At 44.4% G+C, this 141,565-nt stretch overlaps 5 protein-coding genes across 15 annotated transcripts; 3 read left to right on the forward strand and 2 right to left on the reverse strand.

The window, feature by feature from the left end:
• The first annotated feature begins 2,018 nt into the window (after nt 1-2,018).
• DUSP12 (dual specificity phosphatase 12) lies at nt 2,019-5,525 on the forward strand. Its single transcript, XM_027894153.1, has 6 exons — nt 2,019-2,325; nt 2,422-2,535; nt 2,616-2,734; nt 3,669-3,765; nt 4,490-4,676; nt 5,187-5,525. The coding sequence occupies exons 1-6, from the start codon at nt 2,042-2,044 to the stop codon at nt 5,346-5,348; spliced, it is 963 nt and encodes a 320-aa protein (XP_027749954.1). The 5' UTR covers nt 2,019-2,041; the 3' UTR covers nt 5,349-5,525.
• A 1,272-nt stretch (nt 5,526-6,797) lies between these two features.
• ATP6V1A (ATPase H+ transporting V1 subunit A) lies at nt 6,798-35,482 on the reverse strand. Of its 2 annotated transcripts, none has more exons than XM_027894127.1 (15): nt 35,380-35,482; nt 23,254-23,348; nt 21,469-21,597; nt 20,208-20,422; nt 19,368-19,505; nt 18,720-18,871; nt 17,728-17,890; nt 17,129-17,237; nt 16,193-16,315; nt 15,989-16,103; nt 14,836-14,899; nt 13,872-14,075; nt 12,397-12,491; nt 11,027-11,198; nt 6,798-9,101 (listed from the first exon to the last, which is right to left on the reverse strand). In XM_027894127.1, the coding sequence occupies exons 2-15, from the start codon at nt 23,333-23,335 to the stop codon at nt 9,009-9,011; spliced, it is 1,854 nt and encodes a 617-aa protein (XP_027749928.1). In that variant the 5' UTR covers nt 23,336-23,348; nt 35,380-35,482; the 3' UTR covers nt 6,798-9,008. The 2 variants fall into 2 exon arrangements, with proteins under 2 accessions (XP_027749928.1, XP_027749927.1); XM_027894126.1 differs by lacking the exon at nt 35,380-35,482 and adding an exon at nt 26,802-27,001.
• A 348-nt stretch (nt 35,483-35,830) lies between these two features.
• Nucleotides 35,831-57,372, forward strand: NAA50 (N(alpha)-acetyltransferase 50, NatE catalytic subunit). 3 transcript variants are annotated; one of them, XM_027894111.1, is made up of 5 exons: nt 35,831-35,986; nt 49,184-49,317; nt 49,796-49,915; nt 50,848-50,914; nt 53,373-57,372. In XM_027894111.1, the coding sequence occupies exons 1-5, from the start codon at nt 35,979-35,981 to the stop codon at nt 53,551-53,553; spliced, it is 510 nt and encodes a 169-aa protein (XP_027749912.1). In that variant the 5' UTR covers nt 35,831-35,978; the 3' UTR covers nt 53,554-57,372. The 3 variants fall into 3 exon arrangements, with proteins under 3 accessions (XP_027749912.1, XP_027749911.1, XP_027749910.1); XM_027894110.1 differs by having other exon boundaries at nt 35,832-35,986; nt 49,181-49,317; XM_027894109.1 differs by lacking the exon at nt 35,831-35,986 and adding an exon at nt 45,750-45,848 and having other exon boundaries at nt 49,181-49,317.
• A 4,484-nt stretch (nt 57,373-61,856) lies between these two features.
• On the forward strand, nt 61,857-92,394 carry USF3 (upstream transcription factor family member 3). Of its 6 annotated transcripts, none has more exons than XM_027894139.1 (7): nt 61,857-61,960; nt 74,446-74,518; nt 76,342-76,406; nt 78,311-78,339; nt 80,575-80,657; nt 82,033-82,129; nt 83,224-92,394. In XM_027894139.1, the coding sequence occupies exons 2-7, from the start codon at nt 74,504-74,506 to the stop codon at nt 89,688-89,690; spliced, it is 6,756 nt and encodes a 2,251-aa protein (XP_027749940.1). In that variant the 5' UTR covers nt 61,857-61,960; nt 74,446-74,503; the 3' UTR covers nt 89,691-92,394. The 6 variants fall into 6 exon arrangements, with proteins under 6 accessions (XP_027749940.1, XP_027749939.1, XP_027749942.1 ...); XM_027894141.1 differs by lacking the exon at nt 61,857-61,960 and adding an exon at nt 75,340-75,470 and having other exon boundaries at nt 74,077-74,518; XM_027894142.1 differs by lacking the exon at nt 61,857-61,960 and adding an exon at nt 75,340-75,470 and having other exon boundaries at nt 74,478-74,522.
• Nucleotides 92,395-98,678: 6,284 nt separating this feature from the next.
• SIDT1 (SID1 transmembrane family member 1) lies at nt 98,679-140,872 on the reverse strand. Of its 3 annotated transcripts, XM_027894115.1 has the most exons (26): nt 140,494-140,872; nt 126,448-126,569; nt 125,192-125,362; nt 124,946-124,991; nt 122,013-122,114; nt 120,807-120,890; nt 120,102-120,195; nt 119,395-119,466; nt 118,929-119,022; nt 117,580-117,623; nt 113,666-113,737; nt 111,929-112,077; nt 111,217-111,290; nt 110,603-110,669; nt 109,887-109,960; nt 109,187-109,310; nt 108,023-108,140; nt 106,923-107,059; nt 105,124-105,232; nt 104,715-104,729; nt 103,905-103,981; nt 102,741-102,787; nt 101,829-101,934; nt 101,427-101,537; nt 100,586-100,699; nt 98,679-100,185 (listed from the first exon to the last, which is right to left on the reverse strand). In XM_027894115.1, the coding sequence occupies exons 1-26, from the start codon at nt 140,692-140,694 to the stop codon at nt 100,123-100,125; spliced, it is 2,487 nt and encodes an 828-aa protein (XP_027749916.1). In that variant the 5' UTR covers nt 140,695-140,872; the 3' UTR covers nt 98,679-100,122. The 3 variants fall into 3 exon arrangements, with proteins under 3 accessions (XP_027749916.1, XP_027749917.1, XP_027749915.1); XM_027894116.1 differs by lacking the exon at nt 104,715-104,729; XM_027894114.1 differs by lacking the exon at nt 98,679-100,185 and having other exon boundaries at nt 100,225-100,699.
• Nucleotides 140,873-141,565: the final 693 nt, after the last annotated feature.

Genomic DNA, 141,565 nt, shown 5'->3' on the forward strand with positions numbered 1-141,565 from the left:
TGGGTGGTAGTGCTTTGCGCAGGCCTCCTAAGAGCTAAGGTATCCTAAGATATCCTTATCTATAGGAGGAAATGTGAGTGCTCTGTCTCCTTTTGCCATAGACCAGACCTGGATCCTATGATGGGTAGAAAAATGGTGGCTGCACCTGTGTTTTTAGTGGCAAACTCTGGAATCAAAGATTTCCAGAGCATGTGATGCCTCTTATCTATGCTGCATCAGACTGTCCACACTGCATTCTTAATCCAGAGAGTGGTTGGGCATTGGAACAGGCTCCCCAGGGAAGTGGTCACAGCACCAAGTCTGAAAGAGTTCAAGAAGTGTTTGGACAATGCACTCAGGCACATAGTGTAATTCTTGGGGCTGTCCTGTGTAGAGACAGGAGTTGGACTTTGATCCTTGTGGGACTCTTCCAACTCAGCATATTCGATGATTCTGTGGATTTCAGTGCTGAATACAAGTAATAGCTCAGTTAACAGTAAGAGATCAGAATAAAAATACAGATTTAGTTACAGTTCTTGTTTAAGGCTTCAAAATCTACTTGTTGCATGAGGGCTACTATAAAACAGAGGAGTGAGGCAGTTTTCAAGCTGGACCAGGCATTTGATTTTGAACGGCAAGAACCATTCACATGTTTCCAACAAGGCCAGTGAGAAATTATTTGGTCTGGCTTCCAGTTAGGTTGCAATGGGAAGCATAACCGGTTCATAAGGTGTGTGACAAAAAAGGTTAACAGGGATGGAAAACCTGTGACGTTAAAAAGGTGCTCGAAGTTTAAGTCTTAAATGAGAAGCTTCCACCCAGAAAGAATTAAAAGTTAAATGATGTGAGCTTTTGACTGACCTCCCACTTAGGTGAATGCGACCATGAAACAGACCTTAGCAGTAAGCCGATACATTTCCCAGCAAACTTCCCGTATACTTATTTTCCTGTGGGCAAACTCAGCTCAGATGGAGAAATCTTGCTGGCAGTTATCACACTATAAAGTAGCCAGGGATCAGCAATTGAAGGCTCCTCACAGCCCTGCTCTTTGGTTTTAATCTCCAAGCCAGTATTCACAATCAGGAATCTGGATCCTGATGTGGCTTCCATAAGCTTCCAAGAAAACTGCTCCTTTCCACACTACGTTTGCCATTGGCATCACAAGATTCCTCTGAGTAGTAAGGATAGCAGAAATGAGAACTGGAAGTTCAGATATTGGGTTTTCCTGTGGTGCTCACCTCTGTTCTGCTTCTATCTATTCAACCCCCTACTGGAAGTTGCACTGAAGCAAAATCCAGGCACCCATCTTGAAAGAGCATCCCATCAACTCCACTTAGAGAACTCAAAAAAATCACTCTGAGAGTGCTGAAGAGTTGTTTCTAAACCACCTAAAAAAAACCCCAAAAAACCCCCAAAACCCCCTCCCCCCCAAAACCCCCCAAAAAACCAAAGTCAAATTGTAGCAAATGGAGCAAATTTTAAAATAATGGAATTTTAATAACGACATACTGGGAGATTCTTTAATGATATAAAAAAGGGAGAGGGAGTGTGCCAAGTGCCAAGAAGATGGGGCCAGGCTCTTCTCAGTGCTGCCAGCCACTAGCACACGAGGCAGTGGGCAGAAAGTGATGCACAGGAAGTTCCACCTGAATATGAGGAACAACTTCTTTACTGTTCTAGAACAGAGTCTCCCTCATTGGAGATATTCAAGAACCATCTGGACGCAATCCTGTGCCATGCGCTCCAGGATGACCCTGCTTGAGCAGGGAGGTTGCACCAGACGACCCACCGTGCCCTTTTCCAACCTGACCCATCCTGTGATTCTGCGGGAACTCTGTGATACGTGTTTTCTGAGCATTTGTAAGGAGACGGGGAGGTAGGAGACACTTTGATTTTGAAAAGGACGGAGGAGAGAACCGCACCGGAACGCAGAGATGCGTGAGGATTATTATGGAAGTTAAATACCGGCGGGGGAAGAGGAAAGCGGCGCACTGACCCCGGTGCCGGGAGCGCAGCCGCGGCCGCGCCGAGGGCGGTGCTTCCCTTCACGCCCGTCGCAGCCATGGCGGCGGCAGCAGCGGCGGCTGCCGGCGGGATGGTGCCGGTGCTGCCGGGGCTCTACGTGGGCGGCGCGGAGTCGTGTTCGTGCCCGGAGGCGCTGTCGGCGGCGGGGGTGGTGGCGGTGCTGACAGTGGACGCGGAGGAGCCGCCGGCCGTGCCGGGGGTGCGGGCCATGCACGTCCGGGCGCGGGACGAGCCCGGCGCGGACCTGCTGAGCCGGCTGGACGAATGCGCCGCGTTCCTGGGCGCGGCGCGGGCGGGCGGCGGGGCCGCGCTTGTCCGCTGGTGAGCGCCGGGGCGGCGGCGGCGGCGGCGGCGGCGGCGGCGGGGCCGAGCGCTCCCCGCGGGCCGCGCTGCTGACGGCCTGCCCTTGCCTTGCAGCCACGCCGGGGTGAGCCGCAGCGTGGCCGTGGTCGCCGCCTACCTGATGAAGACGCAGGGGCTCGGCTGGGAGGAGGCGCTCGCCGCCGTCAGGGCCGCCAAGCCGGACGCAGAGTGGGTGTCCCGCCCGATCACCCCGCGCCGCGCCCGCCCGGCGCCCCCTCACCCCGCTCTCCTCTCGCCCCCCGCCGCAGGGTGAACCCGGGTTTCCAGGGGCAGCTGAAGCTGTACCAGGCCATGGGCTGCGCCGTGGACAGCAGCAGCGTCCTCTACAAGCGGTACCGGCTGGAGATGCTCAGCGAGAGGCTCTCCGGTGAGTGGGAGCAGCGGCGGGTGCGCGGAGCGAAGCTTGGGGCAGTCTCCCAAGTGGGGCCTGTCTGTCCCGAAATGAACACAGAAGGCCGTGTCAAAGAGGGTTGGCTTCGAGTTTTGCCCTCAAAGCAGCCGAGCCAGGAGTTGGCCAGGCAAGCATTTACATCATGCTGACCCTAGAGAGCCCCAGCTCATCAGCAGAGAAAAAAGTGTGCCTTTGAGATGCCTGAGACATAAGATCCATAAGGAGCTGTGCTCTTTAGCAAAGTGTAAAAATGGTAAGGTCAGTTTGATACATTTCGTGATTTATGTGTCTCTGGCAAAGCAAAAAACATCCTCAGAAAAGAAGTCAGTGAGATTAAAAAATTAAAAATAACACACAAAACTTGAGATGAAGTTGAAATCTGAACTCAGCTTTTATACTTCAGTTTGCTGGAGGGTAACTGTAATACATGTGTGTGCATACGTGTAATTTTATAATTAAATAATCTGTAGGTTTTCTTGCAAGATCTCAGTGTTGCATACTCCGTGTGACAATGCTGTCACCCTTTAAGTGTCATTGTCCTTAGCAGTTCCTGTTTGTAAGCTGACTTTCTGTTTTGTGTGCACTAAAACATTGGCAGAACTGTTCCAACACCTCCTGTACCTTTACTTTCTTTTTAAGTAATAAAATAAATCAAATTACAGCTATTTTACCATTGTTAGGGCCATAGGCTAGATCTCAGTTTCTTGCATTAAGCAAATCCCTGTCTTGGGTGTGGTGGGATGAGGCGCTTTCATTTGTAGCTTATTGGAATTGGTGAGAGCAAAATGAAAAAGAAGAAGGTGGGTCCTGCATGCTATGGCTGGGGCAGAGGTGTGGTCCTGTCTTCTTCCCAGGAGTGCAGTGTGGCTGAGTTGATCTGATCCACAACTTGGTACTGACCCCTCTGCAGAACCTCAAGACTTGCCCCGAGAAGTCTTTGCTGTTGATCCAACCAGTATATGTCAAACTCCAAACACAGAGGTTCTCTACAGGTGCAGGAAATGCAGGTACTTTATATATATAAATACGTGTTCATATATATATATTAAAAATACTTTGTATTTCTCCTTAAAATGTCATTGTGAAATCCACTCAAGAGAAGAAGAGCCCACATAAATCAATGGGCAGGTCAAGGATGAGCTGTTGCCTAAGTTTCCATGCTGTGTGTGCCAAAAAGAAATCAAAGTACAAAATACAAACCTTTCTGTGACTTGTGATGCAGCACTGGTGCAGCTTAACCTGCCATGTTCTACAGGCAAGCATGATTCCACTGAGCTTTGCCCCTAAGCCTTAACTTAGAATTTGGGTTTTGAAAGTTGGTTTCTCCAGAAGAAGCTTCTGATAAATTTGGAAGTTAAGGGAATTTTAACTACTTCTTATATATTGCTTAAAGGGAAATTGAATAATCCTACTGTGGCCTGGGTGTAGGTTTATTCAAGTGTATGACAGTAGATTTTAAGTTCTCCTAGACAGGAATTGTTATAAAAGACAGCATACAGCTCTGGGACAGAGTCCTGGACTACACAAATCACTAGATTAGTTAAGCAGCAACCTTGAATGGAGTGAGTGCCTGCAGGCCTTCTAGACTAATTTTTAAAAATGTCGGATTTGTACACCTGTTTAATTACTGTCAGGAGGTTCATATCCCTGTTTTCTATTGTCTGTAGATTTCCCCAGTTTAAAAAGTGACATTTGTTTTGTTTCTCCTCCCCCCCCCATCATGGAGGGCAGACGCTCTCTGTTCCGTAGTTCCAGTATTTTGTCCCATGTGGAGGGAAGCGGACCAACAGCCTTTGCCCACAAGAGGATAACGGACTCTGCACGGCTTTGTGGCAATGGCCATGAAAAGTGCACCTCTTACTTCATTGAACCTGTGCAGTGGATGGAGCCAGCATTGCTTGGAGTAATGGAAGGACAGGTGGAGCATGCGCTTTATTTCTTTGGATTTTTTTTTTTTTTTCCAAAGGCAGAACAAACTGTGTCTGTTCCCTGAAAGAAAAGTCCCCCACACAGGAACCTGGGTCTCCCAGCTTTCTGGCATGAACTTTTCAGCTTATGGACAGATTCTTAAATGTAAAATACCCTTTTACAAGGAAATGAGGTGGTGCTCGTGTTGGGCTGAGAATACCAGGGTATTGGACTGAGTTTATCTGATGTTTGTGTTCAGTATGGGAAGTGTTTGTGGGACTTAAAAAACCTGTTGTGGTCTCAGGCTGACTGAAGTCTTTCTGGACCCTGGTAAAACTGTCCTGGAGCCACACCAGGTCTCAGCAGCTGCATTTCCACACCATCCCTTCTGCCAGCACAGCTGCCTGCTACACCCAGGGCTAGACAGCAATACAGCCATCACTGTCTACCTTTTTGGTTTGTTTTTAACGAGCTCTACATCTGCACGTGCCTTAGACCGAGTCCTGTGGTTTTCTTGCAGCTTCTGTGTCCCAAATGTGCATCGAAGCTGGGCTCCTTCAGCTGGAGGGGTGAGCAGTGTTCCTGTGGCCGTTGGGTGACACCAGCCTTCCAGATCCACAAAAGCCGAGTGGATGAAGTGAGGACGCTGCCAGTTGGTAACTTCCAAACTGCCAAAACCTGAACTCATCACTTCACTCCATGGATTTCTTAACATCCACAGAAAACTACTGGCTAGTCTGTGGTTGCCAGGAAGAAGCTTGTGACTTCTATCCCTTTGTGAGGTGATGGAATTACTGGAACACCTTCAGCTTGTTTTATCTCTTAATATATTATATAAAATATCAGAACACTTTCTTCAGAGAGGTGTTACATAGTGGTCAATGTACAAAAACCCCTCAAGTGTGATGGTTTTAGTGTATTCCTAATTTATCTGTTGCTGTTTACAGAAGGCCTCAACTCCTTATTTAAAAGCAGTTACTGTGGGGGGCAGTGCTGCTCGTCTTCTGATCCCGAAGTTCCAGTTGGTTTGTCTGAAACACACAGTTGAGATTTTAGGGGGTATATTCCACAGCATGGCTTATGCAGCAAGGAAAGATTTTAAGGCTTAGCAAAGTGCCATAAAGCGATACAATTGCAATTGTTGCTCTAGCACGCAAGGCAGGTACTAGCAACAAAAGGCAAACTTACAGTTACACCTGTATTGTAATAAAAGTAATCCTGAAAATATCTACCCCACTAGTGCTTACTACATTATAACTCTTCTCATGTAATGTCCAAGGAGATTCCTGGAGGAATAACCCCAAGTACCAGTACAGGCTGGGGGCTGACTTGCTAGAGAGCAGCTCAGCTGAGAAGGACCTGGAAGTTTTGGTGTATGCAAATTGACCATGAACCAGCAGTGGGCCCTTGTGGTGAGGAGGGCAAATAGTGTCCTGGGGTGCATCGGGAAGAGTGTGGCCAGCAGGTCAGGAGAGGCGATCCTCCCCCTCTACTTGCCCCTAGTGAGGCCAAATCTGGGGTACCGGCTCCTCAGTACAGTAAAGACAACGAGCTACTGGAGAGGGTCCAGTGGAGGTCAACAAAGATGATTAAAAATCTGGAGCATCTCTCTGATGAAGAGAGAGTGCAGGAGCTGGGCCTGTTTGGAGAAGACTGAGAGGGGATCTCATCATTGCATATAAATATCTCAATGGTGGTGCCAAGAAGACAGTGCCAGTCTCTTCTCAGTGGTTTCCAGGGACAGGATGAGGAGCAATGGCCATAAACTAAAAAGCAAGAAGTTCCACCTCAGTATGAGGAAAAAACTGCCACATGAAAGGTGGCAGAGCACTGGAACAGGCTGCCCAGGGAGGTTGTGGAGGCTCCCTCTCTGGAGACATTCAAAACCCACCTGGATGAGTTCCTGTGTCACCTGTTCCACCCTAACACTTTGGTGATTCTGCAAGCTGTACTGGAATGAGAGAACTGAAGTAAAGCATCCCTGCCCCACTGCTGCTTAAAGGTTTAAAAGAAATCCCTAAACTGATGAAATATTTTTTTTAAGCAAGCTGTGAGCTTTCCTTATGGTCTGCTACGTACATCACTGGGTCACAGGTTTGCTTTGACGTAAGAAAACAGGACAGATAAGACCTACTTTAAATCAATTTTATTTTCATTGACTTCAACAATTTTTTTAAATTTATTTTTTTTTACACAATTTCCAGCAACATACATTATGAAATATACAAGATAAAGTAGGTGGTAGGGTTCTGCCCATCTTGTAATTCCTCCCACAGCTGTGGAGGGAAGACTTGCAGGACACAGTGAACATCAGAATCTCAACACTGAAAACAGACACAAAACAAAAAAGACAAAAATATATATGAAACTGTTTGAACTGGTCACACTTCAGGGCCAGGTACAGCACAATAAATATTAGAACTGCATTATCTTAGACATCTTCTGTAAAGTTTATAACATCCTCTATTTAAAGAGATAAGAACATCTGGTTTCTAGCATGAAATGCTACATTGTACAGTGGTGAAGGGTACAAATGATGGGGAGCCCAGCAAGGGCTTGGATGGTGACCACTCATTCACACATGCTCATTGATAAAATAAGCAGCATACACCAAAATTTAGTGAGCTGTAAACTTAAGCGTTCACTACCAGAACATCAGCTGGAGGAGCAGTTTCTTTTGGGTGAACCAAAAATAGTGAATCCCTTTAAGTTTCGGCTGGGCTCTCCCCTGACAAACAGTGGGTTGATACCATAATGGAAGTGGCAGCATTTGGTCCGTAGCACAAGATCCCTTTGCGTCACTACTGTTCAAAGCTGGCGGCCGGTGGAAATACTTCAGTGCAGAATTGAACGTGTACGGAGGCACCATGTCACCAACAACAGGTACTGTCTAGTGACTGTAACAAAGCAGCAGATGGCAGCTGGAACCCAGCTGAGCGCAGGGTGCTGCACAACCAAGCAGCACTGGATGCCACCTGACACGAGCAAGAGGGAGAGACTGGAGAGGACGCCAGGGTTTCTCTCTCTCGCTCTGCAGCAATGGGATGAGTGCTGGGCTTGGGGACTTTGACAGAAAGGCTGTGCTCTGCTCATTCCTCACCTCATTCTAATTTTGCCAATAAACAAGCTCAAGAGACAGCAGTTTCAGCTGCTTGACAGTGCTTCCAGAGCACAGAGCAGAAAAACAGAGTCCCTGGTTTCTCTTGTATCGTAATCGACAAGGCAGGAGTACATGCATTTTGTACTCATCAACCTTCCCCTGTTCATCCCCCATTCCCAGTTTAGCATCATACATTCCTCTTGCGTGGGAACTGGGGACCTTCTGTGCCACCACCCAACAGGCCCTTGTGAGCACAGGTGGAGGAGGAAGGCTAAGCATGCGCTTTCCTTTCCTTGGCAAGACCCAGGCGTTGCACTGGGGGGCAGCTGCACTGGCAGACAGAGCACCACCAAGGCAGGACTGCGTTCTGGTCCACATGTGTGGCATCACTGTGACTTGCCATCTACGTCCTGCAGTACATGGCAGCAGTCACAAGCTTCACAAACTACAGCAGCTGAGTGTCATGAAGTTTTATGGGGTGAGTGGGAGCCAAGAAGGTAAAATCTTGCTGGAAGCTAAGCACCCATGGCTTTGACTTTAGCTGATTCTGAGTCCAACAGTCTTATCTGCACTAAGTAGGAAGATAAAATTGTTTTTCTCCAGTGCACAAAATGATACTGGTCGCTTGTATGTGCTCATCTTCTAGTTAGTCCCTTCTTGGGGAAAACTACAACTACCACCACATTTCAATACCAACAGATTCAACTGAGAGACTCAGAAGTTACAGAGTAGTGAAGAATTTTTGGTTGATCAACATGTCATCAGAGTATGGTCAAAAGTTCTGTTTGAGAACAGGGAGTTCTACATCTGATAGTCACTTAGCAAAGTGCCAGGTGTAAATGCCCTTACCGCTGCCAGCTCGCAATGTACCGCATGGCTGCATGAAGACCTACACCTCCTCTGCCAGTACAGCTCAACTGGTTACATCCCAAGATGAAAGACTGGTTACCAAGAGAGCTGGGAGAGGAAAGGTTAAATTTTTCCCACCCTAGAAGTGTACAACAGCATTTCCTCACTCAGCCAGGCTCATTCACACACCACTCACCATTTCAGACACACAAAGCAATGCCAAATATAAACTAAGAGGAATGTTTTGTAAAGACACTCTCTGAGTATGAACAGGGAAAACACAGGGTAATTTATCAACTCAAGTACTGTTGCATCATTCTTGTAAGGTAGGGAAGCAGAGGAGCTGAGATGAGGAACTGAGAGGACAAATTGGAGTGGTCACAGAGGTCGAGTCTAGTCTTCCAGACTGCGAAATGCATTCTGCATATCCTCAAACAGCTGAGCATAGTCCGCCTTGATTTTTGTTTCACCGTCTTTGACAGGATCCTGAAAGAACACAGCAAATAAGCAGATCAGTCAGAAAAAGCCTTGTGTATTTAAGACAACCCCGCTTTGCCAGTGCTGTAACGTCTCAGCCTCAGGATTAACACTTGCTAACTGCAGGGCAAGCATTGTAGCTCTGTCTTTGCTCCTATCTGTCTCACAAGCCAACGAGGTTTAAATCTCATTCTCTTCCCACATTCAGTGAGCAGACAGAATGGATACTGGACAGAGAATTTTTTTTTGTGAGCAGTGGTTACTGCATTGAAAAGCAACTGATTTGGAGGGGAATCAGCAATACTGAGGGTCGTTGTTAATGCTGTGTGATTCAAGAGCTGCAGTGATTAATCCCAGCTCCTATCCCCAAATGCAGTGAGGATCTTTGTGACTCAAATGCTCTGCTGTACTTTCTTAGGGGTGCATCCCCAATAAATGCAAGAGTTACTCTGCCATCACTCAGAGGTTGCTTGGTTCAAAGCAAAATATATCATGTAATCATAAGAAGCTCAAAACTATTCTTTCTACAGCTTCATTTTCTCAGAATACTTTTCAAGAAAGACAAAGGCAAAAAATGTAACAATCAGCTTTGCTCTGAGGCTGCAAAGTTTTCTCCGCAAGAAGCATTAACTGCCAGGCTTTGAAATCTGTTCAGTGTCTTCACCATTACCCTCTCAAGTGATAAGTTCCTCTGGGCCAGTGCATCTCCTGGGAAACACAGAGGCCTTACATGTGTGGATGCACTACTTCCTAAATTGTCTCTCCAAAGTACCCAGACTGCAGGATTCAAAACATCTAAACTCTCATACCTTTTAGACTTACCCAGGGAATGTAATTTTCCTTTCATAGCTATTAAAGGGCCAGCTCCACTTATCATATATTCACCCTCTGGGTCCCTTTCTCAGCCATGCTACCCAGCACTCCACTGTGTGCCAAATGGCTGCTAGTGGCCAGGGTTTGTTGAAAGTGTTTTAATTCTCCTGTCTCTACGTAACCAGCTCTCAAAGAAGCTCATGTCCCCGAGTTTATCTTGTTATATTCTTGATGCTTTGAGAATATTTCCCAGGGATCTGCTTACTGCAGAAACAAGCCAGTACCCTACAAGAAGACTGGCATGCCAGAACACTTAATTCTAAACATAATTTTATCCTATGGTACTTGTTCTTGAAAGATTTGCAATGTTGACTTATACGAGTTATAACAGAGTAAGAATTATATTTCATAGAGGATATTCCTTAGCAACTTTGATATCAGCCAATATCACAGGTTACTACTGTCCTACCAGTATTTGCTACACCAGCATGCTCTGGAAGAGTTTTAGGAAAGCTGTACCCTAAAACGATGCTACTGAAGTTACCCAGAGCAGGTGCTCCAATCCACTTGTTTTCTCTTTAGCCCATGTTGAAGTTACTCCTCCCTTCCTCTCCTCCTAGTTGCCTGCCTTCAGTCCTGAAGCCAAACACAGGGCACATCATGTATTATTGCAGGAGACTAGCATTTCTTTCCTTAACTTCCATTTAAAAGAGCTTGTTCAAAATTTCTATCATTCACTTTTTAGCACATTCCTGGATTTAAAATTCAGGCTGCTTTTATCTGATAATGGTCTCCTTAGAACATGTTATGTATTTTTACAGAATTTTATCACAAAACCCCCAAAGCAAACAGGAAAGGTGCTTGTACTGTTACCATGACTGTATGTAACATAAAAGAGGTTGCTGAAGGTGGGGTTGCCAAGGCTATGCAGCACCACCCGACCAGATTTCTATACCAACCATTCCTATGCCCAACAAACAACTGTGTATTCAAATGATTGCAAAGAGTCTCTCTTCACAGACCTTTATCTAAGGTCTTGGACCATCACCATTGAATACCAGCCTTTCAGAGGCCCTGGAAGCTCCCAGAAAGCAGGGCAGCCCACTTCCTTACAAACATACCTTGAACTTCATGGAGGTAAGTCTGTAGAGGATTTCGCTCATGTTCTCTCGGATGATGGACCACGTGATCTTATTGTCACTCTGAGCTGTGGTTTCTACAGCACGGCGTGCCATGTCATAAAATGCAATCATATTGGAAAGCATTCCCACTGTTTTATAGAAGGGGCAGAACCTGATGGAAAAAGAAGAGGACCCATCAGGCATCTTGGAAAAGTTAATAGGACCAACCTTTGCTCCTCTGGATTCTCACCTGACAGCAAGAGTACTAGCCTGCTTTACTCCTGGTATTTCTAATATACAGTTTCAAAGGAGAGGAGCTGCCTCAGATAGGTCCCACATTTTTAAACAGGCAAATCACAGGCCAAGGCCAATCATCCTGAAGTGAGGTTTCTGAAGCAGCACCCAAACACTGGACAAAACAGGAGAAAGCAGGAACCACTGCTCCAGAAGTCTCACATTTCAAACTGTGCCAATGCTAATGAGGAAAGGAAAACAACTGAGCAGCCATTGGAATTCCTCCTTCCAGTTCTGTCCATCAAGGGAGCAGGCTTCCTTCTAACAGTCTGGGATAACCTGACAGCTCTGCAGGTTTCTTTGCTCACAGAAAAGGGAGTGTTTCTATAACAAGCACTTCACACGCAAAAAGCTCTGTTTTTAATGGGTAGATGATTGCCATGAAAGGCACCTCATTATTATTTATGTGTTACTTCCTGTGCTTCCCTACTGCATACACACACACCTGCCCTAGTAACCTGATCAAAGGCACACACCATTACAAAATGATGTATGTCTGCATTCTTAGTGATGAAGTTCTCAGGAATTCCTGATCTACCTGGTTGGGGAGTGAGATGAAATGCAAAAAGACCCCTTGCCAAGCTGTGAAAACACAAGGATAGCATGGAAAGAAGCAAAGCACACTGGGATAATAAGCACTGCACCGGGGAAAAAGATAAGGGTAAGTTTCTTTTGATGGCTCAAACTTACTCAAGAATTATGCAACACTAACTGAAAGCAGACCCTTGCAGTCCCCTGTGCATTGACGGAACAAACAGGACAACTGTGGATGTTGTCTGTGAAAATAAAGCAGTCCTCTACTCCTCAGAAGAGAGACATTGCAGAAACATCAGCTGAACTGAACAGTAGATGAGAACCTGAGAACCCCAAATGGTGTGTACTGCATTCAGTAGAGGTCTGCATGCCTTGGGCAAGACAATGTGAATGCATCTTTCAGTGGCCTACCTAAGCACAGTTCTTCCATTTCTTTATGGGGAGTAACATTCACTTCAGCACTGGTCAGTTTGCGAGCAAAATAACTGCTGAAGTCCAGACTGCACAGGACTAAGAGGGCAGAGTGCCCCGTCAGATCTTACCTGTCATAAGGTGTATAACCATTCTGTTGCAAAAAGTCATCTTTGATCAGCTTGGCAACCTCCAAGGTAATTTTATCTGTTTCTGCCAAGGAAGCCTAGAAAAGTAAGGTAAACAGTTAGTTTAGTACTCAAGTCCTTGAGGACACAGTATGTCCTAGCCAAGAAGAGCTATCTTTCAGTACCTGTTTCCTTCGCACCCCTCTTAAGAAGGCATCAAGCAAAACTATGTCTTTTGGGTATTTCTCACTCCCTGCTACAGAACAGCAAATTTAACTGATTGGTCAAATTAAGATGGGCCAAACAGTCAGTAATTCTGCTTTAATTCTACCTGATGAGAAACAGTGGAAAGAAAGTTTCCTTTAAGATAATGGAAAAGCCACCAGACACAGAAGGTTCACATGGCTTTGCTATGAGATATGTTGAAATATCACCTTCCTATGTAAAGAGAGAAACTCATTCTTACCTTCCTCAATCCCTATGGAAGAAAAACTAGATCTCAGTATGCTAGATCAAGAAGTAATATCAAGGATTTGTAACAGCCTGAGCAGTCACCAATGGCTTTTTCCTGGCTGGCATTCAAGGAAAGAAAAGGAGTTGATGACAACGCCTGTCATACAACACAGGACAGCCACAACCCTGTTGCACACTGCTGCTCTTGACACCACAGGTCATTCTTCTCCACCTTTATCGTCCTTCTGCTAAACCAAGCCCACTGAGTTTTAAGTACCCCAACTTGCTTTCTAGACAGGAAGTTTAGACCTTATTTCACAAGGAGACTAACAGAATTCTGAGATTAAAAAAAAAAAAGTATCTGTTTTTCCACAGTTCCCCCTTTCTAAAGGTTTGTTGCAGTTGTTAGCCAAGCCTAGACCAAAAGAAACTGTCAGAGATAACATCTCTGAGAATCACCAGTTCCAATACTTCTATCACGGGAATAAATGCCTAGTCACAAGCACTGGCTTATTAATATCCCTTCCACACCAAGGAACCAATTCTACCCTGCTCCGTAAACTGGTCTTTTAGAATATGGTTCTGTAAATAGAAAACTACAAAAGGCTCTATGACCCCATTTCCTTTTCTTCGAAGACACATTTACAGAAGAGAGCTCTACTAGGCAAGATCTGGTGAAAGGCCTCATCCTGGTTAGGCTAGAATATCCATGAACAGAGAGAGCATTTCAGCTACACTACAACGCTGAAGCAAGTGAATTTACGTGAGAATTTACATGAGAAAAGTAGCATCAAGCCAAGGTTTAGCAAATCTAAGAAAGTATTGGCCATTAAAAGACAAACAACATGCAATAAAACTGGAATAAAACACAGTTTGAGGCAGCAGAGTGACATCTCCCAGTGACTTTTTCGCACTATGCCGTATCTGTAGGGTCTGGTCTAAGACACGGCCAAAAGCCTGCGCTAGCCATAAGGAAATGGAGGATGGCTCATGGACACCACTTTTCCTCACAGCTGGTTACTCACCTTCCCCACAAGCTGCACAATCTCTGCAAGGTCCTCTTCCTCCTGTAGGATCTCTTTGGCCTTTGTCCTGAGAGGGACAAACTCTGTGAAATGCTTGTCATAGTACTCGTCCAGGGCACGAGTGTATTTGCTGTAACTGATCAGCCAGTTGACGGACGGGAAGTGCTTGCGTTGTGCCAGCTTCTTATCCAGGCCCCAGAAAACCTGTCAGAAGCCAGAAAGATCAACCAGTGTTCCAAATCAAAACTGAACCAAAGTAATTAAAGGCAATTAAAAAAAAAAAATACAGAAAGCAAGTCTGAGCAAACACAACATGGCAAAAGCTATCATAAAATGAAAGCCCAAGAGAGAGAAAGCAAACCTTCCTTATGTTCATTTAACTATAGCAGTGACTTTCAAATACACTTCTCAAAAAACAGTGCATCTTCTAAGCTGAGTTCAGACTTACTCAACTTGAGACTGTTTGTGAGGGAGTAGTCAACCATATCAAAAACACTGTCAATGATGGCATGTAATTAAAGTGGAGATCTATTTAATGTAACTGATTTTCCCAAAACAAGACTTCAAACAGTTGCAAAACATTCATCTCCTCGTCAGCTTCTCTGAGGACTTTTTGTGGTTTCAATGCACTTGTATTAAGAATGGCTTGCTTTCCATCTCAGCTGAGAGACACATCTGAAGTGCAGCTCACTGGGCAGCAATCAGGAAGCACACAGGTATTCCTGAGCAGTCAGCATTGGAATGAATTGCTACCTTTGCACCCTCTTCCAAAGGGATCTCAAACACATCACTTCAGAAACCATCTCATAAGGTCACCTGTTAGAACATTTTCCAAAGCACCCTACAAAGCTGTGCCTGTGTCAAATCAAAGGTCTCACCCCAGCCACTGGCACAAATGTCCTGAAGCACAACCACTCTGACTCTAACAAAGTGGACAGAAGAGCTGCAACATTCTGGAACGTACCTGAACAATACCCAGTGTAGCAGATGTGACAGGATCAGAGAAGTCACCTCCTGGGGGTGAGACACTGAGCAGGAAGAGATAAGGAAAAGTTATCAGAGTTTCTCTTCATAGTTCAAAGTGAAGTCCTGAACACATGACTGCACAGCTCAGTGACCAGAGAAACCAGAAAAGTCAACAGAATTTCAAGTAAGTTTGTAATGTGTTTGCAGAAAGTGTTTGATGCATACCCACACAGGTGTAATATCAAGCATACCATGAAATATAGTTATACCAGTGACTGACAGTATCAAGGTGATTTCAGTCACTTTATCTCCAGGTAGTAACTCCAGCTTGGATTATCCAACCTGTTTCAACTGGAACAGATTCAGCAAGTGTGCTGACAGAACATCATGAAACACAGTGCAGTGATTATTTTACAGAGAACAATATCCCAGTTTGAAATTATTTCAGATATTCACCTATACAGTGAGTGCCTCGACTTCATTGGAGTTGACGTTCCAATATATGCCTCCCCAGAAAAAAAAAATCTTCCAATCTCAAAAGCACAATGCCCCTGAGTAACATGTATTCTGGACAGCAGAACTAAGCAGAGAAAAGAATGGACTCCAGGTGTTCTTCCAGAGGCCCTTCTGAAAACATGGGAAATTCACTTTGCCCATGGTAGGATATAAAAACCAGTAACCCCTAGGAGAATGCCTGGGGACCAAATGCTTTTCACAGCCCATCACAGCCTGAAATATGCTGCTCCATGTAATTCTACTCTATTTGAGCAAGAGAATCACGATTCATTATGCCCCCAAGTGCACACACTGCTGCTCTAACTGCCCCTTCTTTCCTGCTCTGAGAATGGTTTGACATTCTTTTCAGAGACAGCTCTAATGACATTCTTCCCTGCACCATTTGCTCCGATTGCTGCGAGTGACTGTGATTCCACACCGTGAAGAACTACTTGTCCACATTCATTCCTTCTGCCCCCACACACAATTTACCACCAGTTCTGGGTGAAGAGAGACTAAGTATCTACCTACTCATTCCCATATTTTTAAGTTCTGCAGCTGCACAGAACAAGACTTTTCTGTCTGAAAAACAGGTACTCTGACATACAGAAACATGAACTGCCACCAACAGAAAGGCAAAGCAATACAACACTCACGCTCCAACAATGCTGACGCTGCCTTCCCTTTCAGGATTTCCCAGACACTTCACTCTGCCAGCTCGCTCATAGAAAGAAGCTAGACGGGCACCAAGATAGGCTGGATAACCACTGTCTGCAAACACCAACACACAGGAATTGAGTCAAGGGCTCAGAGTTTAAAGGACTGCATTTACAAGACTAGGCTGAGGAAAGACTACTCACCAGCTGGCATTTCAGCCAATCGCCCTGAAATTTCTCGGAGGGCCTCAGCCCATCGGGAAGTGGAGTCTGCCATCATACTGACATGGTAGCCCATGTCCCGGAAATACTCCGACAGGGTGATTCCTGTAACAAAGACAACAGTGTGCTGCAGGATACAGTTCAGAAGGGAATTCTATGCTTGCATGTTGTCAGTAAGATGCAAATAAGCCAAATTATTTGAGTTTACATTTTGATGGAAACAGATAACGGAAGTTACTCTTTCTTCCCACTTGATCATGTCCCTGCTGTCTTTTTGTTGCTACTTTCATTTCTTCTCACTCTCCCCATTTTTGTTTATGAACCACTCTGACTCATCTCACATTCCCATGTATTTCTTTGAAGAGACACAGCAATGTCACTGATGCTACTCTTTGCCTCATTGAAACCATGAACAAAGACTCTTCTTGCCGTAAAATGTCTCCTTCCCTTTCAAACTAGTAGAATACAACAGTGAGAAAAGGTCATGTTTTATCTTAATTATCTGACAACTGTTTGCATAAAAGAATTTGGAAAAAAACCTCTAAGACAGAGGAGAGATAACTAACTTGCCAACTCAGAGAGTACTATTCCTGCCCATTAAGTGGCTGTACTTGTCAGCAAAAAGCTAGTCACAAACAAAGGGTTACAGAATTAACATACGGAGAACAAACTATGGAAGCTGCTGCAGTAAGTTCACCTTATAAAAAAAATTTGCTCGATATTTGGAAAAGGAAATATCATGTGCAAGCAAGACAGACTCAATTAAGATAATAAAACTTGGTGCAGGCAAGGTCTGAAAGGGTTGACTTCTGAAACTAAGCAGGTTTCCTGATACTGGCCATCTCGGGAACTGAAAATACTAGAGCATGATAGCTTGCTCTACACACATAGCCTTTTTCATCCTCCTGTAAATCTTACCAGTATAGATGGAGGCTTCTCTGGCAGCCACAGGCATGTTGGAAGTATTTGCCACCAGAGCTGTTCTCTTCATGATGCTTTCTACCTTGCCGTCGACTTCCATTGTTAACTAAAACACAAGAAAAGAAAAAAACCACACTGTAACAGTAGTAAGGTTTTTTTGTTAATTTTTTTGTTGCCTTTATAACCCTGATGAAGCCTCACGAGCACCTGAACAACAGAACGTATATCCTGACATTTGTGTAGAATTCCACTTATGAATCCCCTGGGATTTACATTCTTCACGGCCACCTCAGATTGACTTTCTCACCTTGTACTCAACCAACATACCCAAGCCTCTTACTCCTTATTTCTGACAGTGAAGTTTCAACCCAACAGTTCACACTACCTGGCTTTTCTCTCCTATTTTGCAGATGACTGTGATGCAACAAGTTCCCTAATATACAGTAACAGGTAGGGATTTCTGCCAGGGTTTCAAGACAGGCAAGACGATCTTTTACAAGTCACTTTACCAACAACATATTTTATTCAGGTACAACACAAGTCCAATAGCAAGTCTTCCCAAGAAGGTTTACTCTCCTTGAAATCTCCATACTAACCTCGGGGAAATCTCTCAGTACTTCAGACATTTCATTTCCTCGTTCTCCACAGCCTACATAAATGATGACATCACTGTTGGAATACTTTGAGAGAGACTGTGAAATCACAGTCTTTCCACAACCAAATGCCCCAGGAATCGCTGTTGTACCCCCTTGTACACACCTGAGTAAAGAAAAAGGATTCTGATTTGCAAGGAACTCAAAAACAGCTCTCTTCCATCTTAGAATTTGTTTTCTAATAGAACTCCCTAATTAAAAGCAGAGTGACAGGAATGACATTCAGTGTTCTGGGTGAGAAGCACAGAGCTATTCCAGTAAAGCAAAAAATTGAGGGAATAATATCCTTTTCTCCCACTGTCCTTGAAGTATGTGACTTATGCTGGTGCAACTTGACTTTTGGGCTTGAAACACAGCAGTTTTCACAGCTGGAAGCAGCGACAGAATGCAAATGCTAAGAAAAGAACAGCTGTACTTAGCTGTGTATTACAAGAACAAGCAACATGATATTTTAGGACCAAAATAACCGAATCTAGAGTCTTACACCTTAGCTGTTAAAGTGAGCATTTTGTGTTACAGTTAAGTGCAACGGTTTTCATCAGTGGCAACCTCAAAATCATTGGCAACTACTCATCCTCAAGACCAAGAAAAGAGATCCTACTGATGCATTCATATAGAGGTATCAAGCCTGAAAGTTCTAGCCTTTCTTCAGATTTGACATGATTATGTTAAGCTCATGCATGTCCATTCTTTTCTAGATCAATGCACTAGAACTATTTGGTTAATCTTCTTTTTTTTTCCACTAGTGGATTCACCTGCCAAATACAGAAGTATGAAATATTCAGCTAAATATTTTTGACATTATGCTGTGACATACAGCAAAAGCTTGGTGTCTGTTTGCCCTTAAAATACCTAAAAGGCTCTAAGGCCTCTTGCCTCTGCTTACCCCTAGGAGAAAGATTTCTTACACAGTAGAAAATAAAAGGTATACTCACGGGAAGAGGGCATCCAGGACCCGCTGGCCAGTTAATAAAGGGTGATTGGCTGGTAACTTCTCAGTAACAGGACGGACTTGACGTACAGGCCAGACCTGGACCATGGTGAACTTCTCCTTCACACCTTCAAATTCCAGCTCTAAGACAACATCCTAACAGAGAACATCAGACATCTGGAGTAGGCAAACAGCTGCATGCTGGACCAGCACACAAATTCTCATTTCAACTACTCCATACAGCTAGGTCTTTGATCTCTTGGAACCTCAACACACTATCATCCCCTCCCAAGGGAAGCCTCTTTACCATATTTACAATACCACTAGGGGAAAACAGTACAAGATGCAGCACACATTAAAAATTTGCTTTTGAGGAGCAACTGAATTTTACATATTCATAAGATACTGTAGATCCCCACAGAGGTCAACAAACATGGCATACTGAAGTGCCATCAGGAAGCCATGGGCATAGAATGTAACTGCAGAAGACAACGGTGCAATCTCTCCAGGCAGGGTCGCAGAAGTGATCATTGACTCAGACACCTTGTTGCATGAAACACTTTCCAGTTGTCCTCATGCAGAACAGAAAGAGTACAACCACCTCATAAAACAGACACGGAATAAAACAGTAACTGCTGTTTGGGAGACTTACTGAAGTGTCATAGTTTCCTGGAGGAGCAATGTATGTAACTGTACCCCTGTTCCGTGGGGGAAGCATGATTTTGTGTTTGATCAGGGAGTTTTCATTCACCACACCATAAATATCTCCACCAGTGATGTGGCTGCCAACCTAAAATCAGAACAGGTCTATTAGTCATAAGTTTTAAAAAAGAATCTTGACAAAGAAGCATAAAACATAATATAGCTGTTAAGTCTAGCACTGTGATTACTCCCTTTATAAATGCTTTGTTACAGCACAGCAGCCCATTTACATAACTCATTACTCTAACAGCACATTGCTAGCAACACTATTGGTGCTCAAGCACCTTTCAAGACTCAGGCAGTAGCAATTACTGACAGATGCAAGGAATTTTCCTCCTTTCTTTTTTGCCTCTCAATTTAATGTCCTAAGTAGAGAAAGGATAGCACATGCTAACCTGCAGGGTTGAAAAAAAAGATGCCACCAAGGGCTAAGGCCATGATATTTTCCAGCTCTAAGGCTATCTTCACCATTTGCAAAATGTGTGCTGCAGTCATTCTTTTTGCTCAGGTAACACCTGCTCCTGCTAACGCTTCCTGCAATTCCACGAGTTTCTTTACAGCTTGGGAAATACATTAAAACTTTGTAAATTTCTCATACGCAGCGGCAACACACGGTAAGTCACATCAAGTAAGTTCTGGTGATCCACATCCAGTCTCATGCATCATACCACCTCCTAGCACCCCTTTCTGCAAGCATTAACCACAGCTCCCAGCAGTCACAGCCTTAGCACACCGCTCCAGCCCTAAGCCCTGGGGAGCAAGAGGGGAAGACAGGCTCAGCAGAACTTACCCGCAGACTTTTGGAAGGTGTGAAGTCCCATTTGACATCTCGGCTCAAAGCTGACACGTTGACACCTCTAGGGATATAGATACTTTTGGTCAGAGTGCTGATGTCCGAGAGAGGTCTCTGTATACCATCAAAAATAGCTCCCATAATGCCAGGCCCCAGTTCCACTGATAAGGGCTTCCCGGTACGGAGTACAGGATCTCCTACAGAGACACCAGCTGAAGATTTGCTGAGGAAAAATTCTTCCAGAGCAAGGGAAAGAAACAGGGCAGAAGGCATCACATGCACAACACCATACTCTTAAACCCTTTTTCTGACTTTAAGATAATACTATCACTGTGTTCCACATCACCATTTGAGAAGCATGTAGGCTTTATACTAAACACTGAATTTGCTAAAGCAATGAAGTTTGTCATCCTCCAGAGAGGCAAAGAAGTGACAAATATTCTGCTTTACAATCATTTGTTGAGGTCAACTATATGGATGAGTTCACTGGAGTGCCAGGCAGTGGGATGACAAAACATGAGACGTTTCTTACGTTTTCAAACCTAGAAAACAGGTTTGACTGTTAAAGTCAGATATGTAATTTTTTGCTTCAGAACTTGTTTAGAGAGCACAACTGTTTTGACCTTGAGCCTTGCACAGTCTGTTCAACAGCAGCCTAGTTTTAAAGGGAGTTTGTCTAAGACCAGCATTATTGCCCTGTTCTGGTATCAAGTTGTCAGGTCTATGCACTATCTAAGCTCCAAGATGCACAATGGACTTTTCTCTGCAAAGGGCCAGCAGCTGGGCAAAAGGCCCTGTGAGAATACAAAAGAAACATCTAAAACCTGTATAAAACTCTAGACACTAAATGCAAGTTGACTTCAGAGAGCCCTATGACAGGGACCTCTTATCAGGAACCTAAGAGTAAACTATATTCAAACTCGTTTCATGTATTGATAGAAGGCTAATAGATGATGCCATCCAAAATGATAAATTTCTAGGTAGAGCTAGTCACCAGTTTACCAATGAGCTCTTCAGAATAAAGCTTTCCACCTAAAACTGTTTTTAAAAAAAGTCTCTTTGCTACACAGCCACACAAGGTAAGATTTACCTCAAAACCACCAGAATTTACAAAAAACCTGCAGAACAGATGTCCTGCTGAAACCTGAAGTATCAAGGGGCTGGTCCAGTCAACTTTTTTCATCATATTCACCATAATCACCACTGTGTCCTGGACTGTGCAGTCTGGCACGCTGGGAGGGATCAGTGAAAAGGATACATGTTTCTTCATACACCTGGACAGTTGCCAAATCACCTTCCAGTCGGATAATCTCCCCGACTAGTTCACTGTGTCCTACTCGTACCAGCTCATACATAGCAGCACCTGCCATGTTACACGCAGTGACCACTGTAAAAGACGGACACATAGGTGAATGTTTTTCCTGTAGTTCAAGAGATTTACTCATCAGAAGTCAGTAAGAACTGCACAGCATAAGTCTGATATTCACCCAAATCAGACACACATTCTCCAGTTCACAAAAGGCTGCCCCAGCTCCTGGTATTTCTAGCTTAAAAGTCAAAAGAATAAGTTTCCCTGCACGTTCTTTAAGCACAGTAAGAGGACACTATCAGAATGTAGTAGCTCACAGACAATTCATACCATACTTTCTCTTATCTGTCCTGACAGATGGCAAATGTTGAGGAGCTTAGAGAGGCAGTGAACTTTGACAGACCAGTTACGTAGGCACTTCTCCCTTGCAGTGAGCTGGACCACATTCCCATCTGGCTAAATTAAAACACACAGGAAAATGGCAAAACTCGCCTGATACCTGGTAGTTACATAAACCTGTGGTTAGGGACCAGCATTTTCAAGTCACTCAAACTTCTGTTTTCCTTGGTAGCATCTGGATGCTGACATAAACTATTTCCACGGATAGATCAAGACAAGGAACCTGCTAAATGCAGATGACTACAAAGCTTTCAAGAAAACACTATTTTTTACTTTGTAGAAAAGTGATGTCTATCTTAGGGCACTTTCCAAAGATGTAGACTATTTTACAGCATGTTTTGGGCTTGAAACTTCCTGCTGCTTTGAGTCAGATTTCAGCAGTCATACATGAGGGCCTAGCTGCTTTAGAACAAAATTTATTATGTCTTGTATATTATGGTCTCAGTAATGCACACAGGATTCACATATTAACATAAAAACACATTTTCCACTTCTTGAGAAAGAAAGTTGTATCAATTTAAAATGGCTTTTAAGTATCATTTCTACAGTTAAGGAATTGGCAGTTAAAGAACCTATGTCTATTCAGGTAGATGCAAGCCAAAGGAGTTGCTCATTCACCAAATAAGCTGCATTAACAAAACCACTTGCTATTCTTCTGTTCTCACATTCTCATTCTTTCCTCCACCTCTTGAAGAGAATGCAGGAGGGAGCAGAAAAGCCAGTAGAGTCTGCATATATTCAAAAGCTGTTACCATCAGACCCTAAAGAACGTATTAAAGCTGATAAAGATGAAGGAAGAGTGCTCCTTCTCCCAGTTGCAGTACCACCACACTCTGCCACCTTCCCTGATTCTTGCAGCTCCTCGCTGAGCTCCTCCAGCTCATGGTGCAGTAACACAAAACAGCTTGACACTGACAGGGGCTAAATATTTCAAAAAGCATAGGGACAAACTTCATTTTAGTAAGAATGGACTATATATCTCACATCCATTTACAGAAAGTTAACACACTGGGCCTGCAGATTTCTGAACAAGTAGCTTTACCTCATATAGAAATCTTACCTTTTCTTTTTATTGTTGTTGTTATTATTCAACTGCCTGTTTCTGCTCATTACATTTTTAAAAAAGATTAATTATTAGTAACATCTGATTAGCATATTTTTTAATGTTTTATCAGACTGTAAGTCAGTGATCCTCCTTAAAGTTGCCCCCCTCCAAAAAACAGATAAAAAGCACCAGCCAGAGCTCTACTATACTTCTCTACTTTCAAGTGAACAAGATTAACAAGACACTAGATGAAACAAAATCTATGATTTCCTTTACAAAATAATACCTACCAGGTCCTGAGACTCCATGAACATAGCCAACAAAAGCCTCTCTGTCCTCATCACGGATTTTGGGGAGCTTGGAGAAGTCCATTTTGCCTGTTCAGCTGTACAGAAGGAAAAAATGAGAGTCAGTCCTGAAGAACACATATGTAATATGTTCCTCCTCTTCCTCCCCTCTGCATTCTCCTTGTTTCTAGTTTGAAAGAATTCTGAACTCATAGCCTGAAGAACCTTAACCACACTGATTTTAAAGCTGTAAAACGTTAAAAAGTAACTAATTTAAACAAACAAAAGAACTAAGATTCCTTACTGCAGAAACACAGGAGTAAAACATCACTCCATAATATGCTCCAAAAACTGCTGTTGAGTGAAAGAGCTGCACTCCAAAAGTGCCCCAACACTGCCCACTGTTTCTAAGCTTGGTAATAGGAAATTTAAACGATGGAAAATCTCTTTTGTCTTCCACATCTCATCTACCCTCCTTCAAAACACGGAGTTTTCCACAATTCTGAGTGAGCAAGAGAATGCTCTGGGTCTGCTTTACTGCCACCAGTCTCTAAAAAGCCATACTACAAATATTAATTGTGAAAATTCTATTTTTGCTATCTTCAGCTGCTGAATCAGTGTGTTCAGAGGAAGAAACATACACTTTCACAAGCATGAGCACATGAACAGGCGAGTCCTTTCTACAAGCCTCACAGCTACATATTATGCAGTCTTTGCTCCCAGTGAAATCCGTGGAGCATTATAGAAGAACTGTGCTTGACTAAAACCCCTAACTTGCAACAGTTAAACAACAGGCTGTCATCTTTTGCCAGGTTCTGTTTGGAGAATCTAAACAACAACTGTCACGGGGAAACACTGTTTCACATACAGTCTTCCTCCATCCGTGTTTGTCTTCTGATGGACAGTTGGACTGTCCTGCTTCTGGTGCAGATATGAGTCTTTAATGGTTTTGCTTTGTGAGCCCTTACCATGCTGTGTTACCTTGGAAACTGATTAGTGTTAGAGAACTGTCAGGTCACTCTCTACCCATTTCTACTGGATTGATATACTTAGGACACAGCCCTGGTGAAAGGTGTGCTCTGGCAGCCCCAGCACCCAGTGCTCTCTGTGCTAATCAACAGGGCCCATCCAGCACAGGCCCACAGGTCAGGGACGTGAACTGTGTAAGGCATTTGTTGACACTCACAGTCTCTGTGAGAAGCTTGATCTAACACACATCTCTGCAAGGCAGCAAATAAAAAGGCATATTCAGGCTGCAAAAACAGCCCCATGTCCAATAAGCAAGACAACAACTACATTGCTACCCCTTGCACCACCATTAAAGGACGCTTTTGTGCCTGTTCTTCAGGAGCAGTAGCTGACATCAGCTACTCTAAATATCTTATAACTGTTTTCCAGCTTTTTAATACAACACTACAAGTCCTCTGTCCCTCAGCCTCTTTATCAATCTAAATCTTTTAAACCAGTGGCTCTGCTCTGTAAGAAAAATATTTCCCACAATTCTAATCCCTTATTCAGCCTGAAAGAATAGCTTCTTCCAGGCTCCATGTCTCTCTGGTGTGGTTTCTGTATCATGGCTGCCATTGATTCATTTCACAGCAGCCACTCCAACAGTTGATGATGACTCAGTCACCATCAGTCTGGAGCAGACTGGTCTTGAGACCACAGGCTAAGTCATGTACCCCTCTGATCCCTCTACTCTCCATAATCATAGTTTATTTTTCACACTGCCTGTTGTTTAGGCCCAGAAGACAATTTTAATTTCACTGCTTTTTTCTCAAGAGCCTCCTCTGACAAATGGCAGAGGGGAGGTCCTCACAAAGCAATCTGCAGTTCCTGAGCAGCTGCTAAGACCTGGTTCTGATCAGACTAACATAACTATCTCTTCTTTTTTGCTTTGAACAACTAAGACATTGCAAACCTCAAGCACAATTACTGTTCATACTGAAAAAAGCAGTTGTTCTTATAAATCTACTTAAAACATTTACTTCACCATACCATACAGAACAATCTCTAGAGTCCCACGATCAAAATCTTCTATAGAAGCACAAAAAAGAGAGAGTTAAACCAAATTCTCATAACTGAATTAGTGATGCTGCCTGGCAATTTAGACAGGGTCCCATATGAAAGAGTCAGATTACAAAGGCAAGGAAAATCAGAAAAAACACTGGCCAGTTTCAATTTAAATTAACTCTTCTTCCTAAACAAAGCCTTCTCGAAGAGACTGTTTATCTTTTAGGGAGGCAAGCAGAAACCTCAGATAGTCATTCTGCAGTTAAGTGGCAACATCCTGACAGCCAGCACCTGCCTCTCCTGCTCTTGTTGCTGCTCTGCTCCCTCTCCCTTCCTACAATCACCTTTCCAAACTGCTGGCGAAGCCAAGTAAAAGAGTAGGGGATTCCTCCACTAGACCACCTAGCAACACACCAATAAACCCTTTGTTGAGATGCCTAGCATCTGCACCAACTGCTTTTAAACACATACCTATTAATTATTCCAAGTGTGAAAGATGTGCTTTCTTCCTCACCTTTGTTTCACCTCCTCTGTATCTCCAAAGTATAGTCTACTCAAAGCCAGTGCTCACCCAGTCAAGCTGACCTCTTTTTTTAAAGGGTTTTTAACACAACTTTTAACACTGAAGAAATAAATGAAGAAAAAAAAAAAAAGAAAACACTGTTATTTATCTCTGCATCATTCTCTTATGCTTGTGTATTAGCACTACAGGTTTTCATTTTACATGGAGAAGTCCTTGAGGGCCAAAACGTTGTCTTAAGTACCTACAGCGTTAAATGTTCTCATTGCCAGTACTCAAAGAAAATGAAATTCTCTAAAGCATGTCAGGATTTGCTAAACACAACATCATGTGTATGGAGGCAGTATGTACTTAACCCAGAAGAAAACGGTAGCTGGCCATTTTAGAAATCTACTGAGCTCCTACAGCCTTTCAGAGGCCTCTTGCCACTGTATATTAGGCACTATATGCAATTCCCTCCTACAAAAGTCCACTTGCACGTGTACACAGGGTATTAGCTTAATTTTAATTCCCTTCTGAGCAAAGATGCATCTTGTATCCTTTACAACTTACATACAGGAATCTCTCCTGTCTAAAACAGTTCACCAATTATTTTAAACATGCTCTGAAGCTCTAGCAGTCATATTCTGATTAACAGCGTCAGAAATCAAAATATTACTTGCAGCAGAACCTCCTCTGACTTAAAGGTGATCTATTACACTAATTTTATAGTCATAATTAAATAATAAAGTGCCTATAACCTGAGCTTTATACATTGGTTTCTCCCCAGCACAGCAATCTGGCTATACAGTAACCCCAAAAATGTAACTGCTCTGCTCTCAATGCTGGAAAACCTATTTTCTACCACAGTTCCTTGGTTTTGGTTCAGCATTTCACCAGACCCAAAATCTACACAATGAACTGCCTTACCAGAAAGATCTCTTCAAAATTAAGAGTCAAGTGAGATTTTCAGAAGGAGCCTTTTTGCAGCAAGGAAGAAAATCCATGACAATTTTATCACATAAACAGCGATTCTTACCTTATTTTGCAGAAACAGGGAGTAATAAAAATCCACAGGCCCAATTCAAAAGCAGGAATTCATCAGTTAAGCATCACCACTTGCAAAATAATTGTCCTTCTAGTGCCCCTACACAGAAGGATGAGAAAGCCTGCTGCAGAGGGGAAAGAAATTTCTGCCACACAGCAGAGGCATAACCACCTGACTTGATGAGTCATCAGTCTCTCCCTCTCTCTCCCACCAGCACCGAGGAATGCCGCAATAGCAAATCAAGCCACCTAGAGCCCAGCTGAACTCCCATCTGTGCCCTCCTTACCGCACGGGACCGAGCAGAAGAAATTAAAAGGATTCAGCGTTTGCATTAAGGGCCTCCTACAAAGCCAATAATCCCGATGTCCCAAGTGGTGCGTACTACTACATAAAGATCCCTGAAAGCGAGATGCGTGCTTTCTGCTGGAATCTGTTTACTTGCCAGCCCCCCAGTGTAATAGAGCCATGTCAGTGTGTGCCCTGCTCTGGAAGAGCTTAACAGAGTAACTGGTTAACAACAGACTGCACGGGGAGGCGCTGAAGACACAGTAATACTAATTGCCTGAGTACGTAGAACAGTATTGATTGTCTCCAAGAGTCTTGTGGGGTTTATGCTAAGAAGCCCTTCCCCTAGCCAGCAGCAGCATTGATGCAACTGCACAACATCTGGCACCTCAGCAGAGTGATGTGCCACCCTCAGTGACAGCTGCTGGAATCTGCTTTCAGAGATCTACAGGCACTGACATTGCCCCGTGTGCTGTACAGAACGCGAGCAGCTATGCGATCTCTCCCCAAGAAGCTGCCTGAGCTGAAGAGTTCCCTGCAGTTTTCACAACTTCTCAAGACTATCTATCTGCACAAGTTCTGGGATTAGCAACACTTCAAACTGGCACAAATGCTCAATTACACTAACCAAAACTGTAGTAAACAGCACAATATCAGTAACTCAAAAGCAGCAGCGGTCCATTAATAAGTCAGCAGTGCTAAGACTCATTCTTCTGGAGTAATTTTGAACTAAGGTCATAGATTTTACTATATCTGGAACAAACTAATGTGTGCTGACTTCCTAGGGTAGAAATATGGGAGTCAGAATATAAGCCCTTGCATTCAATTTCTAGGCAAGCTTAATAGGCATACACAGTGAAATGTAGCCAAATAAAGTTTCCCAAAGAAAATCCTGCCTCCTCCTTTTCTTAGTAAAAGCCTGGACATTACAGGATAGTAAAGATTACAACCCACACTGGACAATCAGCTTAGTGTCACACTTGAGTCATGCTTCAGAATCAAGACTGCCAACATCTACCTTGTTCACCTGAGCAGACTCTGGCACAGCGCATAAATCCCAGTGCCCAGCTGCATGAAGATCTGCTGCAAGGGCCTCACAAATAATACAATAATCACTACCATAGATTGTCTGTAATTTGGATGGTTTATACTTCCCCTTCCAACAGATGATATTTTTAAGAGGAAGTATTAAAAAAAAAATTCAGCACCTAAGTTACTAGACAAATGCAGAAGTTCAACAGCACTTCCGTATCTAGAATTTGGGATATTGTCCCAGAAAAAAACAGCATGCCCAGAACAGTAACACAGGTCACTGGGAAAGGAAGCCAAACAGTATTCTCAGGAAATCTGTTCCTTCACACTATGCAGGGTTACAATTTTACTATAAAATGGCAGGGAAAATGACTCCAGATTTCTCAGTCACCAAACAAACTGCTGAGGTTGGAAGGCACCTCTGGCAGTTGTCTACTTCCAACACCGTGCTCAAAGCAAGCTAATATAGGCTGCTCAGGGCCATGTCCAGAGGGGTTCTGATCACCTCCGAGGATGAAGACACCACAACTCTCTGGGCAACCCGTTCACTGTTTGGACACCCTTATATTTTCTTACTATAAAGGGAATTCGCTGTATTTCAGTTTGTGCCCATTGCTTTTTGTTACTTCAGCAGATACCACTGAGAAGAGTCTGGCTCTATCTCTACGCTCCCTCCCGTTAGGTGTTTACATACTTTACACTGAGATCCTCAGAGCCTTCTCTTCCCAAGGCCACATAATCCCAGCTCTCTCATTCTCTTCTGCTACCTCCAGATATTTAACAGTCTTGTGGTCCTCTTCTGGACCCACACCGTTAAGCCATGTCTTCAACTGGAGAACCCAGAAACACACACAGCACTCCAGATGTGGTTTCCACCAAGCTTAACCGAGGCGAAAAACCACCTCCCTGAATTTGCTGGCAGGATTCTCCCAAATGCAGCCCAGGATAGTGCTGGCTGCCTTTGCCATGAGGACACACTGACACCTGATGCTCAACTTGGGAACCTCTAGTCTTTTTCAACAAGGCCACTTTGCAGTCAGTCAGTCAGTCAGTCAATCCCCAGCCTGTAGCAGGGTTTGTGGTTATTCTGGCCCAGGTGTGGGACTTGGCATTTTCCTTTGTCAAACTTCATGGGATTCCCATCAGCCTATTTTTCCAGTCTGTCAGGGTCCCTCCGTACAGCAGCACAGCCCTCTGCTACATCAAACATCTCCCAATTGTGTCATCTGCACTCTTATGGAACCAGGCAGGAGCCACCTCCTGCGCTCAACACTACAGTGTGGCTCAGTCTTCTCGTGACACAGACACCGTGAAGCTAATTGCACCAACCTTCCTGCCATAAGCTCTGAGCTAGAAGTATTATTTCTTAAACTCAACAATATGGACATTCATCCATTTAATTATTCCAGTTGCCACAAGGCACTGAGGCCCCCTCTGCACTGGGTAGATCACGAACCTGCTTAAGTGATGCTCAGCTATATATTGTGGACCCATCTGCAACCCTACAAGACAATTCGTCTTTCATGCAATTTGTTTCTTGGGTACTATAAAGCCCCTTTCCTCTCACATGAGGCTTGCTCTACTCAGCACATAAATCCAGGTGTACTGAAGAACAAAGACAGGGAAGAGAATCACAGTGCCACTGTCATCGCAGCACACAATGGCTACAAAGTGAGACCCTGCGACAGGGAATTCATGAAGTCCATCACAAGCCCCTACTGCCTCCCTCCTCAAAACAGGTGGGAACTTACCTGTGGGTATGCCAACACATACCAGCCTGACACTTCAAACAAACATCATGCCTTGCACACAAGCTAAACACATAAAAAATATATGTACATTCGATAGATATAGACAACAAAAGCATATATTCCTAAAACAAAGTTGAGGTGTGAAGTCTGTTCATGCAAGTCATACCACCATCACAACCTGTTACTCAAGTACCCCAGCTTTTATTCAGAAGCCCAGTTAGCTGGGCCCAGAAGATTCAGTTAGCCCAAAACATGACCAGAACAAACTTGTGTTTAAACATGACCAAGAAGCTTGGAGCATGAATAAAACTAGATAGAAAGGTTGGCAAGGCATTCACTGCATAACTGCTCTGACCCACTAAAGATCTGATCAGCTCAGTAGGCAACTGGCCTTTGGACATCAAACACAGCTGTCATGTTATATCTAGAATTGCTAAAGATCCTAATAAAATCAAATACTCTTGTTACTAAAGAAAACCACATTGTTCATGTGAAAAAAAAAAAAATCTTCATCAGGTGACTGGTTATAAACTACTGTTTTCCATAATAGGGTTTTCTACACCAGTTCTTCCCTCTCAACCCAAAAGGCTTCTCCAGAGGAGGAAACAGATGACCATCCCCTTAGTTCTTACTTGCTACACTGCTTCACAATTTTACTACGGTGAAAAATCTGACATGTCTTTCAGCCTGCTATAGTTTCTGCCCTGTCTTTGGCTTGATAGACTTCTACACAAAAGAAAGATCTAATGCAACTGAAATCCAAATCATAGTACAGAATACTAATACAACATTCATTCCTGTGGTTCTGCAGTGACCTTCTTTTCTTATCCTGATCCTGTCATCTAGCTGCTAGGGTTGAAAAGTTCTGCAGCCATCTGCTCAGTGTAACGCTCAGTCATTTCCTCCACATGAGCAATTTTCATTAACCTAACATTACTGCCAAACTAAAATCCACCCTGGCTTTTATTAAGTAAAAGTCACTCTCCTTTCAGGTGTATTGGGCTCTGTAACTTGAAATACTTTTTATAGTTCTAACCTTTAAGACGAGAAACATCCAAATGAGAAGAGCACAAAGCTGTAAGCAACTACAGCAACAAACCTTAGGAAAGTTCAGTACAACTGAAGATCTTACCTCAACAGACATAACGTGTGCAAATTCACAAAACAACTGTTGCTAGATTTTTAAGTCAGGCTCAGTTTTACACACAGAAACATACTAATAGTATGTTATATAATAATATAGGGATCATTAAAACACATGGGGGCTCCCCTTTGAGTGTCACCACTGCCCATTTCCCTTTCCCCAAGTGTAACAGATAAAATACTGAGCACAAGTTTAGAATAAGTATTTCATCATTACACTTAACTTTCAGATCATCCTTAAAGTTAGGATATTCTGGAACCTTCAGTTTATTATACAAGGTATTTGGCAGCTATTTTGAAGAGCTGAACCAGGAGTAAGTTTGCATTAAAGTCTTTGAGAAAGATCCAATGCTCCTAGCAGAGAGAAGTACTCTTTTATAGCACCTTTGGTATAATGAAACACCTGGTTGGAATCACAACATATATACTGGCACTGGATTCTAGTAAAAGGATATTTCACTGAGGTTGACTTTTCCTGTAATGGAAAACTTCATCTTTATATTTTAAAGCAAGTGAAGTCACATTTGGAGATTTTATGTTCAATTATACAATGAAGTATTTACAGCTTCTTTAGAACGGCCAGCACCCCTCCAACATATTAAATTTTAACACTGTTAAACCACATATAGTGGTGATGCAAATTTATCTCATGATAAAAAACCCTCAAAATTTCAAGGATTTACAGGAAATTCACATAATAGAATTGCCTTGTTAGACATCCTTACCAATGTTATCTGCATTTAGCCAGAAACACCATTCCAATTTTTTTTCTGGACAGCTGCTTTTTAAGTTATTACTTCCATAGTGGGAAATGGAATAATGATACAGTGTAACAATGACAAACGTTTGCCTCACTAACTGAACTTCTTGGAAGATGCAGTTTCACTGCTCAGTTTTTAAAAAGCTGTTAATTCAGCCTGTTATATGAAACTTGCACACCCGAAAGCTTTTGTCCAGCTATAGCAAGTTATTCCAATACAGGTACAGTTTTCTCTCTGTAAAGTCAATGGCTTTTCCCATAACCTTTCCATACCTCCTCAACCGTGACATCCCAACCACAACAGGACTGCTCTTCACGTTTAAGGCACAGATCATAGACCAGCATCACAGCTGACATCCAGACCACCTCTCTTTTCCAAACCACTCCAGTAAGCAAGCATAACTATGGCAAAACAGAACTGTCCAGAGGCACCATGCACGTATGAGACCACTGTCACACAAATGATTTCTGACGAGAGTAAGCAGTGACACTGAAATTTACTGTTACACAAACTCAGAGGAGTAGTCAAGCTGATGAAGCAAGAAAATAAATTCACCTAAAACTGATCATTTTCTGCCATCTGGTTAAGTGATAGTCTACTGGGCCAAGACTTTCAGGATTTAGCCATATACATCTTACAGATTTTCAGAGTAATTTCAGTAAAGCCAGCCCTTGAAGGCAAAGTCTGTTAGAGCAGCCACATAATATATGGAAGTCTAGAAAGCTGGCAGCAAATGCTCATCCTTTCTAAGGCACAGAGGTGCTGAACTTCAGAGTCTGGCAAAAATAGGAGAAATAAATGCATAGATGAGATAAAGTAACCAAACAAAATGCATCTTTGAAACTGCAGAACTTACTGCCATGACAGATGACCAAACCCAAGAATTCAGTATAAGCTTAGCTGTCCACTCTCAAAGAGGAAAAGGCAGCGGACACATCAAAGAGGAACAAAAAACCTTTTCATAACATAAAAGAAGGTACAACAGTGACAACCAGAAGATCCAGTCTAAGCCAGTTTTGCATGTTGGACCTTTAGGTGACTACTGTAATCCATAAGGGGAAAAAAGGTTTAAAAGTTCAGATTCATTCTACTTCCTCTGCTGAAGTAGGTCCCCATTTCTCTCTGCCCAGCTGGAAGATTAAAGAAGTCACATGTTTTAAGATGTTGAGTCAGAGTGAATGAGCATGATATTCCAGTTGACTAAATGGTCTGTTTTCCTTGGTACAATTCCAGCCTAAAAAAAAAGTCATATGGATACCATTGTTCAACAACATCTCAATATTTCCAAGCCTAAAATCCCCCACTTTTTAACCAGTGAGACAAGTATGGAGGAAAGAAACTATTTCAGGCAATGTAGTGTTGGGTTATTGCATGGCTTGTGTTTCGTAGGGTTTTTTAAAAAAGATTGAGAAAGAAAAAGGGGAACTACTACTTGGCCAGTAACAGCATTCAACATTTTATGGTCAACACCACCCCTTTACTCTTCATCTTAAAGAGTAACCAGGAACATGGCCTTAACTCACAAACATGCAATTTAAAATCATGAGGGGAAAACCATCGATTGGAATTTTCAGGGCTCAGTAACTCTAAGATATCATGGTATCCAAACACAAGAGTTAAAGTGCAGTGCCTCTAAATGTCTCTTCAGGGAAATCATTTTGTAACCTGCTGGTCTGTAGCAGCTTTGGATGACAACAGGCAGTTCACACACCCATGTGAGTCTGGAAGATAAATCCACAAAGTCATACTGGGAAAAAAATTTTAGATAACACAAGCACAGTGAGGCCCACAGACTTTAAGTCAGGATTAATCGGTATAAAATTGCTAATATATACTTAGACAAAAATAAAGGCTAAATTTAATCTAATGCTCTAGAAGTTAAGCAAACAGTACTAACCGTTCATGGCTCCACCCTAATATTAGCACTATCTGCAGAAAATAATTCTTGATTTGAAAACAAAAAGGGTGCATTCACAGGAAACAGATCTCGTTACTATTGCAACACAAGACTTCAACCCCCATCTGCACAGTCAGCTGATGCCAGCAGTCATTTTCCACTGTTGCCTTAATCTCTCCTTCCCTGTACTCTCAAGTTGATGCCCGTGGTGATTTAGTATTCCTGAATGTCACACTTTGTCACCTGATTACAAAATTAAAACTAATTTGTTTCCTACATAAAACAATAAAACTTTTCAAGAAGACTTCACATAAGAAACTAATAGGCAGAGAAAAAATAAGCCATGTTATTTTTGGTAATTTAAAGACCCGTAGACTCTGACCTCACTTCACACACTCTTGAGCAGAAAATAATAAAATGTTGATACAATTAAATATTTATGTTTGCTGGCCGTTTAAAGGCCTTTAAAAATACTGCACAGAAAAGCCAAACGCTAGCTACTGCAGATCTGCACTGTCGAAGTCAGCACAAATACAGCAACTTACAATATAATGAGGATCTGCCTCAGCTACTCAAACTTCCACTCCCAAACGCCAGCTTGTATTTGGCACCTTCTCGCTAAAGTGCTACCAAGGGGTGGGTGAGTAAATTACCTCTAGCAGTCTGTCAGCAGGCTTTCCTCCTTGTCCAGCCCCTCTCCACTTCAAGTGGTATTAGCATTTGAAATACGGTGCTAGATCAAATAGCCAGTGTACTTTGCTGAAGTATTGCATTACAATGAATAAAACTATCACCAAATTGCTTTCATGCCCAGCAGGAGTGCAAGTTCTCTGAGGGAAGCCAGTAAAGCCTTAGAAAGAGAGGTTTTACTTTATTTCTTCCTAAGAAAATACATCTCTTTGGGCAACTGCATTGAGTGGATGGATCTCGACACATTACATACTGCAATGTCACTGCCAACTGTAACATGCACAATACCATCCAGTCATGTATCATTTCTTTCTTGCCTCTAAGTGAATGTTAAGTGTGCCGTTTGGAACACCTCACCTAAATAAAATTTTTTTTCACTGTCTACAGGAATAGGAACCGCATTTGATGTGTCATCAGTATATTCAATCACAAAACAACAAGTGGGTTCCTCGGCTAGGGATGGGTTGCAGTCAGAAGCCCGCAGCAGCATTCCTGCTCCATAACCTTGGTGCTCCGTCTCTGCGGGGCTGCGGTCAAGGCACAGACGGACTCAGTTCCACCCACTCAAGATGGTGGGATGACCCGGCACTGAAACCCGGCCACTGTCGCCCCTTCCCTTTTTTATAAGGCATTCCGGAATAACCCTGGGGTAGCTCACTGGGCGTCTGCGAGATCGCTCAGCAGGCTTCTCACTCAGGAGCTGCTTCGCTTGCAGATCCCATCTCCCTAAGCAGCAGCACCGGGAAGCGCACGGCCGCCTTCCCGCTGGGACACGGCGCTCCGTAAAGGTCGGCTGCCCGGGGGGCCCGGCGACACCCGCTCCGCAGGGCCGGGGCCGCGCTGCCTCAGGGAGCGGCTCCGCGGGGACCCCGCGCCGCTCCCGGGCAGGGACCGAGACGGGCGGCGGGAGCCGAGCCCCCGCTTCACTGGAGCGGAGGACACGCTGCGGACACGGCCCGGGAGAGGCGAGGGGAGCGGTGGAGGGCGGGGGAAGGGCCCGAGCGCCTCACCTGGGCCGGCCCGGCGCGCCCGATCTGCCCGATCCGCCCGATCGAGTTTCCCCGGCAGCGACGGCGGCAGCGGCGGCGCTCGATCAGCTGACGCCGGGCCCCGCGCGCATGCGCCGCGCCGGACCGCGCCGCGCACCGGAAGTGCCGGGCGCGAGCCTTGCCCAACTCCGGGCGGGGTTTCACCCGCCCGGCCCGGGCCGCTTCCGGGCGAAGGCGAGCCGGGCGCAGTAGGGCTCGGTGATTGGCTGTCCTGTACCACGTGGCAGCCTCGTTGCCCCGCCCCCAAGTCACGCGGAGGACTCCCCGTCCTCCCCCCCGGGGGCGGGGCGAAGCGCGTGCGCAGCGGGGGCGCGCGGAGGGGCGGGGCGGGGGGCCATGGCGGGCGGGGCGGGGGCGCGCGCGCGGCGTGAGGTGAGGGGTCAGCGGGGCGGGGCGGGGCGGGCGGAGGCCCATGTGGAGCGGGAGCGGGAGAGGGATCAGGAGTGGGAGCGGGAGGAGAATAAGCCGCCCGCGCTGAGCACGGCGAGGCCAGAGCTGCACTCGCACCGCCGGGCCCTGCACGCAGCCAGCGCGGAGGCCGGGCAGGCCGCGGACGCACCATGAAAGGGTGAGTGCGGGGCTCGGCCCGGGCCGGGCCCGCCCGCGTCGCCCGGCAGCGGAGCGGGAGCGGGGCGGGCCCGGGCGCCGCGGGCGGGAGGGAGGCGCGGGGTACCGAGCGGTGCCGCCGCCTCGGCACTCGTGGGGTGTCGCCGCGTCCCTCCCGCCCTCGGGGCCGGGGCTCGCGGGGGGCGAGTGCTGGGGGCGAGTGCTGAGGGAGCCCTTCCCGCGGGGGAAGAGCCGGCGGCGCTACCGCGGGAGCGCTTGGGGTTGGGCAGGAGCTCCCCGCGGGAGCCCCTGCGCCTTCCTGGCCGTGCCGCCGCCGGAGCGGGCGCGCCGGGGCCACGGGACGCGGCGGCTCCGCGTGCTCGGGGGGGATCCCGCCCTGCGGTGCCCGAGAATCCACACAACGGGCGGGGATGCGGATCCGGCTCTCGCCCCTGCCTGGCCGGGCAGCCGTCCTTGTGTGGCAGTAGCGAAGAAGCGCCACTCGGTCTGTGCAGAGAGGCTGCCAGCCTCGGGTGTGTGTGGTTTTGCAGCGCTATTGTGTGTAATGTTCTCGTAGCACTTTTTGTCGGGTTTTAAGTCTTTAATTGCTACGTGGAGGATGTGCGGCGTAGATGGATGACAAACGAGCTGTGTTCTGTGTCACGTTTCTGTTGCACGCTGCTTTCGGCCTCCCGTCACTTCTCTGTGGCTCTTGAAAACCGGAGATTTCAGGCGTGGTTGGCTGAAACACTGATTTCCTGCTCAGTGTGGGCAACGAGGTGCCTTGTTTGAGCAGGAGACTGGAGGCCTTTAGACACTCCATTCTGCTTTGGTGTCAGATGACCTGTCTGACCTTGTGCAGGTCACTTTGGGACAGGTTTTTCAGTGTTGGTTAAATCTCCTAATGTTTATTAATTTCAGCATCAGTTTCAGCTCCATGAAATGTGATCGTTCCACTCCTGTACCTCACTTTCTTCGCTCTCACAAAGGAAGCTTTCCACAGCTGCTTCTCAAAAGAGCATTAAACCAGTCCCCTTGAAACTGGTGTTATGCAATGATGGGTATTATTATTCCAGTTTGGCAGCTTAAGGCAGGGTGAATGGAAGCTGAAGCACTTAAGCTTTTACTAAGAAATGGTAAGGGGTTTAGCTTATTAGCAATTGGGGTGAGGTCACACAAGACTGCTTGATAACAGACTCTTAGCTGTTTCTTACAGTGTGTAAGCAGCTTCAGGCATCGTGGAGGGCTGGCAGGTGTCTGTAGAAAGAGGCTCAGCGATGATTGCAAATAAACTGACTCTCAGCTGACACTAAATAGGTGTGTTTGGGGTATTGCACCTGCACTGCCCTGCGTGGAACGGGGCACCCCCACTCTTAGTCACCTTGTAATGAGGACGGTGGAGTTTGTGAGGAGAGCGGCAGCAGGATTAGCCCAGGCGAGGTGGCGGTTGATGTGATTGTTGTTCCACAGCGCTCCCGACGGAACTGGGTTTCCTTTTATCCTTTGTTGACTGTCCTGCTGTTTGCTACAGCTTAGCCTCGCTTTGGCCTTGTGTCAGTTGTGGGACAGGGTTACTGGGACCTAGATGTGTGAGGGGGAAAGCAGCCTGGGCATGTCTGGCTGGAGCCGTGGGGGTCTCCTGGCAGGTCACAGCCAGAGCTGTGCAGTGTGCTGGGGTGCTCCTCAAGGGACTGAGCCTGGCTGTGCTTGCACTGCTCAGGAGCTCTCATTTGGTGGACATCTTTACCTTTCATAACTTTTTTTTTTGTTTGTTTAATAAAAAGCTATGGAGTAAAAACCTACATACCCCTCTTCTACTTCCAGAGCATCAAACTTTATTTCTGTTACTTTACTTTCACTTAGAGGCAGTTTTATCACTCGTTCTACTTCAAGACTTATCCTTTGGGCTCTGTACTCTGTGCTTTTCTGGTACTCCTTCATCTCTTTGAAGAGATATTCCTGTCTTGCCAAAACACTGTTAGCACCACGCAGCAAGTTCTTGTGCAGAATAAATTCATATTCTTGTGCAGATTCTCATATTGAATCCAGGTGTTCTCTAAAATTTCAGATGGAGGCAAATACGCCAACAGAACTCAAATTGAAAAATAACCCCATTTAAATACGAGAGACTCAAAGGACTAGGGAATATTTCAAAAGGAATATATAAATTACACAGGAGTACTTTGAAACAAATCCAAATTGTTTGTCAAGTTACAAAGATCGGTGAAGATCCTTAAAGTACTGTCAGAAGATGGCTCCAAAAATAGATCTATAACTTCAATTCCCCACATACAGAAACTGATGTGCTCGAAGGGATCTGGTCTGTCTTCAGTACTGAGTCCAAAACTGTGGATAAGTCCTTCTGAACAAACTGACTCCATCTGAGTACTTTTTTTGGGAGTGTATGTGTTGCATTGTAATCCACACCTCAAAGGGCAGGGATGATTCTGGGGAGTGCTAAGACACGTAATGTCATCTGTAATTATGAAGAGTCTACTTGGGCAGAGAAAGAATTTAAGAAGAAACTGTCAAGTTCACTGACATTTTGAAATTTCAGATCTAAAGGATTCAGATCTAAATGTGTTACTGCAGCCCTCTTTCTTAGCTCTCTGAATTCAAAATAGCACATAGATGTGTGTTAATAATGCATAGCAGGTTGTAGTGTCTGTGACTTCCTCTACTAAGGACCTCTGGTTTCAGAGATTTTTTCTTTCTCAACTGCTTAAAATTTTGTGAGTTTTCTCTTACTTGGTGAGTTGAACAGCTTCTGAACTGGTAACTGCTATTAGCTCACACCTGGTTTTACTGGTGATACTTGCCTTTATGTTTGCTCTATCTTCACCTTCTAAATTATTTTAATAGTGTAGACTCTCATGTTTCCCTCTTTTTCTGAAACATGGCTTGAAAAAAGGAGGTAATTCACTGTTCTGTTGGTGAGCCTCATGATTCTCTAGAGATTCATTTATTTTTTCATTTATTGTATTCCTAAATGTTGTTATTGTTAGTTCTGGAATTCGAAAATCTATTTTAGAACTGGGTTTGCATGAGGAAAAATACCAGTGGGAGGGACTTGAGTTCTACTGTGTGTAGTAATTTGGCTGTTTTTGTAGAGCAGATGTAAATAATACTCCCTGCGCTTTGCTGCTTTGAGAATGTTGATTCACTTGTTGCTCAGTGGCTTTGGATTTTCATTACAGTCCTTAAGATACTGGTTTTAAGGAGAAGACAAAATTTTGCACTGATTCTCAAGCATTTGCTTATTGCTGTCTGTGACCTGTTGATATCTTAAAGTAAGGGTACGTTTCTGGCCTGTTTCAGTTCAGATGAAACCTGGGAGACTAAGGCATCCAACCTTCCCTGAAGACCACGTTACACGAGGGTTCTGCAGGACCTGCATGCTCCATTGTACGCCTGTACCCGCTGCGTGACCGGGACTGTCAGATACACTGAGCACGTAGTGCTTGTTCTGAGCAGGGCCCAGTGCCTGTGATCCTGTGCATATGCGTTGTCACACTGACCGAACTTCAGTTTTGATGGGAAACACCTGTGGGATTGTAATGTGGCAGCACGTGTTGAGCCATGTGATGAAAAACTGATTGAAACAGAGAGCAGAGGGCTGTGTGTTGAAGCACTGCCTCAGAAAGTAAGGTCCAGTACTTTTGAGTAAGAAATTCCTGGAAGACTGCCTCTCACTTCTATGTGTTTACAGTTATGTCTCAGGTTTTGTAGTTTCTAAGGAACCTAACTTGCTGCAGAAGAGTCCTTAAGGCTGCATGTTTCATAGCAGGTATCTGCTGCCACAGAGACCTTCCTAATCCAGAGGCTTTCCAGGCTAGTGCTATTCTGGCTGCTTTTGTAGGAGAGACATCACAGCTGGGGAGTACTGAACATAAAGGAAACATAGCTAGTGTTTTTAAAGTGCAGGGAATCATTATGGTAAACTCTGGTATCTCTGCTTGTTTGGCCAGGATTCACAAAGTAAACCTTTCAAGGTCCTGAAGCTGTGCGTGTTTCTCACGAGAACAGGGAGGTTTTTTTCTTACCCTGAGTTACTATGATGGAGTTTGTGCAGAGCTGTTGATTTGTTTCCATTCGTTAGGCACAGTGCTAGGCTTAACGTGTTTTGGAGGAAGTTTCAAGTTTGAGAAAACTGCTGAACTGTCATATGCACTGGAGACAAAAAAAGGTAATTGAGCTTGAAAATCATTGTTTATTTTTAGTCTTTTTCTGAAGCTAGAAATGTCAAAGTATGAGCTATACTCTGCATTTAATTTCGTGGATGGTAAATTCAGACCTTGCCTATATGGATGCTTACAAATGGCTTAATAGCTTCTAAATGAGTTATAAAAAACTCAGTACAGTTTATTATAGGTGCTTTAACCTGATTTATAACTCTTACCCTTTTTGAGTTTAATTCCATAACCAGATTAAGACATTCCACAAAGTAGGAAGGATTGGGAGGGTAGGAAGGTAACATAGGGGTTGTGGCCATTTTATTGAAGGACTTTAGAACCCAATCTTGGCTTTTTAGTGCTGTTTGACCATTCAGTTCTTTTTGCATGTATATGTGACTTGTTAATATGAAAATTGGCTTGCTAGTTTGGGACACTTCTATGAAAAATATAGTATCTTTAGTTAATCACCAAATACCACAGACTCTGCTGCCATCTCCTGAGGACAAGAAATGATGCATCTTCCTTTGCCACATTAAATCTTTTCTTAAATGGGGAATAATGGGTGATGGTTGAGCCAGAGGAACACTTTTATCCAAGTGGAAATTATTCAGAACTTGAAGAGCCTGCCCATTTGGAACCATCAAAAGTGTTCAGCCCAATAATCTGAGAAGGCGCTAGATATTTTTACCCAGAGGAGGTGGAGGAGAGAACAGATGTTGGATCTTTGTTTGAGAATCAATAGGAGAGAAGTGCAGTATTTCCTTGCATCCCTACTGCTCTGAGTGAGGCAGGCAATATCAGGACTACTTTCTGCTCCCTGCTGAAAGAGGGGAAGGGAAAAAGTGGAGTATGTGGAGTTTTAAAGAAGCAGAAGTTTGTCAGGAGGAATTACTTGTCAGTAAAGAGCACAAATTAGGTTAAAAATTACAGTTAAAGGAGACTTGTTTGGTTTTAGCTGTTTAGGACAAATTTTCATTTGAGAGCAATTATTTCTTATTGAGAATTGGGAAGGGGGGGAAATAGCTTTTTTTGCTTCTAAGTTAGGTGCTTACAATGATTATTGCTTTAGAATTGTTTTAAGGTAGACATATAAAACTGATAGTACACTCTGTAATTTTTCACAATATATTATTAATATAATTTGTGATTTGAACACCTTAAAAAGTGCACCAACTCCTGGACTGACATCCAAAGGCAGGAAACCCATGAAACCCTGACTTTATTTTTAATTATTCTAATGGACATAGGCATTTGTAAGAAAAGGTGTTTCAGTAACCTACAGGAATAGTTTGTGGGAAGCAGAAAAGTAATTTTCTCCTGATATGTCAATTCTATAGTTTGTTGTCTAATGTAAGTACTAGAAGTGCCCTCGAGCTATATTTTTGTAAATAAGGTACTTTGTAAACCCAGCCTCACTTCTGTTTTGAATTTGAATGTAAGCCCGTGTTCTTACCTGATGATCATTAGGTACTTCATGAACACAAGGCAAGTGAGTGTTATAATTTTTGTATCTATCTGGGGACACAGAGAATATGGAAAAGGGCAGTAATCTATAAGATGTCTCAGGATACAAGTAATGGAGACACAAAATTATTTTTGAGCGAAGCGTTTTCAAACTAGTGAGTACTTCTGCTTTGCAATCATGGATCAAAATCTGACCTCTGAGCTTACTTGACTAATAAGGAAAAGTGGTTAGATGAGCATCGGAGAGTTGGGATTTCTGGCAGCTCTTTATCTGCTGTATGATCACAGGCAAGTTGTTTCATCTTTCACCTGACTTAGCTGTACCTGGGATAGGAGAGTTAAAATCTAGGCCTTGACCCTGCAAGGTGCTCTGAAGCATCAGAGCGCTATAGGCAACTAAATGATGTATGTATGGCTGCTCTTCTGTTGTAGGCCAGCTGTATTTATTTGTGATATTTTGGAGTTTGAAAGTTCTATCAGGTGGGCATGGTGATTCCTGGTTTTTTGTATCCAGCTGCAGAATGAGATCACTTTTAATTTTCTTAGGAAAGTTTATTTTTATTTGACACTTTTTGGAGTGACCTCACTACCTCCCCTTACACTTGCATAATCTTGACAGCTGATGTGCTTCATGATTGTGCTGCTACTTTAGTTTTAGGGTTGTCTTTTTGGGTGGGGGAGGGTTTTCTTTTTTTGAGATCACAATTGAGCCTAAGTTTGAGGTCTAGTACAACTCTTACAGAACTTTTTCGAGCTGGAAAAACTGTGAGGCTATTATAGCATAACTTCACTTCTTGCATGTGGAGACTGGCCAGTTTACTTGCTTAGCTTTCTTCCATATATCACTGGCCTTCTGCAGGCCAGCATACAGCCAGAAGTAACTTCCAGCAGGGTATCAGGTGTTGTGCAAATGCATGTTTTCAGTAGTAAATGGGGCTAAAGAAGATCAGGGGACTCAGAAGCAAATCGGTAAGATTTTTCCATGCTAGGTTTGTACGTATCCTTCTGGTTTTCTGACAAGTGAGGCAGAGTAGGTACACAGCCCACAGATCTTGGAGATAATTGAAAACATACTGGTCTGCCCACAAGAAGTAGATTAACTTGTGTGCATAGCGAGACAGCTCATCTATTAAAAAAAACCCAAACAAAAACAAAGCAACCAAAAAAACCCAACAACTCCTGAACCCAAAACACTGGAGAAGCTCTTTTGGCCTTGGAGTTGACTCTAAGCAAAGCCACACCCTTCAGGTCTGTAGCATTCATCGTTCTGGTTTGGTTTTATTTTATGAGTGGATTATCCTGTCTAGACTCCTGCTTTGACTTGGAAGCCGGAATAGAAGCAATAAAGCTTAGCCGGCCACTTGGCAGGTGACAAACCTTCTCTGAAGTCCTCTTAATTCGTTAGGGCCCATTTCTCTGCGCTCCCTCTCCTGACTGACAGTACCTCAGTAAGTTTTGCAAGTCTCAGATACAGCTCTGCTAAATTTAGCAGGCCAGATGCCTTCAATAAGCCAAGCCCAGCTATCATTTACGTGGAGATCTGTTTCAGTCAGGCACGTCCCTCTAGGGAGAGGCTTGCACTATTTAAAGTTGAATGAGACTGAGATTCTTACAGCATTAAGAAACTCAAGATTCCCCTTTTTTCTCCCTGAGGTTCATTCTAAACTAGTATTCAGCACTTGATATTCCCTGGGACTGAATTTGTGTTTCCTCTTGAACTGTAACTCTGGAAATTGGCTGCTTCTTGAGCTGTCATTCTGTGTAGCAGTTCTCCTTTGGGATATGTTGAGCAGCAAAAGGCAGTCTTAGCGTAAGTAACACTAGTGTCTCATTTAGCCTCTGTTACTTCCACCATTATAAATTGAAGACATTGTAGGAAAAATAGACTGTGTTTAAATAACAGGCCTGTAGTAAACTGCAGGTAGAGGAATGCAACTGCATGGGGACTAGTTGGAATTGCATTTGTTTCTACAAAAAGTGTGAGGTTTTTTTCTAGCCAGTGCTGAAGGATACTTAGGGCACTGGCATGCAAGAGCAGGAGTGTTAATGCCAATGTTCTGGGCATGCATCCAGTTTCAGTAACTGGTGCATGTCACCTCACTAAAGTCACACTTCCATTCGGATTTTGTGGATCACTCCTCACTTCTGCTCTTACATCACTAGGCAGTGTTGTTGTGAGCTTTTAATGGATAGCAGCCTTATGCAGCAGGAACCAGTTCCCTTTACTAGTGAAGTTTCAATGTTTTTTCCCCAGTAACCAAGTCACAGAATGCTGCAGTTGTGAGAAATGCAAGGATCCTAGGATATTGGTGCTAACAATGCCAAGGTTGTGGGTTCAGTCCCTGTATGGGCCATTCACTTAAGAGTTGAACTTGAAGATCCTTGTGGGTCACTTCCAACTCCGAATGTTCCGTGATTCTGTGGTATGTCAGGAAAAAAGCTTCTGGTAGAGACAGGAAAAGCTTATTGTCATTATACAAGACCATAGGAAGCGTTTGGGGTGCTACCAGCAGTTTTGATTAGCTGTGTTTAAGGAAAATTAAGTTTTAATTTGAAGGAATGTGAAGAAGAGCTAGTATGAAAATAGTAGGATTTGCAAGCCAGTCTTAGAGGAGGCCAGGAGCTTGGCTTTGGTTAGAAGAAAAGTATAAAGAGATCATAACTCTGAAAAGGCATATGTGATGGGCATTATTGGTACCCATCATCTCCAGACAGCATATAGGTAGACTTGAATACATTTAGGATGGAAATGAGAGGAAAGCCTAACTATGGGAGTAATGGTATCTTGGGAACAGCCTTACAATAGAAGATGTTTAAGTGGCTTCAGAGGGCTGTTATTCCAGCAAGGAAAGGGTATGGATTTGTTGAACACTGTAGTAGTAAGAGACCTGACATGATGACCCAGGAATCCCTCATTCCTCCATGTTAAAAGTAGTTGCTTGGGATGGGTGCTTGACTTGTTCCAGAAGTTGAGATGGAGTACAGTTGACTATTGCATGCTCCATGGAGTGCCATTTGAGATGTAGGGTGTCAGTAGTGTGTATCTTCTTAGTAATATTATCGGCATCATAGAATCAAATAATCTGTTAAGGAAGGGCATGTCCCTTCTGGGTGCTTCAGGCTCTGTACACATCTTTATTTTCTGCTAATGTGGGCTCATACATTTATTTTTTTTCTTTGCAACAGCAGAGGATAGGTATTTCTGATACACACGCTACTGAGTGGGAATGTATAGGACTGGCCTAATCAGACCTTAGCTGACAAGGCAAACTTACTTACCTATTTGGCTGAGAGGTAGCTTGAAGAGGCAGGTGTAGCTGTAAGTAGCTGTTAAAAACAAACAAACTAAAAATAAAAAGCCCCACAAAGCTATTTGATTTACTCCAATGAAAAGAAGGGAGTGATCATTTTGTATCCTTTGTTACAGGTGCTTTGACTTGGATATTTGGAGTAGTTTTTTTAAGTCCTTAAAGGGTATATTGTTCTGCAAATGATAAAGTGTAGCACAATATCAGCTAGACATGGTATTGTGTTCACAGATGTACTGACAGATCTGTATCCTCATGCTGCCCTTGCACAGTGCTTCCAGGTTAAACTGGGGTAGGATGGCACTTCTGTTCAAGAACCAACAAGTTCTGCCTCTGGCAACTTGTTTTCTCTTTATGCTGGTGAGACTTGTGTGGTGAACCCAGTCAAGGGACTGATGTGGGCTAAAACTAAACTTTTCTTTTTTTGGCTAGGTTAGTTTTAATTGGTGTTGGTTCACCACATGGTTGCACAAATGTTTGTGCCAAAAAGAAGACAGGAATGTGTGGCTTGGGGACAGCAAGACTGCTGCTTTTGGCAGCAGTGCCATCTTTCCCATGATTTTACTCAAGGCCACAGTGGCACTTTTGCCACACTGTCCTCAGGCAAAATGATGAACTCTCATGATGTGGGTCTTCCTTTCCACATCCTCATTTAGTTTGCCCATTAAATGTTTTTGTGCATAATAGATGTGCTGATTTAATCAGCTAGTACTATACATTAAAGCAATTTATGGTTTTAGTGCATACTATTTAAACAGATGTATTTAGCATATTGATTTATGCTTCCTGCAGTGTTTCTCAAACCCTTTTCATATTTTCCTCCAGGATAAAATATTGGCCCTGGTGCAACTCTCGAGCAGCGAGGAACCAGCTAGTGACAGAGCACAGGAGGCAGGCAGCAGGAAATGGCAGGAGGCAGCAGTGAATGTGGCAAGTGGTGAGAGATAGAGGGGGGGAAGTCTAAGGGCTCAAGAAAATCTGTCAACAAGCACCTTTTAGAAGCCTACTCCTGGAGCTCATTTCTCTGGCCTGATGCCAGCCTCAGGGGTGATGTCTCAGCTCAGCAGCTACCAGCAGCCTTAGACTCTGCTTCTGCACTTATTTATTTATTGTCTGTCTGAAACCTTCTTGGTGAAGGTCTGTCTTCTGGCCATGGTCCTTTTCTTAGACATCCTGCCCTGGTTGCCTGTGATAATATATCTGTGTCCTGTTGCACTGTCATCATAAATATTTCATAGCGACTGCCTTCTAATGCCTCATTTGTTTCATTAGTAACTAATTAATATTAAAATAATATTAGAAAACACTCTACCTGATGATGGTCTATGTCAGAGATTTTTACTCAAGTATCGAAAGGGACTTGCTGTATAACAACTTTGCTGTGAGTTCACCACTTTGCTGTGAATTCATCATGCTAGCATTGCTGATCTGCTGAAGCTTGGAATTACTTATATAAAAAAAAGTATCACCAAGGTTAATATACTATCATTTGGAGAAAAGGTCTAGGCTTTCCATGACTAAATATGAGTATGAGATTTGTCTCCTCCCTCGCTGACCTTCTACGCTGCAGCTAATCTGACCTACCTGGGCAATTGAGACCTGCTCCCTTTGGTTTCCACTCTGATGCAGATGGCAGCAAAGGTGGCTGTTCAATCTTCTCATCTCTCCTAGTACAAGGTTACTGAGGTGCTCTGCTCCAGCAAAACTCTCTCACAGATAGAAATATACCCAGGAACAGACATGCCAGTTTTATTCCTGCCCTTTGTGAGGAAGAGGTAGCAGCATTGCTGGTTGGGATTAGAAAAGGGCACAGCTTTCCTTCTGTGTGCCTGAAGAAGTTCTGCCATGCTAAGCTGAACAGCAGGGCATAAAGCAAGCATTACAGTTTCTCCACCATCCAATAACTTCTGTGTTGTGAGGAGATCATCCTTACTAGCTCAGAAGCTACTGTGTGTTGGAATAGAATTACCAAAGGGACTCAGACAAATGGCAAACATGAAGAAAGGCGTCTTGAGAGCAAAAATAATCTAGGAGATGGAAAAGGTTGTGAAACAAAGGGCTGGCTGTGGTAGGACTCACAGAAAAGAGATACTACAGACTATTTCAGTATGATGGTTTGGTAGTGGTTTATAGCAAGAAACTTTAGACATATAACCTATTGTTTTTACCTGTAGTATGCCTGGGTATCTTGACATGGATGAAATGCAAGAATATGGAGTCTTTTGCTTCGTTTGTCATTCTTGAAATCACTGTTGGAGAACATGCTATCCACGTAGTGAGATGTCTCTCAGGAGATGGCTGTACAACTGAGCAGAGCTCAGGGGCAAAATACCAGGATTTACTGCTTAGCAAGTGCCTTTGCAATTGGAGGAAAAAAGGTTGACATGTGCAGTGTGATGGGGGGAGGATAGATGAGGAGCTGCCTAGAAGACTTTGCAAGAACCCACACTGACATGAGATGGTTGACATTAGGGGGCTTTTTAATCTCTTTGGCAGATGTGTGACAAAAAGGTTAAAGTCAGCAAGTTGATATGTAAGTGCCATCCTTTACTTCAAAGCAGTAACTCAAACATATTAATGTCGTGGAGAATTACAAAATTGTCAATTGTCCATTTATGCTTGGTGGTCCTCTAAAAGATAGGCCCTACTTACAAGTTGTGTAGCTTCTGTAGGGAGCACTGGGGAGATTGTCTGATCTGCGTCATGCAGTGGTGAGCCTTGATATCTCTGCAAAACTGAGGACTTTATTCTTTGCTGTAAAAAGAGGAAGTAGGTGTGAAGGTAAGTTATGGTTCTTGAAGTGAACATTAAAGGCTCCATTCCTGTAGCTTTTTCTGATAGTTTTGCAGGCTGCCCTACAATGCCCAGAGAGTGTTGTGCATTTATCACACATCATTGGTAGGGACAACTAAAACTGATATCTGGAGTCTTAATCATTTAAGGGGGTTTTTATGTATAACCAAGGTTATTAATAAAACAGAGACAGATTATACTCTGCATTGCTTGTTACAGTTCTTGAAGACAAAGAAGTTGTTGGTTATTATATCTTCTTTGTGTCACTGTGTTATTTAAATTAACTTGTGCTGTTGTGTCCTAGGCATTAACGTATCTGAACAACAACCTGCCTAGGCACAAGAGACACTGGAGATGGAAAGTAGCACATTACTAGAATGAACTTCAAGCCTGACATACAAGGATCTTAGAAAGCTGCTTCTTTGAAAATGGAGTTTGACTTTTTTTGAAAGGCGAGCAGTATCTCTCCTGCTGTTTGGGTAGAAAACAATCTGGTTGCCCATATGTATTCAGTAAAAACAGGGCTGAGGTGAACTGATAATTCTGTGCATTTCTAATTCCATGTGTATTGGCTTTGTACCTGCCCTCGTATTCTGGTGACCATTTGGGAAATGATTTTGATTATCTTGGGTTTTTTATTTTTCATTCTTGTAGACCTTGTTAAAACTGCTTACATTCACCCAGGGCCAGCTGATCTCTTAATTTATTTTTCTTTAGGTTTTTTTTAGGTTTGCTTCTGTGTATGGAGTGTTTCTGTCAGGAAGTTAGTATTAGAAAAGAGAGAAGCTTGGTCTGTTTGTTCTCAGTTTAATTCAGTACTGGTATTTTAAAGTTGTGATTCTACTCTCAGTGAGCAGGAAGAATTACTTGATTGATGATCGTAGTAGATGCAGATACCACCTTGAGAGGGGCACGCTTGCATGTTGACAGGCCTAATATGTTTGCTTTACACAGTATTGTTGCATTTTAGAGAAATACGTCTAGTAGTGACTTTGTCTAAGCATAAGCTTTATATTGATAGGTGGTAAAATTAAGGCTGTCTATGAAGCATGGATAAGGACTTCATTTCCTTGGTCTCTGTTCTAGATTTCTGTTCCTCTGGTATTTTCTTTTGGGGTTTTCCTTTCTTTCCCCTTGTGATCTTGATGATCAGGGGGACAATTAACAGTATACTTCTGCAGAGATTCGTGTTCTCCTGTTCTTCACCCAACAAAACCACACATGTGCTATGGTACAGTAGTGTTAAGTGTGGCCTGAGATATCTCTGACTATAGTACTTACTGAAATTAGGTTTGGGAGTTATATCAGCCACCAACATAAGACTTAATTGTATAGGTTGGACATGGCAGTTCAAATGTGTGTTGAACTGATGATTAGGTGGGACAGTTTTCTAAGCATAAATAAAATAACTAATTTTTTGTGTCCTTAAAAATTTTGCAGTGTGTCAGATGTTAAGCATGTTTTGATTTGTTCCAGTAGCCGGATCGAGCTGGGAGATGTGACGCCACACAACATTAAGCAGCTGAAGAGGCTAAACCAGGTCATTTTTCCTGTCAGCTACAATGACAAGTTCTACAAGGATGTACTGGAGGTTGGCGAGCTAGCCAAATTAGGTACAAGTGTTCTTGCCGGTAATTGTGGGCTGTGGTGGCAGAAGTGCTCACTGTTGCTGTCCATAATGGTTTTGAACAGCAGCTCCTTCTATTTTGTTGGTTTACATCACAAAAAATAACATTTTGGGAACTTCAAAAAAAGCAGCAGTCCCAGCCTCAGAGGGTTTGTGTTCTAAATAGATTACATCCCACTGGGAATAGGCATGTTTTCTGTTCCAGCAGAAAACAATTGTGTGCTGCCAGCTTACCTCCTGATGTCACTGCTGGTTGGTTTGAATGGTAATGAGCATCCACTGTGTTAGAGCACCACTGGTAACTTCACTCCTAGTGTGAATCCACAGTATATGATATTTTATCTGGATGGGACAATTAGCAGGAGGGGAGGGAGGAAGATCTAGGATGTAAATGAAGGACCTGTGTGTATAGTTGGAGATTTGTGACTGATAACCCTTTCTTTCTTTCTTTCTTTCCCTGGCAGCCTATTTCAATGATATTGCAGTGGGAGCAGTGTGCTGTAGGGTGGATCACTCCCAGAATCAGAAGAGACTCTACATCATGACACTTGGATGCCTGGCACCCTATCGAAGGCTAGGAATAGGTAAGGAGGATCTTTTGTATCCGAGTCATCAGAGAAACCAGATTGCTGTGCTGTGCACCATTCTAAATGTGCTTTCAGATTTTTAAAGGTTAGTGCACTTTTGGACCACTGATTTCTTTGGAAGAGACTTAGGGGAAAGAGTATGATTTATTATGTGCTCTTTTTCCCCCTCTCTTTCAGAAATGGACATTTTCTAGAATTTTTTAATTCAGGATTTCAGATTATTTTAATCTTAACCATATTATCATACCATGATGTAAATACTCTGCTTCTCTGGATGTGAAAATTCATGCAGAGAGATGAAATAATTTGTTAGCAGTATGTAGCCAGTATGCAAGTCGTACATAAACGGAGCGCAACATTCCTTCATTGGCTTCTCCCTCCACTCTTCTAAATGTACAAATTTTCTGTTTATTTTGTCTTTATCACTACTGATCATTGCTGCTCAGGGGTAGTACCTGGTTTCTGTCTATACTGCATTTTGTTCTTTGCTCTACATTGCAAATACATAGGCCAGATTTAGCAAGAACTTACAGTAACCCATTTGCTTTGATCAACTGGCATGAGAAGATAACTTTATTTTAAATTATTTTACTAGGTCTTTGGTAGAAAAACTTACCAGTGCTCTCACTGCTTTATACATTGTTTTGACCGTATTTTGAGGTGAGTTTGAGACCTTGAAGCTAGTATTAAAATATGCTTCTGGGCTGTTGTGGGGTTTTTTATTTTCTTCAAAGCAACAATGAATTAAAGTTTGTGAGCAGTCAGAGACAGTGAAATGCCTGCACACTATTACTTGCCTTTCCTACTTTTCACAAGCTCTGTCATTTTGGTCTACCTACAGTTAACCTGCCTGTCCTCAAGAAAGCACCTAGCTAAGTACTTAATTGTGCCTTTCTGGTTTTCTGAAGTATCTGTTTACCTTTTGGCAGGAACTAAAATGTTGAATCACGTCTTAAACATTTGTGAAAAAGACGGCACTTTTGACAACATCTATCTGTAAGTAAAGGAGTTATACCCATGTATTTTCTGAGAGATGACAGAGGTAGAGAGGGAGCAAAGGCAGGGAGATCCAAGAGCATTTTTAGTATGTATTTCAGTGGGGTCATACAAATTATTTTAAGAACTAGCAAGAAAGCCAGGAGTCACGTTCTAGGCTTGTTGTGTGATGCTGAGAATACCAAAAGCTTGTTTGCTTTACAAGGGTTTTTGCAAGATTGCTGAATTTGAAAGTGGTTTAGTTACAAAATGATGTTCTAGAGCAAAATTACACTGTATGACCAAAAACATCTTTTTATAAAGGATTTTATTTTTATCCTGCAATGTTGCCTTCAGTCTTGCATGCAGTTTTGATGCATTTGCCATCTGTCTGTTGTGACAGCACGCTGTGGGTTAGAACATCAGATCAGAGATGCTTGCAAGCACTCAAAGTTTACATTCAGTAGTAAGGCCCAACTGCTATTCCCGTTCTTGCACACTGACAGGTCAGCTATTTGTGCAGCAGCACAATAAACTAGATCAGTGCCCTGACCCAGCTGAGGAAGCTGTTTTCAGTTTTGTTTCTGGGTGTTGTTTTTTGTTTTAGTGTGGTTCTGGTGAAGGTTTTCTGCTGTTTTCCTTTTTTTTTTTCTTTTCAATCAACTGCACATCTGCACAAGCACTTGGCATGATGCAGACAAGAGAAAAAGCACCAAGGTAGAGGGCAGCCATCCTAATAGGTCTCCCTGGAAATAGAAGCCTGAAATCCATAGATGCCAAAGCCATCCTTCTCCTCTGCTGCTGGCTTCACACTTCATCCTGTGCATCGGTGTCTTTTGTGCAATTACAAGTGAGCTGATGCAGTTTTTGTGGCCTGATCACTTCTCTAAGCCAGCTTTTTCCTTGTCCATCACTACCTGCTTACACCACTACACACACGATGCACTGCTACAGATAGTCCCACAGCAGGTACGGCGTGAATGGACTTGTGCTGCCGCAGAACTACACCCTGAATTCTTGCCAGGACTGTTGGAGATGCTGAGTGAGGAGTGTTTCATACACTGATACCACTATAAACGGAGTGACTTTCTCCTCAAGCTTAGTCCACCTCTGCCATGGAGGTTCAAAGTCTTCCACATCCTCTACTGTTGTTTATTTGTGCTACCTCTGTAAGAGAAACGTGTTTTAAAGAGGAGTCTGAGTAAAGCTGCTTATGGCTTGTATTCCTGCTCTACTGCCTCAGAAGTGGTAATGAACCTGCTAATGGCACAGGGGCTTTCGTTTTTGCACGTTGCTATGCACAGTGAAGAGGCTGTTTGCTGGTTGTAATGCACAAAGCCAAATCCTTCGTTACACTTCCCGGAGTAAGGATTCTGGAATGATAATAACCCCCAAAACTGGGCATAACAAAGTTCTTTTAGTGGCCCATTGATTTTATTACTATGTCTGGTGCTTGTGTATATTCTGTCTATAGGTGCTTGTGTATATTCTGTCTATAGTATTTATGCAGCTTAGCACCCAATTTAACATCAGTGCCTAAGTTTGTCATTATTATGAAGTTTCCTTTTAGCTATTTGATGCTTATTGGGCTTAACACTGAGATCTTTTATTTTGTTTTGCTGTTGCTTCCAGAGTTGCTTTGGTTCTATGGTTATTCAGCGTGTTGTCATGACAAAGTGATTCATGAGTTTGTGTGGTGTCCACTGAATTTAATGAATGCCTTTTGAGCCAAACTTTTTTTTTTTCCTTTCTTTAATTTTTTTTTTTAATAAAACTTGTGCAAATAGATGTCCTAGTCACTTTGGATGAAGCACTGATGGCTGTTTGTGTTGGAGGCCTTGAACTCTTGAAATTTGCTAGCAAAGTCTGTAAAACTCAGGGTGAAATAGGTGAAAGGGGCAAGAAAGGGGAAAGGACTTTTTAAATCCACAGGGATTTGTGCTGCCATAGGTTTTTTGTGAAGACAGAGGGGTAATTAGAAATGAGCAAGCTGTTAAAAATCATGTTAAACACAGTTGCCAGTTTTATGTTGCAGTGTGTTGGGATCACCACTCAGATGATTCCTTTGGTCATCTGAGAAGTGTTTATTACAGGATGTTAAAGTTGGCCCTACAGTGAAACTCTGTTATGTATTTCCACAAAATATCTGCCATTTCCAGATTAAGAAAAATTGTAATTACTGAGGGTAGTAATGCTTTAGAGTCTCTCTGCTATCTTGTATTCCTTAAAAGAGCTTTACTGAGGGGAAACATTTACTACTATTGGTTGCCATGGGCCATCCAGAAGCTGAGTTTAAGCTCAGAACTGGTTTGGGAAGACCAGAATTTCCAATCCTCAATTTACACCATTGTCCCTGTCTTTAGACAGCTAGAACAGCTAGAAGGAGCTAGGTAGCTCCTTTTCTTATCTTCTCTTTGACCGTTCTGGGTGTGGAGGCAGAATACTGATACCTGTCACTCTCTTCTCCCTTCTGTCCCAGGCATGTCCAGATCAGCAATGAGTCCGCAATTGACTTCTACAGAAAGTTTGGCTTTGAGATCATCGAGACGAAGAAAAACTACTACAAGAGGATAGAGCCCGCAGATGCCCACGTGCTGCAGAAAAACCTCAAAGCCCCTTGTCTTGGCCAGAATGCAGATGTGCAAAAGACCGACAACTGAACAAAACCCCAGCGGACATTTTCTTGCACTTGCTTGTCGCCAAATAAGGAAAGAGAGGCCTCTTGATTTTTTTTTTTTTTTTTTTAGGGTTTTTTTTTTTTTTTTTTTTTTTTTTTTTTTTACTCCACCGCTTCATCCTAATTTTTTTTTATTCCTTGACCTCTCTCCAACAAAATGTAATGCTTCTTCCAAGGATTGTCCAATCATGTTTGGGGTTGGGTTTTGGTTGGTTTTGGTTTTAGTTTGTTGGTTTTTTTTTTTTTTTGAGCTCTCCTTTCTGGTGGGGTTCTTTTTGAGGGGGCTTGGTTTTTTGTTTTCTGTTGGGGTGGGAAAAGGTGTGCAGATCTCTTTTAAGTTCGAGGTGTGGAGGGCTTGAGCAGGTTATCCTGATGACAAGTTTCCTTCAGAATTACTCTTTCAGTAAGCAGAATGTAAATCCAATGGGGGGAAAAAAGGCAAAGCAATATCTTGTCCTTTGACTCCTACATTATCGTGTTTTTTATAACCTACAGGGTACTTTACTCTCCCCCAACCTTTGAATGTTACTTCAGTACTTCCCACTCTTCCTCTTAAACCCCTCCCCACCTCAAAAAAGTATATTTAGTTCTTCCCAATATTTTTGAGTATGGCTTTTTCCTCCATCTTTTGCTGAGAAGGGTGGGCTACTTTACCATACCTTTTCACTCTGCCTGGGCTGATCTTTTTGAATGCTTTTTTAAATACTCCTCACCCAAGCTGGTGCTACACTTCTTAACTGACTGAGAGGAGGGTTTAGTGTGGTCTTTGTGGTTTGTTTTTTTTTTATTTTTATTTACCCAACTCCCAGCAGACTTCTGCCAGAGTAAAAGCTAGATCTGGTGCTGGTAAGAGTAACCTTGTAAAAATACAGATCCTGAGGCAAGACCCTTGCTTTAAAAATGGGTGAAATGCTGTAGGGCTCATTGAGAGCTAGTTTTACCTGTGCTGTTGGGATGGGAAAAATGACTGTGACCACCTTACCAGCTTTGATCACGTAACCAAGCATCTGTCTCCAGTTTGTTACAGCTACTAAACCTGTAGTGACACATCTAGAGATGAGGCAAGGGTTGAGGAAACCAGGCAGCAAGCTGAGAAGGCGGACACGAGTCTGACCCTCGTCACATAGCTTTGCAGGGGTCTCCTGGGTTTGCCTGGGGTTGGCTTGGCTTGGCTTGCTGTGTTCATGTGCTCCTTCAGGAGGAGATGGTGAAGAACTGCACAGTTTGCTCCTTTGAGGATTATTTTCCCCTTTCCCTGTTCAGTAGTAATAATGCAGTTCTCCTCTTGTGAGAGGGTGTTCGTGGAGCACCGGAGAAAGCAGCATATATTAGAGCATTTTATGGGTTTGGAAAATAGGCTGACTGGCTTCTTCCTAGTACTGTAAACTTGAGGCTACAGTGAACTGTACTAAGCTCTGCTTTGCATCCTTTCATGCTTTGTTTGCGTGAATATCAGTGCTCCTTTCCTATGCACTGTTGCCAGTGATTTTATGTATGCCAATATAAATACCAACTTGAGCTTGGACTCTTCTCCAAGCACCTGGGAAAGTGCACTGAGCTGAGACAACACCAACCTGCCCCATCCCCCAAGTAGATGCTGAACTGCATTCCTTTCCTGTTTGCTTTTTAAAATTTAAATCTGCATCTTGAATTCATCCGCTCTGAAAGCCTCCAATCTATAGTGCGCATTGCAGCACACATCTGGTTAGTAGGTGCTGTCCAGTCATTAGAGGGTGACTTGGGAACCAAGGATTCCAAGAGTTGTGGTGAGGCAAGGGATGGCACCCCTCATTGCACATTATGTGGTCTTTGATATCCAGGGGGTGACTACATGAGCTGCTACGGAATTACTCCTTCTTTCCCAGAGGTATGTAGCGTTTGTTGGAGTGCATCTTGACTGACCTGTGCTGGAAAACAGCTGCTTAATTTGCTGGGTTTGCACTAACTGAGTCTTGGGGATGGGCAGATCGTTAAGAACAACAGCCCATCTGCGTGGCCTGAGCACCTGTGTTTGCAACACTCGGTGGCAGACTCTGGCTAGAAAGATGCAAACGGTTCCCTTGGCCAGAGGCAGCCTAGTTTTGACAAAAGTTTATTTTCAGTAGGGCTAGGACCTGCTTACGGTCATTATATTGGCAGTTCCAGCATCTTTCTAGAAGGGGGTGTATTGAAGCACAATTAGCTTGTCATATGCCAACATAGTTTCCCTGGCCATCTGTAGACCAAACCAAGAGAAGTATGTGGAGGGAGAGAGAGAGATAGTATTGTATTTGAGGATGTTTGTGCAGCACAGCTGTAACTCAGACCATAGCTGCCTCTGGTGCCAAGCAAAGTGCTCTTCATTCTTCTAGAACTAAGTGGTAAATGTTTGGGTTGGGTAGATGGGTGTGGGGATATGAACTCTTAGGATTTGCTGTTGTCGTAGGCTTCCACAAATCAGTGTGTTTTACAGACAGTTTTCCTTCAGGTTTAAAAGTACGAGTCTGATGTCTGAACTTACTTGGATTAACCTTTGTTTCTGTCTCTTTTTGCTTTGGGCTGCCATCATTCTATGAATGTATCCATGAAAACAATTCTTAAAGCTCCTATTCCACAGCAGACCTGCCTCATTGTAACTTCTGATAAAATGTTTTGTAGGAGGTGGAAGAGAGAATAACCACAAATCTAAGACTCCTTTTCCCAGACTATTAATCCTGGAAAACAGTTGTTGAATCTTGAATACAAGGTTTAATCTCAATCTCACAGAAAGCTTTGTTCCCTGTACATGGATAAGGGCAAGTGAAGGTCATTAGTTCTGGATGACAAACAGTTGTATTTTATTAGTATATCAGCCATGGTGAGTGAGGGAGGAGAATGCTGTATCTTAGTGCTGTTACCCAGAGACACTGAAATTGTGTGAAGTATGGGCTTACTGCAGAGAACTTCAGTTACTTTGGTTGTTGCTCCAGCAGCACATCCCTTTAGCTTGAAAATAGCAGCTTCTGAACAAGTAAATTTTTCAAATGTTGGGAGTTTCAGTGGGGAAAAAAACCACCAGCACTTCCTGTTTTGGTGAAGATCTAGCAAGAAAAATGTGTGTGACTAACAGCTTTAGAGTGTAAATTGTGTATATACAAGTTATTCCTGAATCTCTGCAACTGGTTTTGTCATACGTCGGTTGAAATATGAAGATATTATCTACTAAAAGACTCCTACTAGAGGAAACCATGGTACAGGAGAAAAAGAATCATCCAGAAGAGAGATCCCTCGTTTTTGGGAGGGGGAAGGGAGAGAATTTATTTTGTGTATGCAGAAACTGGCTGAGTTTACATGATGCAGCTAATGGTTAAACCTGCCAACTAAATATGACATATTGTTACAATTGAAACAAACTTATGTGATATTTCGTTAAATCTTGATGGTGCCCTGTGTCTAGTAAAAATTTGATTCCCCAAATTGTTTTATTCTCCCCCATGTTGTAATCCAGGGTCAGCTGCTATGCACAAAGTCTGTGTTTTGTAAAGTGTTTGCTGACTTGGATGTTTCTTTTGAATCTGCAACTGCTTCCTAATTAATTTGGCTAAGACCACCCCTGGTCTCTTGAGTTCAAGGTTTAGTCAAAGGTATGCTGTTACGCAGTTTACAGATGAATTCTCCATGTTACAAGTTAAGTTGCAGGGGGAGCAAATTCTTTACAATAAGATGGTCCATTTTAATCTATATCATTGCCCTTGTTGTACATCAGGAGCATGTTTTTGTTTTTCTCAAACTCTTTAGAAATACCGTTCAGAATAAACGTGCACTATTTGAGTTATGTCATTTACAACTTGTCACGTGCGATTTTTTGCAGTACAGCTGTTTCCCTCTGAAATCAGATACAGAATATTCCTCAGATGTTCCATAAACTGTGTAACACAGAAGATTTGTAACATCAAGTGTGTGTTGGATTGCTGTGATGAATGCCAAGGGTGTCTGATAACTGAGGAGAATGAGGTCTGTTTGTTTGTCTTCCCTGAAGTTATGAGCTGTTCCACAGAAATCCTGTCCTGTGGGGTGGAGGGGAGCATAGGAAGAGGAACTGTCCTGGAATATTTTTGCATTGATTAGTGAGCAGTCTTGAAACAAACAGACCAGGTGTTAAGAACTCTGTTTTGGGCTTTATAGGTTAAATAATTTGAAGTATTCAAATTAGCTGCTAGTTATTACAAATCTTGACAGCGATCTTTGAAAAACTGTGGTCTGTACTTGTAAAAGTAACTGGTCTTAAGATGCAGCATGTACTCTTCCACAGTGACTTTTCTCAGAAAGATCTTTAAGTAAAACTCATCTCTCTTTCTACCTATTCCAATCTCTTCTGTTAAAGCCATTTTTTTGTTTGTAGTTTCATTCTGCTTCTCTCCTGCTTTGAAGTGCCATTTATGAAGTGATGAAGTTGCACTCTGGCCCAGGTTCTGGGGGAAAAGAAGTGTTTCTCTAAATGTTCTACATTGGATTCTATTCAATTTAAGCTCCTTTGAAAACTTCTTTCTCAGTAATGGAGTTGCTGCATTCATTAAAATAGTGTGCAAAAGCAAAGCTCAGGCTCTGAAACTTGTCTGTAGTCTTGAGCTGCTGCTACCAGCTGTCTTCCCTGACCTCTGCTGGAGGGCTGGGAAGGCACAGCTGGAGATGAACGGCTACCAGGAGTGCAGCCTTCATGACTCCAGCCTCACCAGCAGCTGCAGAGGCTGGAGAACTTTTGGTGTACTGCTGCAGCTGTTCTCCAAACCATTCAGCTTTTATTGATCTCTGTCATGCTTATTTCCTTCTCCGCCCTCAGCCCAGTTACCTCTCAAACAACCTGTATAGTTTTAGACAATTCAGTTACTTCTCTACAGGGGAACTAGCAGATACATCTGATCATTTGCGTTGCCCGTTCACAGAGCTGTGCTGGTTCTACAGGGAGTTACATTCCCTTCACTGCTTTCAAAACTTGGGTATTTACAGGCCTCCTGTAATGACTCAAGGTGTGCTATTATCTCTTAGTTACAAAAGTTTGCTCTGTTACTGATACTAGATCCTGGTGTGGTAATTGTGAGTGAGTGGTAAACCAAGTCATTCCCTTCATTTGAAAAACTGAGGTTCTTGCTTTTTTCCCCCAGAGTTTATCACCGTATTTACCTGTGCTGGAAATAATTTGCTGTTAAAATTCCCAGTCACTCAACATTAGAAGGTTCACCTGTCACTCCTCATTCTTAATACTTTTTCATCTCACTCTATTTCCTTTTTTAAAACAGTGTTGAGGAATATAGACCCCAGCACAAATCTTTGACTCCACCACTGACCTTCCATTAGCGTGAAAACTGATCTTTTATTCTATGCCCTGTGATTTCTGTCTTTTAATCAGTTTGCTGTCCCTGGGAGGATACTATCCTCTGATCCTGCAGTATCTTAGATTACTTAAAAGATCCCTGTCCAAAAGCTCTTATGTGAAGTCCTTTTGAGTATCTAGCAAACCAAACTGTCAGGTGAGTGTTGTGATCTGTGTCTGGCAGTATAACTTCCCTTTCCATGGGGGTTCTCCAAGCCTATTCAACCCTTCTAATCCAGATGCTTTATATGGGACAAATTACTTGCCTTATGCTCTTTTTCTCTTGCCCCTAAAGAGGATCAGTTCAAATAGATAATGGAAAGGTTACTCTATCCTTCTCTTTTTATTCTGCTTGCTTTCTTCCTCTCCAGTGCTTTAATACTGCAAAAGCATTCAGTTTTACTACTCTATTGCCTGAAGGCATTGTGGTGATATGAGCTAAAGCTCTCTAGGCTGCAAGAAACTCCTGAGCTGGGGAAAGACACACTGACCTGTGTTCTGATTCCCTGTCAGCTGCTGTATCACATCATACAGACTGGGGCTAGTACTGCTCACTGAATTATTGAATCCAAACCTCACTACAGCCAAGAATTATAAAAAAAACCCAAACCATCCTGGGCTCAAGTTCTTGGTTAAGGCTATCTGAAATAAGGCTGCAGAAACTTCACCTGTCACACTAACACCAAATTACCTATTTAATGTAAAGCTTTTCTAAGTATTCATGCTGCTTGTTTTGGCTTAAGCATCTTGCCATATAATTGCCATATAATTGTAAGTCTGTATTCTCCAACAGAAATAGGCTGTTGATACTTAGCAGGTTCCTGTTGTCTGTGATTTCACCTGTGGAGTTTCAACTGCTGCTGGATTTTTGCCACTGTTGTTTCGATATGTACTGGTATTGACAGTTTATGAGCTCAAACTCTCTAGAGCATAACAGGGCGGCAGAAGGTAAACTTGGTTTTGCTGCTTTGGGTAGGGGGTGCCTTTTACTAAAAATTTCCAAATTTTTAGTAGTAAAAAAAAGCACACTACCTTTTAAAAGAAGGAAAAAAACTTCAATTTATATTGGAATACATTGATCGAGCAGTGGTATTTCAGATTTTGTCTTCCAGTTTGGTTGTGTCATATCAGAACTAAAAATTATGACAACCAAAATAGTGCATTTCAATTAATAATTTACACTGCGAAGCTGCTATTTATAGTAACTTTAGAATTTCTCTGCAAAACCAGCTTTGGCCTTAACTTGCTTCACAGCTGGCAAATGGGTCTTCCACTTCATGTCAGCTGCAAGGTTATTTTGCAAGCAGCAGCTATTCAAAATAAAAGGGCTTGCATTTTTTAACATCAGATTGCTACTATGACTCATTTCAGCAGCAGAAGACTTCTTGGACACTGCTTCAGAAACTTGTCTGTTCTGTATTGTATTTTGGGAAGGCATATAGATAGATACAAGATGCTTTCTGGGAAAAAGGTATCTATGTTTTCCACAAAGCCTAAACATCACAGTTCCGCCCTTCTAGGTTGTGTCAGAAAGAAGAGCCTCTGCAAGCTCCATTATCGCCTACAGGTAAGCAGAGGTACCATGACAAAGGTGGGATTGTTCAGCCTGGAGAAGAGAACACTGTGGAGATCTCATGGCAGCCTTCCCCCCTGAAGGGGGACTACAGGGAAGCTGGAAAGGGACTCTTTGCCAACAGCTGTAGTGACAGACCAAGGGAGCAATGGGTACAAATTGGAAGAGGGTGAATGTGGATTAGATATTAGGAAGAAATTTTTTACTGTGAGGGTGGTGAAGCACTGGCACAGGTTGCCCAGAGAGGCTGTGGATGCTCCAGCCCTGGAAGCGTTGAAGGTCAGCACCCTGCTCGAGTGGAAGGTGTCCCTGCTCCAGGCAGGGGGGTTGGAATGGGAGGGTTTTTAAGATCCATTTCAAGCCCTTATCGTTCTATGATGTGCTTGTACAATGCAGTTTGTACTTGTAAAACACATTTGATAAGAGTTCCAGAAAACAGCTATGTCAGGACGTGTGGAAACACACAGCTGAGGCTGGAAATGGGAAGCTCCCTTATTAGGGCTGGTGATAGAATCAGGTGTCGGCAGGAGCCCCAAACCGAGGTAGTGGGGAGGTGAGAGTGGCCTAGAATCCCTAATTTAGCGGCTATAAAATAACGCTTTCCTTAAACTTGATTTAACCCACGAGGAAGCAGCTTCCTGCCCCGAACGAAGTGCGAGCGCAGCGCGGGACGAAGCCCTGTGCAAAAACACCTGTGAAGGATGAGCGCAGCAAAGACCCTGGAACAGCCCAGTCCCCGGGGGTGATTAGGCTCCCACCTAACAGCTCGCTGGCATCCAGGATCTGGAACATCTTTACCCAGCTCCTCGATCCCGGCCCGAGCGCTGCTGGGCGGGCCGCGGGGCACTCTGTCAGTGTCGGCGGGAGCGGGGGCGCGGTCGCAGCTCCGGGGATTCTTGGCCCCTTTACCCTTCGCAGCCCCTTGGTGGAGCTTTCTTCCGCAGGGCCGTGTCCCCGCTCGCCACCGTTCTGCCAGGACAACACTCGCATCTGAGAGCAAAACCCACCCCCGCCCTGAATGACCCACAGCGGTTTCACCCCGGGGTCGGCTCTCCCCGCGCGGTGCTGCCCCTTTAAGAGCTTCTCCCCCCCGTGCTCTCCCCGCGTCGCTCATTGGTCGCCTGCGGTGCCGCTCTCCGACGGTTCCTGTTTCGGCCACCTTACCTTGTTGACGCCAGTCTCGGCCTCCCTGGCCTTTGATTGGCCCGCGCCGCCAATGTTTGTGGCGGCGATTGGCCCGCGCCAGCCTGGCCCCGCCCAGTTGAGGGTGAGCGACACCCTCCCTGCTCTGCCCGCCTCTGATTGGCCGCCGGGGCTCACCCCGCGGGCGGCGATTGGCCGGGGCGCGGGCAGCAGGGTGGGCTGCGCGGGCAGGCTGTGGCGCGGAGGCGGCGGCGGCGGCGCGGGTTGTCCGTGTCGGTGTCGGTGCCCGCCTGGCGGAGGATGGTCCCGGCGCTGGGGCCGCCGCGCAGCGCGCCCGGCCCCACCGTAAGTGCGGCCCTCCCAAGGGGAGGTGGAGCGCGGTGAGGGGGTGGGACGGGCAGCGGGGCTGCGGCACTGCACTGGGCCGGGGCCGCGCTGGCCCCGGGACGCCGGTAGTGGCCCCGCCGTGTGGGGGGTCGGTGCCCCTTTGTCCGGGCTGGCGGTGCCCGGGCAGGGGCGGCAGGCCCAGGCGCAGCTGGGGGACGCGGACGGCCCTTGTCGGGGCGGCTCCGGGCGGCCCCGGCTCGGTGGCGGTGCCCGAGCCTTGCCCGGGGAAGTTGTGCCGCCGCTGCGAGCCCCGGTTGCCCCGGTGAGGTTGGTGCGTGTGGCCGGGGGAAGCAGCGGTGAAGGTGTGGAGACCGGGGTGTCCTTATCGCTTCGTAGCCTTGGTGCTGTGAGACAATCGAGCCGCGGTCGCCCTTCGGGGAGTTCCTCCGGGCGCTGTTCCCCGGGGTGGCATCGTCTCGTTGGCCCGGGATACGGGATGCGGAATGTACCATGCATCCCGGCCGTGTGCCCGTGCGGTGTGACATCCCGGCCGGGAAGCTGGCTCACGTCAGAGGACACTCTACAAGGCCGGCTCTTTTTTTTAGAATTCGGTCACTGGAAACTAACTTTTCCTGTTGAGTGTGTTTTCAGCTTGGTCTCCTAAGTAGAGAAGGTTCCTTCTTTCTTCTCCTCTGCCCCGTCTTTTTAGCTCTCTGTCCAATTTCAGTCAAATTTGCCAGCAACAAGAGGTTGAAGTCTTCAGTTTCATGGAAATCGATATCTGACACACGCAGAAGGTCACACTGCTCATACTAGGGCCCCGAATCCAGCTCCTTGTGACAGACAGCAGGGGTGAACTGAGTCCACAGACACACTTAAGGCTGGATATAGCCGTGGCACATGATGCCCATTGTCCATGGAAATCTAATGCCCATTGTCTATGGAAGTCTGTAGGGAAAAGGTGAAAGTAAGGCAAAGAAAAAGTGAATAGTGTTGTGCTGAGTTTCTGTCCATAAGGAGGTAAAAAAATCACAGATACATATTTTTGCTCTCCACATAATAGGTTGAACCTCTCTTAGATTTCACCTAGACATACGACTATGAAATAATTCTAGTAGACGTAACTTAATGATTGCACAGTTAAGCATCCAGAAGTCAGGTTATGCAGCAGCTTGTTTTGGAAGTGTGATTTTAGCTTTGCTTTTCACATACAATTCCTAGGGACCATCCTATTTGTGTGATTATGTTACTGTAACAAACTGCAGTGTTGTTTCTAACTTCCTTTGAGGGAATGGTTATTATAAGGATTTAGAATTTTTAATTTTTGACTTTCAATTAGTGCCATAATAATTATTTATGGGTACGTTTTGGGATGAAATAGATTTGGCAAATGAAAATACATTTGCCACTGAATGGGAAATAAGCTTAGAAAACGTTCATGTCTTGGGCATGATTTTTAAGGTGCACGGGTTCAAAATAACATTTCAATTGTGTGAAACAGTATGAGAACATTGTAAACTGAAGTATTTGTTACCTATTCCCATAGAGACTTACTTATTCCCTTAGATTATGGGTACATGGGGAGATTTTAATGGAGTAGATGAAAAACGGTGGTGGATCCTGGAGGAGCCTGACAGCTGCAAAGGGATAATTAGGATGTAAGTGCTAGATAGTGGCTTCTTTGCTTTGATTTGTGGTTTTCCAAGTAGCGTTCTGAGGAGCTGACCAGGGATAGATTGAAGTGAGTGTCGCTCAAGTGGCCCTGTGATGTGTGATTGGCACTTGCCTGCCATGTCCGTCGTGGGCTCTCGTTTGTAACTGAGGTTTAGTCGTAGTCTGAGATTTCAAAGACATCTTGGGAATAAGAAGGCAAAGATTCTGTGAATGTGTTCTGCTGACACTGCTGGCCGAGCTGCTCCAGCTGCTTTTCACCCTTGTGCTTTTTTGAGTGTTGTTTGTTTGTCGTTTGTTTCCCCCCACACTCCTTGTATTGAAGTTATAAGGACACCTCTGGCTTCCGCATATTGAAGTATAACTAATTAGACAACAAAGTGATTTGGGACAGTGCATTCCAATTATTTAAGCATGCTTTAATTTGCAAAGTGCCTTGATACAACATGTGTGATGTAACCAACCTTGTCCAGCTTGAATGTGAATTACCACAACATATGGGTTGAAGATGGATGCTCTACAGGGTAGAAGAAATGAATAGACAACATAAGGAAGTCAAGGGCTGTGAGATGCTGGATTAGATAAGAACCATTCTGTGGTTTAATTTTTGTTACAGTGGTGCTTGTGGTTTTATGGTCTTAAAAATAACTTTGTAAATGACGCGTGGCTGGGGGAGGTACCAGTAGTGTAACATTTGATATGAAGGGTTTCCCAATGAATCATGGTTATTTGCATCGTAAGACCTTGTAAAAATACCACAAAGTCTGTGCCACTGAGAAGGGCAGTGAATGCGTATTACAGTCCCGAGTTTCAGCTGAGACAGTTTTCAATTAACTGGCAATATTGAGTGTTGTCCTTGATGAAAATACCAGTGAAGGTGTGTGCACAAACAGGTGTTTAAATGAAAATGTTTATGTAGAACATATGCATGCATAACATCTGACAGCTTTAATGTTCCTACTTGTTTCGTAATGATCCATGTATCAGGCCTCTGAAGAAGCGTAACACTTGTCTCCACCCTGGTGGACTGTCTACCCATAGTCTCACCAGTCATTTTATAACTTAGCTTCTGTGCTAGTGTTCTTCATTGCAGTTGTATTTGTGACTTCTTTGTTTGAGTTAAATCCCTCAGGAACACATTTTCCTTCCTATTTTGAAAGGTACCAGTCTTAATGTGCAGGGGCATGGGGGCTGTGTTTGAGCAATAGGTTTTCCTTTTTTCAGGTTGCGGTAAGACATGTAAAGGTCTCTACTCCTTGATTAGGATACGTTGTGCAGTGACCAATTTATGTAATGCTGGCCTGACTTGCTGGTTAGAATACAATTCAAGCTTTTATATGTGCATATAATGTATCCAAAGTGTACTTTACTTTGCTACCTTACTACAAAGTGTAGTGCCGTTGTCATGCTTTGAGCTAGCACAAAAGAGGTTCTGCTGTGTGCACAGGATTGACAAATTGTGTGTGAACTAGGATTGTTTCCTGTATGAAAAGCTATGGCGTTAGTCTTCTAAGGTGAATGAATTACTTCTGCAACCATGACATATGATAACAATCTCTTACATCAGCCATGTTGCGTGCCCTTGTGATTCAGATAAGAAGAAAGTAACTGTTGAAATGTTTCATGCTTCTTGCTAACAAGTGCCTTTCTCACTCAGTTACCTGAACTCCTGTCAGGTTAACTGACCAAGGTGAAGACCATGAAATGAGGTCGATGCCACCTGAAAGCACATCTCAGTCATGCTGGTACTCTGATACCAGAATGAGTTCTTTGTGGTCCATCTCTAGTGCGGCTGGAATGATCCAAGTATGGATCTGTTAAGTTACAGGTCTTAATGCAGGTTTCTCTGATCCTGTGATCCTTTTCTCCAGCTACTGGTGTGGTGGGCAGTGCCATGAGAAGATTCTTGAAAACACTGTCCTTTAGCCTGCTGACACCCTTAAAAGCAGTGTAAAGGTATTGTGGGAAGAGGAGAGTTTAAAGTTTTGCTTCTTCTCCAAATAGCTGAAGTTTGAAGTGAAAATTATGTTGTCCTTTTGGGGTATCTGTCTGCATCTGTCATCTGTGATGTGTGGTTGGCTTAAGGACACTTAATTCATGTCAGCCTTCAACCTTTGAAGTTGGACTCTGCTCTGCTTTCACACATCGGTGAAGTTGTTAGCTAGAAATTGAGCACAATTCTTGTACAAGGCTTTGTACTACAGCTCTTCTTACTCATTCACTAGAAGAGTAAAATGATGGTAGCCCAACACCAAGCTACTCCAAATCAGCAACAAGGATCTATGATCCTTTTGCAAAGTAAATTTTAAGCTGAAGTAATGTTCTTGTCTGGCTTCCTGTGTGAGGAGTGCCAGTGAAGTGAGGGAGAGGCTACATGTCTCAGCTTTATTTGGAAGGAGCCAGGACAGTTGGCAAGGATAACCACCTTACAGATTTTTCCCATTGTTGCTTTAAGGGTAATTTGTTAACTAAGGAAAGTTAGGTATCTAGTTTAGCATAAGTTGCAGTGTAACTCGTTGACTCCATTAGCATTCAGATTTGGTAAAATAATTAATGCAAGCAAAGGATTTTGTTTTGCAGGGCATCAGGTTTCAACAGTTGCCTTTCAGAGCTGTCCAGCCCACATCTCAACATAAGGAGAGTTAGGTTGAAACCTGGCTGAGTGGCAGGGGCCAGAGGTGGTGATCAGTAGCACAGAGTCTAGTTGGAGACCAGTAACTGGCAGTGTTTGCCAGGGATCAATACTGGGACCAGTCCTGTTGAATATCTTTATAAATTATCTGGATGATGGGGCAGAGTATGCCCTCAGCAAGTTTGTTGACACCAAGCTGCAAGGAGGGGCTGATATGCCAGAGGGTCGTGCTGTCACCCAGAGGGACTTTTGACAGCCTGGAGACATGGGCTGGCAGGAATCTCATGCAGTTCAACAAGGGCAAAGTCCTGCACCTGGGGAAGGACAACTCAATCCCCCAATATATGGTGGGGGCATCCTGCTGGAAAGTAGCTTGGCAGAAAAGGACCTGGAGGTCCTGGCTGACATCAAGTTGAACATGAACCAACAATGTGCCCTTGTGGCAAAGGTGGTGAACGGTGTCCTGAGCTGAATTTGACACCATAGCATCATCAGGCTGTGGGAGTATGCAGTATCCACTGTATTCAGCACTGGTGAGGCCACACCTGGAGTCCTGTGGTGAGTTCTGGGTAACCCAGTACAAGGAAGACATGGACGTACTATAGGGAGTCCAGTGAAGGGCCACAAAGTTAATTAAGGTACTGGAGCATTGCTTATCTTGAGAGGCTGAGGGAGCTGTGGCTGTTCAGCCTGGAGAACAGAAGGCTCAGTGGGTTCTCATTGATGTGTATAAACACCTGAAGGGAAGGTGAAAAAAAGGAAAAGAGGATGGAGCCAGGCTCTTTTTAGTGGTGGCCAGTGACAGGACCAGAAGTAATGTGCACAAATGGGAATGCAGGAGCCTCCATCTGAACATCAAGAAACACTTTCCTACTGTGAGGGTGACTGAGCACTTGAACGGGTTGTGTAAGGAGTTTGTGGAGTCTCTGTCCTTGGAGATAATAAGAAGTTGTTTGGATGTGGTCTTGAGCAACTGTCTCTATGGTCTATGACCAAAAGTGATACTCAATCTCAACAGATGCTAATTTGGATTTTTAAATATTGCCTTTGTCTGAAGCAGTGGTGTCTGTCAAGGTCATGTTTTTTTATACTTACTGTGGCTGGCAAGTTATAGGAGTCCCACCTGTAAATTGTTTTGAGGCTTTACAGTCCATCTGACTCACTTTGTCTGTGGGTTTTTTTGTTGTTTTAGTCTGGGTGGGGATGGGAAGACCCTGTGTTTCCAATCTTGGAAAAATTATCTGTATGAGCTATCCCTTGCTATGGAGATCTCCCACTTCTAGTTTCACTTTAAGGTATTCTTGCCAAGTCAGTCTTTGGTGGCAACGGGGAGGTAATTTCAAACAGTTAAAGAAAAAGAAGGTGGAGGTATGGCATTTTAATTTTTTGAAATTATTTATTAATTGATTAAAACTTGCAGGATCATGGTATCAGTCAGTTTCTTCCCTTTGTCTATTAATTTCAGACCTCTGCAAAGTAGTGAGTTGGAAATCCAGTTTTAGTTTCTTCTCCATTGTCAGTGTTCAATATCTGCAGTAGTGTTATTTGTTTTTCATAGTGCTTTCAGAACTACTTATTTACCCCTAATAGCTCATGTACAGTCATTCTGCTAAGCTAAATGAATAGTCCCTAAAGTGGTAGAATTACTGAATTCAAGTTTCCTATGGATTTGCTCCTAGTGGTTCCATTTTCTTGTGTCTAACATACATTGATCTTGCTTTTAAATGTCCTCTTTGAAAGTGTTAGGAAAGTGCCTGCTTTTTCTGGTCATCTGGGCTCAGTTATCTTTAGTTTGGACCACTCTGTTAAATGTAATTGAAAAAAAGTTTGCAGTTTTATCCCTACCATTACTATTCAAAACTGTCAAACATCCAGATCACAAGATGAGTCCTTTATTCCTGGAACTGAAATAATTGCCCGTGTGGATCCACTTTCTATAGAAGAAACCTCTTATTGCATTGAGGTTGTGAAGGAGAAGGAGGCCTCTTCTGTCCCCTAAGACCTTTTGTGAATAGTCTGGATATAAAATGTACATTGCAAAATTGTGGGGGTTTTGTTGGTTTTGGGGACAGAGTGTGTGTGTGCTTGTTTTTTAAAGCTCATTAACATGGAATTAGGGATTTGATCAGCTTATACATTAAAACTGAAATACTGTTTTATTTTACCTTCTACTTCAGCCATTTCTGCCCTTAGCCTCATTAAGATTTATAGGGAAATCCTTCGTTCTCGAAGAACAGTGTTTGTAACCAAATCTCAGGATCGATCTCTTCTCATATTGGAAAGGAGCTTTGTAGTGGAGACCCATAGAATATTGCTTCTTTGTATCATGAACCCTCAATGAGTTCTTTGTGTCAGATTTCTCAAACCCCAAGCCTATAAAATATTTAAGAACTTGACTGCGTAATCCTTTGTGCTGAATGACTTACATCTGAAAAGATGAATTAAAAAATTTGACACACAAACTCTCTGGCTGCCCTGCACATTTCAGCTCTAGGATATTTTGCACTGCTTGTTAGTAGGATCCTCAGGAGAGAGTAGCAAGCCAGTTTAGCATGTGTCTGACATAGCTGCCGGAGGATCAGTTGATATGTCCTCGAGACCATATGCAGTTTTATAAACAGACTATGTGAGGATCCTTTGTAGTTGCAAAACAAAAAGAGTTCAGCTTAAAACCAAAGGAACGAAGCAAAGAGTAGTATTCTGGCTATATCATTATAGCCAAAATGAATGGTTTTATGTTGTAGTTCTGAATTGGTTATCAAGCCCTGTGATGAGGTCCTGTCCTTTGAATAGAGATTTCATCTGTAAATAAGGTCACATCAGAAAGCAGAATTAGACTGGCTCCCACTGGAACAGGTTGCCCAGGGAAGCTGTGGATGCCCCATCCCTGGAGGTGTTCAAGGCCAGGTTGGATGGGGCTCTGAGCACCCTGGTCTTGTCGAAGGTGCCCCTGCCCATGGCACTGGGGTTGGAACTACATGATTTTTAAGGTCACTTCCAATCCAAACCATTCTATGATTCCGTGATTCTGTGACTTATAGCTTCTACATTTGTCCAGTTGGTCTTAGGTGTTTCAAATACAGCTTTCATATGTGGATGAATTCCTCAGTTACAAATAATCATCTTGGTTGCAGTATTGAGAGACCATGATGACTTACACGTCACAGCTTTTTTTCAGGAAAAGAATTCTTTGTTCTTTAGGCAGCACGCTGCTGCGTGGTTTGGCTCACCAACAGATGCTCTTGTGGTGTGAGAGCACTCACTCAGCCTCAGCCATGGTGCAGGCAATCTTTGTCATCTAGCACGGGTAACCCAACCCACACAAAGGTGATGACCCGTATTAGGAGGAAGTTGTCTGCAGTTCACTTGTATCCCCTTAGCTTTTACCATCAAAACAGGCTTGCGACTCCTTTGTCAAGCAGAGCATAATTAGATACCTGCCTTCTCTTTGAAAATAATTTTCTATTTTGAAATGTACTGTGGATCATTGGGCGTAGAAAGCCGGGGAGATGAGCACTGTCTTGCAGTGTAGAGACAGTCCTCATACTTTCTCACTTCCTTCATGGAATTGGCATGTGGTAACTTGTGAATCTTAACACACTACATGGAGGACATTGGGATCATGAGGATTTCCCTGGTCATTTCTTTTTTATTTCCTAAAGAAAAGAGTGATGTTCCCCTTATTTTGATCTGAAGTAGCTGAGGACACTCCTTGGGGTGACAGCTCTGGTCTTTGTGATTCCAGCTTGTGTACTGGTTGCGTAATTACAGCTCTTTAGCTCCCCAATGCCTGCTTCCCTATAACAATTCATCCAGACGACACAGGAGATAGTTCACTGAGGCATCTTCCTTTACTCGAATTGTGCCACTTCAGTCTGTTTGTAGTAAGTACCAAGATCATCTGCATAATACGTGGGGGTGGCAGCAGCTCACATCAGGGTGCAAAATGTCTGGAGATACCTCTCCTTAAATACTTTCCAGACCATAATCAGGGAGTAAGAGACTTGGTTCAGTAGACATGATCTCTCTCTCTCTCTGCCTCTCCTCTGAGGTTTAAAAAAAAATTACTTAGGAACACTTGAGGGGCAACAACAGTAATCAAGAAAAATAAACATGAGAGGTGGATCTTCAGGTGATTAATAGCACAGGAAGTTTCTCCTTTTTTTCCTTCTGAGGTTTCTTGAGCAGATCTGGTCAGGGTTTCTAAGAATGACCCTACACCTATGCTGTTCTGAAACTGCGTGTTAGTTAATGGCCACTAGCAGTTGTGTCTTTGATACTGTGAAAATTACAAATGAGAACAAAACCTAATGTAGGTATAAGGGAATATCACTTGAGTGATAACCCTGCTTTTTCCTCCAATGCTGTTACAAAAAAAAAAAAAAAGGCAAAACATTGTCTTTGTCGTTCTCTTGCATATGAGCCTTACTAAAACTTTATGGCTTTAAGTCAGCAGAAGGAAAAATACCAATGTTTCTGAGTTTTAGATAATACAGACATAAGAAGTAGAGAAAAAATTATAAAAGCATTGAAGTTTTTTTTCTATTTGTTACAAGCAAACACCTTAAAAAAAAAGTTGCCCCATGTAATAAGTTTTAGCTTATTTGTATTGGGGTTTTTTTTCTTAACTTTTGCAGAAGCTCTCAGAACAGCCTGGTTGCCCTGGGAAACTCTCAGCTGGTTTGCATCAGGAATGTGGATTCTGTGAAAAAGCGAGAGGGCTCCCTCCTGCCTTTCAATCCCTCATACCTCTTCCTTGGAAAAGGTGGAGCACGTTGTGCTGGGTCAGAGCCAGCTGATCAGCCAGTGCACACGTGCTGCAGAGTTGGTCACAGGCCCAGTTGTATCCAGTCTCTTACCTGCAGTGTCAGCACTGACCCCACTTCTCCTTCTCTGCTCAGTCCCGGGTTTTTGTAAACATCTGGCACTTCATGTCTTTGAGGGGTTTAATTTAGGTCAGTCAGTGGGCCCAGCTGTGCTGTGAGTGGATTAAGGGATACAGTAACAAGAAAACCTTGATTTCTTCAGAACCCAAACTGAGGGACTTCTGCCAGGAATAATTGCCCTTCTCTTTTTCCTGTATGGTAGTCGTAACAGATTAATGTGACAGGCAACAGTAGTTGATGTACGTAGGTAACAATCACAAAGGTAAGCTTTGAGTTATGCTTCCTGCAATCATTTTATTAGGTAAATACAAAATTAAAATAGAAGTGTTCCGGAGGGGAGTAAAGAAAAGACAGTAAATCATGTCTCTTGATCGTAAGGGCACCTTGCTTGTGACTAAAAGCTTGGATTAAGTCCCTGATTGAAACTAGCCCTGTTCTAAAACATGCATGGAAGACTGGAAAAGTGAGCTCCAGGAGTTGCTTGAGCGAAGAAGACACTGTCTTGCAGGAAAAAAGCACTTGAGTAAGTTATTTTCTGTGCCTTGTAACTGATCTTAGCTGTAAATTAAGGCTAAGTTCACGAGGTGTACCAAACCAGTAAGAACTGTGAGATTGTAGCAATGTAACAGCATAAACTTCCTGAAGTATTTTAAGAGGAAGAAAGATTTGGACTGCCGGTAGTTTTACACAATATGTGTAGCTGCATATTAAAAAGGTTCTTTCTGCCTCATGCAGAAGAGTGGAATAGCTTTGCTAATTTGAGGAAGGCAGAAAGGTAACAGATTAGAATAATTATTTTCTTTTTAAAAATCGATCGTAAGTTTTGAAACAGTTCCTGAATAAGGAGTGAAAAAATAAGGCCAAATAAAATAATCGAAATTAACTTTTTCTTAAATCTGGTCAGTGCATGTTTTGATGAAAAGATTTCATAAAATTTGCTGAATAATACCTTCAAAGATGGGTGGTAGAAAAGAAGATACTTAAACAAGTTGATTTTAAGTTTTATACCCTATGTTTCTGAACTATAGAGGAGATTAAACTATGTTAAACATAAATCCTCTCAAAGTATCTTTTAATTTCTGGGGTTGACATTGCATTTAAATTAAAGTCATTTTAGGTTGACATTGTAAGTGCTATAAACTACTGCTTGAAGAAACCTTGGTACTAAAGAAATATTAAGTGTTGAATTGCTTCTTCTTATCTGTCTTTAGAATTTGGGATTTGCTACATACTCTCTGCAGAAGACATTCAGCTAAGTGAGTGTATTTCATGAGGAAACCTAAAATGCGCTTGCCTCAGAGCTTATAAAGCAAAAACATGTCTTCTGCTTTAGAGAATCAGTGAAGGAGTCTCGCTATGAAGAAGCATTACTTGATGTGGAAGAAGTAAAGAGAAGCCCATTGTCAAAGCTGTGGTGATACAACAACTGAGGGGAAGAAATGGAGACAGTGTAACTATTATTCATCAGCCCTCAGAAGTCTCCACCTAGGCAGCACTTCAATTTTCTTTTCAGTTCACAACGCCCATATTTTTCGCAGCTCTTAAGAAAACCAGCTTCCTGATGTTGCCAGCTCAAACTGTTTTGTGGAGTATCAAGTAAAATGCAAACATTTTTGTCTTTACAGTATAAGAATAGCTAAAACCAACTTAAGTTCACCATATTCCTTACGGTACAATCTATCGGTAGAAAGCCCAGAGCTGTATACAAGTGTTGTTTAACAAACGTAACCATCTCTTTTCAGTGGAACTTGAAATAAACTAAATGGTTAATTAGATAATGTGTATAGCCTTCTTTTTTCTTACCAGTGCTTTGAAACTTTTGTGGAAACGTTGGTTGAGTGGCAAACTTTGATAAACTTGACTTGAAGTAATTCCACGGTAAAGTGAAGTTAGAATAACAGTCATTGCATTCCTATGCCCTGTCTTCTGTATGAAATGGGCTGTAGATCCCAGTGGACCTAAAGCATATAAAATACAGACTTTAGGTTGTTTATATTTGTGAGGTTTATACACTTGGTGTGTCAGCAGCTAGCTTGAAAAACTGCAGGGAACAGCATCACTTGAAAGAAGCTTACTGGCATAATTTAAAAAAACAGGCAGAGGAGAAAGAAAGAAGTGAGGTCTTTGACATGTAAGAAGGACTGCCTATCCTTTCTCAGGATCAGAAAATGGTTAGAAGCTGTATTAATAAGTTTCTGCACAAACTTCCACTTGTCTATCTTCCTAGATACTATATACAATGTATTGCTGAATCATTTAGGCATCTACTCGGAGGAAGAAATAAGGCAGTTGGAAAATTGTGTAGATCATGACTTTGGCAGAAGGGGATGCTGCTATTAGGAATAAGAACTTTTCTGAGGGGACACAGGTTGGGAGCAGAAAAAACCTAAATATAGGAGTATGGAGAACCTATGTCAGGAGGGAGAAGTGGGTGCTGTGACTCAGGGCAGGGGGAAGATGGGGTTGTGAATGTGTTCTGGACTGTGCAGGGAGAAGCAAGTGGAACCAGAGCAGCTGTGTCTGTTCTGGGAGAGGGTATTTTTGGGTGGGTGCTTTTTTACACCCTTTACCTTCACATAGTTGTACTTTATCTGCAGCCCTGCATGGTAACTGGCCATCTAAATTCACATTATTTTTTTCTATATTAAATACATTGTAATACAGATATAGTAATTTGGTTCTCAAGTTGTATGAATCTGCAACATTAAAAAAATATGGTTGCTTGATGAATACATTCTTCTTTCAAAAATGCTAAGTTTCCCCAAAACTAAGACCTCCTTTATTTTTTTGCTCTGATTTCCAGCATCTTTGCCATAGTGTGGTAATGCACAGTAACAGATACATCACTCTGTCCATACAGATGATGCAGAAATCAAGAAACAGGGTGTGTGACTGCCACAGGATGCAATTCAGCATCTTCTTTTTTCTAGGCATATTTGTGAGCGTTGCTGTACCAGAACTATGTCCATGTACTCTGTGCTCATGTCCTCACTAAATAGAAACAGTTCTTAATGTACACTGAATAAAATCACCCCCTTGAATAGCTATTTCACCTGATACACAAGGTATTGTCTCAATGATGGATACACGAGAGTGTAGGGTTACCAGGTCGCTGTTCCTGGCTTTGCTGGTAGCCTTAACGGGTGTAAATTCTGCTAGGCTGCTTTGACACAACTGGAAAAACCCTGCTGAATCGAGGTGTGCTGACCTCAGTCTTTCAGTGTTCATGTGAACATCTCTGGTTGCCAACAGCGTCAAAGATGCCTGGGCTCTAACCAGATTTTTTTTTTTTTTATTTTTGTTTTTATAATCAGAATCTCACATCAGCTAAACTCTCCCAGCTAACCCCTTCCTCGTCACCTGATACAACGAATGCAGCTAGAACAAGTGAGTAAGTACTACTGACCATCACCAGCTGTACACAGGAGGAGTAAGTTATAGGTGCCTTGTGTGGGAAACTGGCTTCCCTGGCTTTCAGAGTTGTGAATTTTTACTAACTCAGAGGACCTGGGATACCCACTGGATTAATCTTACTGCATATAAATGAAAACAAAATCTGTGGAGGCGTGTAAATAGAAAGTGATGTGCTCCCATTGATGGGCTAAGGAGGGCTGAGGTGACCGTATGTAGTCTGATTGTAAAATCCAGTGGGGCAATATAATGCTGTAACTCATCTCTGAGATGACTGTGTCCAGTTTTGTGGTGGTGTGAACACTGTTGTGTAGGTGGAATTGAATTAGGTGCCTGAAAACTTCAGGCACTTTGAGTTCCCTAGTCTGGATCAATTTGCAGGATGTTGCCTATTTGCTTTACTTCATGGTTTGTCAACATTTCCCAGGTCTTCACAGGAACAGAAAAAGTACTTAAAGAAGTATTGAAGTGGTAAACAGCATCAGCCCTAATGTTTCTCCTCCTGTTAATCTTTACTGAATGAGAGCACTGCATTCACTTGACTTTTAGAGTGTAAAGACTGGAAAGCAGTATCTGAGTGCAGTTCTATTACAGTACAGATTATTGACAGACATACATCCAGTGCATGCACAGAACACTTTGTGAAGTGTGTACGCTTCGGTGCTTTGGGGCTTTCTGATTTGTAAGGAGGTTATTTCTGGGGTTTGTTTTTGATGTCAGTAGTGGTAGGCTCAGTTTACATTAAGAACTGCTTGGTGTTGAAAGTTGTATTAAAAACCACCCCCACTTCCTTACAGTACAAACAAACAAAAATACACCCTAAAGATATGAAGCCTGTTAAAACAAGCCGATGAGCTTTCCAGGAGGAGCCAGGGAGAGGTGAAGCCACGAGGAGGCTGAGGGCCCATGGGAAGAGTTGCAAGAACAGGTTGGTTGGTGAGAGAACGAGCGGAAGGGTGAAACTAAATATGGAGCTCAGCCATATCTAAAGAACAGTTATTTTTTTTCCTCTTGTCAGCTACAGTACACTTCTTGTTACTTTCTCTCTAAAATTCTGGTAAAAATCTCTGGTAGATATGTATTAATTTGTCACTGACTCAGTCTCATCTTTTGTTTATTTTTATTATGTTTTTTCTTGTCTAAATACAGGCTACTGATGTGTTCAAGCTGAGGACAAGTTAGGTGTAATTTATTAGGCTGTTATGTATAACTTTATTTCATAACTTTATTTTTAAATGAATTTTATATATCTGAGAATATAGGGTGTCAATTCTTGCCATTTTAAGTTGTACTGTAATTCAATATCAAGTAAATTTTCAAATTTGCTACATTATTAGCACTCTAAATTTGTAGTTAATAAAATGTCCTCATTGTAACTTGTATTTTGCTTAGCATTTATGCTTTAGTTAGAACTGGGAATTGAAAGCATTTTAAGTTAGAAAGGGCTGATGAAAGAGAGTTCAGCTGTTCCTTCCTCCCATTCAAAAAACAATCATATACTCTAATTTTCCTTCTTGTTTCCTTAAAGGGGTTTGGATTACAATTTGGTTTATATTCAAAATAATTCAGGAAATGAAAACCAGTTCATCATAAACAGGTTTCACAGAGCACCCCTGTAGGTAATGCTTTATTTGTAATGCTCATGAAATCAGCTACTCTAAGTCAGGGCGGTGGACTTTTGTGTACGTTGTAGGACGACGCGGTCCTTGTGGTGAAAAGCAAAGCGGTGTAACAAATGTCATGTGCTAAGAATTCATGAGAGTGCAGGAGTTGTTAATTCCTTCCATGATTTTCCTCAGGCTCTCTTCTCCGGAACCATGCCAGAGATGACAGAGAATGAGACACCTACTAAGAAGCAACATCGGTGAGTTCCTGTGGGAAAATGACTGTGTTGTAGTTTGGTAGTCTGAGATCATGTTGCAGTTACAAAGTTTCCAGCTGAAAGTTTGGCAATAAGGGTATTCTGAGGCTTGACCAGGATTGATCCAGAAGTTTGGGAACTATGGCTGCAAAACTCCCTTTCTCTCTTGCCCTGTCTGTGCCAAACTATTTGCAGAAGACATGCCTAGCTGGGTCACCTGGGCCAAAGAGATTCTCTGGTTACTACACTGGCTACTCTGATGTGTCGCCGTCCCGGCTGGAGTGCAGCCTGTGTTATTGCGGAGGCTCCTGGTAGATACTGGAGGGTAACTATACTCACTTTGACACAGTAATTTAGATTTCTTCCTCAGTGAAATCTGGATCTTACACTCAAACCTCTGCTGGAACTCAAGATAAATCCTGAGGTTGTACAGCAGCTCTGTGACCAAAATTGGTAAAAAAGTAACTTGGCAGTCTTTACAACTTTTCCTGCTTTTTGTTCCTTTTAGTAGCATGTTGATCTAATTAACACCTGATTAGTAGGGGAGTGCTTCAGTCCACCGTTAAATGCAGCATTCATCTCATGCTAGGTGACCATGTAGGGTATGATTTATGATTAGGAAAAGCTCAGAGAGAACACTGATTCATCCTACAGAAAGTTTTTCAGTCTTTATGGATTTCGTGACTCTTTCTTACCCACTAATAGAGCATTTTGTATTCTGTATTGGTAATGTGAATCAAAGGGCAGCTGTGTCTCTTCAATCCTTATATTCTTGTGCATATTTAGTATATATGATCATTTTAGTGGATGTCTCCAGGTCTGACCAACTACAGTAACAGTCCTGTCCTGTAATCGTTGTCTAAATTACTCTGGATGCACACTACTTTTGGTGAGTTACTTGAATTAAAAAGGATACATGCCTCATAGTAATCACACATCATCCACATGTATCTTGCATTCTCTCTTCAGATTCCTTGTTATATCTGGACTGTGCTGTGACAGTCGAAAAGAAGAGCAAAACATGCATCCTTTTGGCACACATCTAGACTGAGGGTGTGCTGCTGGACAGAAATCTTCTAGAAGTTGTTTGGTTTTTTTTTTTTCTGGAATGTTTCTTTTTCCAGAAAATAGGTGTTTTGCTTTACTACACTTCCTGAAAGTATTTGTCTTATTTGCATGTATACAGTACATGATTTATATAAGTAGGATCCACATTTGGGATTTATTGACTTCCAGCAAAGCAAATTGAAGGATTACACAGTGATTGGGACCTTCAGGTGGACATCTGAAACCAAAGAGAACCCTCACATGCCCAAATTATACCTAGTCAGAATTTTGAGACAGTAAAGAACAGCTGCTGAGGAACAGTGTTTCTGGTTTCTCTCACAAAGGAAGCATTTTTATACCAGAAGGTATGATGTTTGAAGATAATAGGGCTAGAAACATGAACTTGCATGGTACCATTTTCTTTCTGTTTTCTGTAAAAACATTGATCCAGTGACTGTTAAAGTGACATTTCAAACAAATACTTAACTGCCTTGTTCCTCAGAAACAAAACTATTTTTTTAAATATTTGACCTTATTGAGCACTGCATAGTATAGCAGTTGTTGCCGAGCAGAAACACAAAAACCCAGTTTTGCCTATAAATATGGACCAATAATCAAATGGAATATTACACTGTGCCTTGTTATACTGAAATTAAGTCTGAACACGAACAAATTTTGGTTAGAAATTATTTAATATCAATGTCTAAGAACATCTGGCTGTGACTTCTGCCGTGTTCTTGTTCACAGAGCAGACTACAATATTGAGTATTTTTGGCTGTAATGGAAATAATAAATATTTGTTTGTGTGCAGATTTTTTCCCTTCTCTTTCACATCACTGTTTTCCCTTTATATTTCACAGAAAGAAAAACCGGGAGACACATAATGCAGGTAGAAACATTATACTTTGTTATTTGGTCTGGGAATAAGCACAGATGCTTTGAACTAGTGAAACATATTTTGCATGGAGAAGGTTCTACACTTAAAAAAACTCACCCTGTCAAACACCTTTCAGCATCCTTGGGTAGAATATCTGTGCAGAAGGGCTTCTTGGTTGTTTCTAGTTGGCTATTTTCCACAGTACTTTTTTAAGGGGAGGACCATGCCCCTGGCTTTCCAATGCTTGTAAATTAAGAAGTAAACAATTTCAGTTGTGTTCAGTTATAAAGGAAAATAAATGCACCGGCATTCACAGCCAGCTAATTTCCACCTGTCTCAAAACAGAGACAGATATCTGACCTGAGAGTTTTGCAAATTCCCTGGATTAGAAGTATTCTTGTAGCCTGTTGCTGAGGCACCCACCTGGATGCTGACATCCCAGAAAATGTTTGCAAATGCTGTCTGTCTGTTGCAGGAGTCACATCCCTCAGGCAGCAACTAGTCAGTGTTTAGCTACAATGGCATATTCTATGAGTGTGAGCACAAAGATGGACTGAGGAGGAGTCTGACAGGTTTGAGCCTGGTTTATACTAAGAAACTAAGAAATCACAGTTCTCTCACTAAACAGCACTATAGTGTGGTCTTACCTCTGGAAAAAACTGAGTAGTTTCTATGTGAAAGCTGTAGTGCTTGTCAGGCTGCGCTCAGGGTGTGGCCAATTTCTAAAGAATTAGGAAGTACCAGGAAACAGTCTTATCAAGTTTAGAAGTTTGCTGGCCTCATTCTAATCCTCAGTTCCTGATTTACTTGCCAATAGCTTTCCAAAATCTTTATTTACTGGGCTGAACTCTGCAAGATATGGGGACCAGCTCCCTCCAGCCCTATAGCTTGCTTAGTCATTAATATCTGGACAAGCTGAATAGAGTGTGGCAAATATCAAAACAGAAGAGTAGCACTTCACAACCACTGTGATGTCTGTATGTATTAGTAAGACATATAATAACTAACTCCCAGGTATCATATGTTGAAATGTTTATACTGCTGTAATTTCTACAGTAAATTTCTTGCCTGAGAGCCTTTGTCTTGCTGTGTTTAGTGTATTTAGGCCTGTGTCTGTCAAGGCCATCAGTCTGTCCTGAAATACAAAAAAAAAAAAAAAAATTAATTGTTTGAGACATGTAAACTGAAGTGACAGACTACTGAAATAGAACTGTTTAAATTAAATTGGTATGTCCTTTGTAAAGGATCAAAATGGAATACACTCACCTGTAGGTCACTGTGTGACAGTGACAGGTTTCTGTGTGCAACCAAAAGCAGCTGAAGTGCACAAGCCGCAAGCTTTGTTCAGCACAATGGACACCAGCTTGAACCTTGAAAAAGCCATAACAGAACCTTTTTTCAGGGTTTTTGGGGAAGAGATGTCTAATAGTTTTAGTTCATGTAGAATATGAAAACATTTCAGTCCAAAAAAAAATAGCTACTTAAAAGTAAACTGTATTTGGAAGAGGCTGACTATGGTGGATGGAAAACAAAGATTAATACTATCTGAAAAAAACATACCCAAAGGTATCTACAGTCCTAGACTTATAGACTCTTTGTGCCACTGCTCGGGCCTTGTGAAGAGGTAAAAGATGTCACTAGAGGACTACAGATGAAGCATTTTCTGGCCTTCTCCAAACTAGGTAGAGTAACTGATAGTCCTTATACCTAGAGCTTCAACTGTGATTAATGTTGGCTGCACCATCAATATAAATTTAAAATTAAGACTGAAGACTAATAAAATCCATGTTATTTCTCCTTTTATGCTAAACCTGACTTTAGTATTTATTAGACATGGGTTATCTTCCCAAATATGAAATGGATTCATTCCATAATCTTGGTTCATATGCTTTCTTTCTGCATGCCTAAATTTAATCAACCCGACTTGTGAAAAAAGTGACAGGAAACTCAGCTAGAAAGCAGTACCAAAACCTGAATTCTGAGTTGCAGTAACTCTTCTTTTCCATGAAGGGGTCCAGAATGTCCCCACCTTTTAAAGATATTGCTGCTTATGTCATGGCTCTCAATTCCACTGAGTATTAATTAATTGAGGCTTACATTAGAGGAATTTTTTTCTTCTCTCAAGTTATTACAAGTTTCTATGTGCAATGAAAAAATGTATTTATGCGCCCTAACACTGTATTAGTTGTGCTGCTGTTGTGCTGACTTGCCCAACCAGATGACACGGTGCATATTATTTTTGGTTAGTGGAGAGACATCGAAAGAAGAAGATTAATGCTGGGATAAACAGAATTGGAGAACTCATTCCCTGCTCTCCAGCACTTAAGCAGGTAAGTTTCCACCCAGAGGTGCATACAGGCTTTCCTGTGAAATGCTCAAGTGTTTCTCTGTCAGTAGAGGTATAAATACATATTTGTCATTTGTCTTATGAAGAAGGTAAAACTGTCTGAATTTATATTCTCAAAAATCTCGATGGCTGTATTCAAAAAAACTATTTGTAATAGAATTCCTTTTTGGAAGTGCAGGGTCACGTTAATGTAATTACACAGATTTTCAGCCTTTTATCTGACAGTGTTGCATATGACTGCTGAAGTGACTGACTTTCTCCTCAACTCATAAATGCAGGATTTCCTCTGTAGAAGGGGTGGCAGGCTGGGCAGAAGTGGGTTAGATCAGGTCAGTAGGTTGCTGGTTGCATTGTGCAACTCCTGTTTGTAAAGCCAGTTTCTACTGATGCTGCTGAATGTAGTCTGTGTGATGACTGAGTGGTGAAAGCTGTGGATTAAGCAGGATCTCTTTTCAGGTCATTCTCCAATCCCTGCTCAGCCCTTTGCAGGTGCTCATTTTAATGTCATGAGATGTCAATAGAATTCCATTCCTGCTTATTTTTGTCATCTTTGATATAATGGGATGAAAGCAATTCAGAAACTGAAATAATAGCAGTAATTTAAGACACTGTCCTTCTGAAAGATGAAGCAAGAAAAATGGTTTGAGGTTGATGCACAGAAGCATCTTTTTCAAAGATAAAGCTGTCTCCAGCAGAGACTGTTCCTACTGAACAGTAGAAGAAATTAAGGAGTGAACAAAGACCTTGCAGGCAGAATAACCACAGTTTCATAAAAAGATGATGGTGGAGGGCTTATTTTCTCTTCCCACATTTTGCAGTATATTACTTTCAAAATTATGCATATATCTCCCTGGATAGTTGTTCCATGTTTGTTTCTTTCCTAATAAAATATTTACAAGACAGGAGCCTGGAAATTTCATGTGATATATGTGTTTATTAGTGAACACAAATTTTAGGCTGATCTGCAAGAAATGATTGCTGGCTGTTCAGGTTCTGTGGCCATAGTATCTACCTTTGGGCATCAGAAAATGTCAGCTCCAGCACTGAAAATGTTATTCTGTAAAATCTCATAGTATTTTAGGGTAAGAGTCACTCATGAAACCTGTAGTTCATCTTAAAAAAAAAAACAAAAAACCAAAAAAACAAACAAGCAAAAAAAAAACACCAAGAAAAAAAAAAACAACCAAAGGAAAACAAACAAAAAAACCCTAAAACAAAACAAACCCTACCCAGCCATAAGGAGTCATTCAAGGTAGCACATTTTTAAAGACCTCTTGGAGCAAATGCAGTCTCATCATCATTGGATCTACCAATTCCATACCCGTCTCCTAATTTTATATGTATGTTTTCTTTTAAAGAGCAAGAACATGATCCTGGATCAGGCCTTTAAGTACATAACAGAAATGAAAAGACAGAATGATGAACTTCTATTAAATGGAGGGAACAATGAACAGGGTAAGTAGAGATGCTGCTGGAGGCTCTAGGACTTCTGTCATTCACTTCCACTATGTATCTGTTTGTACTGGATCAACAAATGGGAATCCCAAGACATTATGCACATACAGGAAAAATAACAGCTGCTTAGAATATCTTGAAACAAAAAGCCAACAGAGTGCCCAAGTGATTGTTCTTGGACGTAGCTGTGAAGTAATGAAGCAATCGCATCGTGAAGTAATGACGGAGTTTATAGGTGATGAGACGTCATCTAGTAACTCCTGTCCCGGTTTATGCCACTGTAGTGACCAGAGTGATTTCTGACGAACTTCAGTTAGATTTTTTTCATCCAAAACATGGAGTTTCCTTCATTCCTAGAGCTTTTTTCTTTTCTCTCAAAAGCTGTACAAGTGGCCCATTTGATAAAAATACAATGCATCATATAAAATCTTCTTGAACAGATATGTAAAAGTACAGTGATGGAGGTATGACAGAAATAATCTCAGAGCTAATGTGGTGGTTTGTGAATTCTAAATAGTTTATCTTTTTGATACAGTTGGATTTGAAAAATCTAGGTGGTTTTCCTAGTTAGGTGAGCCGTCTCCTGAGTGTTTTGCCAGTTTTTGTAGTTTTATACGAGTGCTTTGTATTTAATTTTGCTTATAATTTTTAGATGTAATGGAACTTAATTCTGCTGGAAAGCCATGAGATTACCAATTAAATAAAAACAGTTTTCGTCTTTGCAAAAGAGCAGGGAAAAGAAAAAGATTAATGTGCTTGTCTTTCCTTCAGCAATTAAACAATTTTGTTTAGCATTCAGTTTCATCTGAGTTAGTCCTGAAGTTTTTTTTCTAAGTAACGTGACATATCCTGCTATTGGTAGTGGAATAGTCTGTGAAGTCCATTCACTTTCCCACTCAGTAGAGAGGCTTATCAGGGTAAGAGTCTTCACTTAAGTTATGTGAAGAGGGAATACATTATTAACAATTTATTCAATTTATTTCAACGATTTATTTCATTACTACACAGTATTTACTCTCTAAGTCATGTGGTATAACATTATTTCAGTATTTGTTCTGCTGCTGATGTAATGGAGTGCTCTCACTGTTTTGTAGCTGAAGAGATAAAAAAACTCCGGAAACAGTTGGATGAACTGCAAAAGGAAAATGGGAGATACATCGAACTACTGAAAGCAAATGATATTTGCCTGTATGACGACCCTACAATCCACTGGAAAGGAAATCTCAAAAATGCCAAGGTCTCAGTTGTTATTCCCAGCGATCAGGTTCAAAAGAACATCATTGTCTATTCTAATGGGAGTCAACCCAATGGAAATAACCAAGGAGCACCTGTCCAGGGAATAACGTTTAATGTTACTCATAATTTACAAAAGCAAACAGCCAATGTTGTGCCAGTTCAGAGAACTTGCAACATAGTGACTCCTGTGACGATTGCTGGCATTTATCCCACAGAAAACAAGCCATGGTCTCAGCCTACGGTTTCTCCACTGGCATCTGCTCAGACAACTCCAGCAGGGCCCGTTCTTGAGCTTTCCACCCCAGAGAATGAGCGAGGTGTGCTCACCACTGCTGCTGCCAGCTCACAGAGTGCATCTCAGTCCAGCACAGAACAGGAACTACAGTGTTCTTCAAGTAATGCACCACAGAATGATCAAAATCTCCCCAAAAGTAAAAATGAGGAGGAGGGCACTAAGCCAACAAAGAAAACACTCCTGCAGGGAATCAGCCTTCCTTCCAGTGCCTCTGTGGAAACCTCCCAAGTTCAACAGGTGAATGCAGCTTGCTCAAATACAGACAATTCCAGGAGTGACCTCCAGGAAAGCTGTGTCATTTCAGCCACAGACACAGCCTGTGTGCCACCTGTGAGACTGTCTACTGCAGATAGCTTTTCCTCTGTAAATGTCCTCAAAAGCACAGACATAGTGAGCAGTGCCGGAGTGCCTGCGACCTCTGCAGCAGAAGGAGTTAAGGCTGTGACAGCAATAAGCACTCTGGCTGCCAGTCCCTTAGAGAACTGCTGGTCTTTTTCAGGCTCTTCAGGTGTTGGCACTTCAGACTTGAAAAACATGAGTAGCCTTACACGGATGCCTTCAACTGGAAACACACAGACCACGTGGACCACTTTGCAGCTGGCAGGAAATACTGTCCAGCCACTAAGCCAAACGCCATCTGGTATAATGACTGCACTATTAAATGAGCCAGTTAATGGTGCTGGTACTGTGTCTTCTGCTCACAGCAGGCCTTTGACCACCAGTATCAGTTTGAATGCTTCTCTGCCTGGGGATGGCCAGGCAGCTGAACAGATTGTAGTTACCTTGCCCTCATGCCCACCCTTACCTATGCAGCCTTTAATCAGCCAGCCACAGGTTAAAACTCAGGCTGCAGGAAGTATCCTTCCATTAAATTCAGCTATGCAGGTGATTCAGATGGCTCAGCCAGTCGCGTCAGCTGTTACAGGAGCGCCAGCTAACCAGAATGTCATCATTCTCCAGCCTCCAAACCCCGCTCCGTGCCCTCCGATTGTGAGAGCAGAAGTTCCCAGCCAAAATGTTAGTCAGCAAATTGTAATTATACAGGCTGCTAATCAGAATCCTCTTCCCCTCCTCTCCGCTCAGCCTTCTGCTTCTGTGAGAGTTCCTGTGAATGGGCCGACTGCAGTTGCGAACTCCAGCAGCTCCATGCAAAATGCGTCTCTTCCACAGACTTTTGGAGGGAAACACCTTGTCCATATATTACCAAGACCATCTTCTTTGCCGTCTTCTAGCTCTACTCAAACATTTTCAGTTACAATGTCCAATCAGCAGCATCCTCAGACTATCTCGTTAAATGGGCAGCTTTTTGCATTGCAGCCTGTGATGTCCTCATCTGGAGCTTCAAATCAAGCCCCTATGCAAATTATTCAACCCACCACCAGCGAAGATCCAAATACCAATGTTGCCCTCAATACATTTGGTGCTTTAGCCAACCTCAATCAAAGCATATCGCAGATGGCTGGGCAGAGCTGCTTACACTTGTCTCTCAGCCACCCCACCAATCCCGCAACCATCAATAACCAGATTGCCACAGTTAACTGTGTGTCATTGCCAACTTCTGTGGCATCTTCAGTGCCTGCGGAGGTTTCAGTACTAACCAGTGCATCTAATTCAATAAATGCTTCCCCCAAAAAACCGTCTGCTGGCTTGCCATCCAGTGCAAAATCAAAAAGGACAAACAAAAAGCCAAGTACGAAGAAACACCAAGCAGTCAACAATAAAGTGTCCTGTGCAACAGTTTCTAGCAAAGATGGAGGAAAGGTGGACTGTGCTCCTGTGGAAACAGCGGCAAAGCATTCAAGTGGGGAAGGGCCGCTGGAAAACACTCCAGCAGTATCTCAATCTGTAACTATATCACAGGCAAGCAGCGTGGCAGCATCGAGTGGTGTCGGTATTTCTGACTCTCATTCCAAAGAGACTGCGAGCTCTGAACAGGCAGTGAAAGCACCCTCTGTTCCCAAGCCGAGCTCAGAGGCACCTCCTTCTTTACCACTGGAGTCCGTGGTGTCAGAGCAGCTGCCTCTTGTCCCATCGGCTCCCAAGGATGCTGCTCCTCACCAGCAGGCACTTGGACCTCAGAATCACCCACCAACTGTCTCTGACTTGTCAGAGTCTCCCAAACCCTGTGAACCCCCCAGCACCTTAACGTCCTCCCGTAGCGAAGCACAGGTGACACATTCTCAGGTTGCTGGGACATCAGCAGCACAGAGCGGCACAACAAGTCATAATTCCAAGGCAGGAATGATTTCAGAGTCTTGCAACATTGAGCAGGATTCCTCAGTGGTAATGCAAGATGCAGACTTGTTAGAAGGACAGGGTCTAACCAAAATGCTGTCTGATCTCACAAAAGAAAGAACAGCTGTGGAAAAAAACTCTTCATTTACTGTTCAGGGGGAGCACTCTAATTTTCCTATGGAAAACTCCAAATCAGCAGAATCAAATGCTGATTTGCCCGAGAAGCAGGAACTCCTGCTAATGAACTCGGAAGGTGACACTCTCTCCCAGCATCACTCCTGCATCTCTGATCAGGAAGTGGTCAGTGCTTCCCTTATTGCTGGCAGGCAGGCAGACTCCCCAATGTCAACCAGCTCTGGCAGCAGTCGAGGCTTCTCAGTTGCATCTATGTTGCCAGACACCACCAGAGAAGATGTCACAAGCAGCACCTCAACCACCACCTGTAACAGCTGCACATTTTCAGAACAGACTGATATTGTAGCTCTTGCGGCGAGAGCTATTTTTGACCAGGAAAACCTTGAGAAAGGTGGAGGAGGAGTACAGGTTAACACGAGGGATGCTGTCTCTAAGTCAGCTGAGGTTGCACCGCTGGAGAGAGAGCAACAGCCTTTTAAACCTCAGTCAGTGAAAGAAAACAATGCAGGGCCGTTGGAAGTGGCCCCAAACAAATTCAGTGCTCACGATACAGCACCGGCAAACATTGACAGGCAGGTTGAAAAGCCAAGCTGCTCCGTAGGAGGTGTAGAAACATCGAACCCTCCTTTGCAGATTTCCACCTCCCAGACACCAAGCATAACCAGTCTAAGCGTGAATAATCTAATACACCAGAGTCGCATTGTCCATCCCCTGGTGAGTTGCTCAAGTTTATCCCAGCCTTCGGAGCCTGCAAGTGTCCCTGCAACTGTGAGCCTCTCCCTTCCATCTAGCACGTATATCAATCAGTCTCCAGGACCTGCTATGATGAGTGAGTATGCTCAGGAACAACTGAATGCCATTAGGGCAAGCACCATGCAGGCTCCCCAGCTGCAGGAGTCACACTTAAAGCATCAGAGTCACGAAGGTCGCAAAGACTCAGCCAAGCGGGCCGTTCAAGATGACCTTCTGCTTTCTACAGCAAAGAGGCAAAAGCAGTGCCAGACAGCACCCATAAGGCTTGAGGGGATGGCATTGATGAACCGGACACCAGAGAGTATCGCTGATCAAACACAGATGCTGGTCAGTCAGATTCCTCCTAATTCTTCCAATTCAGTGGTGTCCGTGAGCAATCAAGGGCATGCTGATGGCCTCAATAGATTATTTCCACCCAACAGCAATTTTGTAACGCCAGCTTTGAGGCAAACTGAGGTTCAGTGTGGTTCTCAGCCATCAATTTCAGAGCAGCCAGGCCAGGCAGGGCAGCACTTGCAGCCAATTCAACATGTTCCTTCCCAAGGCATCTCTCACCTCCACAATAATCACCCATACTTAAAGCAACAGCAGGCTGGTCAGTTGAGAGAGAGGCACCACTTGTATCAGCTGCAGCACCACGTCACTCATGGGGAAAACTCAGTCCACTCTCAACCCCACAGTGTCCACCAACAGCGAACAATACAGCAGGAGGTGCAAATGCAAAAGAAGAGGAATCTCATCCAGGGAACACAAGCCACGCAGCTTTCCCTGCAGCAGAAACACCACGGAAGCGATCAAACACGGCAAAAGGGTGGTCAGCCTCATCCTCACCACCAACAAATGCAGCAGCAGATGCAGCAGCACTTTGGAGCTTCCCAGCCTGAAAAGAACTGTGAAAATCCTGCAACAAGCAGAAACCATCATAACCACCCTCAGAGCCATATGAATCAGGATATTATGCATCAGCAGCAACAAGATGTTAGCAGCAGACAGCAAGGTTCCGCTTCTGAACATGTTTCAGGGCACAATCAGATGCAAAGACTTATGACCTCAAGGGGCTTAGAGCAGCAAATGGTGTCCCAGGCAAGCATCGTAACCAGACCATCAGATATGACCTGCACCCCTCACAGGCAGGAAAGAAACAGAGTTTCCAGCTACTCTGCTGAGGCCCTCATTGGGAAAACGCCCTCTAATTCGGAGCAGAGAATAGGAATATCTCTTCAAGGCCCTAGGGTTTCTGACCAGCTTGAAATGAGAAGTTATCTTGATGTTTCCAGAAATAAAGGGTTGGCGATTCATAATATGCAGGGCCGCTTGTCTGTCGACCACACAGTTGGCTCAGATGTGCAGCGTCTTTCCGACTGCCAAACCTTTAAGCCCACTGGACCCAATCAACAACCGGCAGGCAATTTCGATGTTCAGGCTTCAAGGAACAGTGAAATTGGCAATCCTGTGTCATCCCTCAGGGGCATGCAGTCACAAGCGTTCCGAATCGGTCAAAATACTGGGCCCTCCATAGAGAGACAGAAGAGACTGCCCTACCAGCCAGTTCAGGGTATTCCAACGGGGAATACGCTGCCATCAAGGGAAAACGAAAACACATGCCACCAAAGTTTCATGCAGAGTTTGCTCGCCCCTCACCTTGGAGATCAAGTTAGTGGAAACCAAAGATCAATCCCAGAACATCAAAGGAACACACAGTGTGGCGCCTCCTCCACAATAGAGTACAACTGTCCCCCAGCGCGAGACGGCGTCCACATCCGAAGAGACGGTGATGGCCAGAGTAGGGAAAGCTGTGACATGTCTATTGGGGCAATTAACACAAGGAACAGTTCTTTGACTATTCCTTTTTCGAGTTCTTCTTCCTCGGGAGATATTCAGGGTCGCAATACAAGCCCAAACATCTCTGTGCAGAAGTCCAACCCCATGAGGATGACAGACAGTCATGGAACTAAGAGCCACATGAATACGCCTGTTTCTAGCAACATGCATGGGGTCGTGAGGCCAACTCACCCTCACCCTGCAGTTTCTCACGGAAACGGTGAGCAAGGGCAGCCTTCTGTTCGCCAACCAAATTCTTCAGTTACTCAGCGGTCAAGACATCCTCTGCAAGACAATGGAGGTTCTAAAATACGTCAGCCTGAAAGGAATCGATCTGGAAATCAAAGACATGGAAATGTCTTTGACCCTAGTCTTCCCCATCTTCCCCTGTCCACCAGTGGCAGTATGATCCTTGGGCGCCAGCAGTCTGCGATAGAAAAAAGAGGAAGCATTGTCCGGTTTATGTCTGATGGCCCTCAAGTGTCTAACGATAACACGGCCCCTGACCAACATACTCTCTCTCAAAATTTTGGATTCCCTTTTATTCCAGAGGGTGGCATGAATCCACCAATAAATGCCAATGCCTCTTTCATTCCACCGGTCACTCAGCCTAGTGCCACTCGAACACCAGCTCTAATCCCAGTTGATCCTCAGAATACGCTGCCATCCTTCTATCCACCTTACTCTCCTGCCCACCCTACCCTCTCCAATGACATTTCTATCCCTTACTTTCCCAATCAAATGTTTCCTAACCCAAGCACAGAGAAACCAAGTAGTGGAAGTTTAAACAATCGATTTGGATCCATTTTGTCTCCTCCCAGGCCTGTTGGTTTTGCTCAGCCAAGTTTTCCTTTGCTTCCAGATATGCCGCCAATGCACATGACCAACACGTCGCACTTATCCAATTTTAACTTAACGTCTTTGTTTCCAGAAATAGCCACAGCTCTTCCTCCAGATGGTTCAGCAATGTCGCCTTTGCTTTCCATTGCAAACACATCTGCTTCAGATTCTTCCAAGCAGTCCTCAAACCGACCTGCGCACAACATAAGCCATATTTTAGGTCATGACTGCAGCTCAGCTGTATGAAAACTGATAGACTGACTTCTAGTCTGATGCGTTGTTTATATATTTAAGAAGAAGAGAGTGGAGACCATTCATAGCATCACTGTTTATTTGCCTAAATGTATGTATATGGGTACTTTCTGTATTTATATACATGTTGTATTTCCACCCACCTTACTAACTCTAAAGCACCAGTGCCTAAAGCATTGCTTACTTACTAGTAAACAGTAAGGATGCAACACTGAGAGGTGTGCAAATATTGGTTGTTGATTTTCCAACAATCAAGTTTGATGTCTGATTGTTCCAAGGTAAAGAGAGGAGTAAGAGCATCCGTACGGGAGACAGGAAACAAGTGCTACAGTTGTCGATTTGTTTATGATACGCTTACCTGAAACTGCAGAGGAACTTGAAATGGCTTGGGTTTCTCTTTTGTAAAATATCTTCAGGAGCCTCAACACAAGTCAAATCTGTGTTAACCCAGTGTTAATTGAAAAAGGCATTAGTTGTGCAGCTTTTGTCTGTTTTAAGCTTGCCCTGCACACTTAACTTAAAGCTGACTTTACGTGGTTAAAATTACTACATGTTCGCATGGTCAGCAATTAAAAATACTGTTTTAGAGAATTTGGATCTCTTTAACCCATGACTTTCCATTTCTAAGAAGAATTTTGCTTGGATCTGTTTTAGGAGTGGCTTCAGTTACTGCTGAACTCAGTCAACGTTTAAATGTAGCTTGCGACTCCTTCTGGTGCAGTCAGCAGAGACAGCAGCTGTGTTTGTTGCCATTTCACTGTTCATTGCTGCAAGTTACCTCAGGGTGGGTTTTGTACCTTGGTTAGCACCTTCTTAATGTCCTTTTCCTTTTATTCCCCCTCTCCTTTTCTTTGGCCCATGCTCAAACACCAGCTTTCTGGCTTCTGTGAGTGACAGCCCAACAGCCCTTTGTTGTACCAGGCAGCCCATGGGCGGAGGACTGAACCTGTGGCACCCCACAAAATGAGTGGGGATCCTTGGGTGCAGTGTTCACTTGATATTGCTGACCAGATCAAGCCCAAGTTATTATCAGTACTCTGCACTTGAATGCACCTTTTATCTAAACCTGTGGGATTGTGGCTGAAGGAGGAACATGGTTGTGTCAAGAGTAAACATACCAGGAAGACACTGGGATTTGAACACCACAAGGAAGAATGATGTGTTTGTTCATGTGTGAGATATGGAGTGAATGTGTGTGCACTAGTTGAGTCTCCAGTACTTTCACAAATTTCAATCCCATTTCTTTTAAAGGAAAGGGAAGAACTAGGTAAAATTAATGGCTCTGCACTGTGCTTTTCTTCAAACAAGGCAGAAATATTTGTCTTTTATTTTTATGTGCTTGGAAATGCCATTCTGGGCTTGATTCTTCAAATAACATGGTAACTTCAGGTTCCCTTATATGCAATCCTCCCCCTACCAGCTGCAGAGTGGCAAAACCTGTTCCAGGACCTCTTCTCTGGGCTGGGTAAGCTTGAAATGCTTGTGTGTTGCACACCAGCACATTGTCTTGCTGCTCCTGGGACCTGTCACAGGCCCCTGCTGAGGGCATGGGGAGGAGCAGGCTCCCTGGGATTTTGCTTTGTTATGGTTTAGGTTTTTTTCTTTGAAAGGTGGAAAGGAATATATTCCTCCATCTCCAAGAACAGAACCCTCAAAGACAGACCTGCAACATTTGTCCATAGATTGACTTCCCAGATGTTGTTTTTGCTAAGCCCTTTTCCACTGATCCAGGAAAGTAAGGAGACTCTGACATGAAAAATAATTGGGCCTTGTCTGTAGTCTGTCCCAGCAATGTCTCTGCTCTTGTAACCTGCAGTCTGATATTTTCCCACAAGGTGAAGTAAAATGGTTCTGATTCTGATTGGGAATCACTTTTTAATTCAGATGGAGCCTATCTTAGGACAGTAAATCTAAGTGGTGCATCAGTTCTCTGTGTTTCTTGAAAATAATAGACTGAATATTTATTTCAGTTCCCAGCCTGTGTCTGCCAAAGTGTAGTTACCAATGGAGTGGCAGGCACTGGGCTGTGCAGAGAGCAGGAGGTTTAGGAATGAGTCAGTCCTCAGCCTCAAGCTGACTAAGCCCAACTACAGGTCTCAGTGTTCTGTGGTGAGACTCTTGATCAAATGGATTTCCTTAATGCAGTAGCTCTCAGAGGGGCTGCCTCAGCTGGTGAAATGAGTTCCATAACAGGGAGTGGTTCCATGGTTTCTGGAAGATAAAGACAGGGGGATCGAAGCAGCGGCCACACTGTGCGTTACGTGTTTGTCTGGACTCTGAGGAGGGAAGCAAACCCACCGTTCTTGCTCTCTTTAAATGGCATCGTGTGTGCAGTGGTGGGTTTGGCTTTCAAGACAAACTAGTGAAAAATTAAGCCCTGGCTTCTAGGACTTTATATATAAATATGTTAATCCTTCTCTTCATTCCAGACATTCACACTACCACATTAGTTTCCTCAGCTGGGAAAACTGCATTACTTCATGATGTCTGTGAAAAATGGAGTGACCTTATAAAGTTCTACCTGTTGCAACACTAGAACGTCCACAGATCCATTTGGCTGGATAAGCTTCATTCCAGAGTACTGAAGGAGCAATCAGGACATACGGCAGTATCCCACTTGGTCATCCACCAAAGGTCTGGGGAGGTCCCTGCTGATGGGAAAGTAGCCAGCCTTATTCCAATCTGCAGAAAGGGTGTGAGGGAACTACAGACTGAGTCTAACCGCAGTTCCTGAGTTTGAGGAATAATGCAGTCATCAGGCATAGTCAGCATGGGTTGACAAAGGAGAAACTCCTATCCAGCTAATTTGATATCCTGTTTTGATAAGGTCACCCACTTAGTGGGTGAATGGAAAGTGCCGGATGGAATGTTTCTGGATTTTAGTAAGGGTTTTGATACCATCCCTCACATCATCCATCTGGACAAGCTGTCCAGCTGTGGGATTAGCAAGTTCATGGTGTGCTGGGTGAAGAGCAGGCTGAAGGGCAGAGCTCAAAGGGCTGTAGTGAATGGGGCTACCTCTGGCTAAAGACCAGTCACCAGCAGTGTTCCTCAGTGTTTATCACTGATCTGGATGCAGGAGTTGAGCGCACCATTGGCAAGTTTGCTGATACCAAACTGAGAGCAGCTGTTCACAGATGCTTTGCAGAGGTATCTGGATAGATTGGAGCCTTGGACTGTGACTAATGGGATGAAGTTTAATAAGTTCAAGTGCCAGATTCTGCACATGGGACAAAGTAACACCAGGCACAAGTATAAATAGGGAGTGGTGAGACAGCACCCTGCAGAGCGGGCCCTGGGGGTGCTGGTGGGCAGCAGCTCAGTGTGAGTCAGCAGTGTGTGCCTGGGCAGCCCAGAGGGCAAACCACGTCCTGGGGAGCATCAAACACGGCATCACCAGCCAGTCAGAGGGAGGGGAACATCCCACTGTGCTCAGCGTTGGTGTGGCCTCACAAGGAGTGCTGAGTGCAGTTCTGAGCCCCACCATTTCAGAGGGATGTGAAGGTCCTGGAATGAGTCCAAAAGAGTGCAACAAAGCTGGTGGAAGGGCTGACAGGTGTGTCCTGTGAGGAGCAGCTGAGGGCTCCGTGCTCATCTGCTTTGGAGAAACAGAGACTGAAGGTTCAACCTTCTTGCACTGAGTTGTGAAGGTCAGTTTGTGCCACTGACAGGTCAGTGGCTCAGTTCCTTTTCAGGGAAGAGGAGCAATTGCAACATCTTTACCATGGAGTGAAAACTATTGCTTCCTTCCTTTATTTCTCCTTTCTCCTACCGTTGAACCTGTTGAACCTGTTGTGTTTAGGTTGATAAAGCTCGTTTTACCTCAATCTGTACTTGGGAGAGTACTTTGAAAAAGGAGCATCAGTTTTGCAGATTGAATGATTCTGTTTTACTTGTTATGATAACAATTTCATAAAGAAATACGTTTTCTTCAGCAAACATCTATGACAGCATTTACCTTTTTCTCCTAAGAATTACCTGATCCCTTGTTTTTCAAGATATATTTGTAAAAGACTATTATTTGGAAAAGTTGCCATCTGTTAGCCTGAGAATGCCATTTTCTCTTCCATAATACGTTTTTGAAGGTTACTTATATTAAGACGGGGTTTGTTTTGGCTCTGAAGGAAGGAAAAATACTCAGTATTGCTTAATTTAGCAAAATAAGCAGTGGCAGGGAAAGGTTGGGCACTGCCTCTGGGGTGGGACTGCCGCAGCTGACAGGCGTTGTGTTGTGGCTTTCAGCTTAGCCTAAGTGACTTCTACAAATAGTATTGGGCTGGATTGCATGTATGTCAGTGTAGTCCATGATCAATCCCTTAAGCAGCCTAGGAGAATAAGAACAGAGACAGGCTATGTTGAAAGCAGGCAATAAAATAGTATTAATACTGTGTTAATATTTATATACCTTTTCATCGAGAGAAAAGACCTCATTTAAGAACAGCTAAGGGAAACGAGAACTGAAGTGATTTGAGCTGATGGCTGAGCCTTACTGGAATGGGTTTTCCAGCTCCTGCTCCCAGCTCCAGTCACTATGCTGCTGCCCTGGTGGAAGAGCACCTCTCTGACAAAAAAGAAATACACTGTGCTAGTCCAGAGCCTCCTGATTTTTGCACAGATTTCCTACTGCACTTTAGAGCTGCGCTGGTGCTGCTGTGGTTGGTGACTGTAGTGCTGTTGCAGGTAACAGACTGAGTGGCAGGGCAGCTGCAGAGGGCATTGCTGGAAAAAATGGGCCATTTAATTACTTCTGGTCTCCTGTTATCTTTTCATGTTATTCTGAGGTACTTGTGCAGCCCTGGCTCAAGGACTCGGTCACAAACTCATGCTGTTTCTGGATGACTGAGTGTAGTCAGCTGTGCTAAGAGCTGTGATCTTTTGCCATTCCCCTAATAAGTTTCATGCTCATCACTTTCCCACTTTCACTGCCAAGACAGAATGGCATTGAGTCTGTTTATGACAAATCAGTCCAACTGGTGTTGTTTTCTGATACAGTTCTGTAAGGAGCTCCACCCTTTATCATCACCTGGCCTGTTATCGTCCACCACTGGTCCTTTCTCCCGTGGCCATGATCCAGCATGGGTAGCAGTCTCATGGACAGGAGTGCCACTGCAGAGACAGGTTTGCATGTGAGGGCGCTTTCAAATTCTACTCCCTCTGCAATACCAAGTAAATCTAAAACCTCAGAGCACCAACACTTTATTCCCACTAGTTACCCTGAGAGCAAGTTACTCCATGAACTGGTGAAAGATGTAGTGGAGGTTTTTGGTCATGACAATACAAATTCATATTCTCTCTGCGAACGAACTCTGCTTAGTTACACAGAAGCCATTTATTATATACTGAGACCAGTTTTTATGAGATAAATTTAAAAAATAAAGGCATTCCTTTCTGCCTCACCGAAAGTATCTTTACAAGCAGGTTCCCAAGTTTGCAAAATGTGCTGCTGTTCCGGCAATCACAAGCATGAAACAGTGGAGCTCATGGTGGGCTGGGCTGGACTCACTGTGAGAAGGGAAGCAAATACAGATTTTGCCACAGGAGATTAATCAAAGATGCTGTTGCCCTCCACAGTGTAAATTATTTATATTCAGTCCAGAGTTTTCTGCTGTGCTTCTGTTTTATACAGCTGTAAATGACTTGGATATAGTCCCAGTGGAAAGTCCTTACTATTTTGTAATGGAAAAAAGGAACTTTGCAGTAGAAATCTATAATGAATGAACAGGAACATCATCTTCCAATTGTAAATAAGATCTTGCTCTGTTTATTTTGACATCTTTTTACAAATGTGTTACATTCAGGTGTAAATATCCCAAACCATGATCTTGTTCAGAGTTCTGAGATTTCTATTGTTAAATGTAATACTTTGTTTAATAGTTGTAATAATTATTTGTATAGATATGAACATAATAGTATTTTATTAAAAAAAAAAAGAAAACCACTCTTTGGATACTATGTTCTTGTTGATACAGCTTCTTTCCCCATGGAAAGTCATGCCATTCACTCTTCAAGAGAGGTAAAAATAAAAGTTTTGGGAATTTACAGTTTTCCACTGATGTATATTTTCTGCATAGACCAGGGTTATGCACTGCATTATTTGGAGGTATAAAAATACACAATTGAGAAGAAATATACACATAATAAAGTATCGAAGTGATGCATGGCAGGTGCTGCCCTTGCCCAGGTGACAGTGCTCACTGAGTTGAGATACAACTTCAGGTTTTTATAATGCTTCTCATCACTGCTGCACTGTTTTTGAAGTGCTCTAAGACAGTTCTTTTGTCACAGTTTGAAGCTAAAGGATGTGGTTTGTATGAGAGCAGCACAGAGATGTTGCAAGGTAAAGTCATTGCTGGGAGGCTGCAACAGAAGTTGACAGAACTACTGTGAAACTGTTGTCTGCAGGGGCTCCAGAAAAATTTGCTTGTAAAGATCAAAATTCTCACAGATGCGGAAGATGCCTTTAGGGAACGCCTTAGGGTTTTTTTAATTAAAGTTCAGTATTAAGACAGAGGATCTTCTGTTTTGCTACTTCGGTGACAGCCAGTATGTGTAGTTCATTCAGAGCAGAGGGGAGGGGAAACAGGATGCAAGGCAGGTGAATAGCTCCAAGGAAGGTGCCCTTCACTGCTGGCTAGCTGCAACAGATGCAGGTGCTTCTGTCTGTGAGAGATGGAGCAGGGCACCACGAGGCCCCAGCAATGCCCCTGGGGCAAGGAGGTCTCGCTTGGCTGCCCTCTGGCATTCCTGGGCACTGAGAGCTGCCAGGGTGTCCTTGGGCCCGACGGGCTCATACAAGTGCTTGGTGTGGCCACGTGCACATAAGGAAAACCACAGACAAAGGCACTGGTGAAACTGGCTCAGTGTTTCTTCTCTCAGCTTAAGCCAGAGATAGAGCATAGAGCCAGAGGCTGCATACCACAGTCTCAAACAGACCCTGCAAGGGTCATAGATAAACTCTGGCAGCCACCACTTCCAGCCAGACCAGCTCCTGCTTCCTTCAAGCTCCTCACAGACCCTTCCATGAGCTGAGGAAGAGATTCACCTGAAAAGTGAACTATTTGTTTCCCTTCAGGAGTTGTGACAGCAGTTTATGCTGAGCATGTGATGGGGGAAGCAGGGACCCCACTATTGGCCTGCAGGCAGTAGAAAGGCCTCCCCACCTTTTAACACAATTCCAAGATGCTGCTCTGCTTTTCTGCCTTTACACTTCTGTTCCTTAGTGAGCAGAGAAAGGTGAGAAAACAATAACCTGCAAATCATGGAATGAAGGTCCTCCACCTATCCAGTGACAAGCTGGACAAGGACAGCAGGACTCAAGAAAAGCTGCATTCCAGGTCCAAGGGCTGCACAGCCAAGTGTGACCAGGACAGCTGGGAGACAGAGAGCTTCCCAGGTGACCAGACAGACACACTAGCAGCCAGAGGGATCCCTGGAGCTGCTGAGTGAGGTTGGGCGCTGCAGCCACTAGGTGGGAGAACTGAAGTACAAACAGAAACCAGCAGGCAGGGCAAAGCTAAGATGAAATTTTAAAAAGGGATGCATCATGCTGGAAGCACAGAAGCAGCAGGGAGACGATTCTAACCTTTCCTCCCATCTCTCTGGCTTGAGGTGCCTTGTATTTAATTTCTTTCATGGTTTTCTTGCTCGTTCTGTGCTGTTCTCCAGCCTTCTCCAAGCTCTCTCTCCCTCACTGTTACTACCTTACCCTTCACACACTGTGCTCTTCTCTGCTTAGCTCAGCGAGCCCATATGCTGTTCTGCCTCCTACACTGAGCCTTCCAACTGCTGTTCAATGTTAGTTTTTTCTCACATTCCAATTTGAAGGTGATAAACCAGTTTCCTGGCTAGAAACAAATACAAGCTTGCAGCAAGGTCTGAGACTACAGATTATGAAAGAGGGGGAGAAGTAATTCATCTTTTATGAAAATGTGTGTCTAACACTGCAAATCTGGGGCACACAAGCCCTTCTTCAGTTTGGCACAGCACTGGGGGCTCCTACAGTGGCCCTTGCATTTGAAGGAGGGCAGCACAGAGCACATGTTATAAAAACACTGTCAGGTCAAATATTCCTATGATTCCTGCGTACAGAAGCCCTGATGGTTTCCATCTGCCCAGCATGTTTCTAACCATGCTGGGCAAGACAGAGCACCCAGTCCCACAAAGAGTCCCCCATGGGGGCAGCTCAGTCTTGCTGCACTCAGCAGTAAGGATTTGGGTTGTTTGGGTTTTGTTTGTTTTGTGGGTTTTTTGCACCCCGGATTTCTTGGCAGTCCCTCCTTATGGGAAGGAAGAGGAAGCTGCAGGCAAGCCCAAGTAGCTAATATTGGATTCAGACATTTAAGACACACCAAGAACATATGGCAGGGCTGCGGGGTGGCTGAATGGAAAATGTGAACTATCCTCAGCTTGATACTTCTCTACTGATGCTACTCAGACAAAAACAAGTGTCATCCCCTTCCCTGCAGCCTCTGCTGATACTGTTAAGGAAGAGAAGCTCAAGCTTTGCAACATCCCTGAGAAACCTACTCCTGCTTCCAAGATGAAACATTCGCAACTCCATCCACATGGCAAACCTGTGAGTCAAGCCCAAAGCACTGTCATACAACACAGCACACCAGGACCACCTCCACCTTCCTAATTTCTGGCACACCCTGCCTGAAACACCTCCAAAGTGGCAACAGCTCTGCTTGGAAAGGTAATAGCTAGCAGCCGCTTGTGCCGTTCCTCCTCCAGCCCTCTCCCACCCTGCCGAAAGGACTACAGTGACAAGAGTGCCTGTTCTTCACTCTATTTAGTCTCACAAAGGCAACTGTAAGAGAACAAAGCAGGTCATCTGCACCTATGCTCAGGAAATGTCTGTGGCAGTCCCAAGGGTGACAGCAGCTGTGTGACACCACTGGGCATCCCTCTGCCCCAGCTGCTCTCCTTGCTGCTGCTGAGAGCTAGAGCAAGAAGAATTCAGATCAACCTGCAGAGCAGGGCACCAGGAACATTCATTTTATTGACAGTCTTGACAATCTCCAACTTAGGAAAAAAAAATAAAAATCAGCTGGTGCAAAACTTTTCAAGGAGATACAGACTCTCAGAGTAAAACATTACCATAGTTGTTTGCTTCAGTAAGCAGAAGTGGAATGAAACTTTCGCATCACTGGGTACATGCATGTACACTGAAGTAAAAATGCTCAGACAATGGCAAGAATAAGGACAGCAGGCCTGAAAGAACACTTTTTAATTCAAAATTAGCAAAACAGGTCCCATTTTAGATGCAAGGTCTGAAATAATTCACACCTTATTCTTGTTTTTTAAATAACCAAGAAATCAGAAAGAATGGAGAAGACATTTAAAAACTTATTTCAGATGCAGCAAAGTTGGACAAGAAAGTTTGGCCCAGATCTTTAACTAAAGAGCTTAACCCCAACTGTCCCCAAACCTCTTCCTCACCACCAGTCCATAATGGAACTTGCTTTGCCAAGTTTGTCCAAAACAGACTTGTTGAAGGAGAAAGTCTGAGGTTGCTGGACAATATGCCTCTTCCACCTTGCCCCTTTGGCAAGGCAGGCAGCAGGAGCCAAGAGGCTGCCAAAGAGCTGCCCAGCATGCGAGATTGTAGCTTTGCTGCACCATCTCTTTTAGGTTTACTTGAGGACAGCACTTCTAGTGCCCTGAGAGACCATCACGCTGGCAAGAGCCAGCACTGGAGCTGCCAGAGGAAGTGTGGCTGTTCAACAGGAGCAAGTGAGAGCCTTCAAGAGCAAGGCAGGAGGCTCTGGCAGAGCACTCATGGGCAGCTCTAGTCCACCATCTCCCTCCAACACCACAGTCTTGTTACCATGGCTCCACACTAGCTACCAGAGGAGTCTCTCCAACAAAAAGAAGGAAAGAAGAAAACAGTTCCCCCACTGCCACCTCAGTTTGGAGTCCCTTGCTCCCTCAGTTGGTGCAGGACAGAACCTAAACACTCTCCCCTGTGCTGCTGAAGGGACTCTCTGAAGGCAGCAGCCTGCAGGGTACAGGCATCAGGGAGGAGCAGCACTGCACTTCTCAAGCCTGCTCACCAGAGGGGAAGTGGAGCCCATCAGCAGGGAGGAAGGGAAGCAAAGGTCTCAAACATGCCTCCCTCCTGTTTCCTCCCCCCTCACTGGCTCCAGCACCCTCTGCACCTGTGAGCCAGAGGGCTGTGCACTGGCCTTGGCTGCTGGGTCATGCCTGCCCCAGAGGATGCGGTGGGAAAGGAGTAAACGTTGTCTTCCCTCCTGGTTCCGCCTCAGTCACCACAGCACCCCTTCATGCTTGCTGTGGGATCCAGCTCCCCTGCTCCTACTGTGTTGTTGGCCACGGAAGGAGGCTCATTCCCCACAGATACCAGAGGCCCAGTGCCTTTGGCTGAGAGGTTTAGGACGCCCCTGCGCCCCTGTCCCTTGGGGACTTAGAACACCGGGATCTTGTCCCTGCGCACCGTATCCAGGTCATCATCCAGGGTCAGCAGGACCTGAGGAAGAAAGTACAAGGCAGATTCAGGTCTTGCTGACCAGGCAGGCTTACCTTTCAGACCTTCAGGTCTTGCTTTCCTGGGAGGTCTTCACAAATCCCTGAGTCACTGGTCACAGCAGCAGCCCCTCAGCTGTCCCACAACAGCTTTGTGACCCACAGTCCCAGAGGGAATTTGAGGCCAAGAGGCACAGGGAGAGAAATAAGACAAAGGAGAAAGCCTGATCCCCCTGACAAAGAGCATCCCACTGTAAAGGATTCTGGAGATAGAGGCAAGCAGAGGAGTTGGGGCACCCCTGTGGATCCTGGAGCAGTCACAGGTCCATGTGGATGGAGAGGGGCAAGGTGGAAAAGGAGAGGGTGAGGCCATACAGCAGAGTGGGAGACTCAGCAAAACTCACCAGAAAGGAGAAGAACAAGGCAGCTGCAGAGAGGAAGTGCCAGACATCATGGTCATCAAAGAAGCCCAGCAGGATGCACGGCCGGTTCTTTTCCCGGGACTCTGCTGGAGTCTCCTAAGGGAGCAGGCAGAGGGTCAGCACCTGATACCCACTCACACAGGGCTCTTGCTGATCACACGGAAGACCCTCTAAAGATCAGCTCATCTTAACCGTCCAAGCAGAACCCAGGAAAAGGTGCTATGCTGGCCAGACATGGGCCAAGGGCAGGCCAGGAATGTAATGGATCCTTAAAAGGGATCTGGGGCCACAACACACAGAGGAGGAGAACCCTCTGCTCTCCACATCTGAGGTCCTGCATAGCACACACTGCACAGCCTCCACCAGACCACCCTGCAGCAAGCCCCTCACTTCCACGGAGGCAGATGTGATATCCTGCTGGAAGGCATCCAGTCTCCCAGGTCATGGAGATCCCTCACAATCCCAGGCAGGTTACCCCACATTGGCCATCTGCTCCAAAGATAAGTCTTCCATCCAGTACTAGTCAGGATCTGCCCAGTTTTGCTTTCAGATCCCCAGCTCCTCCTCTGTCCCCTGGTGAGGAGGACCAGTCATCTCCAGATCACCTGGGTCATACACAGCCTCTACACAGCTAAAGGCATAGAGTCATTTTTGGCTCATGACAGCTTCCCACATTCCCTTCACAGTCTGCTGAACATGAGCAGCTCTCCATGAGCAGCCCAAGACTTTTCTCCAAAGTATTTTTTTGTGCAAAACAAACAACAGGAAGGAAAGATGATGAGACACAGAGAAGGACAGAAGGACAGTGAAAGGGGAACTTTACCTCCCAGCTGCTGAGGTTCTGGAAGAAGAAGTAGAGGGCAGCTGCCCACACCACTGCTGTGGACACAATGCAGAACATGGGGATGGGCAGGAGCTTCTCAGAGCTGCGGAGCTGCAGACAGGGACACAGCCTCACAACACACCCAGAGTTCTTCACAGGGGGCAGAGCTGAACACAGGGCTGACACACCATCTGCACCCGGGAAGGGCTGCCCACCCCAGCCACCCCTGAAATGGCTACACATCATCCCTCCCCAACACCTTGTCCCACCCTGAGCCCCACAAAGGCCCCTCCACCTCCCTCTGCAGCACCACAGGAATCCAGACTGCAGCCAGAAAAGAGGCCCATCCCTTCCCCTTTGGAGAGAGGCACCCCAGAGGCAGCAACAGCTGCCTCCCTCTACCTTCATGATGATGTAGAAAGCCAGATACAGCAGCAGGTTACAGATGAAGATTCCCAGTATGTAGGAGGCAAAGTCTCTGGGCCGATACAAGAGCCCAAAAATAGCACTGAGAGAGAGGGAAGAAGGGATATCAGACAGCCTCTTTCACTGGGGACAGGGTACATCCCCAAAGTGCCAGGGTACAGCTACCCACTGCTCCACAAACCACAGGACACAGTTACACTGCCTCAGCCTCCCAATTCCCTGGAGTAAATTCACTGTTTGCCTCTGCCACCAGCAAAGGAAACTCAGCCATGGTCAGCTGCTGAAGCAACTGAGACCACAGAGGACAGTAAAAGGCCCTGAGTTGCTTCCAACCGGTGGCCAAACACATGTCACTGGGTAGGAGCTGGCTCCAGACCTGTACATTCGGTAGAAAGCATGTCCCTAAGAAGCAGCTTTAGTGAAAAGCAAGAGCCTGGAGCAATGATTGTCAATCTCATCTGAGAGCTAATCCTTCCCTGCTCAGCCAGGCTCTGTGACTGATGAGTGTCTGTCAGGTCTCCTGCACCTTGGCTGTGCCAGAGACTTCCAAGCTATGTGGGAAGCAGGTGTACAGCACAACACAGCACCACAGCACCAAGCCAGCTCTACACAAGCTTGCTCAGAGACAAGCCATGAGACAGCCCCAGCTGAAACACTTAAGGATGCCTCACACGGTTCTGTAGTGCTGCGCCGCATCCTACAGATCTGCCTACTGTCAGCACTCCTCAGATCAAGCTCCCTGCCAAAACGTGTCAGAAGGGCCCCAGCACAGGATTATTGCACAGACATTGCTGCATTTCCCCATCACTCCAGGCCTCCTGTGTTCCAGTACCAAATCCTGCTGCCCACGTGCACAAATACACAGGACACCAAGATGTAACTACTTACAAGGACCAGTTGACCAGGTTTCCAACAATGAGCAGCACCATCCTGTCCTGGAGGAAAGACACTGATGATCATATAAAATCAGAAGGGTATGCGAAAAGAGGCCATTGCCTCAGAAATTCAGGATATCATTGTGAGGATTTGGAGTCTGGTTCCTGCAAACACTCATGCACTTGGCTCTGTAGTTTGCTCTGCAGGAGCTTTATCAGATGGAAACTGCTCTTGCCCTCACAAATTTTAAGAAAGAGTTGAAGAAGGAGACCGAACATCTAAAAAAGAACAAGCTCAGCACTTAAGGGATCAGCCTCAGGAGGTTCTGCAAATCCTTTGACTGCTTCTACTGTTTTTCTAGTTAGATTCCTTCCCTCCTACCGTTTTACAGAAAAAATACTGCAGAGAGCAAGGACTTGCTTGAAAGACACAGCAGGGGAAGCTTTGGATAGCATCCATATGTGTTCAGAGAGCCTGTTTTTTCTCCCATCTCACCATTAGCTAGGGAAGCCCTGTAACTGCAGCAGGCAGAGGGTTACAACTGTGGGGCATGTGCATTTATGCTTACAGCTGCTTTCATGATGCAGCTATTTCAGGCTGACCAGGCTTACTTCCTGCCTGAGTGGACTGAGTTCGCTTATTCAGAGGTGGGAGAGTAAATAAAAAATAAAGAAAGAAAAAAGACGCTCATGGATAAAAAAACCCATTTGGCTTCCATCCTCAGTTAGCACTCTGTGCCAAGAAGAAAGCCATCAGTGGGACACAAGGTAACAGCCACCTTTTCTTACTTTTCTGCTGTCTGCCCCGGGGTGCTGCAGAAATGGCAATTGCTTTTGCTTAAACCACAGAGCCAAAACAGTTGCTGCCTTCCCCGGAGAGGCTGCAGTGCACAGAGCCTCGTACCCGTTCCTCTGAATAGATGCCCCAGAGAGCAAGTGCAAAGGCAGATCTTGTCATGCTTGTATCACCTTTGTTTTGATGTTTTATTCACCAGCTCTGGGACTGGGGAAGTCTGGAGGTTGGGGGTAAACCACTGTATCAGAGATCTACGCTTATCCAACCATTCTGGGGGAGGAAGAAGGGAAGCAGGGAACATCGCTTCTTCTAACAGACCAAACTCTTTCCTCTGCACATTGCCTGAAGGGTGAGCAATTGTTGAGATAAGAAATCACCTACCATATACATTGGTCGACTGCACTGCTGGATACAGTCCGTGTACAGCACCATCACTGCTCGTCGAAATATGCCCAAGTCTGTCAAAAAAGAGGATAAAAAGCCAGAACAGCCAGCAGAGTGAGCCCCAAAATCCCTATAGGGAAAGACACGGACACCCACCAGCTGACAGAGAACTCAAGGTGTCAGCGGATGCATTTCTTGCTTTTTGGGAGCCACCACAGGATGTGGATGGCATTTGGCAGAACAACAGGTTTAAAAAAATAAAAAAAATCCCCTCAACACTAGCACTACCCAGAATTCAACTGGGCCCTGTCTGTACATGTAAACAGGCTGATTTTGCAACTCTGTCTCTGGAAAAGAGATGTGTGTGTGCAGGAAGGGGGGAAAGCACTTTCCATGGAACAAGCTGCCACAGCAGAAAAAGAGCAGAAAAAACCCCCCAGCCCTCAGAGGGTCCTAAAGGGGCAGAGGGCACTCAAGACACTCCAGCTCTCAAAATCACTGCAGAAGCTTCCCTGCAGAGCCATCAGTGGCAATGGGGATGGATAGATATACATGCACACACATGCCCTTCTTTAGCCATAAATGCAGAGCTTGAAAAGGCTCCTGTGCCAAGATCAGAGCTCCCCTGTGCTGTATCACCCCTTTCCTGCCAAGGAGCAGGACTGGCTGCTGGCAAAGTGGTTTCACTTCCGGAGAGCTGACTCCAGGTGGTACACAAACCTGCCTCCCCACACACATCCATGCAATCCCTGGCTGCTACACCACCTCACAATTCAGCAGGGAAAAAGGAGAGCTGCAGACAGTTACCTGAGTCAGGGCCCTCTGAGGCAGACAGAAACAGAAGAAGGAGAAATAGGTTTGTAAGCAAAGCACAAGAGCCAGTTTCCCCACCAGACCCTCTCCCCCTCACCCCGTGACAGGGTGTAGCTCTCTGCTCTGAGCACAGCACGAGGGAGTGTGCACTCGGCAGAGCTATAGCCGAAGGACAGGCTCCCTCAGAGCCCAGCTCTCCTGCCTCCACAGACCCACTGGTCTGGGAAGCAGCACAGCACAAGGACTTCAGAGGCCAGGAGGAGCATCAGATGGATGAGAGGACAGGGTAACCCAGAACACGAGCCACAGGACTATGCCGACAAACACGCTGCACAGGTGACACGCAGGTGAGGACAGGAGGCGCCTGCACACCCAGAGAAGACGGATCAGTCACAGCACTTACCCATCTTGAAGCGGCCCATGTAGTAGATCTGGGTGCTGAGAGCCAACGAGGCCAAAACATGGATTATTGAGAAAACCACCCAAAACCACATGTCATTTTTCCCAAACACCTGAAAGCAAAGACGTGTTAAAAGCAAACTGAGCCCTGTTACAGCAGAACAATCCTTTTCTGTCCTATATCACTATGGGTCATTAGATAACCTCACTGAATACGGAAAAGAAATACCTAAATCTTCCCACTTGGAAACAGATCTATGAATTCAAAACAAAATCCAGAGAGGCAAGAGGAGCTCAGTATTCTGGAAAGGAGTCCATTCTGTCCGAATGCTCCTTCAGATAAGAACAGCAGCTTGGAAGGGCTGCAGCTGGCCCAGGGAGCAGAAATGCAGGGACACCCAGGCCAGGTGAGCTCTCTTTGCTGAGCTGGGCAGCAACCCTCTGGTCAGGAGCTATATTTTCACAAAGGCAGCCAGGGAACCAACTATTCCTTTAATAAGTGTACTGTAGAACAAAAAGGACAAAAACATTCTGCAGGCAATTGCTCCTACTGTACTCTTACATTTTATTTAAGGACTGGAAGGGACCTACGAGTGCATGTTAAAGCTGTATTAAAACCTTAATCTTTCAGTTATACATTAAGGAGTCCAGAAACTCTGATCTGCCATCTAGCTGTGAGCACTCCCCTTCCCTGGGGAAAATCACTTGCCTGATCTTTCCCCTTTTGGGGGCAGTAGGGGGGAAAGACGACCAAAACAACCCCAACACCACCAAAAAGCAAGCAGAAAAGCCACCTCTGTATGAACGCAACAAGGGAGATGCAGCTTACATGCTCCACGGAATAGCTTCAAAGCACGCCTCAAGAAAAGATACAGCAATCCATAATAAAGCCTCAGTGTTTTGAACCTGGCTGTCAAGATCTACCACACCTATCAAGAGATTCTTGGGAAGTCCCAAGTTCACCAGCTGCTCCTGCATGCCTTATCCCAGAGTCTCCTACCCAGAGACCTTGGCAGTATCAATTGGTATTCCGCATTATGTGTGGTAGTGAGGGGCTGACAGCCCAGTGGGACCTAGCTGCTAGTTCAGAGCAAGAACTCAATGGATTTTGCCAGGTTACTGATGAATGAAAATGAGTCCTTTAAAAGAAGGGAAGCAGAGACCTCCAAGGCAAAGGACAGGACGGGGATTCAGGTGAGCCCAGCTCAATATTTGCAATGCTGTGAGCTAATGGGCAAAGCCCTGTCCCAGCAACTCTGGTTGATTCTTTCTGCTACAGTGCTCTTCCATAGGCAGGTACTCCAAACACTTACCTGGCAGCTCCCCAGACATTATCCTAGCCCCCTACCTCTCCAAAGATTGGAAGGCCAACTGCAGGAGCTGTGCCCAACAACATGGAGTTTTCCAAAGGGGAGAAACAGGCACAAGCAGTTAGTTATCAGATACTTGTCCTGGAAGCTCATCTAGCCTCACCCTGGTCCCCCACAATGTAAGTCACCTCAAGGGAAGACCATCTCAATGCTGGAACATGGACGTCTGGATGTGTAAATTTCTCCTCTTGAGAAGTATGGTATGTGGTAGGGAAAGACCAAAAAAGAGCCCACCTGGAGGAAACTGCTCTGCTCTTCCCCTTCCTGAAAACTCAGGGGAAGAGAGGAGGAAAACTCAAGGGAACTAAGAATTCAAATGCCAACAGTTGCTTAACACACTCTTATCCTACTCTGCTGCTTTCCCCACTTAAGCTGTGTTCCCAGCCACACCATCTCCTTCCCAGAGAAGCAGGTAAGTAAGAGGGAGCCATACCACTCCAAGGACAGCCAGACAGATCACCACAGCAAACGAGGCATAGGCAGAGTAGGCACTGGCATTGATGTCTGGGTGGCGGGTCTGGTAGAGCTTGAGCATGCACAGTCCTGCGATCATGTACATGAAGGAGGTGTCTGTGGAGGGATCACAACAAACAGTGAAAAAGGGTATTGCCAGTGGGCTAAGAAAGCTGCTCTGAGTGCATACAAAGTAGTGCAGCAGCTGGGCCAAATCCAAGGCTGGCAGGCACAAATCCCTCATGCTGCTCTACATTGTACAGCACTTCATGCTCTGCCATCTTGCAGCACATCTACCATGCTCTGGAGCAACAAAAACGAAAGGGGATCAGAAAATAAGTGCCCACAGTGCAGCACAGAAACAGGCAGGCAATCAGAATGGTGCAGGCTGCAAGTAACCTCTGGAGGTCATCTGGTCCAACAACTCCTGCTCAAGCAAAGTCAGCTATGAGAGGACTGTCCAGGACCATGTCCAGTCAGGCTTTGAATATCTCCACAGAAGAATTCCCAACCTCTCCAGGCAATCTGCTCTGTCTTTGACCACCCTCAAAGAAAGAAAAAAAAAAAAATCCTGTGTTCAGATGGAGTTTCCTTTGGTTTAATTTGTGCCCATTGCCTCTTGTTATGTCACTGGGGACCACTGAAAAGAGCCTGGCTCACTCATTTTTGTTCCCTCTCATCAGGTACTCACACTCATAGACAAGATTCTGCCTGAGTCTTCTCTTAACCAAGAAGGAGCCCACAGAGCAAAATTTCCACTGAGATGTCACAGAGGCTTCCTAGGCTTGAACACTCTGCTCCTCAGGTTGTACACTTATTACTTTCAAGCACTGAGTTGCAAAAGGAATGTGAGATCCTGCCAGCAGTGCACTACCAGAGTCCAAAGGACTGGAGAGGAGGCTGACATGTGTTAGTCCCCAGAATCCAACGCCTCACTGCCTCCTGACTGAGTTTTGGAACAGGCAGTCTCCAGGGAGGTTTGCAAGGGTAGAGGGATGGGAAATGTCAGTAACTCAGCAGGAGACAAAGCACGGCAATTCGTTAGCTCCAGCTCAAAAGGAAAAAGGAAACTCAGCTTACCAAACTGGAAATTGGAGTAATTAGGGCAGACGTGATAACAGGCACTGAGCACCCCTTCCATCATCAGAGCGATGCCCATAGCATAAAAGAGACCAAAATGCTTTGGGATCCCATAGTCCTGGAAGAGAACAGATCAGTAGAGTAAGTACCCTCACTGTCCTGATGACATCCACTCTCCATCCCTTCATCCCTCCTAACTCCTACGCATGTCCTTTAGTCTGCAGTGCAGCACAGTGTGCTGTGCACAACCACAGGCTCTGGATTTAGCCACATGGCACAGCCAGTGAATCCACAGGCAGCAAACCCAAGCTAACCATGCAGAAACTTCTGGTCTGAAGACCTCAGTGTCTTGGTAGCAACATCGTGACACTGAAAATCTCTGTCCTGTACCTCATGCCATACTACATCCTGCCCAAAACTGAGAGAGGACTGGGGACCCAGAATTGTTCTTGTGGTCAGTAGGGTGTTTCTGCTCTGAAGAGCAGAGCCCAGAGGGCACTTTTGTCACAGTTTGACCAGAGTATCATCTGAAAACTACAAGCAGCAGCCCCTTACAACTGCTAAGGCCATTACTTGCTACCAAGCCAATGAAAATAGCTGTTTGTCTTCAGAACCACCAGCACCACTGCCACAGGGCTGCAGATTTCTCCATCCTCTCCCAGAAGAGACTGCAGAAGCTCTGGCTACAAGCAGCTCTGCTTCAGAGTGGAGGTAGCCAAATTCCTCTGTGTTATCATAAGCATCTATACTCCCTCTTGCTAACAAGAGTGCCAAGAAATAACTCTTAGTTGTTTAAGACAAATCAAACTACTTCACTATAACTAAAAGCATTTTGGGACACTCCTACTGCCCCAGTTCCTCCACAGTGAGCACTAGTGGGCAAGCCACAGCCATGGGAGTTGTTCCTCTATTAATCAATCTCCTTGTCTTCGTAAGCCCAGGCTGGATCACCACAGCAGTGTGGACATACTGTACGTAGTAAAATACTGGGGTGTGCAAGACCATAAGCATCCCACCTAGACCCTTTTGCACAGGGTGGGAAAAGAGGAGGATTCAACTCTCCAGCAAGGAAGGCAAATGCAAACACACTGTGTTTCACTCTGTTTTTTGAGTTCATCCTGTCTTCCCTCCCTCCACTCAGCCCCATGCAATCGTGCTTCCTACCAGGGTATAGATGTCTTTCATCTCCATGGCCCGACGGTGGAGAATGTCCCTGCGCAACACAATGAGGAGGAAGAGAAAGCCCAGCATCATGTGGCCCACGTTGCTGAGGATGTTGTTGAAGGCACTGCAGGAAGGAAGAAGGTTTAAGACAAATGCAGCACAGCAGCAGAAAGCTGAATCCTGGGCCATGATAAGCTGAATCCATTTTGCTTGCCCTCCACCATCCTCCACCTCAGCAGCTGCCAAACTGACAGTTTTACACTCTGGATGACAATTGTAGATCGAGTAGCTCACCTACACCAGTGAATTTAGCACTTTCTCAGTGAGAATCCCAACTCTGGACTTTCCTTGCAGTCCCACATTAATTTAGAAAAATGAGGCACTGAAAGGACTGATCTGAACTTCTTTGCAGAGCCACTGCTCCTTGGATACAAGTGAGAGCATCCAATAGAGCACGGGAGCACCTCATTGCTGTGCCATAGATTTTCCAGGGGCACTCAGGTGCCATGTGTTCCTGGGTGCATGTGTCTCACAGCAGCAGAGCACCACTGATGAGAAAAACAGAAAGCCCAGAATCCTAAACTCCCAGTGGTCCTATCAACACAGTTACTGTGAGCCTGACAAGGATAAAATCTTGACATGGGCACAGAACACTTGGAAAGCACAAGAAAATAATGCAGTGACCATAGGGTTCACTCACCTCAGCACCCCAAGGGGATGAGCACACAGAAAGTTGTAGTAGCAGATGTCCTGATTGCCAGTCACATTTACTACCTGCACAGAGAGGAGGTGGGAAACCAAATATTAGCAAATCCTGCCTTCTCTTGGGGGTTTGCTTTGTGCAAACACCGCACGTACACAAGGTATACCAGGACACAGCCTGGCTCTAGCACTGGCACTGGGGAGTACTGACATCTGCCAGTGAAGCTTTTAGGGTGGGACAAGGTGTTGGCAGAGGCCACAAACCTGACAAATCTTCAGAGGAAACACTGTGTGCTCTCAACCCCACCACTAATAGATGGCTTGCAGACATCTGATTAACAGCAGGATAGCGAGGGTGGGGAGAAGGGAGGAGAAATCACTTGCATCACAACAAACCCTACTTGCTTTCAGATGTCTTTTAGAGATAAAAACAGATTCCTCCTGTCTCTAAAATGAAACAGGGCCCAAATGAGAATCAGTTGAGCAGGAAAACAGCTGCACTCCCACTTCCCAAGCAAAAATAGCAGAACTGCAATCTGAGCAAGCCAAGCTTGCAGTAACACACAGTGCAGAGAGAGCAGCTAAGGTAAACTGTGCCTCAGACAGAGCAGAATTCCTGGGTGATTCCAGTTCCACTGCGACTGTCATCCTTACACGGCGCAACCAGAGAGCAAATTTAAAGGCAAGAGGGGTCAGCCATGGAGTCAAACGCACCGTCTGGTAAGTGATGACAAGCTGGATGACCGGCAGGGCATAAAACACTGCAATGGTGATGATGTTCCTGCAGAGAGGAGAGAGCAGCAGCAGTTACACACACCAAAACAACAATGCACACCTGGGGCACAGGCCCACGGTGCTTGTGGAGGAATGTGTGCACCTCAGTGCCCAAGGGCACAGACTCTGCTCTCTGGGGTTATGATCTCATTATGATCTCCTGAAGCTGAAGAACACATGTGCTAATGCAAACAAGAGGCAAATGCTAAGGGCACAAGAAAAGCCAGCCTGTTGACCACAAGCTCATGTGTTTGAGTGCCAGTTTCTCCCCTTCCCCACTATGTTCCAGCACACCAGTTGTTACCACACTTAAAAACAATGATGCAAAACAGAATCCATTGCCAGGATCATGTGTGCATTGGTCCACAAATATTGTTATTTGAGGTATGTGGGATTTGCAGTTACTGATTGGAACAGGGTCAGAAAATGTAACAGGATGGTTCAAAGAATATCCCCACATCCAAAGTGTGGTTCAGAAGGAGGGCATGTGAACAAACTCCATAACTAGAGACAGTGTCCAGAGCTTGAGTCTTACCAGTTTGCCTTCTCCTTACCAGAAATAGATTTTGTACTTTTTGCTGACAATCCTTCGGTCCTTCCTAGACAAGTCTGACAGATAGAGGAACACCTAAAACATTAATGGATGGGGAAAGAGAGAAGAAAACAGAAGAAAACTGATGAAGATTACAGAAGCCAGTAGAAGATCCTGACATATTTTGGACAACATGCAGCTTGGTGCTATTTGGACTGTTTTTATGCAGTGAGATTGTTGTGTCCCTTGATTCTACGGAGTTGAGATCTGCAAAATCCTCTGACCTCCAGGAATGGCTCCAAACACACAGAACAGTGGAGGATGACAAAAGGAGGCAGCTTGAGAGCTGCTAGCTTAAAGCCCTTCTGTACATCCACTGTAGTCACACTACTTGTACCAGATTAACTACCTACTATTGCAGATTATTTTCTCACGATCTGTCACACCTCCTTGAACTTTCTGGGACACTCTCTGGGATTCTTCCTCCTTTCTCATTAGTCCCCAATACATTCTGATTTTCCATATTAAATCCCTCATTTCAGCAGAACACTCAGCACAGCGGGAAAACTTTCAGTGACTGAAAAAACACTAAGAAGCACATTCAGCTTTAGTAAATTAAATCCACCTAACAGGGAAAAGGAAATTTCAAAATCCTGGTAAGTGACAAGTGCTGGTCCTCGCCTGGATGTGCCCGTGGCCCAGCACCAGGGCTACAGCTGCAGTACCAGCCATACCTTGGTGCGGATGATGTTCTTATCACTTTCAATTTCCGGCATGGTGTCAAAGTCACTCTCCTCCTCCACAGAGCTGTCTGTGTCAGAACCAGCTGGTGGCCTGCGCTCAGGGGAGGACATCTGACGTCCACCACTGGAGCTTGACTCGTCTGGACCAGAGTGGGAAGAAGGAAACAGGGAGGGTAAAGGCTGAATCCCTCTATGCAACAGCAAGAATAAAGCTGTCCCAGATACCAGGGGGTATCAATATCCCATTGATATGGATATTTCAAGGAACAAGTTTTTCCATGATCCCAAACCTTCCTAAAAGTTTCAGATTATAATCTAAGAGCACTTTCAAGGACCATCATCTCTCCCTCTGGGCTCTGAAATCTGGAATTCTGAGACAAGCCAAAAAATTCTAATGAAAGCAGCAGACTGTTAGGGGTCAAAACCATGCTGACCTACTTAGCCTTTGGATTTTATGTAAGATTTATATATATACTCTTTTCTAAAAATACTGTAGAACAAAACCCAAAGAGCAAGAAAGTCGATTTTTCAAAGCAAGCAAAGCACCAGCTTTGCTCCCATTGCATTCACAGTATCGGTCACCTGCAGGTCAGCAGGATCTGCCTGCACTTCTCACAGGCTGGCCAAGCTCTCAGCCCTTTGCCCATACTGGCATGGGCACAACACAAGTTTCTTCCTCATTTCCCAAATGCTTTTGAAGCATTTCCTTGGTAATTGGGGAAGGGGGGATAGGGTGGTGCTGAAGCCCTCAACTCTACTCCAGGACTTAAATCCTCCTGAATTTTTCCCAAACCTCATGAAAAAACATTTCCGTGTTTCTTTGTCAGGCACTGAGAGATATCCCACCTTCACAGTCCAACAACTGGATGGTATTTGGAGTGTCAGGGTTGTCATCACACAACAGTGAGCAAATGCATCTTGAACAGGGACCAAAAATTACACAGAGCTGCTCTACTCTCATTTGAGCAGCTGCCTCACACTGCCCTGCACCTGCACAGCCTCACCCTGCAATCTGGGTCCACAGGCTGTCAAATTCAAGGATTGTCCCAAAGCCCACTGAGCTATTCAATGCCAACACTCTCCCAGGAGGGGAAATTGCTTTAAGGAGAAGTCTTAGAAATACTCTGGCAAAGGAAGTGCTTTCCCATCATCTCAGATTAGTGGGACCCTTGGGAAGCTTTTTCCTCCTCTGCAGCCAGGGCATGGTTCACCTGTTGAGAGCGTGACGTTATTTTTTCCCTAACGAAACCTCTGGAGTGCAAGAAGCTTCAATCCTGTTTTGCCCTGCAGCACTCAACCCTTCAGCCTTCCAGGGAAAGGCATACCTTGGTCTAAAAGCAGGCTTGATGAGCTAATAGCAGGCTTCTAGAAGCTTGCTTGGAAGGGACATTTGTCAGTCTCTAGTAAATGTCCTGTCTGAAGCAGCATTGTCACCAACACTTCTCAGGTGACTGTGGCTTTGTCTAGCTGAGACAAAAGTTTCCAACAACAGTCTCCCTGGGCACCTCTATCATGGATTTGCCACCTTTATTATGTAGATGCTTTTCCCTGAAGTGCAACCTAAACCTCCCAAACTGCAATTATTTTTTTTTTCTTCAAGTAGTTCCAAGATGCTCCCAAAGAGGCTTGCAGCTTTATTCCTTTCTGGCTTTAAACAACCTTAAAAGTGCCTTCTCCTCCCCCAGGACAGAACTTTCCTCGTGCCCCCAGTTCTGGAATATACTGTACCAATAGCACCGTAGCTGCTTCCCTCAGGAGTGCTGGCTGAGATGGGGTGTGAAGAAGTCATAATCCCAGATCCTGCAATGGAAACAGACCCAAGAGGGACTGTTAGCTTCACGTCAGTGCTTCAAAACACATCTCTGAGGTGAACACAAACAGCTTGAAGAGCTGGAGGGGCTTGGGAAAAGCAACATTTCTCTAAACAGATGGCAGTCTCTAGAGTACACTGTGCAAAAGGGAAACCCTTGCTTTGCAGTGTGAAGCAAACCCATTCCCTTCAGCCTCCTCAGACAGGCTGCCAGTGAGACCGGCAGCATGAGCTCCTCTCCAGCACCGTGCAGGGAACACACTAGGGCTGCAAAACTTGGTAAATTTTAGAACAGGTCTCATGATGTTCTGAACACTCTTCTGAAATTCTGATTCCTCTCCTTCCTCTCTTCATGCAATTGACCTCTCCAAACATTGCTACATCCAGACACTCCTGGAAGAGTCATGGACTTCAGCAAGGCAGCTGCTACATAGTTTTAACCAAACAAGGAGAAGGCAGAAGATACTCCATGCAAAAAGTGGCCATAATCTTGTGGTGATAAGAGTGGAAGCCTTCGAGGCTGGGGAGTCCCTGCCTCCTGCCCTTGCACCTGAAGCAACGAGGACTGGGACTGTAACCTCATGCCTCCACATTCCCTCTTTTTTTGCCTCCCATGGTGGAGCTCAGCAGCTGAACTGGTAGCAGACAAACGTGTCAGGAAACAGAGACAGCTGAATGCCTTCTCTGAGGGATGAGACACCCATCTCCACAAAAAGGGGAGAAGTAAGAGCAGCAGGAGCAGGACCACGTCTTCCAGTGGCGGCAAACTATGAGACAGGTTAAGTTACTTTAAAACTTCACCCTTCCAACAACATCATGTGGTCAGTCAGCATCAAAGCGATGCAGAACACGGCATAAGTACTTAGAGCCAAGCAACCTTACTGCAGCCTGGAAATAGCCAGGCTTCTCAAGCTGTATCTCTGGCTCCCCAGTACTTGATCTGTCTCAGACAGCAGAGGTAGATTCCTCTTTTCAGCTGGAAATTCTGGGCACTTCTGTAACACCTTGCATAGGTTTTTATGCCACTTCCATTAGCCACTCATGTAAAGGGACCTAAAACTTGTCCCTGCCTGAGCCCAAATTAAGGAAGCACCCTTACAGCAATGACATTTGACATTTCAAGTCCCAGTGACTGCTTTCCTTTGGCATGTTCACTGTGCTTGTTGGGCTGTGGGCTAATACTTGGTCTCAATTTCAGCTCCTCTACCCTCCTGCCCTATCCCTCTAACAGGGCAAAGGAACAGCTCAGAGGAGCATCAGAAGTGAACAACATGGCATGGACTGAGCACCAGAGGGAAAGTGCTGGCACACCTTAGTCCACCCCTTGAGCCCTGAGCTGAGCTTAGCAAGGTGTTGTAGGTCACTGCAGGAACAAGATCCAGCTCCTACTCAGCAGCTGCCATGCAAACTCCCTCTCTCATGGCAGTTTTTCCTGTTGCTTTAAAATCATTTGGAAATCTAGATCACTGGGAAGAAGCATTTCCCAATGTTTGTGCCAAGGCACATGCACAACTCATAGTCCTGTCAGTCCTGTCCCAGGGGGATGCTCCCTCCTAATTTTAGACCAGGCTTTATTGTCTCAAATGACCTGTCAACCTTCCCTCCCAAGTAACCAAAGGAAGATTTATATCTGGACAAAGCAGGGAGGCCAGGGAGAAAAGGCGTTCTGCCCTGTCTCTAACAGCCACTTTGGATCCAGCTCACCCAGTAATTTCAGTCCCACTTCCCAGTGCGCGAGTGAGTCAGCAAAGTAAATGTACCACACCAGGCGTGGTTCTTCCAGCTATTGCCTCCACCAGATAGTGATGATGTGGAAGGGAAGGTGTGCCACAGGATTAAAAATAAAAAAGTGAATCGCAGAAGCCAGACATAAGGTGGGTGACAAGAGCAAAGGGGCACGTGGAGTTGCAGGATATTCAAGGACAAAGGGCAGAGACAGATTGCTCAGCACTCCCATCCACAGTTTCTCAGTGGGGAAGGGGAAAGGAATGGGGAGTGATGAAGGTAAGACCCAGGGGTATTTTGGAGGAAGAGAAATTCCAGTGGGCGGGAAGAGGAGGGAAAAAAAAAAAATCAAAAAGCCAGCACGTCCTGAGTGACTTGGAAGACAGGGAAGATGCTAATTATCATTTTATAGGCATCAGTCAGACACACCCTGAATAAACACAATAGTGAAAGAAACAGCATATGGGTAGGACATGGTTCCTCCCCAGAGGAAAGGACACAGCAGTAACATGCAGTGCCAGACATGTGAGGGTGGCACAGATTACAAGGGAAAGAACAGCTCACAGAAGCAGCAGGTGCCTCTGGAAGGAAAACTGTGCAGGAATTGTGCTCCTCTTTCCCTTCACAGAGATGCTGTTTAACAATCCTCCCAGCCCAGCAACTCAGTTCTCTGCCTTCCAGGTCCATACTAAGAACAGCATCTGTGCCCTGCAACTTCTTTGGGAACTTCCCAAGCACCAGAATTTAACTTCCACCTCTCACCAGGGCATCTTAGAAAGCAGCTTCTAAGCTACCCTTCAGAATATTAAACCTCAGCTGCAGCACCAGTAGCACTCCCTGGGACTTCTGGTCTCACGTGGCTGAGACTGTGCCTCCTTGCCTTTAGCCAGTGACCCTTTGTCAACACCCTGGAGCTCTTCCACAGCCTCAGCCAGGTCTCTTCAGCTTCCCCCAACTCGCCAATACACAGTCCCTTCCCATTTCTCCAGTGCCCTAAGACTTGCTCTTGTTTTACAAAAGGATCCATTCCAAATGATTTAAAATCAGAATATATTTAAGGACATTTTTACAGTCTCCTGTTCATGTGGCGAAGAAAATCTTTTACATATATTCCAAGCACAGGGATGCATATGTAGATCTTCGTGGCTAAAGAAGCAAGAAGCCACTCCTGAGAATTCAAATGCCCCAGGTCCTTGGCAGAAATCTTAACCCAAGTAATGCCAGGTCAGAGTGAAGTTCCACCGCTGATCCTTAAAGCACAGCTCAGTTATACTAGTATGCTTATCTGATGATATGTAGCAGACCAGAGAGACTGAAAAAGCTGGGCATGAAAAAAGAGAACACATCAAGAACCTTTTAATAGTGCCAAAACGTCCTCCCTTCCTCTAGGGGAGAGGTACAAATGACCTCACCACCAATGCTTTGAACTACTTTGCAGGCATTAAATATTTAATCAAAATGAAAAGGCCAGCCTCCCACACTTCACCAGAAAGCAGAAACTCCCAGTGCCCCCCGTCCACATGATAAAAATTTCCATCTCTCACTCGTAGCTTCTCAGATGCAGCTATGTTTTTATAAGGCAGAAAGCTGCAATATGTTGAGATGTAGGTGCAGCATAAAGTAAATTGAATCCAATGCCAAAGTAAATATCACAAACACTATTGCCTAACTATTAGTCATTCATTCACCTGGTTGTCTGCAACTTCCACTTACAAAAATTAAAATACCTCATGCAGGGAGCTCTTAAAGTATAAGATATACCCAAAGTGCCTTGCTTTAAAATCAATAGACATGACATTAGGAATACCTGCCTGTAACCAGGTCTCAGCAAGGCTTGACCTTCTTCTACTCCTTTAAAAGCCAGCTCTTCAGGGTAGGGGTCAGGACCAGGTTCAGGGGAGCTGGCTTCAAATGCTCTCTCTTGTGATGATAGCGGGGAAGCTCCAACATCTTTCATCAGCACCAGAGACTGTGATACATGTACATGAAAGATGGCTCAAAGGGACTGAAGGTACTTGACTGACAGCCTGTCCCTTGCCTGGCCTAGCACCTCTGCTGTTCACTTAAAGTTGCTTAAAGTTGTCACAAAACAGAAAAGAAACCTTACCATACTCAGGAGTCAATCTCCCAGCTGAAGCCTTCCTTTGAACCCTGAAAAGGAAGGCACAGCACTCATGAGAGTGAAAAAAAAGGAAAAATATTAGACAAAGAAAAGCACTAGACAAAGCTTAGCCATGACTGCCTGCTGTCCACCTCAGACTTCCAAAGCACCAGAGGGCTTTTTTACGCCCTCACCTACCCACCAGAGGCAGCACAACCAGTTACATGACTACCCCATCCTACACTGCTCACCATGTTGGGAGAGACCCTCACACCACCTTCCCAAAAACAGTTTCACCGCTTAGAGAACCAAGCACATAAGAATCTATCGAAAGGGCAGCAGGAGCTAGAGGTGCTGATCAGCACGATGCTTAAGAAGTCCGTATCACCTCCCTCAATGCAGATCTCAAGCAAGAGATGGTAAAGAAAAACAAACAACCCAGTATAATCCCACAACAAAAAAAAAATAACAGCAAGGAAGACCACACAATTAAGTAATTTCATTGAAACGTTCCAACGAAATGTTGTTTGATTGATGTGTCTTGAAGTTAAGCTATGTCCCCATCTTGAAATTAATTTGTTTCAGAGCACTGAGTTTTGATGATTTCCTGTTCTGGAGCGGCTGAAAACTCTTTCCCACATTTGGGTCTGAAGAGGTGGTTGACAAGCATTGTTCCCACAAAACCAACCTGCTATTTGATGAGAGCTTTATATGCCTCTTCCCATGCCAACCTGTGCCCGGAGGGGCATGAAGGAGTAGTGAAGAGGCCTCCCTCTTCTCAAGCCTCCACACTTCTGGACAAAGGATTTGCTCAACGATTGTCACGGCTTACACAGGCAACAGTGAATGATCCCAACAAAATCCACCATCTCCACCACCTTATGCAGATATCCTTCTTAACACAAGCCCAGACACCAAAGTCAGGGCAGGTTAGGCAGGTAATGAAGGAAACCAGTAGTCTTGGGACTCCAAGGCCCTCTGCATCACTGCCACTTATTGCTGTACTCAGTCCAGCAGGAAAGTACCTTGGTTCCTCTCTGCTCTGGCATTCCATATCCTGATCTGGCCCCATCACAATTCCCAACTGCGCCCCAGTGTCCTCATATAAGGAAACCTAGGACTGAGGCACTATAAGATCTGAAGGGCAGACCCTTAAGTTTTTATCATTGCCATGGTCCCAAGAGCAGAGGAAGAAAAGTTTTCTGGCTGATAGTCAGTAGGAGCCCACTGGGTAGTCATGGACTTCTTTAGCTGCTCTGTTCAGATGCTTGTCACCCCAAATGTACTGTGGGGTAAGGCATCCCTGAGGGTGATGAGAAACAGAAAGGCTATTCTTGTATAACTCCTCAACTCACCTAATGTAGTGCACAAAAGCAACAACCACTGAGCCCAGGTAAAAGGAGAGGAAACTCAGGAAGCTGAAGAACATGGCCTGGACATAAACGGACTCTGAGGAAAGAGAAGACGTCAGTCACAGCCAGGACAGCAGCTCCCAGGGCCAGCACTCATGTGCTGCTCTTCCCAACACCACCTGGTGACAATGCCCAGCCCCTAACAGCCCTTTAAAACCCATCTGCTTTCTTCAAAAGAAGTTACCAGAACCTGTTGCAAGATCTCCCTCCATTTCTCCACCCCCAGCGCTATCTGGTGTGCCCATGAGATCACCCTGTGTCACACACCACCTCCTGGAAAGGACCAGGGCTCCAACTGCTGGTGCTTTCGGCACCATTCCATCAGAGGCTCCTGGCCCAGTCCTACCCTTCTATTCAGAAGTGCCAAGTTCCCCTGTAAAGTTGTGTTGCTCTGCCCAAAGACACTGACTTTTAATAGACGGCACAATCGTCACTTGAAGGTTCTTTGTCCGCTGCAAGTTCCAGGTACGGTTGGCATTCCCTGTGAGAGGCAAAGTGACCAGTAAATATAAAACCAATCAAACATTAATGTCCTCTGGCCCTGATCTTCATTCTCTGAACTTGCAAAAACTACAGGATCTGGCTTTTCACTGCAGTCTTTGTGTGGTTTTGCTTTAAACTGCTCTCGAACTCATCAATGAACAGCCTTTTCTAAATGTTTCCCCCCTCCTCCCTATCCACAACCTATTTTTCAGACTAGAAATCCCTGCTTCAGCCTTCCATACATTGCTGAAATCTGGGTGCCTGAATCCCAAAGGCACCTCTTCTATTCACTTAGTCCCCAAAGGACAGATGCTCTCATTACAGATACTGGGACACCATTTTTGCCTTTGGCCAAATCTCTGGGAGTAAAACACTTCTGTGCAGGATGCCGTGCTAGAAACGTGCTATGTTTCACCAGGGCTTAGCAAACTTGGCCAGCAGAGCTCTGCTGACAGCTTTAGGGTAAGAGAAAGACACCCTCATGGGGAAATTGTCGGGGGGGGAAACAAATCACAGCTCCCTGGATAAGACAGAGTTATATGACCACCCCATGTCATCCCACAGGAAGGTCCCAAAGGACGCTCACTTCATCACACAGATGCAGCACCAAATCCACCTCCCAGAACAACTTACCATGAACTGAAGAAGGCACAGAACCCCCACAGGCATAATCCTCCGGCTTGATGACAAACACAACAAAGAACTGCTCACCTGGGAAGTCCTTTCTCTGCACAAGAGGATGGAACAAGACAGAATCCACAAGACATGAAGCCTCTCCCTCCAATGCAAAGCACAGGTGGTGCTCCAGAAGGCCAGAGATCAGGTTTTAGTCGCTATATACAGGCACCAGCCTTACAGAGACCTGCCTGCTCTGGACAGAGCCTGGCTTCTAGGGATGCTCCCCTCATCCTTGCTGACAATAAGCTGGGTTCACCAGTGTGCAGTACAGTAGTACCCCAGCACAAGCAAACCAATACTGATGCATTTCTTTATTTATTTATTGAGTTCAAACCATCTCCCTCAGCTTTGCTTATTATAGAGGCCCTACTATCACCACTCAGTGGTAGAAGAGCCAAGGTTCAAACAGAAGACACCTAGTTTCAGCCACTCTGATCTAGAGCCTCAGCACCCAAAACATTTGCCTAAGCAAACGTAAGCAAGTTTCTGTAGTAGTGGGTAATGTCATTTCTTCCCCTTATATCAGCTGATCTGAAAAAAGCAAAGGCTCATACGTATAAGAGGATTCATCAAAAGAAAATTGAGAAGGCATAGAAAAAGCTACTGGAAAAAAAAATTAAAAAAAAGAAACAACCGCTGGGACAAAAATCAGCATCTCACCTGCACTGTTATCGCTGCTTGCTTAGTCATAGACTGGTAAACACCGTTGAACTCCACATTATGGTCCAGGTCATAAACTGGGCACTAAAACAGACACAATTAAGGGTTAAACCAGGGACAGCATCCAAACTAATTTCAGAGGAAGCCAGCTGGAGAACACAGGGCAGAACAGCAGAAAAAGGCCCCAGCTGAGGTATCAAAAAGAAACAAAACAATTAGAACCCATTAAGAAGTTAGACTGCTCTGAAGATATCAGTTCAGGCCTGCACTCACTGATCTTGGTGTTCTCACAAGAGGACTGCAATTTAATGCCAGAAGAGGATTCAGCAGGATTGATCACTCCACCATTCCCACAGGACAGTGCCCACACTCAGGTGTACACTGGTTGTGTCACACACTCCACAGTGTGTACTGCAAGTGCTTGCCCTCATTTTACTTTCCCACTACTTTCAGTACCTGAAAGATTGAAAATCATCTATCACAGTCTCCCTTTCTACCATTCAAACATTGGGATGTGGGCAAGAGTTGATGTCATCCACTTCTATCTTCCCCCAGGTATTAAAAGCAACTGCCAGGGCTTCAGAGCCAGCACCCAAGGCATCTTGCACCTCTGTTGCCATTTTGCTGCTCTTGCACTGCAGGTCCCTGCACCATTCAGGGAGGTGGGAAAGGAGGATAAATATCATGCTATTTCCCAGCTGCAAGCAACAGCCATTCTCCTCACAAAAGGGGATGAGTAACTACATAGAGAAAAAATTGAATTGGAAAAGAGAGACCATATTGCTAGACATCTGAAGTTCCCCAAGCTGCCTCGAGACAGGGGAAACTCAGGGGAACAGCACTGTTCCCTCCCTCAGCCATCAGCATCCCATCCAATGCCACTCCATGGAGAGACAGACTTACATCACAAGGCGGCAGGGAACATCCCAAGGGGAACATAACAAATGCCCTATGGACAGGCTGGAAAGGAACAGCTTGTTCAACTATTTGCAACAAAATTCTCCACATGAGCTGCTCAAACTCAGCGTCTCTGTCTTTGCCTCCTTCCCACAGCATTTTCATTCCTCTTTCGGGGGCTCCCTTTACCACCAGCAGCACCAGAGTGAAGTCCTTCATAGGGCTTTTTTCTCTGTAGGGCACAGACCCTTCACAACAGGACACAGAACTCCATCAGGCAGCTCCTTACCCTTCTCTGCTCAGACTTACCACAATATCCTGGACGGAGACAACCGAGCATGGGTACGCTGCATCAGACACCACATTAATAATGACTGAATCGACATCCTGAGGAAATTTGTACAGAAAATACTGAGGAGAAAGCAGAGAGCTGAGAGTTATGATCCAGAAATCACCCCTGGCAGTAGCTTCAGCACCTTTCTGAGCTGCCTCTGCTGACCTAGCTGGGCTTTGCAGTTGAATGTGGATGGCCTTCACAAAAATTCAGATTTCAAATATTAGGACCTTAAACTACAGAAGAGCAGATTAAACACAACTCTTCCCCTTGTACAGCATGCTAGTAGACACAAACATCTTCAACATGCAAGATACAGCATAGCTTCTGCTCCTTTAAGCTTTTTCCCACCTGATGAAACTAAAGTGACTTCATTTTACACCCCATTCCATTTTATGTTGATATGACTGATTTCCAATTGTTTCCATACTTCTGGCTGTACTTTATATATGGAACACATCATGGAGTTTTATCTCAAATGTCTTGCCTCAAAGATCGACTGTGAAAAGTATTAGGTTAAATGCCTGACACTCTGTGAAGAGTTTCATTAATAAATGATTGATAGTAATTGTAGGATTGAGGATTTTTTTTCCATTTCCAACGCAAAGGGTAATGGGGGTTTCTCTTCTCACTTCAGCTTTTAAAATAACTCATCTATAGCTCTGAAAAAAATTGGGAGACCCTAATATCTACCAATATTCCTACTTTTACTCTAGGGGCAAGAACTGGTGTGCTTGTGCTTCCGTGCTTTGAGCAGGCCCACAGGACAGTTTGTGGGGTCAGAAAGTGCCCTCCCTGTCCTGGGAAGGGCTTTTCCAGATTTGAGCAAAAGATGTCACAGAGAATATCATTATTTGTATGTTTTTCCAGTAAAAAGTTTGATGTACTACCCCAGCCAGTTGCTGGAGAAGCAGGGTTTCTGTGCCTGCCCCAGCAGGCAGGCTTGTTGCAAGGGCTTCCACCATCCTGCTTGGACCCTGAGGGCTCAGGCTGTTACAGCTGCCTGAAGAAGGGCTGATGGACACCTCATCCCACCTCAGAGGGGACACAAGGCTGAGGACTGCCACCAGCCACCTACCTTCCTTCCTTCCATATGGCCACCAGGCAGCCACTGCCGCCACACTGGAAGCTACCACAGCTCCTGCTCCCAAGTTCTGAGACCTTCCCAACTGTAGCGCTCCCTTCATGTGGCATAAAACCTTAGTGCTGAGCAAGGGCCAGCTATTTCCCTTTTCCCCTTCCACATGCCATTCCCAGGGAAGTGAGGCCCCCTATTGGAAGGGCACGGAAAAGCAAGAAAGCACCCAAGCTTCTTTCAAGTTTGCCCATTCCTACTAAAGCATATTATTCCCATCACCCTCTCCAAGCAGGTTGCCTTTGCTGCTGAGGGAACGCTGGCTCCAACTGCAAGTCCTTACTGAAAACTCGCCAAGCCGGTTTCTTTAGCTGAGCATGGTTTATTTCCACCAGGCAAGGACACTGGCAGCCTGAGCTCCTGGGTTTCCCAGGGGCACTGCCCTTGGAAAGTTTCAGGTCCTTGAGGAAGTCACCCATGAGGGCTCTTCTATAGTTTCCTCTAAACCACACTTACACCAGAGCACAGAATTAACACAAGGGGCACTGAGGCCTCTGCTGCAGAGACTGCGAGTGTTTATAAACACATCCAGCAAGACTTCTGATCTATACAAGCATATACAATTTCTGCTTCTGCCCTCAGGCACGAGCAGTGTTCCACAAAACATCTCCTTCAATTGTTATGCTTGTCTTTTTCCAACAGCCTTCTATATCCTGAATCATCTTTTTTTTTAACTTTCTCCTGTAGATTACTTAATACTTTGATTTACAAAAAAACTCAGCATTATACCAATTAAGAAGCACTCATCTTCTACTCCATACAGCTGGTTTTTAATTAAAAGTCACAAATCTCTTATTACTAATTGCGACGAAAAAACCCAGACCAGAGTCACAAAGTTAATTCCAGGCCAGACCTTAAACAGTCTACATTCAAAAGATAAAATCCTAAGTAATGAGTGTTTTTTTCCAAATAGTCACCACTATTCTCTATGCTTCTATAGTACAAAATACTGCATGTTATCTTCAAACCAGCTTCACACATTTGACAACAAAAAAGATTAGCTGGGATGCCTGGTAATAAGAAACCTGAAATTAAGTGTTATTACTAACAGTGAAAGCAACAACAAAAACAGAGTAACAGACAGCTTAGGTAAATTACATACCTTTCCAGCTCTGCAAGTTCCTGTATCTCTATAGCTACTGCTAACAGCATTTTCATTCAAGAGAGGATCTGTATCTGCAGGGCTTTAAACAAGGCTGTCCAGCTGGAGGTGCTGCACAAAAGTGCTTCCTTCTGAACTTATAGACATATCAGGCATTTCATTTATCATCTCGCAATCTGACTTGCTGCCCTGAGCAAGGACTAGCAGTCTGAGTTCTGCTGCACCTTTACAGCTTCTTTATTTCCGGTTTGGTTTTTTTCCAGTAAAGATTGCATCTTGACAAGTCACGGTCAGGCAACTGAACCAGCACTGCCTGGAACAAGACACTGGTGTGCACCACCTCACTTCCCATGAAGTGCAGCAGATCAGTGGCCTCTGGACTTCTGCACATTTCTGACTTTTACTGAAGAGCCAATACCACTCATTTGCTCTGCTCATGGGTTTTGGCTCACTTAATTCTTTACAAGAAGACCCCAGTGTGTCCCTAGAGGGGCTGAAACAGTTACCTCTTCACTATATCCGCAGAAAATTCAACAGTAAGGAAGGTTCCCTATATTTTAAGAGGCAAACAACCTAGTCACATAAGACTTGCTATCTCTACAGAAAAGATCACATCAATCACTTGGATGTGGTAAGACATACAGGCAATGCTACACAGGACTTCTCCTTACCTGGGGCTGGGAAGGGCTGGCAGTGAAGTTAAAGGCTTTGTTGGTCCTAGAAAACAAATGCCAGTATGTTGAAGTCTAAAACTTTCAGAGTTGGAATACACACAAAGTACCCTCAGATTAAACAAAAGAAAAAATAATATTTTTTTCCTGGGAAGGAAGAGGAAGGAAAGAGTAGGCAGATGGACCAAATCCCTGCATAAGAGATACATGAAGAAATTACATTTGTATTCTCACATCCCAGCTTACTCAAGTTGGAAGTTCTCGAGTCTGGTGACTAGCAGCTCATAGGCAATGTTAAATGGTGCCATGGAAGCAACATCCACAAATATAATCTGGTCAGAGGGTCTTGTTTCAGGCGTCGGCTCAGAGGGACAGAGGGTGCGACTCACTTCTTGGTACTTGTAGGTCCTCTGATAGCTACAACAGCCAAGGGAAGGAGGGAAGGGAAAGTTGGATGGAAAAGTGAGAGAGAGAGAGAGAGCAGTTAAAAAGTTGTTCAGCAGTTCTAAGAATGACATAATTTTTCCCCTGCTTGCATAACTGAAATTGTAATCTGAAAGGCCAAGGGCATTCAGTATTTTATTCAGAGCTCAAACTCCACCTCTGTTGTCTCTTGGGGTCCACACAAGGGACTGGTCATCCCCAATGTTTCACATCCCTCGAGGATGCCTGTGCCATCTGTAGATCTTTAACATCTGCTATTTACTGGAGGCAAAAAGTAATGACAGGCCAGAGCAGCCACTGCTGTAACCATCTCCTCTGTCAGGCAAAACACTGCCGGGTATCTGCTGCCCAGCAGCAGGATTCAGTCACAGGACGAAGCCTCAAATCTCAGATGGTCTAAGGAGCTTGCAAACTTGATGTATTTGCAGCCCAAAGAGCTCTGAGGTTAATGAAGGCATAAAGCAGCATCCCTTTTGCAAAAAAAAAAAAAAAAAAAAAAAAAAAAAAAAAAAAAAAAAAAAAAAAACAACAACAAAAACCAAACCAAAAAAAAACAAAACAAAAAAAAACCAAGCAAAAAAAAAAAAAAAAAAGAAAAACACCAGCCCCCAAACAACCACCCCGCGGAATACACTTAACATTTGGGTGTACCTGAGGTGAGAAACAGAGGAGAGCCCTTATATCCCAAATGCACTGTAAAACAACAGCTGAGAGTTCTCTTTCAAGAGCTTATTCAAACCCTGCTCCAAACTAGAACCCAAGAACTACCTGCACACACGGTAAGCAACTGTAGAAGGACAACAGTGATGCGTGGTAGATTCACAGGAGACAAGCCTCCTGGTACTCTGTGTACGTATTTGAGAAACTAAGAGATAAGAGCAGGCTGCCAAGTAAGAGGTTACCAGCCAAATCTTGGTCTTCCTGATGACAGGGATCAAGCACACTTTGCTACCAAGCCCTGCAGTCTACACAGGTTACAACACATAGCGATTGGGGAAAGCTGATGAAGGATAAGCTGGCAGACAAGCACGTTACAAAGAGAAGACTTCAGTACTTACAGGCCTCGAAAAATTAGTGGGACCTGCCATGACAGCACTCCCTTCTGCTGGCGAACTACAAACAGCACAGGATATCGGAGGTTCTCAGAGCTGCTGTTCACATACACCCGCACTGCATCTACCTGTGGGAAGAGAAAGGAGAGTACAGGTAAGTATTAGCTGAAGGTAAAGAACAAGACAGCTCCACATATAAGTGAGAGAAGCCTGTCCCCCTTCCTCAGTCTAACCTAGATGCGGACAATATCCACAGGGAGATCAACAGTGTTTGTCAGTAGACTGGTCACTCAGATCCAGAGGTCATTTACAGAAGTGCCTCTTTGCTGATATTATAGCTCAGAACCACAGCCCTGCACCCAGGTCAGAGGTGACTGTCAAATAATGTATAGCAGACAAATACAGAAGGCATAATAAACAGAGAGTTCAGTAGCTTCTGCTAGGAGCAACCTGAATAACTTGTGCTACAAAATCAATCAAACGCACACACATACAACATAGATCCAAAGCTACAACTGAGAATTTTCTTGCTTGGACTCTTGTGTACACTCCTCTATCAGCTTACTGGGAAAGTCACAAAGATGATGGAGATTTCATCAGTAGCCAAGCATAAAAAAGCAGGATAGCAACTAGCACCTGGTTCTGATGGAAATGATAGCCAGATAGCCATAGCCTATATGTACCCCACCTAACAAAACAGGAACACACTGCGGACTGCCTTCAAGTGGACAAGGAAGGCTGCTTTGCATTGTGAGCAAGGGTTTTAATGCAGTCCACTGCACCAGCAACTGAAATGTTTCCTTACGTTTCCTGGCCACCACATGGCTGCAGAGGTAGGACAGCTGTGGGGTACAACACCCTCAGTTCACCATTTGAGAAGCAAGCAAGCAGTTTGTCTGCACCAAATAGAAATGTCACCATTTCCATTTGAAAAGAACATCCCTTCAGCTCCCCCTCCAGAATGCAGACACTGATGAAGAAAACAGAGTATGAGAATGTATAACTCATTGTAAGAGACAGACCATCTTGATTAGATGCCTTTAAATAATGAAAGCATATTAAGTAGATAAGATACCCATATTTTAAACCCAACACATCTTGAAAGATTAGAATGGACTCCCACTAGATTAGTGAAAGACTTGTCACAGACATTTTGACTTTATACCCTCCAAGAACAGTAAAGGTAGAAGGGGGCAATACCTTCTGAAAAAACATACAAAGATAGCAAGGTAGCAGGAGGGGAGCTACCTGAGATGGCAGGTACACTGAGGACACCAATTTCAAAGAAAGGGCTTACATTTGCAATTGCAAGTCAGAAAGAAAATTTATTTTTGTTTAACGATTCTAGGCTCACATGGGAGTTTAGCCTACTAGAACAAAACACCTTCTTGAAAGCCATAAACATTATAAAATTTCCTGCCATTATCATCATGATCCTGAGAGTACAGCCACCATTTCCTAAAAATTAAAAAGGTTTAAAAAAAAAAAAATAATTCAATTAAACCACCCTTGAGACAGGAGGGCAGACACCGGAATCTTTTTCAATTGTCTTCTGGCTTCTAAACCTTTGCAATACTCCTTTGGCATGCCTTCCAGTTTTTTCTTCCGGTTACAAAAACCGCACACGCAATTTTGTTTCCAAGTAAATTTCACCATAGAGTGCTAAAATGAAGTTAAGCAAAACACCATCACAAAGCAATGCACAAGGAACACCTGAAGGTATCAACACAGGAAGCCACCACAGAAAGACAGCATTGAAGGGATATTTGGTGGCTTCCTTAGTCTCTGTGGCTGCCCTGCTCAGCTGAGGGAGCCCTGCCAGCACACACCAGTATAACTGGGAAACACAGGGACTGGGCTGAACAAGCTGCTGTTTGTTTGTCAGTGTTTGCTGTAGTCATTGTGAACAGGGACACAAATGAAGCAACTTTTAAACTGAACAAGAAAAATCTAAGAAACATGAAGACACGATGGTCAAGCCAGAGTCCTGGAAGGAGCCATTCTCCATCCACAGGAAAACCAACTATAATTGCAGAAAAGACACATTTCAGCAGCCAGCAGCTTTTTGCCCATGAAACAGTCAGAGCACGCCCACCTCCACAGGTGAAGGCATTCTCACTACCTCTGGTTAGACACCACTCTGTGAACCCTCCCACATTAGCTCAATGCAACAGGGAGCTCACAGCAAATAGTGCAACTGGGTTATGCATCCTCCACTATGTATAAATACAAGATAGACATTGGGAAATTCTCTTCTCCATTGACTTCACAAATACAGAACATAACCCACAACATGGGTTATGCATATGTGGCAGATAGTCAGGTTTACCTAATTGTACAAGAGTATAGGTACATTGAATGAGTACAATTCATTCCTGGTCCTCTCAGTCTCTCCTTATAGCGGAGGTGCTCCAGTGCCTTCACTGGCTTTGTGGCTCTGCCCTGGAATCACTCCAGCAAATCCATGCTTGTCTTGTACTGGGAAGACCAGAATTTGGCACAAGCAGGATCACCTAGAGCCAGTTGACCAGAGATGGAGACTCCACACCTCTCTGGGAGACCAGTTATGGTGACTGACCACCCTCAGTAAGAAAAAGTTTCTTGTCTATCTCAGAGAAGAACAACAGAAGGAAACAAAGAGCATTGGTGATTAATGCTCTAACAGGGAAAAGCCTGAGAGGGGAGAGAAGGTCCCTTCCCTCTGCTGTGATCCAGCAGTCAGATTCCTCATTTGGTTTCCCTCTCTCTACAAAGCTAATCTGACTATACACCATCTACAATATTTACTCAGCTTTGCTGCCAAGTCCATTATTTTATAATACCAGTAAGAAATAGGATTACCAGGGGGGAGGCAAAATTCTCAAGCCTCAATATTCTTTTAAATCTAAGCACATGAAAACTGGTATATGGTGTATTACTACTATACATGACTGTATTCAGCACTCGATCTTTGCTCCCTGGAACAGCTGGTTAGAGCTCCTTTGACCTGTTCCCATGAAAGCCCATATTCAAGTGCCTTGAGCTCTTCTTGGTCTGACAATATCTGGGGCAGCATCCAGCTGCATCAAGGCAGGACCACCTATAGCCTAAGTATGGCATCAAGGGTGTGATCCCATTACTTTCATCCTTCTCACCTTTCTCTCTGTACTCTACACAGGCAGAGCTGCTTCCCAGGCCACATTTAAATAGGGTGCCTTAAATGGAGAACATCATCAGAAAGTCAGAAGCAGCATTTACAGAGCAGCTCATTAAGAAAAAAACCTGTGTACTTTAAATTTCACCTCAATATATCAACAATTCACTTGTGGCAAATAACCTCTGCTTCTCCTGCATTTGCACATATCCAGATCAATCAGGAGCATCACACACCCTAAACCCATCAAAACCTTTGTAATAAAGTCCAGGAAACAAACAGGGAGATTGAGAAGTTGGACAGATGGTGACTGAGGGTCCAGTCCAGCCAATTATTTACCCTGCTGCCATCACCACAGTAACACAGGGCCTCTTGTGAGCAGATTCTGCACTTCCAGTGGAGAGGCCAGATCCCAGTCCTAGGATGCAGTTCCACTCACAGGTCTCAGGGATTCAACAGCAGGTTCCAGCAGCACAAAGCTTTGGTTGATGGGCCTCTTCCTGACACAACAGCTATTCCTCACAAACACAGCAATAAAAGAGGTGGGATTTGCCTGTTGGTCAAACCTGCGCAAGAAGCTGCCAACTAATGGTCCCTCCAGATCCTTCTCAGCACCTGTAAATGAGCTCAGAGATTTCAGAGCAGCAAAAGTCAGCAGAATCTAAGTGCAATTACAAGGAAGCTTGGGAAAGTGGAGAAAGGATTACCACTTAACTGCAAGTGGTCACTCACTCTCCAATTTAGTGCTACAGAGTGAAAGGAGCCCTAATTAGTGTTTCAGAGAAAGACATTTTCCCTGGCAGGATGTACTGTTTAGCAGGAGCATCACATGGGACAGAGATAAAAATGTAACACCTATGAACTGATGTTTGTGCTTTTTCAGGTCTTTTCCAATTAACCTACCTTAAACTTTTAATCCATGTTTTGCTTCCAGATTGTCTTGTCTTGATAGGCAATATATACTTTTTCACGCAACAGATTTAATGAATTCACTACTGAGCCAGTGTTAGTAGTCCCATCTTCCCCTCTGAAAGTCAGCATTTGGCATCTGCCTCAAGAGAAGTATTTTTAAAAGAGTCGAAAAAAAATCAGGAAGTAAAGGAAAAATAAGTGATTTATTTACTTCAAACATGCTTCCCACTCCACACCTTTCCAAAGGTTATTTCATTTTAAAAACAGGCAGTTCTAACGCAAGAACCCCTCCTTTCTACAGAACTACAGCTGTCATCACATAAACCCCTCCATTCCATCACAGAAATGAGATCCTATATAGTATGTAGAGACAAGAAAAACTCCAGCTAAAAAGTATTATTTAATTTTATATAAAATTTTAATCATCACAAAGACTATGAGCCTCCTCTGCATCCATCCCCACCCACTTAGCACTGGTGAAATGAGGAGGAAGTTTTGCCTGGGCAGTAAGAGGGTCAACCAGTCTGTTGTCACTCCTGCATCTCCACCACTGCTGAGGGACTTCATTTTGGAGCAGACCATTCCCAGCATCACAGAAAGCTAGTTGGACTTTCCCCTTCCTTGTACACACAGAGAAGGAGGCTGTCTATATTGGTTCTATAATATGGTGCTAGATTTCCTCTGTACCTTCCAAGCTGAAATCTCTGCAGCCTCAACAGTCCAGGCTGGATCTTGGGAAACAAACCTGCGTACCAAATGCTCCCTTTGACAGCCAGGCCCTGCACAAATATTTGCCATCACTAACCATACTGCTGCCTTTTGCACTGTGGGGCTAAGGTAGGATCAGGACTGCTTCAGAGACTTCTGCTCCTCACATTCCTTCCCAGTGCCAAGCCTCTGCCACGCGCAGGGGCTACTCACCAGCCAAGATCATGATAGTTTTGTTTCTCAGACGACTGACCTTGAGGTTTCTTCTGTATTTCAAGGTGGACAGAGCAGCAAGACAGCTGAACAAAGAGAGAGCTCTCAGCACTATATAAAAACGTTAGACCAGGAAAGACAAATATTTGTACTTCAGCTCCACCACCACCATGGAGACAGGGGGAGGGGGAAAAAAAAGAAAGGAAAAAAAATACAACGGAATTCCATTCTCTAGATGGGAACAGGAGGAAGGTCCCAAATTTGTACAGCTGAACAGAACCAACATGGCTGCAAACATTAAGCAAGATAAACCAGGCTCTTGTTGACATGAAAGAGTCCTTGGACTGATTATTAAATCCGCTCTTCCCACAAAGATTACACAGTTTAAGCTGTGGGTATGTGAATTTAAGGGCAGGCAGGAGGTTGCAACAACAGTTCCTGCTGCAAGCAAAGGTTTTCAAGAGCTTCCCTGTGGGTTCCTTTCCAAAACTTCTTGCTAGGCAAAGCCTTTGAATCACACCAGGGCTCCACCACGTTCTCCACCACACCCACACACAAGCCGCTCCTTGCGAGGCCGCTGGGGATTATCAGTCCACGTTGCGACAGCACTTGGTCGTGGGCCTGACGAGGCACCAAGCCAAGCCAGTGGGCAGGGAACACATCCGGCAAGGGAACACACAAGCTGTAGTCACAAGAAAAGGTCTCAGCGCAGCGTACGTGTACAAAAGCCACCGAACTGCTGCTGCCTGCTGTTGCACAAGAAAGAGGTGCTTCATATTTATATAAACCCTGAAATTCAGTGAAGTAGGATTCAGCCAGATGGGCTAGAGCGACTGAGGCACTGAATGAAACACATGCCAAACTTGGCTGCTCTTCCCACTGACAAGGCAACTGGGGGAAGCAGAGACTCTGAAGGAAAATAGTTATGAGACAGTGACAGGTTCTTTTTTCTGCCCTCTTATGAGCTACAAGCACCACTCCTGTCTGATAACAAAATAAGTGGAGCTCAGAGGATCATTCCCTTTCAGCCTCTGTCTGCCTGTGTGCTCCAATGTCAATAAGTCTAAATTGCCAAAAGCAATCTGTCCAATAATCTTGGTCCGCAGTTTTCTTCCAGTGTTTCTGCCAGGAGTATTAAATACACAAAGCAGCATAAACTAAGTGACAGATTCTGGGTATGTCAAGCACAGCCTCAGACACATTAACATAATTGTTCCAGAATTAGTATTTTTCATTTAAATGTTTTACTTTCTGTAAATATGCTGTGTGGATTTACAGCCTGGCATGGATTTTCCCATGAGTTCACTTGTTTGCAACAGTATCTGTGAAGCAAAAATGGAAGTAAGACAAACACAAAGCATAATAATATTTATCTTTTTCCATTTTTGAAATTTTGTCCTCTAACCAAAGTCACTAGGGAGCCTCCAGGACAGCCAGAAAGAAAAACTAGGAGTTACCATGCCAGATGAAATAGGTACCTGTTTCTGAACACCCTCATGCTTTAGGAAGATGTTAAAAATAAACAAATCCTTTTTTTAACAGGCAGTTAAGGAATAGACTACTCTCCAGTAATTGCATTTTCCTAACCCACAGCAGCTGGAACTCTGGACCAGGACACCCCTTGAACCAGACAGATTTATAACCCTTCCAAATTTGCTGCAACCCAAAGCTCATGGCAATAACTCCAGAGACTGCTGTCAGAACACAGATACCCAGTTCTCTCTTGGTTCCCATGTTTTTCACCTCAGTAACATTTTGGATGTGGATTGAATTACGTGTTGTAATTCATGCTGTCTCTTTTTTTAACCATTTTTATTTGCTTTAAATCACACTGAAGTAGCTATTTCTATGCCCCAAAAAAACACATCAGTTTTAAAAAAGTAAGGAAGGCTGTTTCTGAAATCCTCTGTGGTTCTCCATGTTTACACAGCAGGAAATTATGTTTGCTTATGCAAATATACCAAACTACATTCTCAAACTGAGCAGATGGCACACCCTTGCAATATACCTTTTACAATCTGTACTTTCATTCCTTAAATATCCCCTGAAATAGCAGATGAGGTCTATATAGGAAAATCATACCTCCTTACCCAACAACTTCTGCACAAGTTATTTAAGGACATTTCAGCCTCTACTTATAATGCAAACGTATAACAAATTGCTGCACTGTTCCTGGAAAGAGTTCAAACCGAGGAGAGGCAATTTGATCAAGTTACTCTTACTCAGAATTTGTTTTCTTTTTTAATCTAAACATCTTGGGGATGGGGAGGGGGCAGCAGGGGGAACAAAAAAACCTGATCAGTTTTGATTTTAAACAACAGGATAGCCCAACAAGAAGAGGGTGATTTCAAGATTTAGAATGACATTCAAATTCAAAAGAATGCTTTATTTCAAGGACAAGTTATTGAGCTTGACAGCATTAGCTTACACATTAGAAATAAAAATAAAATTCTTGCCAGCACTGTAGCCACCATTTGAAGCTCTGCAGGTTACCCTGCAGGAAACCAGAGCAGCTTTCAGGTTTTTTTCCTAAAGCCTGTAAACTGATAGCCTGCATCAAGATGTATTTTGTTTTGCTACCCTAGGAAGTGAAACCCACAAAGAGCAAAATCCTAGAAAGATAAAGAATAATATAAATTCAAAAGGGATCTCAGTTGAACACATGTTGCTAAACCCAGCTCAAAGCAAAGCCACCTCCCCCATCATTCTTTCACTTAGGATATCTCATTTTTGTCAGAGAAAGTTTTCAATACTGTATTTTCTGATGCAAAAAACAATGGCCAAGCTTGTGTTTTCAGCAGACCCCCACACCACTTCTCTCATAGTCTACTTTTGTTTTCCCCTGTAAGCAAGGGCTTTCCATGTGACTGAGCAGGGTGAGGAGTGGTCAAGAGAACCCACTGAGAAGCAGCAAGCACATTTCCAAGTGCTGTGTGCTCTACACTGCCTACACTGTCACCTCCTAGGGTTGGTTGTTTTCTTTAGAAAAAGATAAATTATATACACAAATTATTCCAAAGTGATTCTGTTGAACCTTGCTTGGCTTCAGACATCATATACTATAACTTGCTTTGATTTTTCTGGATTTGACATCGTGCCTACATTCCTGTCTCATAAGGCACTTACTATTAGGTTCCCGAAATGGTATGCTGAGGTCCTTCCAATGCACTGTGGTGAACAGACCAGAGCCAGCAACCAAAATGCAACAGTATTGAGGCCCTGGAGATCCTGCACTAACAGCAGCTCTACTGACCTCAGGAGATCTCATTCAAATAGCCTTCCCAATTTCTTTAGGTTTTACCTGAATCTTTGTGGCTAAACTGGTGGGCTTCCGCTCAGCATTAAGGAAAGACAGAACCTAACCTGTTCCCTTCACTATTGCTCAGGTTCAGCCTTCTCTAAACAGTAGACTATAGTTTTATTGCATGCATCGTATAGCTGTGGACTGGAAATTGGGCTGGAGCCAAGACTAACACTATGAAGAATATGTGCAGGAGACCGTGGGACTACTTTGAGGCAGCTTAGTTCCAGCATGAAGAGTCCTACATGTGAAATCCAAAACCAGCTCAGAAGCAAGTGGTGAAAAGATTGCTCCTAGAGTTGTTAAAATAGATATGGGTGCTGCTGGAGCAGAACCCACACTCGCGTGTCAAACAGCAGAGAACAGCGAACACAGATTTGATCACTGCCATTGATTAAACCAGTTTGCTCTGTGTAGCAGATCAAGGAGTTTCCCTGCAGCCAGGACAGATGGCTTTGGTCTGAGCAAGTGACTCACCACAGAATCCCAGAGGAACATACGGGGAAATTCCAGTTCTGGCTCCTTGCACAGGAAAAAGCAAATGCAACAGCCATCCACACCTAGAATCCAAGAGAGCCGTTCACTAGGGGACTGAGGAACACAAGTGCATCACGCTCTTCAGGCTGGAAAAGGCACCTGGTCACAAAGTTACAAGCATCTAATTGAAAGGCTTCTGATCATCTTGCTAGTCTTGATATCCCTCTTCCCCCCCTTAGGTCAGTCAACTTTCTCCCATCTGCAACTATAAAAAAAAGAATGGTAATGATGGCAGCAACCCTTCCTGGTGGCACACAGCCCCTCTCACTCATTGACTGAGGGTAATTTTTTACTCATGACCCTTTAGATAAACTTCACATACAAAGCAGTCACTCCAGGGCTACATGTTCTCACGCTGCATAGCTGCTCAGCAGAGAAGCCACAGCTAAATCTACTGCCAATCACAACTTACAGTAAGATGGGCCATATGGGAACTGAGACTGGGGCCCTGTTCCTAGTCCTGGCAAGGGAGGAGGAAAATATCACCCACTCTTTCTCCTGAAATAGGTACAGCCCACTGCTCAGCTTTTGAGCTCATCATATAGGTGCATCCCACTGCTCAGCTTTTGAGCTCATCACAACCAGCGTGCATTATATGAATGTCCAAGAGCTGTGTTTGGATTGCAGCAGCTTTCCTACAAATGCAAAGTTGGAAACTTGTTCTCCTGAGAGATACTTGGTTTTCTAAATATAGTCCAAGTATTTCCCAAATCATACATTCAGCTGATCTGAGCTCCAATTAGGAAAAAAGTACTTCTGTCATTTTCTTCCTCATGATATTCTCCTGGACCACTTAGGACCTGGTACAGGACATACCCACGTGCAGTGTTAGTGTAATTTTTGTTTTCAGCAAATTAACCATTAGCAACTCCCAGAGCTTACAGAGGTGGAAGGAGTCATTCACTTTGAATTACTTCAGTACTCCCACACACTTCTCTGTTTGAAAGCCCTTGTATTATTGCAATCACGGAACTAAGCATGTTCTCTCACTTCACACATAAAACCTTCTTTAGTCAATGGTAAATCCAGCAGAAACATTTTACAACTCTTTTTCAGTCTTCTGGGCAGGAACACACTGCACAGCTAGCTCCAGCAAATCAATTCTCCTTCACAAGGAGGAACATATTGAATATGTGGAATTGGAGATGCTCAAGAGTGTGCTCTTTTTTTTCACCCATCCTGGATGTCTCCAGTTGAAACAATCCTAAAATAAGATAATCCTGTTTGCCCAACTAATTTCACAGATTGTGCACATCTGCCTTTGCTGTTAGAGCGTGACAGCATAGTAACAAGTGCAACAGCTGGTTTTATTACTATATTTTTTACACTCACAGTTAAACATAAAACAAACAGCTGTAGAGAGAGGAAAATTTTAAACAGCAGCTAGAAGGAGGAGAAGGGAATTCAAACAGCAGTAAGACTACCCCATTACAAACAAAGACTTTTCACCACAAGGAAGGAGTTTGTCCTGTCCCTTTGTTCGTGAGCCAGCTCTAGAAGACCCTTGCAGCAGAGGTGGCTGTGCTTCTCCTCAGCAGAGCTTTACTTCTACAGTTCCACCTCATCCTAGCACATAAAAAAAGTCTGTCAGCTCTCCTGCCTCAAAACACAAGGTGAAGTGTTTCTGCACACCACTTAAGAAGGTTCTTCTCCTGCCACAAAGAGAAGAGACCAGGCATTATATATATGCATAAAAGCTTCAACTAGATGATTTTGTCAGCATGTAAGTATCCTTATTTTCATTTTACCAATCAGTTGCACAAAAGAGAAGTCACTTGCCCATCCCAAAGAAGCTTGGCTCCAGAGGGCTGAGCTGTACTTTCCTTATCTTGTATACAGCTGCCTGTGAGTACTCTCATAGGACTTGCTTTACCCCTCCCGTCATGCATGCATCCCTGTATCCCAAGGAGTAAGGGAGATTATGTGGATGAAGAACATCCTCTGAGATCAGGCAAGCACAACACTTTTCAGAAAGCAGGAAGTCTCTAAACCACTAAATATGAGTACCAGTCTTGCTCCCTCCTTTCCCTCATCCATCATTCAAGCACTGCTCTATTCAGCAGCTGCATTTTCAGATGTGCCTGGGCAGCCATAGAACGTGAGCAAACAGAACACTTACAGAGGGCTGATGGGTCACAAGCCAGCCCTCATGCCTTGTCCTTGGGCCCAAGTTTTCCCTTCCTCTGTAGGTCTGCCCTCATGAGAGAGAACAGGAGAGAGGGGAAAACACCAGAATTCACAGCATCATGAAAACAAATCTCTGTTTTCAGAGCCAGACCACTCCAGACCTGACTTTGCTTCAAAGGGAAAGCAATTAAACTCACCCACTGCAGCCCTTCCACATGGAAAATGCTCTTTTTATTCAATTAACTTTCTTGTAACAAACGTTAATAGTCCATGTGGTATCTGCCTCGAGGTTTCAGAGGCTTCTGGCTAAACTGCCATCAGCACAGAGACAGGAAGAGACTGAAAAGACCAGGAAGAGCAGAGAGCTCACAAGTGGCAGGCAACTGGCAAACACTGGCTAACGCTGCACTCACTAGGAGTTGTAGGCTAAAGACTGCAGTGAAAGGCAAGGACTACTACACTAAGTTTTTGCAGGACTTGCATTCCTTCAGAAGACCCAAAACTACCTAGAGGACAGCACATCCCTGAATATCTTCCCGACTCTTACAAAAGAAAACCTTGCCCACAAGAGCTCAGTTCCACATTAAAGTCCACTAGCAAGCTTCTAAATCTTGAGCAATCCTCAACTGCAGGAAAATGCAGGACCACCAGAACAGCTCAAGCTTACCCTCTGAGCACGCCAGCAAGGGAAGAACTAGTCATATTTGCCTCTCATCAGTTCAGGGCTGCAGCTGGGGAAAGGGCTACACACAGCCACAGCCAACTACCCCAGTTAGGACAGACACTTTCTTGCAGGCTTCCACTGTTTCAGCTCAGGAATGGCACCTGTAGCGCTCAGTGAGGAATCACAGAATGGTTAGAGTTGGAAGATCATCTTTAAAGATCATCTAATCCAAACATCCTGCCACAGGCAGGGACACATCTTCCCCAGATCAGGTTGCTCAGAGCCCCATCCAACCTGACTGTGAATGCTCCCAGTGATGCGTATCCACAAGTTCTCTGGGCAATCTGTTCCAGTGTCTCACCATAAAAAAACTTCTTCCTTATGTCTGACCCAATTCTACACTCTTTCAGTTTAAAACTGTTGCCCCTTGTCATGTCACTACAGAACACTGTAGAAAGCTTCTCTTGATCATTTTTATAAGCTGTCTTCATATATTGAAAGGCCACAACAAGGTCTCCCTGGAGCTTTCTCTTCTCTAGGATCTTCTCTATCCTGAGAACCTGTTCTGGGCACCCCTCAGCAGAAAGCTTCCTACAACAGTCCATCTTCATTTACATGAATTTTGTCATCCAGGTTATTTTTCATAGCAGGAGCTGGTTGCATGGTCCTCTAAGCATATTCATAGCAGTGTTTGGTGAGTTCCATATTAAAAAAAATATTAAGCCTCAAACCTGAATTTTCCCTTGTTAGATATGCTCTTGACCATATCTCTGCAGAGATTTCATGTTCCAGCACACAGGAACATGGAGACGAGTACACTAAAGTTTCTCTTTAAATGAAGTAGTATGTACTGAGTGGCTCTTCACAGCCACAGGAACAGCCCAGTATCTAAAAGTAGCCCAGAAGTTGCTTTTAGATACCTGCAAACACCACTGAGCAGCTGTATGCTTCCTCCCTGCCTCCTCCCACTCTGCTTTCACCCTACTTCTCCAGGAGAGAAAAATTCTTTGTCGAAGGCGTCCAGCAAAAACACACGACTTCAAAGAGCACATTCAATTGTAGGACCCAGATTAATTTTAACTGAAGTTGACATTCACGTTGTCTCTGCTAACAAGCCCCAGACAGCATCCGGTCCTGTCAACAGGCCTTCATTGTAATACCCCATAACACCTGAAGAAGCCTAACTTACACCACAACCAGCTTCTAAAGGGAGGCTCAAACCCAAAGTGTGCTTTGGACTTTCTGGGATCATTGGTGACACCCAACAGTTAAGTAATGCTGGGCTCAGTTGCATCATAGCCCAGACATCCAACTGTTGCCCCATAAATACCAGGTGCATTTTATTACATAGTAACGCACATAATAGAAGAAAGACAAGTCTTTAAAAGTATGGATCTTTTGAAATTTCTCAGTAAAGCAAGGGATGATTAACACCATCTCCCACTACCCCCCCCCCCCCGCCCCCCAACATGCTCTCTACCACCTCCATTCATATTGAAGCTTTAGTAATACAGTGTGGAAAAAAGCGATGTTTTCCATTTTCTCTTGTCCTGTGCAACTGAGGGCAGGAGGGAAGATTCATCTGCTTGGTTCACCATCTTTTGGTACATCAGAACACCTTACTCAGCAATTCATGCCCAATCCAAACAATGGGGGCAGAGTTTCCAAGGTACCACTCAGCGACTTGAGATAAACACGACATTAAAAAGGGAGGAGGGGGGAACCCACAATAACTAGGCATACATAAATGACAGGTTTCCTTCCACCATCAAACAGCCATGGCCCTGGCCATGCTGCCCTGCAGCCTCCTCATATCACACCTCACCTGCACAGCCCTACCTCACCTCCCGGGCTACCAGGGGAGAACACCACGATCCTACAAAAGTACACAGCATAAAAAACAGTATTTAAGACTTATTAAGCACACACACACTTTTTTTTTTTTTTTTTTGTGGTGGTTTAGGGTTTTTTTATGGGTTTTATGTGGGTTTTCTGGTTTTGGGGGATTTTTTGTTTGTTTTGTTTTATGGGCTTTTTTTGTTTGTTTGTTTGTTTAATATAGTACTACTATCCTCATAATTCTCTTCTAGACTTCAAACCCATTTTGCTGCTAGAAGCGCAGGATACCAAATGACCCTTCGGGAGGGGGCACCAAACCACCTGCCCACCCCGTGCCCTCTGGGACGCCGTCACCCTCCCACCCCGTAGCTCCGGAGCGCCCCGGCCGCGCCAGGAAGGGCGAAGGGAGCCCGCAGGTGCACTGCGGCTCCCGACCCCCGCGGCAGCGGGAGGATGCGGGCAGGGCAGAGGGAGAGCCCGGCCCGCTCCCGAACAGCGGCGGAACCGCAGTGGCGCCGGCAGCTCCCCTGCACTCACCACACACACACACACCCACCCAAGGGGGCGAGGGGCGCACGGTGCATTCCCCCGCCACGGGGACCCGGCGGTCGCTCCTACCTGCCCGGGCTCGCTGCGGTAGGCGAAGGCATAGACTGTCTCCGCGCTGATGTTCACGGCGCCCCGGTAGACGCGGCCGAAGGCGGCGGGAGCGGGGCTGCCCCCGGGGCCGCCCCCCGCTGCTGCCGCTGCTGCTGCCGCCGCCACCCAGAGCAGGGCGCAGAGCAGAGCCCCGGGGGCCGGGGCCGCGCTCCCGGCCATGGGCTCGGCCCCGCGGGGCGCCCGGACTGCGTGTTCCCGGCAGGGCGGGCGGCGAGGCGCTTTATTTGCGATTTAAATAAACAGCTCGGCGACGCGGACGGGAGGCGGGTGTCAGCCCTGCACACACCCGCCCTTCGCCCGGGGGGCGCCCAGCAACTTTCCCGGGGGAAGGACCCTCCGGCGGGGCGGGGAGGGGAGGGGAAGGGAGGCCGGTCGGCGGGCTGGACAGCCCAGGGAAGGAGGGTCTCCTTTCTGTGCCCAGCCCAAAATTCTAAGCCGATCTTGGCAGACGGTTGTAAGCGAGGTTTTCTCCTCGAGGAGCAGTGCCGTGAGCTCAGGGATCGCGCAGGCATCGTCAAGCACGTGAGGATCAGCATCCGCAGGGCTTCCACACTCCCGGCCCACCGAGTCAGGGGCGTCCTCGTCCCGTATTCTGCCGGCTCGCTGGAGCGGCAGCTAGCACCTGCGATCTTCCATGGAGCCCTCCCCAACGTTTATTTTTGGCTGCTCATAACTTTGGGATAAATTCGTCTTTTAGCTCAGTCTAAAGGTGTGAAAGGCAAAATGTCATTTTGTTAATTTCAGCATGGCTCTATGCATTAATAGATCCTTTGAAATGTTCGTGAAACTGGCTACAAGCAATACTGTGATGCTCTTAACCTTTAAAAAAACATGAGAGTGATACAGCTGGGCTGTGAAAAGACGAGATCTCTCACAGTTTAACTCTCCTATGTTTTTCTGTTGAAGGCACGCCTGGGAAATGTGTCAGATCCTATGGTGTAAGGATGCACTTTTAAGTCAGAGAAGGTAGAGCATCACTAGAAAGCAACCAGAGAGGTTTTTCAGAATGAGGGTGGACTTTTAGGAGCCA

Source organism: Empidonax traillii, unplaced genomic scaffold (assembly GCF_003031625.1).
Source record: "Empidonax traillii isolate 1590-97213 ecotype Southwest subspecies unplaced genomic scaffold, ASM303162v1 scaffold418:size511083, whole genome shotgun sequence".
Taxonomy (NCBI): Eukaryota; Metazoa; Chordata; class Aves; order Passeriformes; family Tyrannidae; genus Empidonax; species Empidonax traillii.

Coding starts and splice junctions, on each gene's coding strand:
- DUSP12 (XM_027894153.1), top strand. CDS start 2,042: ATGGCGGCGGCAGCAGCGGCGGCTGCCGGCGGGATGGTGCCGGTGCTG. Junction 2,326..2,421: donor GGGGCCGCGCTTGTCCGCTG/GTGAGCGCCGGG, acceptor CTTGCCTTGCAG/CCACGCCGGGGTGAGCCGCA. Junction 4,677..5,186: donor TTGGAGTAATGGAAGGACAG/GTGGAGCATGCG, acceptor GTTTTCTTGCAG/CTTCTGTGTCCCAAATGTGC.
- ATP6V1A (XM_027894127.1), bottom strand. CDS start 23,335: ATGGACTTCTCCAAGCTCCCCAAAATCCGTGATGAGGACAGAGAGGCT. Junction 21,598..23,253: donor TCATGGAGTCTCAGGACCTG/GTAGGTATTATT, acceptor CGTCTTTTACAG/TGGTCACTGCGTGTAACATG. Junction 20,423..21,468: donor CCAGGTGTATGAAGAAACAT/GTATCCTTTTCA, acceptor GCAAATCTTCAG/CTGGTGTCTCTGTAGGAGAT.
- NAA50 (XM_027894109.1), top strand. CDS start 45,817: ATGGCAGGAGGCAGCAGTGAATGTGGCAAGTG. Junction 49,916..50,847: donor CTATCGAAGGCTAGGAATAG/GTAAGGAGGATC, acceptor ACCTTTTGGCAG/GAACTAAAATGTTGAATCAC. Junction 50,915..53,372: donor ACTTTTGACAACATCTATCT/GTAAGTAAAGGA, acceptor CTTCTGTCCCAG/GCATGTCCAGATCAGCAATG.
- USF3 (XM_027894138.1), top strand. CDS start 61,916: ATGGTCCCGGCGCTGGGGCCGCCGCGCAGCGCGCCCGGCCCCACC. Junction 80,658..82,032: donor GCTCTCCAGCACTTAAGCAG/GTAAGTTTCCAC, acceptor TTTCTTTTAAAG/AGCAAGAACATGATCCTGGA. Junction 82,130..83,223: donor TGGAGGGAACAATGAACAGG/GTAAGTAGAGAT, acceptor ACTGTTTTGTAG/CTGAAGAGATAAAAAAACTC.
- SIDT1 (XM_027894114.1), bottom strand. CDS start 140,694: ATGGCCGGGAGCGCGGCCCCGGCCCCCGGGGCTCTGCTCTGCGCCCTG. Junction 119,467..120,101: donor TGTGCCTTCTTCAGTTCATG/GTAAGTTGTTCT, acceptor TGCCTCTCACAG/GGAATGCCAACCGTACCTGG. Junction 101,538..101,828: donor CTTTCTACATCATCATGAAG/GTAGAGGGAGGC, acceptor CCCTGTCTGCAG/CTCCGCAGCTCTGAGAAGCT.